At 37.9% G+C, this 119024-nt stretch overlaps 6 protein-coding genes across 9 annotated transcripts; 5 read left to right on the top strand and 1 right to left on the bottom strand.

Moving 5' to 3' along the window:
* Positions 1-5818: 5818 nt before the first annotated feature.
* On the bottom strand, positions 5819-8604 carry zgc:174935 (uncharacterized protein LOC796019 homolog). Its single transcript, XM_036584908.1, has 4 exons — positions 8074-8604; positions 7439-7493; positions 6511-6625; positions 5819-5990 (listed from the first exon to the last, which is right to left on the bottom strand). Exons 1-4 carry the CDS (start codon positions 8368-8370, stop codon positions 5915-5917), a joined length of 543 nt encoding a protein of 180 aa, XP_036440801.1. The 5' UTR covers positions 8371-8604; the 3' UTR covers positions 5819-5914.
* On the top strand, positions 8064-21329 carry si:dkey-87o1.2 (uncharacterized protein LOC796684 homolog). Of its 2 annotated transcripts, none has more exons than XM_036584929.1 (5): positions 8064-8738; positions 9535-10074; positions 18604-18658; positions 20640-20757; positions 21128-21329. In XM_036584929.1, the coding sequence occupies exons 2-5, from the start codon at positions 9778-9780 to the stop codon at positions 21159-21161; spliced, it is 504 nt and encodes a 167-aa protein (XP_036440822.1). In that variant the 5' UTR covers positions 8064-8738; positions 9535-9777; the 3' UTR covers positions 21162-21329. The 2 variants fall into 2 exon arrangements, with proteins under 2 accessions (XP_036440822.1, XP_036440813.1); XM_036584920.1 differs by lacking the exon at positions 8064-8738 and adding an exon at positions 8934-9167.
* A 9459-nt stretch (positions 21330-30788) lies between these two features.
* On the top strand, positions 30789-36175 carry them4 (thioesterase superfamily member 4). The gene is made up of 6 exons (XM_036584940.1): positions 30789-31291; positions 31561-31750; positions 32606-32768; positions 32987-33097; positions 33450-33574; positions 34666-36175. Exons 1-6 carry the CDS (start codon positions 31160-31162, stop codon positions 34707-34709), a joined length of 765 nt encoding a protein of 254 aa, XP_036440833.1. The 5' UTR covers positions 30789-31159; the 3' UTR covers positions 34710-36175.
* A 4738-nt stretch (positions 36176-40913) lies between these two features.
* On the top strand, positions 40914-79460 carry rorc (RAR-related orphan receptor C). 2 transcript variants are annotated; one of them, XM_036584952.1, is made up of 12 exons: positions 40914-41325; positions 48159-48188; positions 68432-68517; positions 68665-68806; positions 72003-72338; positions 72563-72682; positions 73559-73680; positions 74490-74622; positions 74858-74965; positions 75519-75629; positions 76237-76346; positions 76537-79460. In XM_036584952.1, exons 1-12 carry the CDS (start codon positions 41268-41270, stop codon positions 76699-76701), a joined length of 1521 nt encoding a protein of 506 aa, XP_036440845.1. In that variant the 5' UTR covers positions 40914-41267; the 3' UTR covers positions 76702-79460. The 2 variants fall into 2 exon arrangements, with proteins under 2 accessions (XP_036440845.1, XP_036440856.1); XM_036584963.1 differs by lacking the exons at positions 40914-41325; positions 48159-48188 and adding an exon at positions 51411-51538.
* Positions 79461-88263: 8803 nt separating this feature from the next.
* ecm1b (extracellular matrix protein 1b) lies at positions 88264-94640 on the top strand. The gene is made up of 9 exons (XM_036584976.1): positions 88264-88437; positions 88835-88891; positions 89375-89461; positions 89758-90020; positions 92087-92301; positions 92646-92907; positions 93117-93331; positions 93818-93911; positions 94133-94640. Exons 1-9 carry the CDS (start codon positions 88377-88379, stop codon positions 94295-94297), a joined length of 1419 nt encoding a protein of 472 aa, XP_036440869.1. The 5' UTR covers positions 88264-88376; the 3' UTR covers positions 94298-94640.
* Positions 94641-96650: 2010 nt separating this feature from the next.
* On the top strand, positions 96651-112997 carry pip5k1ab (phosphatidylinositol-4-phosphate 5-kinase, type I, alpha, b). Of its 2 annotated transcripts, XM_036584988.1 has the most exons (17): positions 96651-96928; positions 99750-99791; positions 101898-101932; positions 103295-103375; positions 104986-105116; positions 105523-105640; positions 105915-106067; positions 106293-106592; positions 108595-108818; positions 108982-109065; positions 110620-110668; positions 110851-110932; positions 111064-111234; positions 111342-111441; positions 111561-111623; positions 111706-111793; positions 111898-112997. In XM_036584988.1, exons 1-17 carry the CDS (start codon positions 96883-96885, stop codon positions 111898-111900), a joined length of 1770 nt encoding a protein of 589 aa, XP_036440881.1. In that variant the 5' UTR covers positions 96651-96882; the 3' UTR covers positions 111901-112997. The 2 variants fall into 2 exon arrangements, with proteins under 2 accessions (XP_036440881.1, XP_036440889.1); XM_036584996.1 differs by lacking the exon at positions 99750-99791 and having other exon boundaries at positions 96652-96928.
* The last annotated feature ends 6027 nt before the right edge of the window (positions 112998-119024 follow it).

Raw genomic sequence — 119024 nt, forward strand, 5'->3', positions numbered from 1 at the left:
TACCAGTGTGATTGTTTCTATTAAATACATAATAGAAATATATATTAAAAGATTATCTGTTAAGTTTCTTAAAACTCTCAAAATACAGGCTGCTCAGCTAGCGAACATTCGTGGTTTATGGCCCTATCCCCTTTTCTTTACTTAAAAGCTAAGGTTAGCTAGCTCACAAGCAACTGATAGCCAGCTATACTGACCACAATTTGCACAAATCCATATTGTAGGTAGATAACGTGACGTGCTGATTCAGACTGTTTTTTTTTTTTTAATGAATAAGGCCTAATCTTTATTTTAGTGAGCTTTTAGCTAGAATCCTGTTATTGCAAACTGACATTGCAGAATGAGCAACACCAGAGACCCTCCCCCAGGTCTGATATTATTGGCTCACAACTTACGAGGTCTGATATGATTGGTGTTACACTTTTGCCCAAGTCTAAACAACAGAAGATTGTCTTTCATTTTATGTTGGAAAATCTCTGGTAGCGCCACAGAGGGAGCAAATTAGCGAAGCAGTGCCTCACCCCAGTTTATGCCCGTCTGTCACAGTACATTGTAAATATGGAGACACAATGGCACAGTTGAATAATAAAGCGTTAATGAAAAATATTGTTGATGATTTTCTAAGCTGCTTATCCTTCTGGGTCATGGGTGAGTTTAATTTTAACTAAGGAAGTTCAAATCATCAAATCATATGGAAGAAATATCAGTTACAAATTCTTTTAGTTTCTTCTTTTTTATTGAAGTCATGATAACGCTATCTCTCTCATACTCACACAAGTTTAGATTTTTATCATTGTGGGGGTATTTAAACTGGTTGCATGACATGAAAATGACTATACATACTGTTGTGCTACACAACACAGCCTTAACCTCAGGAAACAAAAAGAAATCTTTTACAAATAGAAGCTGTATTTTTGTCAAAAAGATCATGTTTCATACTGTATCTTCTATTTCAGCTGCTATTCTGTTTAAACACTCTCAAAGTCACATAAATCAAATTATAAAGCAAACCAATTTATGGAGGACTGCATCTGGTCATCAATGACTTTCAGTGAAGGTGTTAGGTAGAAGTCTGCCTCTTCCCTCCCTCTATCCATGCTTCTGTCTAACTGCTTTGTCTGCTATGCAGAGCCCTGCCGGACACAGTGACCTTCTGAGTGAGCTGGGGCGGAAGAGAGAGAGCCACTAATTGTATGCCCTAATTGCAGGCCTGGGGGCAGCAGTGTCATTGGTAGAGTGGGACAGGGGACAGAGGAGGGAGAGGAAGGGCAATAGCAAACACATGGACACTCCATGCTGATTTCACATGCAAGCAACAGAAGGATTTAGTTAGTTTAATGTGAACTTGAAGCAAATAAATATTCAGTAGAGATAAAGGAATACATTTAGAAAACTTCTAATATGGTCTTCAAAGTTTAGATCTTATTAAGCAAAAAATTTACTTGGTTCTCCTCTTACTCCAGATCCACATCTTTGGTGTCTAAATCTTGCTTTTTTAGTTTAGTGCTGGAGCTATAAGATTAACATTGCCTACAAACACCAGAAGTCAGCATTTACCCATTTTTCCCATAAAGACAACCCCACAACATCTGTTCTCCTTTTCAAAACATATCCAGGTCTTTATTAAGGTTGCACACTCATCAAAATAGTCTAAGATTTTCACTTGTTGCAAGCTATAAAAATGAACAAAACGTCATCATATAGATAATGGAATTGACACAACACTTGTGGCTGCCCCTGCATTTAATTAAATGTAAATGTTTTTTTCATTTTTTTTTCATATAGTGAAAATTCAAAAAATTCATATAGTGCCCTAAGCCACATTGACAGGTCTGAATGACCTTAATGAAGACGCAGTTAGGATGGATTGAGAGATGTATTGGGAAATGGAAAACTTTGGCCCCAAAACATCTCTTGATAATCAATTATATTGTGGGGTAAGTGTAAAATTGTGTGCCAAACTTTTTCTTTAAGAACTTCACTCACAGTTGAGAAAACTTTTAGAAAACTGCTGGTTACAATCCATTGTTTGAGAACTTGACTGAAATGTTTTATCTGTGATTTCACATCTGGAATTTAACACACTTATTCCTTAAAATTCCTCAAAATATCCCAAAAGTAAAAATGAATTGGACATTTTATTCAGTGACAATTTAAAAGTGAACAAGAAAACAGCACCTTATTTTAACAGACTTTGATAAAACGTAATGTAAAGAACACCAGTCAGATATTTCACCCTAAGATTTCATTTTAGCCTCAGCAAATTTTCAACCACTGTTGACTCTCATTTTACCATATTATTATTGTGAACTACACTTTTCACATATACACAATACAGATAGAAAACATAGAGCGCCATGTACACAAAAACCTTCAAACATTTAATACACTGGCATCATTTCAAGTTGCAGATCATCAAAGACACATAGAAGAGTTTACACCGTTAACAACAAACTGTTGGTCTTAACTCACTCTGTTTTTCACTAAGGCCTCAGACTGTAGCAGTACGGTCACGACTGCACTGAGCTAATGGGCTGAGGATGATGAGGGGTGACAGAGAGAGGGTCAGAGTGTTTGGAATGGTCGATACAAACTAGCATATACGCATGAGCGTGTACCACAGAGCAACGGAGCCTGAGGGATGGTCATCACACACATATACACACACAGTTAAGGTAACTATGGGAGAACACGAGTAAGACACAAAGACAATCTCACACACAAACACACAACTGAACATGCACTCACGCATGTACATACTGTTACACAATACATAACCACTACAGGACAGGAGTGGTCATTTAACAGCCGTCCACATTAACACTCGCTGATCATAACCACTAAAACAGAAAGAGACTTCTTAATATATGACTAATTAGAGAGCAAGAGAGAGAGAGAGAGAGAGAGAGAGAACAAAAGAATGTGGAATGTTTGTTCCCTCTCTCTACTCTCATTTGTTCTTTTTGTCTCTCCTAAATGAAGCAAGAATGCATTAACAGGTCAAACAAACAAGAAAAAAGAAAAAGAGATGAGACAATTTGGCCATGCAAACTAAACATGCTTAAATATTTTTTTTTAGATTATTGCTTTATTATGACTTTTTAATTAAAATAAAATTGTATCTTGCTCCTTCCAGTTACCAAAACACATTAAAGTTTTGCAAAGACTTCAGTAAAAATACAAAGCTTTTTTTTTTTTGCACATCAAGTGCAACACATTTTGCATACATCACCCTGGATAAGCTAAAATAAGATAATCCTTTATTAGTCCCACACACCGGAAATTCACAGTGCTGGAGTGTTTGCATACACAAAATATACCCGTATTTCTTAAAATGATCGATTGTAGGACATAGCTGATGAGGCATGTTTTCCAGATGGTGCTAGTATGGAGAGCAAAAAGGTTCCATGAGCCTCAAACTGTCATGTCAGTGCAGCCTAGAGCACAACACTCACCATGAAGAGTTCGGCCCAAAGTTCTTTGTATTCTGCAATTCTTATTAAAGCCAAAGCAGACTCACCCAACAAACCGAACATTTTTTTGGTGTGCCATATCTGTGTGAGACTCTAGAATCTTCTCCCCAGTGTACACTATTCTAGAATGTTCTAACCCATTCTCACTGTTCTAGAATCTGCTCCATTCACACAAGCTCATTTGGTTTATAATGTTTCCCCAGATATTCTAAAACAACTGCCAACATTACAAGGTTGGTGGTTGGTGGGTAAATGCACTGAGGCCTTTAGAGTGAATCAGGATACTAGTAAAATAGTAAAACAGTTTATGCCATGGCGTTAGAAAAATGTAAGCGTTTTTCCAGTGAGCAGTGAGGTACAGCTCAGTACGGTTACTAATCCAAATATAGAACTGTTGTTATTCTAGTCAAGTACCTGTTTCTGCTTTCTATCACACAACAGAATTGTGAAGATAGACACGGTAATGCTAGTGTTAACAATAAACACAAATAATGTCAGCAACAACATCAACCTTCTGCGTTTAGTTTTGTGCATGGAGACACAGAGCGATTCCATACACACAATACTGTGCAACAGTTTTTGGCACCTGAAAATAATTTGATTTAAAAAGCTGTTTATCTGGGCAGTAGAAAAACACTAATATTACAATAAATACAAACAATATTAATACAACAAGTAGTGTGTTTATGCATGTTAATGTTTTTGTTTAACCATTACCAAACCTCTCCTCACGGCAGCCTAGTATTATTTGCAGCTGTCATCCAATACCTGGGTTGCCTAATCAATACTTCATTACCTTAAATTAAGTGTGCTGGTGACGGAATATCACAAACTCATGTGATGACTGGACATGACGAGGAGAAATCTGAAACCAAACTGTGTGCTTCAAACTAGCTCCCAAGATATCAAATCCTTTAAAAAAAAATTTTTTACTGTATTTGCATTTATTACATGGATATACAATGATTTTGCAAGCAAAAACAGACTTATTATCCAGATTAAATGGTTTAAAATATTGTGCTTAAGTGCCCAAAACTTTTGCACAGTACGTGGTTGATTCACTGATCCATTATTATTTGTCTGACTAGAGTGATGACACTGTGATGACTCCATTTGACCAAACAATGGTCTGCACACAGTGGCGCAGTGGGTAGCGTTGTTGCCTCACAGCGAGAATGGCCTGGGTTCGATTCCCGGCCGGGCGACCAGGGTCGTTTCTGTGTGGAATTTGCATGTTCTCCCTGTGTCTGTGTGGGTTTCCTCTGGGTACTCCGGTTTCCTCCCACAGTCCGAAAACATGCAGTTAAGCTAACTGGACATGCTAAATTGCCCCTAGGTGTGACTGAGTGTGTGAATGTGTATGTCTGTCCGTCTGCCCTGCAACGGACTGGCGACCTGTCCAGGGTGTATCCTGCCTTCTGCCCAATGACAGCTAGGATAGTCTCCAGCACCCCACTGCGACCCAGAAGGATAAGCAGATAGATGTATGTATGTATATGTACGGTCTGCACTACTTCTAGCTCCACCCATGTGTTCTCACTGTGCATAATTGTGCTTAATCCCTCAGCAAAGGCACTGAGCTATGGAACAGTTCACTTTGCAGTTGAAATGATGACAACAGGCATGATCACAGGATTGTAATCATTACCACATCATACCACACTGCTTCTTGGAAAAACACTTTAGTTTGTAGAGTGACCAATAGAACATTAAGTAATAAACCAACTTCCTAAATTCATACAGATTCAGTTAGACCAACCACACCGTATTCCTCAGATGTGTAAAATCAGCCAATCTATAGCATCTAGTAACACACATGAAAATACTGGCCAATTAGATTGTAGCAGGAATGATGAAAGGCATACAGAACCTCACAGATAATTGAAGAATCTGTAGTAAACAGATTACCTGTTGGCAGCTATGTTTCAGACAAACTATATTGTACTCTGTTCAACAGTTAACAACATGGTCAACAACTGCAACAATTAATCGAACAGTTAAGTTAGATGCTACCTTACTGCCGCCTTTACCTTAACAGGACAAACTGCCAATACAGCCTAAATGCCTCACCAAACCAAAAAATCTGCACTGAGGGGAAGTGGCAATTGGAAGGTGGGGGTGGGGGAGGGGGCAGAAAAACAACAGTTTTAGCTTGCATACCAGAAAATAGTATCCTCTGTTTTAGCATCAACGGAAAGAGAAGATAAAAGACCCCGAATTCATAAACTTGTCAAAACATTGCTTTGATGCATAAACCAAAAGACCAGGAACAAGGAAACACACCTACAGGAGAGCATATAAATGTGTATGTGTGTGTTGTGATGTAAAGTGTAAATCCTTGTTTTTTCCGTTGATTTGGTTAGTGTATTAACTCCTCTGCTTTCATAGCTTTAGCTTCATTAATGTGCCTTTGTAGCTCCAGCCTTTTCCGTTGTGTTTGAGGCTTATTTAGGCGGCTCTTCTTTTTTGGCCTCCTTAGTAACATTTTGTTTTGGAAGAGCCTCCATGCCGCACAGTTTCCTGTTAGTGAAGAAGAACATTCACAAGCTTAAAGACTGTTTCAAACCACTCATTTTCCTCCTTATTTCACATAAATATCACATCCTCATGCATATTCAAAAACGCACCAAGTGAGTTTCACTTGACCATGAGGTGCTTTACATCTAAAAAGTGCACATCACTGGTCTGAAACTAACTGCCCTCGGCAACTTTATCTTTTCTTTTTGGGCCAGGCAACAGTTTTTACATCCAGCATGCAGTAAAGTGTGTAAGATTCACCCTGGCATCTATAATAGCCCACTAACACCTCTTCTATCCTCGGGAATAACAGCTCAGTTGGAGATCTGAATCATGTCATTTAAATCTAAGATGTCAACCTTCAAAAAAGTATTTGAATTAAGTAGTTTTTATGAACAGCAGCACTGACGCATCTCCTTAACCAAACAATCTTCAAACACACTGAACCAATAAGTTCTTAAACATAAGCCATGCACTCACATAGAGGTCAATATTAAAACGCCTCCTCTAGCACTCAACTCACCTCCCCTCGGCGGAGTCCTTTTTGATGTAGTCACACACTTTGCTGTGTTGCTCCACTTCCTTTTTAAGGTTGTCCATCTGCTCCTGCAAGCTGGCCTTCTTCTTCTTAAACTCCTCTGTACATGGATACCAAAGAGGGGAAATGTTAAGAGAAATCCATCAGTCACAGAGATTTCTAAAATCCTTGTTTGTCAGTCAGATGTACATGAACAACATTTTGCAGTTTAGATGAATAAAAAATTAAATAAATGCACTGTAGCTCTTGTTTCTCTGGATACAAACATTTAATCGCTAAGATGTATCTCCATTTATCTCATTACATTAAAAGTAAATAAAGTTTTTGTCTTATCTTGCTAAGTTACTATTTTGGAAATGCTTGTTTTTTGGACAGTGAATATTTACTGGTAGTGCATTTCTCAAACAACAGCACAAAAATGTTATTATTTTAACAAAATAAATTAAGAAAAACATAACATTCCAATAGCCATTATAATTTTGTATTATCAGACATTGTGAAACATTAGGTTGTTTTAACCTAGCACAGCCACAAGGTGTCAGTATTAACTTATTTGTACTGTCTTTGCTAAGGACGAGCTAAAAACAGTGATCCACTCTCAATATTAACTGTCATTTGTTCACTTAATTTGCAAATTTGTACAAAACGTAAGTAAGTAAGTAGGTAAGTAAGATATAACAACACAAGTTCAGAGAAGTGATCTGCATCCTAAAGGCAAGAGCTTTACCATGTCTTGTGCAAGTGCAAGTGTAAGTGTATTCCTGTTTCCAAACCTGTTTTCTCAAGAGCATTTATGGCTCCAGAGATGTGAGCTTGCACTTTGATCTTGGAACAGTTTTTTCATGGTTCCTTGTCATTAAAAGGAACAGCACTCCTACAGTGATGCTGAATGTGGGCTTTGACTGTCACTCACCATCAGCATTGTTCTTCTCGGTGTCTATGGCAGCGATTTCATCGGTTACACGTTTCTGACAGGAAAATTACAGCACAGAGTTAGATGTAGTAGAACTTGCTGAAAAAAGGCCAGATGCTCAAGGTTAAACAAATGTGTCCATGCACAGTTGATACATACCACACCTCTCTGTCTACAACTTTAAGCCTACAACTGGTACACTGCTCCTTTACACAGATCTAATTAAACGTCTCTTAGTTTCTCTTCAAATGGTCAGACAGCTTAAATGTACATCACTGATTCTCACTCCTGGCTCTGGAGTACCACTGCCCAGCTCATTCATCATTTTCCCTATTTACACTACTATACATCTAGTTCTACTCAGGAAAGGGTTGTTAGCTAAAATGTTAAAGACAGAGGCACTCCAGGGGGAAAGAGTTTCACAAAAGATTTCTCAGTTAGCCAGAAAAACTCGGCATGCATGTTGATTCTGAGATCATCTAAAGCCAAAGACAAGTCTGTCTAACTGAAGAAGAGTAAGGCACGTTTCTATTGGACAATCCTCACTTTTAGCCTTAATGAGAAACTCTGCTTTTGTGAAACGCTTCTCAGGATCCAGTTTGAAAATCATCACACAAAATCAACTCCTCTCTTACCAGGTCACCGGTGCAAGTCTCCACTACACCTCGCTTCGCATCTGCGGCCTCTTGAGCTTCTTTCACTTCAGCAGTGAGGTCGGTAATCTGTTTCTTGGTCTTGTCCAGCAGGGAGTTCGACTCCACCACATGGGTCATGTACTCCCGCAGCACGTCGCTGGTTACCCGGTGCTTGACGTTCTGGAAAGAGGCGTGTTTGGCTAATTTGACCTCCTCCTTTTTCTTGTGGTGAATGTAGCCTGCGAGGCCTAGGCTGCACACCACCAACACAGTCAACAGTAAAGCCTGGCTCCTCATGTTAACTGCTAGATTCAGTCAGTCGGTCAGTCAGTCAGTCTGAGCAAGGCGCGAGACTCTATGCAAAGTACTTTCCGTCTGTTATAGTTACAGCCTCAGTCTCGCGCACTTCTGCATCCTGTCACTTAACGAGTTCTCACGAACTAACTAGATTCGTCTGTTCACCATTGTTATCAGTTCATCCTCGAACTCTCTCTCTTTCTCAAACTGTATTAATTATGAACGACCGTTAATAACAGCCTAACCACACCGTCTTCTTCCGCGTTAAGTTTCCTTCCTCCCCGGGTTGCTAATTTCAGCGCCTGAGAGCTGTCCGTGTCCGAAGTCCACACCAACGAAGAAATAGAAGGAGAGTAAGTAAGGCGGAGGTGAGTGTTACGGTTAAAACTATCCGTACCTGTTGCTGTCTCCGCCCTTCACGGGTTGTTTCTTTTCCCACTTTTATTCCGCAAAGCCCCACCCCCCTCGCACAACGATTGGATAATGCTGTTCGGCAAACATGCAAGGAATGGCTGCTGAGTGTGAACTAATAGCCAATCCCAACGCAGAAGGGCGGGGCTTGTCGGAATAGGGGTGGGAAAAGAAAAAACGTGTTTCACTCTTTCAGTTTTAACCCCAGGAAAGTGAACTATTACAGGAAATGGTATTATATGTCGTTTTCTCATACTTTAGACGTGTAATCACGATTAATTAGTATGTTTTTGTGCTTACGCTGAAAAAAACAAACTTTTGCGGAAAGCTGGACGGAAAAAACTGCTTCCTTTCTGCTCTTAAGCTCATAAAGTGCCACGCAGCAGGTGAGTGACTTGCATTTCAGGCCAAGAGCCAAACCTCCTGTGGATTTCAACACTATAGACGGTGTTAAATGCCTATAGCACCGCTGGATCAACAGTTGGCTTGATCCTGGTTTTTCCTGCCAAACCTCCCTTGCAGCTATTCACCGATTCACCTTTTTTCTTCTTATCTGAGCTCATAACCTGCTTTTCATGTTTACTCGTAGTGCTGTATGTGGCTAAAAACCGAATTGTGGGTAGACGTAGAGAATATGCGGTGAAAGGGCGTGTCAGGGAATAAGGCTGGTTTAAAAAAAGCAGTTAAAGGCGTTTGGCACTGTTTTCATTTTTACACTTACACGCTCTTCTCAATGTTTCCGTCACACCTTAGGGTCGAGTTTGACAGGTAAGGCAGGATTCTCTGTGGAGGGTGGGAGGAGGAGGAGGAAAGGGAGGGGAGTGTAGTTGCTGACACCGAGCTGCTGCAATGAGAGCTCAGTGACTGACGGAGAGAACCTGAGACACGTAGAGATCGGGGGAAAAGGACTCTATTCACTTACACTTTCTCCTCCCCTCCGGTCATCTCTTTTGTGGACCTCTCGTTTGTCTCCCCCACCTCTCTCTCTCGTGCAAGATGAAGGCGATGATGGTGGTGGGCTTCTTGTGCGTGTGTGTGCTGATTGCTGTGGCCTACCAGGCCTTTCAGCAAGAGTTCACCATCCGCCGTCTGAGGTCGCAAATAACGTCAACCACTGAACAAGTGAAGGCCAAGGAGGATGAAATAGTGAAAGCCAAGCTGAAGATTCAGCAGCTGAATGACGAGCTGACACCGCTGAACAAAAAGAGGGATGAGCTGGTGAAGAAGAAGGAGGAACTGCAGAAGGCCAGTGGTGAATCTGAGAAGAGCTTGAACACCTGCCAGAAAGAAAAGGTACTAAATGGCAACCTGTTGATAATACAGTTCTAGCTGATCCCAGTCACGGGCCTTCAGTGTAGGTGTAAAAAAACGTATTTGTGTAAATGTTCTGAATTATGGATGGGCAGTATTAAATTATGTCACATTGTGCTTTTCTGAGCATATTTGGATATCGCCAGCAACTACAAGTTTCATTACAACGTGATTATAATTACACTGTTTGAATTTAGTGCAGTGACATTTGTAAAACATTGAATAAAAGTTATTATAGTTATACCTGAAGGTTTATTATTATTATAATTATTATAGTATTTGTTATGTGTTGCAGGACAGATTCTGTTTTGTCTGTTCTTTTATTCAATCTCAGAAAAACTGAATATCATGATACATACCACATACCAAATGTCTTGAAGTATCGTGATACAATATTTTTTCCCTATGGCCCACCCCTTTGCTTAATTCTAAAGCTCAAGAGCCAAGGTGAGAAGTAAACATTAGTCAATTCTAGAGTTAAAAGTAACCTTAAAACAACTATTTGGTTTCGGTGTAAATGGTTTAGATGTAAACAAAGTTAACATTCAAAGTTTTTAATGTGAAATGGTTTGTTACAGAAAATGTTATTTGCTTAGAATTGTTCACAGTGTTTACAATATGATAATAGGAACCAGATCTCTGAAGCGTTTAATGCCTCTAGAAGCTCCTTCACGGTATAATTAAAAGGTATAACATGAAATGATTACGAAAACAGTTTAACAAAAGTTTTGAGATAAGATTTTGTCCTAAAACATTCTTTTAAAACACACACAACACATTCACAATGATGAGGTACATGCAGGGCATTGTAAGGCAGTAGTCCCCAGAGAAAATATTTTTTTTTCCAAATTTACTCTCTGTTTTACCATTAAAAACATGATATATACAAACCTCAGACACATGTAAGTTTACTGGTGGTTTTGGGCAGTAAATAAAATGACTATATTGTTTCTTATCACTTTGTTTACATCTTAGTTTTTGAATTATGCAGAAATTTTGAGAAATTTGATGAGAATTTCCCTTTTCAAAATTTTTAGGCAGAATTGCCCTGATTTTTCAATATTTCTGCACCATTCAACCATTGAGATGTAAACAATGTCAATGATGTTAAATGGTGTATCAAATAAAAATCTTTTCTCAACACTATCGTAAAAATGCCTCAGGCGGTGCATTGGACACCATCTCGTGTAATAATTTTCTGTGAGGTAGCTTTTAGAGATAAATACTTCAAACGTCTGGTTCCTTTCACCACCAATGTGAACAATTCTGTCTTTGTAAGTTTCTCTTGACTGATGCATTTCATGTCAAACTTCTTGTAATGACTTTTTGTGTACATATTAACTAAATTCATTTCTGCAGACATTCTGGAAAATCAGTGGAATTCCCCTTTCAGACAGAACTTAAAGTCCATGTAAATTCAGAGACTTGTTTCTAAATATGTTATACATGTTAGAAAATATCTGCTGAACACGTGAAAAGACCGTGAACAACGTAGTTCTAAATTGTGGAGTAAGGCCTTTAAACGTTTTTCATCAATTTTGTGTTCAGCATTTTTTGGCGTGCCTGAAATCATGGCACGATAATGTACTGGAGCTATGCATGGCATGACCCCTCCCCTAACACTATAACAATACAAAAACTAGAGCCACACTTAGCATGACCCCTCCCCTAACACTATAACAATACAAAAACTAGAGCCACACTTAGCATGACCCCTCCCCTAACACTATAACAATACAAAAACTAGAGCCACACTTAGCATGACCCCTCCTCTAACACTATAACAATACAAAAACTAGAGCCACACTTAGCATGACCCCTCCTCTAACACTATAACAATACAAAAACTAGAGCCACACTTAGCATGACCCCTGCTCTAACACTATAACAATACAAAAACTAGAGCCACACTTAGCATGACCCCTCCCCTAACACTATAACAATACAAAAACTAGAGCCACACTTAGCATGACCCCTCCTCTAACACTATAACAGTATAAACACTAGAGTGCATTAGGAGCAGTGGTTCTCCCACCCTGACTTTATTTGTCTAGGTTATGCTAGACAGTAATAAATGTTGCTAACTTGCATAAATGGGGAAAAAGTGACCTTTATGCTGCAGACTGAGAGGAACGAGGTTGATACTCGGGTAGGTCAGTGTCCTCTGGTTCTGGTGGCTCATGTAACCTAAGTCTGTAGAAGTCCAATAAAGCTGCTAGACGGAGTGAATTCTGTGTGTTTGTGTCAGCTGAAGCGCTTCTAGCAGCTTCATTTCGATCCAAGAGAGGCTTTGCTGCCCAACCTAGCGAGCTAACGGACATGCTAACATGGACTCTTTTCACAAAGAGGGTAAATTTTGGAAAGTAGAAATACGTTTTTCACTAAAGCTAAGAAAACTTACTTGTATGTGTCCTTTTTCCTACAGCAAACGTGTTTTGTTTAGCAGGACGCTAGCATTGCTGCTACTGAGTGCTGATTGGTTGGTGAGCGGAGCAGCTCATTGGCTGTTCACACTCACTGACATCATGAACGTAACTACATGGGGCGCCGTTTTAAACTCCTATAACTCGAGTTCAAAAGTGTTTATAAATATAACAAGTGTTAAAATGTTTTATGCAGTTCTGTGTTCAGGAAATGAATATATTCTTTTATTTTAAAAATGTTTGACCATTTATAAACTCTAATTTTGCTCAAATGCTCTGTCTTAACCCCTTCATTTTGGAATCGCTTAAGAGTGCCCTCTAACTGAGAAACCCAGAAGACATTAGAATGTAGTAATTCTTCCCTCTACACGTTCTCAGATTGTACCATAATGCTCAAACACTGGGCTACAACGGCCATGCTTTAGTTTTCCTGGACTGTCGTGGCAAACAGCGGGAATAAGAAGTGGATGGAAGCACTGATTAAACTTTAAACAGAGCTAAAATGCTGTATGTGTGTGATAGCCCTGTTTTTACCGCAGTCTGCTGCAGCTGCGCCACATCAAGCAGTCTTTGTCTTTGTACAACATGCCAGCGATTTTCGTAATATGTGTTTTAAAAAGAAAGAAGAACTTAAGTTAATTGTAGTATGAATTCGATAGATTATGTTTATATTAAGTTAGCTACCCTAGCTAGAAGCCATTGCTAACAGTAGCTGTTATCCCAGACTGGATTACCTGGCTAACATAAAGCAGCCTTTTGCGTCACCAGCGAAATTTTTACTGATCTTTAAGAAGCTAATGCTACAGACAATAAACCGTCAACGAAATAATTCTTTCATGATCAGCTTGGTATGAACAGCTAACGTTAGCTGGCACTGTATGTCAGAGGCACTACATGGCTTTTCCCAGATCACAAACAACTAGCCAGCTAGCTATGTCAAAAAATGGCAATCAAAATGTCACAGCATACCCGCGATGCTAAGATACAAGTTAGCTAGCTAGGAGTTGCGTTTTTGATTGAGCAGTGAAAGGTGGATGTTATCCGAAGTAAGTTACTGCTTCAGAAATTGTCATGAAACTAAAAGAACAATGCAGTTTGGCAGGTCGCTAACATAGCTGGCTAACCAGCTAGCTTCGAAGTTTGCTACTCAAGCTGGTGTTCCTTAAACTGCTAATGATAGGCTAGCTAATTAGCACCTATGGCCTGCTAGCCTACTATAAGCTAAAAAGAGCTTAAATGAAGTCTGTCTAATAGACTTTACATATAAAAGGTTTGCTTTTACAGTGTTAGAGAAATCGCTGGCATACTGTAAATGTTAGCCAACTGGTGCCAGCAGCTAATGAAAGCTAGCTCCTTTTATTTGGGGATACAGCTACAGTTAGCAATGGCTTCTAGCTAGCTACATCTGAACAAATTTTACCATATTCATAATACATATAAAAGTTCTTCTAATTTTTAAAACACAAATATAACAGAAATCGCTGACATGTTGTACAATGACACAGAGACTGCTTGATGTGAGGAATCTACAGCACTAGTGAACAGGGCTACCACACACACAGCATGTTAGCCCTGTTTAAAGTTCAGTGTTTCCATCCACTTCTTATTCTCACTATTTGTCATGACAGTGCACGAAATCTAAAATATGGCAGTCGTAGCCTAGTGTTTGAGTGGTACAATACTATAACATTTTGACAATGCTTCTGCAGTAATTATACGGAGTGGAAGTTCGTTTTACCCTGCTGCCGCTTAAGCCAGAGGTACTCGCCACTGTTTGTGAAAAAGAAGAAAATCGTACACAAGACAAAACGTATCGGGTTCTAAACATTTTTATTTAACACAGGGTGCAATAGATGCGATTTTTCGTAAAGCCCATTCTTTCTTGCCATCAGACACATCCCCAGCGTTTTAGAGCAAAGAATACTGCTTATTTGTTTTTAACGATTTTGAAACCTAATTATGTACTTGCCAATTTTGTAATCACTGAAATTTGGCTGTGTGGTTAATAATACATTTTTCTGTGGTGTGACAAACCCAGAGCACACATTTATTACTGCTTTACATGGACTTTAAAATACATGATTACTGGCCGGTAGTGAAGTTTCTGTTATTTTCTTTAGGGTTTTTTTTATTATTATTTTCCAATTGGCATTATAATACACAACCTAAAATTAATTTCAAAATGATTCTGTGTCACACAACATCTATCAAGGGTGTGATGTCAGTACTAAATAATCAGCTGATGCACACATCAGAGGCTGAACACAAAGTATAAATGTGGCTAATTTGAGCAAAATTTGACAAACATTTTTTTGCACATATAGATGTTTTTGCTGCTGTAAATATCTAAAGAATAATAAAGAACATATGAAGCACATTACACTGTAATATGCAAGGCAGTGCAGCACACTTGTATGCTGGTGGGTGTATGCTGCAGTGCTGTGATATGAGCACCATCATTATGGTGTTGATTAGCTGTGCTATTTAAGCTTTTTGAACTAGATATTGTAATGTGTGGATTCCCGGAAGAAGCTTAGAAAACTTTGAATTCAAACCCGTAATGCAGCGTTAGTAGGAACTTGAATCGGCAGAATTCCAGAGGCAAAGCAGCACACTCCCTCAGCTCACGCCTCTTTCTCTGAAGCTCCCTCTCGGTTCCCCCTTCACACATCGAGCCAACCTTTCAGAATAAACCCAGAACCTACATCTAACATGTACAAACCTTTTCTAAACATCCTACCTGCCTTTTTTTACTAAGCGGAATCCAGGAGTTCTCTGACATCACAATATAATATAATAAATAATAAATAAATAAAATAATAATGGGCTGCCCATGATGTGATCAAAATGGCAGCCCTAGCATGGTGCTGTTGGTGAGACCATTAAATAAGCATTGTTTTAATTATGCTTGTTTTAATTTTTGTTTTATTTTAGGGTTCCCCAAAAACACCCAGAATTATGAGATACTCATTTTAGTGATACCATGGACAGTTTGGGAATGTATGATAGTGCTCTTTAGGATTCTCTTGCAGTGTGCTTTAATCCAGAATAACAGTATTGAAGAACAGTCATTAAAATAATATGTAAACTAAACTTACCATTCACTACCTAGTCAATGCAGTCCATGTATGGAAAAGATGCTGCAAGACAAGCCTGTTTTTAATAATATTGTTTCTGTGATGTCACAAGAACTAACTCATTTACATCTGTCCACCTATCAGCCTACAGCAGTTTAGCCCCACTCATTCACACTGAAGTTATAAGGAGTGTTTCAGCTCAGAGTGCTTTTTGAATGAAGCACAATACAGGGCTAGTCAGCACAGAGCTCACTTACATATATCAGTCTTAAAGGCAGAGTAACAAAAACAGGGATAAAGAGAGGTTGGAAAATAAAATATGTAAATTATGGTACATAAAACCACAGAAAAGTTGAAAAACAGGAAAAATGTAGGATATGGGCATTTTAAGGCATGCAAACTTTCATTTTAATATTAAAGCCCTTCACTTTCTTCTGTGTTGACTACATTGTTATATTAATTGTGCAGTAAACACTTAATCTAAAGGTTGTAATTTGGCACACGCTTTATTTCCAGGGGACTGGAAGTCAGTGTTTATGCTTCGAATTGTCAGGATTAACTGCATTAGCATATTTTCTGGATTCAGATTAGGTTTTGGTAACATTGAGCATGTTGAGATTATTTGCTTTCATCGTGACCTGTAAGGTGCAGTAAGCAGTAGACTCCAGTCAGTTATTAACAGCTCAACGCCTGCTATAAAACTGCTATAAAGAGTGACCTGACGACATTAACAAACAAGCACAAGGACACACATTTACTCTTTTCTCTTGGTGTTGCATACAATTTGCATGTAGGTAGCACTTCATTTGCGTGCATGCTGAAATGACACTGACTGCAATATGAGAGCATAATGTTCCTCTTCAGAGTTTGCTTTAGCATTTACAATAGCACTTTCAGAGTTTGCGACACAGTGTATGTACAGAAGATCTTAGTCATTCAAACCCGCCCTGAGTCATTATTCAGAGTTAGGATGAATCGTAGCCTCAAGCCCTGTGAAAGGCAACATTGTATCAATGTGAAATAAATACTGTGGCAGAAACAAGACTCCATAACAGTCGTCCCCTGCTGCACAGAGTGCCTGTGTTGTTTTTATCTGTACTTTAGGATGTAGGGAGGGTTCAGGTATGTGGAGTTAGGAATAGAGGTGGGAAATATAATAATTTATCACAATAGTAATAAACCATGTTATGGTCAGTACTTATAACATTGAACAACTGCATGTATCATAAAAAAGGCCAATACAGAGGACCTGTAAAAACATCCAGTATAGTCCCAGGACTAGACACTTTAAAAGCAAACAGTGTTTTGTTATGAAACATGTTTTCTACTGCATGCTAAATAACATAATACATTAATTATTTTTTTGTTTAGTAGGAAAGGTATAATAATGTCCACTATACTGGGCGCATGTAATGAGTTTTTGAGCAATTAACATATTAATTATAACAAACACAACAAGACACAAAGCAAGCATTTACCTTGGTCTGGGTATTCTGCATGTACAGTTGTGTGAAAAATTTTGAAACTTTTGGAACTACCTAGATGCATGAACGGTTTTTAAAATATTAAATAATTGTCCTAATAATTTTTGTAACCTAGTAATAAACAAAGAGCTTTTTAACATACAACATACACACTGATTTACATTACAAAATCTAAAATGAACAAATAGTTGACACAATCAAGGTCACTGATAAAAAAAAGATACATAGATATATATGAAATATTATACATATTACAAACATTTTATATGCTAGGCCAGTGTCATAGACAGAAATCATGTTTCTGAAACACAGGAAATGTTTAGTTTTTTGTTTGGGTCTGTTATCCTGATGATAAATAATGTGTTACTTTTTCCAAATCTTGCAGATTTCTTGTGCCTGATTCCATTGTCCAGCACACTGGTCAGTGAAATCCACTGAAATAACAAAAAAACAGTATTATCCCCAAATTCATAGAACATCATCTGCTGTGACTCCTAAATAAATACAAGATACTGTTCTTAAAAAATAAACAAAAATTTGATCTGATTGCATTTTGTAATGCAAGAGTCTATTATATTTATCATAGGCATAAGCATAATGATCACTAGACATTAAACTTCCAATTTTGTGCATCCCCTCTTTTGCAAGAGGGACCTTCTAGGAGGACATACATACAGAAACCTTTAGGAAATAAAAACAGTATCATTCAGAAACAGTGTTTGATTTGGTCTTGAAGGCGGTGAGTGTCTCACCAGCTGCTGTATTTGTTTATGACAAGATAAACAAAGAAAACATTCTATTAAATAATTACCCAGTACAAAGACTGTGTTCTGTAGAAACCCAGGTGAGTGTGGGGACATACCCGCTTCTATGGAGCTACAGTACCTGGGAATAAAATGTCTAGTATACTGGACATTTGGAATGAGAAGGTATGGGTAATAGCAACTATAGCTGATATCTGGCCATTATGGCCATTATGTTTATGTGGTCTTTTTCAAATGTGAGAAATGACAACATAATGTGTGATAACAGAATTGTTGTTTTTCTTTTTTTTTTCTTTTTTAAGCATAATTTAAAAATACCACCTACCCCTAACAGTGTACCGTACCACACTGCCCCGTGGAGAAATGCCATTTGACTACACTTGTATAAATAAAGGGTTATTTGAGTGATGCCATGGAAGAACCACTTCTGGTCCCCTTAAGTACCATTTTCATTGAATTATAATTTTTTTTATAAGGTTCTCCACTCAAACACTTCAACCTTTTACCACTATCACCCTTTGGTCTGGTTTCTTAGAGGCCAGGGCCAGGTCTGGTTTATTGAAGCTGTGAAGCCACTTCACACATATTTTGTGAAAAGCATTAGACTAATAGAACTGAACCAACTACTGTGGATGTTTATTTCATCACAGTGTTGGAGGTGCTACATCATTTTCTGAGAAATGTACAAATGCTCTGGTATAGACTGCATCATAGCTAGGTGGTGCATTCATTTAATCTCCTCATCTCTCTTTGTTCTCTGTAGACTGACTCTGAGAAGAAAAAAACAGAAGCTACTGAAGCACTCGAGAAGCTAAAAAGTAAGATATCAGTTTATTCCTCATTGATCCAGATCACCATTAGAGGAATACTGCGGCGTTTTTTAAACTTAATCTCTGTATCCTGTTCTCTGCACTTGGGGAAGTAAAACAGAAGACCTGTTGACTCAAAACACACTTATAATAGAAGCCAATGAAGGGAGTGATTGACCCCCCCCCACGTATCCTTTATCTTTTATGCAAACTCGAATGTTTTACTCGTCTTAATAATCTTAATAATTTTAATAATCAACCTCATCATGTTTTTTCAGTAAGACAGACTACAAGACAACAAGCTGTCTGAGAGATGTACTGGAGACCTCTCCTCAGTATGGCCTACACATGCCTGTTCTATGTGTCATGTAGTCAAATACAGGCTAGAAGATTAAAATCATCCATATTTTCAATTACTTCTTTTCTGAGACCCTACAAGATTTAAGGACTAGTGCTAATGTTCTTTGTGATGTTTGGAGGGTGATTGTTCCTTTTGAAGGACACTGTGACATGAGATAAGGACTTGTTTATGCCTGTCTCCAATCTGTCCTACTATGCATCGCTGCAGTCTATGGTACCGGGTGTTTCCATCATTGTATAACCAGCGGAAACACCAAAAGCTGTTGGGTAGGTTACCACAGCATAAAGATAAAAATTTAAAAAAGACCCAGTCAGTTGTACTGTGGCTAGTGTTTCCATCTAGTTATACAATAATGGAAATACTCAGTACCAAAGACCGCCGCTTTGTCTAGTGGGATAGATTGGAGACGGACATAAACAGTCCTTATCTCATGTCACAGCGTCCTTCTCAAGGAACAATCACTCTACAAGCGTCACAAAAAACATCAGTACAAGTCTTAAATCTTTTAAAATCTAAAGTAAAAGTCACCAGTACGTCACTCAGATAACTTTCTGTCTTGTTGTCATTCATATTAATACATGATTAGGTGAGCCTGAATTGCTTATTATTAGGATGACTAAAATATGTGAATTTGCATAAAAGATAAAGGATATGTGAATGAGGGGGGTCACCAGTGACTCCCTTCACCAACGTACATTGCCAGTCTTCACAGAGGCCAATGATTTGCAAATAATTGAAATGTTGCAAAAAAATAATAATATGAACAGGGCTGTGTTTCCACCAGCTTTGTACAATAAACATTCTATGTTATGTACAAACCCTAATGTTTAGTGTTAAGCAGCTTCTTGTTGCTGTTTTTTGTGTGTATTTTACACTGTAAGAGCACTGAGCATAATGGCTCTGGAAATTTGCAGCAGGCACCTTTTATCTGTTTACTGTCTAATATCTCGTTTTTTTTTCTTTTATAAGATAAAGGTGCATTTTAATTTTTAGTACCTGCTTCTTTCTGCCATGTTTCATAGTTTTCATAGTTCAAAATAGTTGACCAGTCATATGACTTTTACCTGTTCTAATTTGTATTATTTATGCAGCAAATGTGATTCCATTGTAATTTTTTTACATTTCATTTTATTGGCTGAGATTATATCATTAATTTTATCAAAGGTGAGCATACCAACTTTTATATGAATTTTATATATTATATATAATATACTATATATTTTATTCAATATTTATGTTTCTTATTTTATTCAATATGTCAAAAAATTTATAAAAATAAGTGCATGGAAGTCTAGTTTGTGTTCTGAGTCAGCAGATTTTCTGTTCTTTTGTTAAGTACAGAGGATCGTAATCGACTACATGCTAAGGATGTGGCAGATTAGGTTGAAAAGTTAGATGAGTTTTGAATATTCCTTTAAGTGATGGTTTCCCAGACATGGCTTAAGCCAAGTTTTTTGACTAAATCAGAGTGCCAATGGTGATTCATCACTGGAACTTCTCTTTAGTGTGCATTTATGCTTAACTTGAGTCTGGAAAATGGTCTTAAACTGCCAAAATGTTTTAAACTTGGTTTGTCTGCCCCTCCCCCCATCCCCAACCATCCATGTTTTAATATATATCTGTCTCTAGTCGACCAGAAGGCTGAGGAGGAGAAAACTCAGGTGGAGGTTCAGAACCTACAAAAGCAAATTCTGGACAGAGATGCCAAGATCTGTGAGTTTGTGGATGCAGACAAAGAGGAAGGAAGGTGAGGACTGTACTCTCATTGGTGAAGTTGTGTTCGGTGCTGCAGTAGTTGAGGAGACACATTTTAATAGATTTATGTGTTGCAGTAAAATCGATGGGCAGACAGTTAACTGTATTTCTGTAAACGACTTGAACTATTTGAGGAACAATGTTCAGATTTTAGTGAGTTTAATGGTTCTGGAGAAAACATTTAATCATTTTCTTGCAGTCTGTGCTGTTAATGAATATGTTACTGTCTTTAATCAAAAGTAGACCTTGTTTATGTACAGTAGCAAGCTTCTGTCATGCATATTATAAGTATGAATTACAATATTTATGATTTATAGCTTGTGGTTAAAGTATACCATTAATCTTGTGTTGTGTTTGTGCAGGAAATTGTGTGAGGGCAAAAAGGCTGCTCGGTAAAGTATAATGAAGACAAAACGGAAACTCAGGAAAAACTCTTCCTCTCAATAGTGTATTAATGTACAGCTTTTCCTCTCCATGTGTTGTTCTAATGCTGTTCATAAGAAAACCAAAGTAATGGAATTAATTTTGTAATGCAGAAAATAAACTGTAGTTTAATTAAGAAAACTTGCTTTCTGGTCTTTTAATGTTGTTATTTTATGACTGTGATCTCCAGTAACACTCGTGAATATAGAAATGTTTTTGATATCCATCTCTGGCGCAGAGGGCATTTGAAAAAAGAAAGAAGAGATTGCAAAAAAGTAATACTATCCTACACTCTCAAACACTGTTAATTTACAGAACACTTTTGTGCCAGGCTACAGGAATATGGCATATTGTCGCTGTCAGAACAAAACCTTGTATCTCCATTTTGTTCGCTTTTTTCTTTCTTTTTTTTTAAGCATAATTTAAAAATACCACCTGCCCCTAACATTGAAGACAAATGGAAATGGTCAGAAATGACACAGAAAAAAATCTTGTAACATTTAACTTACATTGAAAGTTAAGAATGTTTTTTCTTCTTCTGTCAAGTTAATTTTTTTGAGGTTTTGCTCTGACAATGATGAGAATGGGTAATTAGACTACATAGTTATGTTGCAAATCTGAACACGTTGCCTGTGTTAAAAACATATTGGCTGTGTTAAAAGAACACAAAATGTCTTCTTAACTGGGCATACAAATTGGGTTAAAAACTTTACATTTCCCTTTAAAAGACAAAATTAAAAACCTCCATCAAAATGTAATGACTATTGTCACCTCTGAAATGTCTTCTGTTTTTTCATTACATCACTGTGTACCAACAAAAAAAACAGTGCACCCAACATTTAGTCAAAAAACATACACTCAGGATCCTCCCTAATGCTGTGTTTCACTTGGAAATATATCACAATATGGAAGAAACATACATTATATTTTCAGAATCACTTTGACATTAAAACAACAGCATGTGTGGCTGATGGGTGTTGGAATTGAATCAACATGGCAGGAATACAATTTCCTATGTTATGTTCATGTGAAACCCTGACTTTATACTGTATTTATTGAAACAACAATTGTTCATAGTACTGCTTATAGGAACCAGATGTCTGAAGAGTTTAATGCCTCTAAAAGCTGTAACAGAAAATTATTAAACAAACTGGTTATGAATATGCTGCCTGACAATTAAGCCATTGTGTAATGATAGTTTTGAGAAGGTTTTGGCCTGAAACATATATTTTAAAATCCATTCAGTGTGAAAAATTAAGAAAATGCTTGTTTAAAACTAAATTTTTTTTCCTTTGTGTAACATACGCAAGCATCAGGTCTTCCCTTTAACTAGAGAGCTGCACACAGCAGCAATGCTTTAGCAAATGCTGTATCCTGCTGTTGATATGATCTGCAAACAAATCTCTCTCCACATCTCAAATGCTGTTAAGAGTTACAGGAGACTACAGACAAAGAGAAAAGGTGTGGGTTTATGACACTGGCAAGCGTTTGTGACTGAAGCAGTTTTTACACTCATGTTTTATACCACTTGCCACTTCATTTTTGGAAAGATTTTAAAGTTGAATGCAATATGCTTTTACATTTTGGCAGGTTTCTATGACAGTCGCCACCTGATTTGCTTATGTGGCTCATCAGGCTCTCGTTCTTCCAGCTTTGCGCTTGAATGCCACAAAAGCTTTTACAGAAAAAGGGTTGACACTTCTCTTCAGGCCATATTGTGTTCTATTGTACCACATACTTATGTCAGATTGTGTGCTTGTGCATGTTGTCAGATGTCAGTTTCCGGACCTAGTGACCATCTGCACTTATACAAACACATTTTGCCACACTTCAAGTGTAGCTGTGTAGTTAGTCACAGCACTGCTTGATATTTGTAAACATTCAATATTACTGCTGGTGAACTTTACCTAAAGTACTGCTGCTGCTGGGTATGTTTTCTCTGTAGTCAAAATTAAATAAAAAAGAAAAAGGTAAAATGCTGACAGACTGTCATGAGGTCTGCAGTGTGCTGCTTTTAAAAGCGTAAAAGATATGCTCTGTTATATCTGAAATTAAATAATTGAGCCTTTTTTATTTATTACTAGTGTTCTGGGTCTACCTTGTCAAACATAATTAAAACATTTACAGTGCAGTACTTAAAGTACTTACAGTGTAGTGTTTATATATGGAATAATCTATTGTAATTTGCTTTTTCTGTTGCTTAATGTATTAGAATTGGTTCATGAGGAAATAAGTGAAATTATACTTTTAATAATGAGTAATCATATAGTTCAAATACAAGAAATCAATCAAAATCAAAAATGCAACCTATTTAGTTGGAAAAACTGTAGTCAGTTTTAGACGTTTTAAACTACTTTTAAATGCTTTCAAAAGAAAAACAGCATTAGATGGCAGGAATGTCTGAAGATGAAGACAATAAACCATAAAACACTGATGGTAAATATAACCTTTGATATTGTGACGTTATAAGGAAACTAGTGCTTCATATTATACCATGGTATACCTCAATAAAACATGTTTGAAATATGTTACTGATATCATATAGTGCTTTAGATAACGTCACTGATCGTTGTTTTGAGCATGCTGTCGGTAATTCATAATGAGCTCTTATAAAATTTTTATGATACCATTTTTGGTATGCACTGCAGTCAGTCTGGGGATTTCCAAAGTCTAATTTGATAGTTTCTGCTTTTCTGCGACTGCTGCAGATTATAGTTCGTGTTCTACATTTAAATATGTAATGCTGATAATGTGTGCCTTCACACCTCTAATCTACACATACAGTGGGTTTGTAGAATATGTGCCCTTATCTGTTGTCTATTGTTTCACTTCCTTTAAAAGAAAGTGCAACAAGGAGATTAATACTGATATTTGCTGTCATTATAATTTTTGTATATTACCTGTGCTATTATGGCAGTGATGATATTGTCCAGGGGAAACTGAAGCTTGGATATTGAGGCTGTGGACAAGGACGATGAAGAGAAAGTAGTAGGTATAATTGCTAGCCTCTGCAGGCCCTCTAAGCACTGCACCCCCTTCTCTAGTTTACACCTACTTCATAATAGAAAATTGCACACCAACCTTTAAATATCATCACTGTCCAAAAGGAAACAAACATACCTACATTTTTAATTAATAAACACATCAGCCGTCCTTTAAATTGTGTGGAAATTTCATACAGAATGGACCAATACAAATGTTTCAAAATTATTTATTTTTTTATTAATTTACTTTATATTAAAGTCCACCAATTTCTAAACATTTCTACTTACCTATTTGGTTAACATATAAAGAAAGTCATTCAGAGAAATTCTACAGAGTCAGAATTGTTCAGAGTGGTGTGATAAAAACCAGACGTATGAAGTGTTTATTGCCTCTAAAAGCTCCTCACAGAAAGTTCTTACATGAAATGGTTAAGAATATGCGATCTGAAACCCGAGACATTGTTTAACAAAAGTTTTGAGAAGGTTTTGGCCTAAAACCAATGTTTTAAAAGCCATTCATGTTGGAGAGGTTTTTGCTTTCTCCTGTAAAGTTACCATTTTTTGGAAGACAATATGTATTTTGTCACAGCAAATATTGTAAAAAGGGAGGAGCTGCAAATTTTACGTTTGAAGGATTATAAACATTTGCATTTGGACTTGCTGAAGACAGCACAATGTCAACATTCCTGTGGCTCAGTGTTTTCCATTTAAAATTTCATATTCTTTTTGCAGTGCTGATTAGGGGCGTTGTCTCGATTCAATTCAATATCTGTTACAACAGAGCTAAAACTAAAGCATTTACTCATAACAAATAAACCTACGGAAATGTTTTCCTTTTTTTTCCTTTGCCCACTGTGATCAAACTTCATTCATTCATTGTTTAACAAAAGTTTTCAGTTCTATTTGAACATTTTTTCCATTGTTTGATGTAGACTAGCTCCTGGTCTTCTCTTTAAACAGAGAAACACACTCAGCAGGATGTTGTAAGCCTCTATCCTGCAGATGAAAAAGCCTTCAGTGGACACTGCTGTAAATGGAGTACTCTAAACAAAAGAGTGTGGGTTTCTGTGACAGAGTAAGAAAAGGAGGGGTGGAAGAAGAGTCACGAAAGTCTGAAAAAAAGGAGGATGAAAGAACAAATAATTACAGCATGTCCGTATTTTCACAGCATACTCATGTAGCATGCATCCGTATATTCATATTTGTTCGTCAAACTTGGGAACAACAGAACTTCAGCACGGTGATAAAGGTCTACTACTCACTCTCAGATGACTTTTCTAGGGCAACAGTGTAGTTCTGGCTTTGCTAATGAACGATTCAGGTGCTGCCTTACACTCTGGATCTTCCAGTTCTTCCAGGTCAAATTATTTTTCACTCCTTTCATCTTCCTTTTCATCTACTATTATAGTAAAAAAATCTGAAAAAATAAGTTTTTTTTGGGACTATTTTATTGTACCCTGTTAGTACCTCTCCAGATTTTAAAAAGTATGCTTTAGGGCAAAATCTTATCCCACAATAATTATAACACATCATGCAGCATATTCATAATCATTTTGTGTAATAACTGTCTGTGAGGGAGCTTTTAAAAGCATTAAATTCTTTAGACGTCTGGTTCCTATCACCACCACTGTGAACAGTTCTGACTTTGTAAGTTCCTCTAGAGCACTTCACACCAAACCACCAAAAAAGAGATGAAAGTCTCTTTTAACAGCTGCTGTCTGTTACATAAGATAATGAACACCAGTTTTCTCAGATGTTGGCATAATTGCTACTGATCGGCCTTTAAACGTTTGTCATTAGTTATTAAGATCTGCACATTAATATAAATGGAGATCTTGTCGATCCCTTTAAATCATAATCTTGGTGTTCTTCCTGACTTGTCACCTTTGAAACCCCATTTCCCAAATTCTTGTTTTCCTGTAATATTCCACCAAGATGTAATGACTTTTGACATTATTTACTGATTATTACTTTTTACATTATTTATTGTGATTATTATTTTGTTCTGTTTTATTTACGTACTTTTTGACTGACTTAGAATGGATTTCTATTTCACACTCACATAGTAGTTTTACCACATAAACTGAGTAGTGTTTACAAAGTCTGCTTGTACATTTACACAGTTACAAACAAATACATTTAAATAAATCTTACCTAAACACAAACAAATGCAAATCTTAAAACATACTGAACACTCTATAAATCCACATTTAAAATTCTTGTTAGAAATGGGCAGACTCACTTTTGATATCTACCAGTTCTCATTTTTGGGAGCTGCTATTCTGGTTTTACCAGCTGGATGTGTAGGCCCTAAAGGTGGCTGACATTCTCTGAAAGGAGAGTTTAGAAACTATTCAAGGGGAGGCAAAGAGTCAAGGCTGTTGATAAGTAGAACACCCCATGCCAATGAGGATTTGGATGGATTATGGATTATTAGTGGACACTCCCACTCTGGTTCAACAGGGCTTGTGTCAGATGTAACAGGTGTGCATTGAAGTCCTGTCTGAAGTTGCCACTGTTGATGTTGCAACAGAATGGTTCCTGTTAAGACATAAAGAGGCATAGAAGGAGGTGGAGTTCTCATACAAGTCACAGTCATAGAATTGTATTTGTTTGGATTTAAAGCCATTTGACTGTTCAGACACCATCTGTCTAGGTTATCTAGAACCAACTGAGGAGATGTTACTTTGGGTCCTTGGCACCCATGGATCCACATCGTTCATGAGGACAGGGAAGATGAGAGGCCCATGAGCTTTTGCAAATCAGAGCAGCAAACCTGATGTCAAACTCTCTGCCTACAACCCAAAACAAAGCTACATAACTGTAGCATTAGGACAGGTCTGACACCCAGCTGCAGGAGAGACTTCATGGCGACAGAGCATCATGGTGACATGGCAAAAAAACTATTTATCAAATGCTTTTGAGACGTCAGTGGTGATACAAGTACTGATGGTAGATGGAGTATCAGAATCTTTATTTAAGGTATAAAGAATACTCATTAGGACATGAGTAGCTGATCATCCGGGTCTGCTACCAAACTGTGCAGGGCAAAGAGTTATGTCATTTTGTCATTTTTTACCCAATTTTCTTCAAACTCCTCTTTTTTGTCATTAAATGAACATATTCTTTTATTTTTATGTACATGTACTTTATGAATACTGTCGATATTACTATCGTACCACAATTTCTGAAACTAAAATGAGTAATTGCCTAAGAAGGCTAAAACCTAACTGATCATTACGTCTCCATTTTGTCTGGCAAGAGAAAACACCATGGAATAGGTTTGTAAATGTAACGTTCACTGTACATAACAATAAAGAAAGAAAGGACAATTTGTCCAAAAAATTATCAGTATGACATGACAGAACGTGAACTGGATTTCTGAAAACCCCATATGGACACAGACCCTACTTCATGTGCGTGTGCAGGACAATGACAGTGGTGTAGTAAGGGCAGAGGAACAAAAAAGGTAGATGTTATAGAGACTGCAATAGGTGTTATTTATATCCTCTGCTGATATATGGTCAAGCCCCTCTGGCTCAACTCACTGCTATACAGCTGTCTCTCCAGCTCCAGTACTCTGCGCAGTGCCTCTCTACGCACCTGATGAAACATGAGAAACACACCGAGGTCAGGTTAACTCATTACCTATTCTCTGATGAGAGATGGAGAGGATCTGATCTGTTTCAGCTTCAGTAACATTTGCATTAATGCATATTTTTTTACACATCACAGTACATACAACCTACATTTGCATTCTCTCCACTCACTCTGTACATATGTATATTATATTGATACTTGCATATCTGTATTTTTTACCACTTTACCGTCCTTCTGCACTTTATATGTAAATAATACTGTATTTTGCACTTCTGGTTAGATGCTAACTGCATTTCATTGACTCTGTACCTGTACTCCACACAATGACAAAGTTGAATCTAATCTAATCAATCAAACATTAAATAGAACAAAACTCAGAGGTTTCCAATGATAAAACTCCTCTATAAGAGTTATGTTACCCACCAGAATGAGTGCAGTGTGAGCCAGACGAGTCTCTCTCTGTTGGACGTGCTCCTGGTGCATCAGGGTCCTGGCTTGAACAGACCCAGCTTGGATGGCTCCTTCAAATTCTGCCTTCTGCACAGCATTATTGGTGCTGAACACAGATCAGCTGCAGGTTAGTTAAAAGGGTTAGCTGACTTAGTCACTAAAGGTTTTTAAGGCATTCAGCACTTCAGGCTTTGTTTAATCATACAGAAGAATTGCAAGGATAGATAAAAGACCTTTGAGCTTGAAACTGAAGCTGGTAGCCTTTTTAACAGACAAAACATTACATTACATTCAAAAACTGTGTAAGATTGACATATTGTTTGAAATGTTGCTAAAAGTGTATGAGGTTTGGAGGGTGTTTACTTTTGTTTTATGAATATGAAACTCCTCTAATCTTTCCTAATTCCTAACTTTCTATTACATTGAGTTGTATAGTGTACAGTTTTCCTGCCTCCAGCTCATCAGGTCTAAAATAAAACAATACATCAAATAAAGCAATTCTTACAAGCCACTTGCAAGCTTTTTTTTCCCAATAGAGTCTTGCACATCTAACCAAGGTGTAAATACAGTGGTAAAACAAATGAATTTATGCTCATCTATATCTAAATTTTAAACTTTCCCAAATATGTTTCACCAGACAAATTCTATGTAATATCTTGACTGACATGTCTTTTACAATATTATCATGATTATTATTATCATTATTGTTATTATTATTATTATTATTATTATTATTATTATTATTGCTGAACTATTTGTTTAGGCCTTTTCCCTTTTTTCCATTGTAAAGTATCAGCCCTTGCAGCAGGGAATGCCACATCACTAGAAAAACATTCCTGAAAACCACGTTATAGCGCTAATTTCCTGCAATCTCAACAACCCCAGTAAAGATGTTACCATATATTACAAACAACAAATCCTTAAATGACACTGAGGAATCTCACATATAATGTAACCAGTTTTGCTCTGTGGCCATGAAGCCAAAGCCACAGCAGAGCACGGTCTCTCCAAAAATGTTGACACAAAACAAGCAGAACACACCTTTCCAGCTCAGCAAGTCTGTCAGCTATTTCTTCCTCTTTCTGCGACACAGAAAGGTAACAGGGCGGCATATTTAGAAAGATTTCTAAGAGCCAAAGATACACGAGTAAGCGGCATGAGCAAATAAAGGCGAAGCTTGTTTATCTCTGTTTTATTACCTTTGTTCTGTCCCTCTCTCTCTGCACAAGAGTGCTCCTAAAACGCCGATCAGTCTGACCAAACATTTCCTGTAAGTATTAAACGAGCTTTTTTAGAAGACAGGCGATATATTCGATCCTTTGAACTACATATAAAAATGAATAAACAAACAAATTAACAAAAACAAGTAGACTTTCTGGTATAACACCATGTAAGTTAACCGTTGGCTGTAAGTAGTAACGTTAGCTAGGGAAGCCATCCGGTTGTTAAGGCAACAGGCTGATCAGGTCATGTGACCCGTGATTTCGGTAACGTGTGCAGACAGCGCCGTTCTGCGTAACTGCTGTTTAAATAGCATCAGTTCACATCTCCGCTCATTTTAACACGGGCATTCTCGGTGTACTTTTATTCAGGGAATCACAAAATATAAAAAAACATGGCTTCGACACGTCCAACGGGTTGGCTAATCACTTCCCTGCTCGATTCAAAGTGCATTTGCAGACGTGGGTTGATACTAGTTTTCGACAACCTCAGCTGTAAAATCATAAAGACTCATTCGCCTGTTATAATCAGTTTAATATTAAAAACGAGAGACTCGCATGGTTCCCTAGTGGAGTTAACCTAGCAAGGTGAAGTATGGAGGGTTTAGTATGTTGAAAGAGAGCAGAGCTTTCATGCTGCTGGAAGTAGTAGCAGAGGAGCATGACCACTTCCTATTCCTACCTTTAAATAAAAAAATGACTGCAAAACGCCAGAGGGCGCCCTCGAGCGAGTCCTCAATGAATGGGGGTGAACGGAGCTAAACGACTAAAAATGAAAGTTAAAATAGTTTCTACTCACTTGTCCAGGACCTTCATTTAACTGTGTAAAGTAGAAGGATGTATTTTACTAAAAAAGCAAAGAAAACCTACCTGTATGTTTCCCTTTTCTACAGCAAACGTGTTTTAAGCAGTAGGACTCTAGCATTACTGCTACGGAGTGCTGATTGGTTAGCATTACTGCCACTAAGTGCTGGTTGGCTGGTATTACTGCTCCTGAGTGCTGATTGGTTGGCGCGTGGAGCAGCGCTCTGGTTGAGTTAAGCAGTTCGCACTCACTGACGTCATGAACGTTCATGAGGCGCTATTATAAAGCTTCATACATTTTGAACTGGAGTTCAAAAGCATTAAAATATAACAGCGGTGTTAAAATATTTTATACTGTGTTCATGAAATGCATTCTTCTATATGAAAAAAAAAGTTTCATTATTTATAAACTATGATTTTGCTCAAATGCTCCGTAGTAACCCATTTATTTTGGCCTCGCTCGGGAGCGCCCTCCCGTGTCTGACAAACCCAACAGACATTACTGAGTGGCAGTTCTCCTCTCCACACAGTCTCTGGTAACAGTTACCAGAGACACCTCGATGTCATTTAGTCCGGCGCTGAAAGTCATATGATATTAGCTATGTTTATGTAGCTTAGCCAGTGTCTAAAAAAGGAAAACTTGTAAAAAAGGAACATTTCTTACACTACAGTGCCACATCTAGGTTAAATAAAACTACAGTGAGAACTTAATAGTCACTCACAGAAGAAAGCTATCACGTGTGTTAGCAGCCGAGTCTTTAGTATTAGCCTGCTAACGTTAGTTAGCTAACGTGGGCGCTGAGAACGCTGTCCGTTTCATCATCATGTTGAGATGATTTTAGCAGTAGTTTCTTGGACTCAGACTGCGGGACTGTGTTTTATTAGTAGGTGTTAGTGCGGACATTCCTTCATCATGATGCAGCCGGTAGCCAAAGGGCTCACCAGCATCATCCGTGCGTTCTCGTATCCGAACGTGCCCGGCGTTCTTGGGCTTCAGACACAGTGGAATTCGCCCTCAGCGTTCCAGAACATTCGCCCGCTTTCGGTAAGGTTCAACTTAGTTGGCTATTATAGCGTTAACTGCTTCTGTGCGAGTGTCCTGCCTTCTGACTCAAATACTCTGAATCCCCTAAGCTGACTATATGTCTGCACACATTTTCTGATTTTTGTGGATGGATGTATAATAACATCATAGTGTTAAAGACTGTGAATTTATAATGAATACTAATGTGTAATTGCCTCCTGTAAACCGGCTGATGAAATGTAGTGATTCGTCATTCTCCAGCGTCTGACTTGCCTCTCTCTATCCACAAGATGTCGCTGTGGCCCTTCGGTGCCCAGCCGCGGGACTTCAGCCAGCCCAATGCGTCATGGAGCCCAGAGATGCGGAGAGTTTATGATCATTATGTTGCGCTGTGTGAGGTGGAGACTGTAGGGGGCGAGAAGAAGAGGGGACCTTGGCGGAAGCTGCCCAGCTACAACCGTACTCTAAAATACGCCAGAGGTGATTTACATGGTCCGTTCTCTCCTTGTGGCTGATTTTCCTGACCCAGGTCCAGTGCACTAAAGTTTGAAGCCAGACTCGTTCATTTGCTCTCTTTGTTGAGAGGCACTTTCCCGCTGCCTCAGTTTACTCGAGGAATGCATTAAGAAAAGTCTTTAAGAAATTAAGATACATCTAAGCTTAATTAGTAGACATAGTAATAATCCATTGCACAGTCCATCTTGACCTAGGAACGATGTTTGGGCTCTGGTCAAGGCACTAGGCCGAAACCTCATAAGTGGACGATGTCCCAACTCTAAAAACACCCTTCCATTAAAGCTGGCCTGAATCGTAAATCCTTCCTTCCGTACCGTGACGTAACTCTGAGTGAAACATGATATTACTGAAGGTAGGATTGGTGGAGGAGCAGGTGACAGATGATGTTATTGGTTAATATGATTGTCCGATGCCAGCTAGTATATTGTGACAGCCAAAAACCAGAAGATGTTTTAGAGTTGCGCAAAAGTCATTACATGGTGGAAAAAAAAGGGGCAATTTTGATTTCAGGTTGACTTTAATGTGCTGCAAATTTAACAGCACAGCCACTTCAGATGAGCTCTGAATTTACCCTCAAAGAGCAGATTATAGATAAGCATAGATGTATAATTTAGTGACAGTACTGTTGACTTGTTCAGTGCTACATATTATGTCTAGATAGACAGATGCCTCCATCATGTCGCCAGTACCATCCAACCTGAGAGAAACAAGATAACTCGTGCTCTGGCATTGCCATTAGATGCATAGACAAATATGAGGATATGAAAATACATAGTTTATGGTAAAAGTACTGAAAATTACCCTTTTTCCATCCATCAGGAGGAGCATATCTTAGTAAAATGATCCAGTCCAAAGCTCGACTGTTCACGAGGAGCATAAAGGAGCACGGAGCAGCGTTTGAGTATGCCATTTTTGTGAACAAGCAGGAGAAGAGATGTGTATGTGTGTTTCAATCTGGACATCTACTGGAGGGACCACCTGGGTGAGCAAACACCATCTCACAGAAACACATACTCAAATATCTGAATGTCACAGTACATTGTGGTTTGGCAGAGACAGTTACCGGTCTTGAGTATAAGCATTATAAGCAATGTATACTACTGATTGACAAATATATCTGTGGTCCTTTTTGTGAGAAAAGGGGGAATCCCCTTGCATGTAACATGGGAAGTGATGTAAGCCTGCTTTCCTGTGCCACAGGCATGTGCACGGAGGAGCAATAGCTACCATGATTGATACTGTGACGGGTGGTCTTGCTGGTTGCCTGTCTGGGCCCATAATGACTGCCAACCTCAACATCAATTATCGCAGGTACAACGTTCTTAACTCAGAAATTCAGAGGTGGCCACCAGCACAGTGTTCCAGCATTGTTTGTCATGTAGTTTTCCCAGTATTCGTTTCAGAATAAAATGTTGTCATATTTTACCACTTGTGTTAGAAAATAAAAACTAAGAGCTTATTTAAAACATGTAACCTTTACAGAACTGCACAGAAATGTAGTTTACCATATAATGTGTATTACCTTGTAACACAAAAGTCCATTGAAAATGTTCAGTTTTACACTTTGACCTCAAAGCCACACTGTCTACCTAACCTGTAAGCAGTTTAATACCAACAGTCTTTCTTACAGATGTTCTCTCTCTTGTACTTTGTTCTCATATAGCCCGATACCGCTGGGTAGTGTAGTCCTTATTCACAGTGCTCTGGATCGTGTGGAGGGCAGAAAAACCTTCTTAACCTGTAGGGTGACCAGCACTGATGAGACTAGACTACACACAGATGCAACAGGTAGAGCAATAAAGACGCACACAAACACAAAAGCACAGTGGGGGCCACAAAGGACATATTCATAGTTTATAGCAGTTCATATGTGCATTACTATGTTAATCACATGGACTATATTCCATTAAAAATGACAGTTTCCAAGTTAATGAGCATATATTAGTATTGTGTATTAGAAGTGACTGTTCCTGTTGTTTAAATCAGTACGAATAGTTTACCCATGTTAGAGGGGAAAAACTAAATGCCATAAAAGTCTACATGTCTCAGTGAGGGCATGCCTGCAGTACAGGAGCGAAAAAACCTAGACGTACTGCAGTGTGAAAAAGAAAGAATCTCGCTTTTGAACTTTTCCACATTACTGTACCTCTCGGCTCTTTGTTTTTCTCTTGCAATTTTGATCAACGACAAGGAGGAGTTAGGATGTTTTGCCCTTGTGTGCAGGCATGTGTTTTAATGCCCAGATATTGGGGATGAAGTGATGAACTACTCAAGTAGTAAAGATGAAAAGACCAAAGATGAAATAGGCAAAAGGACATAATTATATCTTTTATTTTTGGTTATTTCTGTGCACTTCCATGCACATGTTTGGTTGTTTTGTGGTAATAGCTTTTCAGTTTTCCCATTTAAGTAAATTTAACTACTGGGAAATTAATTTAAATGAATTAATATAGTATAAATTCATCTGTTGCATGCATACCTTGTACACTGCCTTTGTTTTTTTTTGAACAAGTATAAATAAAATGGCAAAAAATAGCTGGTCATAGCAAACCCAACAACATGGAATATAAAAAAGTGTAGAAAAGATTAATGTTAAATGTTTTTAAATCACCTCTGTCACCTAAAGGGCAGGAATAATTAACTGTGCATAGAAGCCTTTAACTGTAGAATTATGAAGTTTGTAAATTACAAAAATTCATTTATAAACGCATTTAAACACCCGCCACTTACAGAAAACTGTATATTGCACAATGCTTAAAATACATAAATACATATAGTAAACATTTTCTTTCTCTCTCTCTCTCTCTCTCTCTCACCCACCCTCTCTCTCACCCTCCCTCCCTCCCTCCCTCCCTCCCTCCCTCCCTCCCTCCCCACAGCGTTATTTGTGTCAATTAATATGGGCCATTTATTTGGGACATAAGGTTTAAAGCAGGCCAGAAGCCACCATATTTGTGTGTGCGTGGATTGGGTAGGTGTGTGTGCGTGTATGAAATGACCAGCTAGTGGTACAAATGTTTGACCTCTGCCAGCTGTCAGAGCCACATGAGACTTCCTCTGATGTGTCTGATATTTAGTTACCTTAACATGCCAGAGAGCAAATATTTATTTTATATATTTCTTTAACTGTGTATTTATTGACATTTTACCACCGTTACTACTTACTCATGAACTGTGTGTTAGACTTTTACTTGGGATAAGCTTTGAGATGGTGCTTGACATATCATACATTAACTACCATTAAAGTTATTAAAATAATACTTTACAAGTAATATCCTTTTGATGATTCTGTGCAGTTATTCATGTATAATGGAATTATTTTTATATAAATATGCAGTCTTATATCTGTGTAAATTTGTTTTGTGAATGCCTCAAAGTTTTTTCTGTAAAGCCATTATTTTTGAAAAGTGTACTTCACTTAGTCTACACAACTATCCTTACAGCAAAACATGCTGTAAGGCATATGTGTCAAGTTCCAGTCCTCGTGGGCCAAAGCACTGCAGACTTCAGCACACTGCCTCATTAAACAGACCTGATTCAGCTCATCAGCTAATTAGCAAGGCCTTTATGAACTGAATTCAGAGGGTTAGATAAGAGTAAACGCTAATCTCCGCAGCACTTTGGCCCAGACGGTCCCCAGTTTGACGTGCCTGCTGTAAGGAGTAGGTACAAATAAAATACAGTATAGGACTGGAATCATGAAGCCTTGCTGAGACTTCTTTTAAGAAATGTTATCCGTGTTTTTTATACTGCCAGTATAGAAGTCCAGCAAAGCTTTGTTTCGTATGGAACAGTAGTGCTGACTCAGTGTTCTGAGTTTCCAAATATGGTCTGGACCTAGTAAGTGGAAGTAAGCCTGGGTGATGGAATAACATGGCATGTTGCACTTTTCTGAGCGCTCCACTTGACGTTACTGGTTCTACAACACCAGGTAACGGCCAGTTACAGAGAGGTTGTTAATAACAATCAGTATTGTTGCACTGTAATATCACTGAATAGTAACACTTGTAGTTGACTGAATGTTATACCATTTTTCCACCATCTTATTTAAGTTTCCTTTCCTTTGTTAAATAGTTCATTTTTGTACATGGTGAATAGAAAATGACTGGTTTCCATTGTCAGACCCCTTGCTGTTACACCTGAGTCCGGAACACTGGTCACCTGTCCATCGCAATTTACCAGCAAAACACAGCTGAACAAACCTGACCATTCTGTCTGCTTTGCGAAGTGTTGACTCTGCAGTTCTGGGTGTCTTTTGTCCATAGTTGCTGGTTCCTGGTGTATCTCTTGTTGGGTCTTTTGTGTTCTTGTTCTGTGTTCTCATGTTTTTTGGACTGTTTGTGTGTCACTTTTTTCAATAAACTCCTCATGAGCTCACATCTAACCTCACCTAGTTTCTGAACTTGTTATTCATTGATCTTTTTTTTTTTTAAATTGTGATAGGCTATTGCTTTACAGGTGCGCTGTTTCTGTTGCTTAACCAGTTCATTCAGGCCAGCTAAATATGGTGAAATGTACTGTGTTTTGTGAAAATGTGACATATTAATAAAATATAGTGACATTTATATCATGCTGCTTACCCCTTTGAGGAAATCACTAGTGAGAGTGAAGATTACAGTCGCTTGTCTGCAAGACTGAGGCTCATAACTGTGACTTGAATAGAGGTAACCTTTCATTTCTGGATTGGAGATGGTTCAATTTTCGTTCACAAAGCAAACCCGAGATTACACGCACATACACAATTGTAATGTTATCTTCCGTATTCCACCACAGAGAGCTTCCAACCTTGCATCTCATCTATACCTTGCTATAGCCTCCTCCCCTTTTCACTATTATTCCAGTAAAAAGGCCTAAATAACACCACAGAGTTACGGTAATGAATGACACACTGTCCACATCTGAAGAGGACGCATTCATATTGGGAGTCTTTGAAGTTAGCACCTCAGTGATGATACAGTGATTCAATATGACACCTATAGTGCATGCTACAGCGTGGTATGGCCTTTGTCCGTTCTCACTGGGCTCTTTCCGTTCCTTACGTCTCAGCAGCTTTGAGAAGGATTAGAACACATTACCAAGACTGCACACAGACAGAAAACATGGAAAAGACATTAAATAACAATGTGGTTTTATGAAGCCAGTATTTTTTTAGTTTTTTTTTCAGTGTTTTGTAGATCTGATCTGTAGGACTACATACATGGTTTTGAACGGATGAACGGATAATACAAAAAGGTGAACAGATTTTTCTTGAAAGACTATACAAGTGGCCTTCCCAACTTTAGATAAGTTCCTAGTGTGTGGTGCAGACTAACAGGAGGATAGAGTTACCCCTTCATCAACCAATTCTCAGGTCAGGTCCTTAAAGACAGAGTTGAAGCTAGAGGTTAAGGCAAAACATGGTAAGGCAAATGGTACCAAAAAGAAAACCTTTACTTTACCACTATTTTACCATTATTAACGTTACTCGGACAACGTAGGTTCAGTGGTCATTTTTCTATCCAGACACCATGAACCCTGGTTACAATGACAACCACTGTAAAGAAAGTCCAGATCTGGAAGTTTCTCTGTAATGCACTTTCACATCAAACCACTCTGAATGACTTTGGTTATTTGGTCTCAAAGACTGCATTGTGCAGAAGAGTTGACAAATCAAGGATCCCCTTTACGCCTCATTCTACACAACACTGCCCGTGGGTGTAATGGAGACTGACCTACTGTAGATAAACCTAAAATAGCGAGAAATGTTTGTATCTGGTATTTTGTGCGTGATTGTGACCATCAGTCCCGAGAGAAAGACTTGACGAGCCCAATAACCAGCGCTCCATGCGTCTCCAGCGCGCTCCAGTCACAGCGCTTGATATTCAGCGGCCATACATTACGCAATTAAAGGCGTAAACTGACTACAGTAACACTAACTGACACATTACAGTCCAACAAATTAGCCTTTAGATCCATTATGTGGTTATATCCTCTTATCCCCTGCAGAAAAATTACCATTAGAATTAAGAATTAGAAAATACTTTCTAGTGGAAATTGGCCGAATGGTTTTCATTAGCTTCCTGTAGAACATCTTTAGATCCCATTAGGAAACCATCAGATACATTTAGAAACAGCCATTGGTCACCTGTTAAATCTTTAGGAACTTCTGTGATATATTGTGATATCAACCCATCAAAAAAGCCAAAACACATAACAAAACAATCAGGAACCAACAGAACAGGGTTCTATGAGTTTTTCAGCAGCGTCCTTTAATTCATTCCAGGAATATTAACCTCTCACGCTCCTACATGAACGAACCAACTCGACTAAAGGTCATTTTCAGTTGTTTTGGCTGTAACATATTTAATTTTACAGTAATCTTTTTTTCCATAGGACTGTTAGACCTGCTGTATATTCACTGACCCTTCACCTTCACACAGAGCTGATCAGTGTTTTTCACCTGTCAATCAGAAACGCTGCTCATTAAGCTCTTACGAAGCAGCGCTTTAGCGCAGACGCCGTTTCAGGATTTTATGTCACCTTTTTAATGAAACCTTTTCTGTAGAGTTTTAAAGTATTTGCGGATTTCATCAGAAATTATTTTTAGATCCCTATCTCTCTGTCCCAGCGGGCCCCACATCTCTATCTCCATCTCTCTCTTTCTCTCTCTCTCTCTCTCTCTCTCTCTCTCTCTCTCTCTCTCTATGTAGGGCAGCAGGTTGTGTGTTGGTGTCTGAGGAGTAGCCGAGCTCAGCTCTGGTCCAGGCGGCTTTAGCTGATGGCTTGTGTGGGACTAAAGCGAATATCCGCGGTGGGGCTTTTTTTTCCACCCGCGGTACGAACGTTAAAACCTCTCTCTCTCTCTCTCTCCTCTCTCTCTCTCTCTCTCTCTCTCTCTCTCTCTCTCTCTCTCTCTCTCTCTCTCTCTCTCTCTCCCCCTTTCTTCCACAGTAAAACATGCCGACTCGAGCGTTTTATCTTAGACGCGATAGATCGTATAAATATTAACCCATTAATATCTATACCTTAAAATGTATGTCTTTATAAATGATGCCTGAACTTTATAAATGATGCCTGAATTAACAAATAATATATAAATCCACTCAACCACGCGGCTATAAAGTTAATTACTTAATTATTCAAATGAAATATAGTCTTTTGTAGTCACATACTGATTTTTAACGAAACAAACAAAAATAATCCCAAACTGACTGTGATTAAAATTAAGAAAATTAAATGTAATCAAACATTTAAATGGATTCTGTTCAGTGCTCATCTGCTTTATAATGTCTGAAAACTACACTCATCAATTGTCACTTTAGATGAATCAGAACAAACAATGAAGCATCTTCCCTCATCATACTACATTTAGCTAAAGGACTCTGATGTGTTAATGCTCGTTCTGTTCTTTGGTAGAGTCTCTCACATGTAGGACAGAACAGGAGAAAACACTGCACTTATACAAAATATGTTATTTATGTTGTTTTATAGTAGAGCAAACTGCTCCCAAATGAAGCTTCAAGTTAATTCTTTCTTCTATCCTTTCATCTTTCTATTGAAGCTCGTCTATTACTTGAATTTTCATACTGTTCGTTCTTGCTATTCTTTCTTTTTCACTCCATCCTTCTATAGATACAGATTGATTTTAGTAGTCAACTTTGAGACACCAAATCTTACACAAAGTTTCCGGTGTTGAAAGCAAAGCTGAAAGTACTGATCTAACTGGCTTCCCTTCTTCACTCCTCCAATCCAGCTGATTTTACTGATCCTACAATTTTATATATTTGGTACTAAGATTCCTCTTTTCACTCAAAGCACATGGCTGCATTTCATACTGACAGCATAATAACCCTGCTTTGCTACCTCTGTTTGTATCCATCCTCTATTGTATCAAACCCTAAACATTTTAAAAAGGAATCTCCAGTCTAGATGACCTCCATATTCATAGACTCTGGGCTTGGAATAGACTCTGACAAACCAACTTAAGCTTTATTCACAAACTTTACATGCTGCTTTCTGTTAGAATTTGTGCCCATTAGCCTATATTTCACTATTTTTTTTTTTACACTTGATAGTGACTTTATATAAGCAGTGTGTTTATAATAACAAAAAGGATTAACAAACATAACTGTATTACATAATCACTTCAAAAACTTTGAGAAACTTATTTTTCCCCTAAAAGCAAGTGGATTCTATGACATTTTTAAAGGAGATTAAATAAATATTCCCCTTTACACCCATCTTTTATACCAATCTTTTACTTGAATAAAATCATGTACTTTTTTTACTACACTACATCTACAGGTTCACTAAAATGAGGCACACCTGCTCATCGTTTACATAATATCATACACAATTTTAAAAATGGTTCTTCAAGCATTCTTAGTAAAGGCAATGGTTCCTTTTAGAACCATAAGTTCTATATAGAACCATTTCATATTTAAATGGTTCCTTGCATGGTGAAATGGTTCTTCAGATTGATGAAGACTGTGTTGTATATGGTTCTACACAGAACCTTTTTGAAAAGGGTTCTATATAGCACCCAAAAGGATGGTTCTATTGTTACGATGTGGAGCTTGTATGTAGAACCATTTTCAAAAAGTATTGTCCTTCTCACCTACTGATCCATATTTATACCCCCGCATTTGTTTATTTATATTAATTAACATACACACTAACCTACCATGTTACACCTCCCCTGGGTAACCATGTTTTCCCACAACAAACAAACAAACAAGCATCTGATAAGCTTTGTAAAGCAGAGATCCTATCAAAGTATTGATTAGTCAGGAGTACCTCTGTTGTGATAACAGACAGACTGTAACAGCTTCCTTTTTTATTCAAACCAACAAACACAGGTGCATAGACCCATTCATGTTCCATGTTCTCAGTTAGCCGGATAACTTAAGCCCAAAGATGAGGACTGTCCAATACGAATGTCCCTCAGCTCTTGGACAGGCTTGACTTTGGGCTCAAGTTATCTGGCTGGACGGATGAATCCTGCTTTGTGAAAGCGGAGAATCATAATAAAATGCTGATTATTTATGAGCAGCTCTGAGTGTTAGAGTGTTTATTCCCTCAGTGCGCCGTAAAGCTCCTCCAGCTCCGTTACTGTAAAGCACTCCGGGCTGATTACATAACGGCGGTGACATAACGGAGCTCCGCTAACCCTCCAGCGCGGGACTCTCTCCACAGCGGGTGATCGCCGCGCTCTAACGGCCTGCACACTCCGCTGCTTTCTACAGGAACCGAGGAGCCCAGCCTTTGTTATTATTCACTATTTATTTATCAACATACGGGAATCTCATCAGAATGGCGATGTGCTTGTTAAAACGATTACGGCGACCTGGGCGCTAGTTAAGCCCTCATTCCTCTTCGTCGTACTTTATTTATTACTGTAGGTCTCTTAGTAATCGAGTTTGAAGTTAAATAGCCACCAGGAGTGGACGGCTGGACGTGCTGTGAGGTGCGGGTGTTGCTACAGGGTGTTGACTAAAAAGTTATGGAAAATGAAGACCCCGAGTCTCCGGAGCAGATCAGCCACACGGAGAGTGCACGAGGTAGGAATCAATGTGACTGTGGACAAGTTACATGCTCTTATTATAGCCTGCATATTTGTATAATGTGTCATTTTCCTCAGCAAGCCTTACATTCACCTCTCTCTCTCTCTCTCTCTCTCTCTCTCTCTCTCTCTAACACACACTTAGTTGCAGCTATGAGGGCTGGCACAGTGACACACTATAAATATCCTCTGGAGCACGAGATCCCTCTCTTTCTCTCTCTCTCTCTCTCTCTCTCTCTCTCACACACACACAGTTAAATCCTCATCACTGCATCTACTGAAGCACCAAGCTTTGGAAGCTCACATGTCGTTGAGTTCACACGATGACAGCCCACTTTTCCACTTTTCTGGTGCAGTTCTGCAGCACAGTCAACTCCAGAGTTAGATAGGGTAGCTTAAACCCATTTTCAAGCACAAGCATTGTTACCTCAGTGAAACACTGACTCAAGCTGAAGTAAAAATAGCTTAGCAAAAAAAAACAGAAAAAGAATGAATTGACAGATGAAATATACTCTATTGTAGTACTGAAGAGTCAGCTCCTTTAGTGGATAAGTACATCCAGCATCTATCAGCATAGGAAATAAAGTTCGTTAGGCATATTCTTCTCTTTCTGGGATACTTTTGGTCTAAAAGAATTGCTAAAACTCACAAATAAGAGGTGTGAGCAACAGCAAAACAATACATGAGCTGAACCAACAGAACAAAATGAAATCTAACACAAAAACAAAATGAATTACTTGATGTGAATAGATGAGTGAAACATACACTTCTTTCCTTTCCTCACAAGTGGGTACAAGTAAAAGTGTTATCATTTGAAAAGACTCGGAGGTACAAATATTTCCAAACTTTAATTAATGGCCTATATAATTGAAACGTAAATTGTCCTCACCCTTTTGAAATAAAACACTTTGATAATCATGTAAACAATCATCTCATCAGTGCACACAATCCATACATGGAAACTAAGCTGCAAATTAATCATTTTTGTGATCTTATAAAAACCAAAGAATTTTCACATATCTACAACAGTTTAGCTACATCCATTCATGTCTAAGTTATTAGGAGGAACAGAGGTCACTTATATATCAGTTTTAAAGGCATAGCAACAAAAAAGTCTGATTAATTTTAAAGAATAGGTTGGACAATTACTTTGAAGTTTGAATCAGAGTTATGACTGTCCTCGATACATTAACCCAGACAAACAAAAAAGAAAAAGACAAGAGAAATGTGGGATATGCATACTTTAAGTACATGTAACTAGTTGCAATACAACTAGTTACTACCCACCTCTGGTCAACACAAGTGCTATATTTCTCTGGACTCCATACTGGAGGACGTAGATGCCACAAGAACACCTGCAGTTTGTGCCAAATCGTGCTCCATGTACTGGTTTAAGGTGCCCATGTTGTGTGTGAGAACAGAAAACTCATTAAACCCTTGGCTTACTTTTCAGTTATTTAGTATAAGATTATTTGGTCACTACTGTAAATTATTTGGTGACTACTATAATGCTAATTTGTAACTTCAGTAGTCATAGCTGTGGGGAACTGAAATGTGGGCCTACATATGAGTCCTTATGGTGTAAAGGGTTAAAACTTTATAGGCTTAATGAAAATCTCATACACACAATTAGCAGTATTGACCCATCAGTCCCTCTTTAAGTTTTAAGATCACTAAGGCATTCTCAGGAGCACTGTAGGTATACAGAGGGTTGCCTGTCTCACATAGCTGAAGAAAGAAAAGAACAGGAAAGTGATACTACTGGATGAGGAGGGAGAGAGTGGTAAGAGTAGTACACTGATAACTGCAGGAAAAGTCAACCAGAGCACCTTTAGAGAGACCTTATTCTAAGAGAAGCCCTTTTCTTTCTGGGATATTTATTAAATTAACAATTGAGCTTTAATTTAATAAATTACTCTGGCATACATGCAGTTTATTAGTAATTCTTTGCTGGAGAGGGTGGCCAATGCAAGGACCTCATTCCAGGAAAATTGGAAGTTTGCTCATTAATAGCAGACCTCAGTGCTCATGCCACGTGCATATAGGAACTGTGACTTCCTTTGATATGTTTATGATTTGAGTAACTGTATCTGAAATGATTAAGAACTTACCAAGTTGCTTGACCCCGAAACTATAAGAGACTTTCTAAAATCATTCTGCAGTATGGCATGTGTCATGTGAGGGCAAGTTGAAATATCAATAATCATAGTAAGCAAATGAGTAAAATGAATGGTGCTTGAAAGTTTTTAAAAAGACCCACAGGCCTTAACAGCCTTTAGGCTAACCAGATTACATAAATATGGTCATGTGAGCCAGTGATCCTGTGACCTAAATTAGAATTAGTTCCCTCATTAGGTTGAAAACTCTGCTGTAACTGTAAGAATATATTTCATGATCATATAGAGTGGTCTAAACTCATATTTAAGTAGTATTGTTATGTCTACTTATGACTCAAGTAAAAGTATGCTTCTGAAAAACACCTTGTGAACTACAAAAGTAGCAGATCAAAAACCTCTTAAACACTGGTAGAGCTGCAGCGGAACTTCTTAGTACATCTAGCATCAGCATAGAAAGTGAAGTTTGTTGGGAGCTGTTCTTAATCTTTTGAGATCCTTTTGGTCTGCAATGCTAACACTCCAAAGTGAGATGCTGTCACAAATGGAGCATGATGAAATAAACACAAAAAGGAATGAATAACTACATTTCAATAACTAAAATGTTATCAAGTGAAAAGTAGACTCTTTTCCTCACAAATATTATTGAGTAGAAATAAAATGACTGAAAATACTTAAGAACAAATACATCAAAACTGTGCTTCAGTAAATGCAACTAGCAGCCCACATCTGTACAGATTTGGTACACGTTATTCACGTTCACCTTTCTGAATGGGACACAGGTGAAATGTTGACAGCACATCTTGTATGTAAGGGTATTTCCTGGGTGAGATTTTGAATATTTTCAAATCTGTACTATTTTCAAGCAGTGTCTTGTCACTTTCCCTTCCTCCCTATCTGTCTCGCTCTTTCCCCATGAGTCTTCTACTAATCATGCACTCTTACCTTTCTTCTTTTATCTTTTGCACTGTTGCTTTCTTATGCAATCCTGTCTCTTTTGTTCTCTCAGTGACCCTCAGTGCCAATACACACTCTCTTCATGCAGAAGTATACATTGTAAACATTATGACGCACAGATCAACACCCATTCCACAGCATGACCCCCATTCACCTGACCTTATTAAAAATAAGAAAAATAACTGCACAATACCGTAAAAAAGTCTTTTAGAATTGCTTAACTATCTTACAGTGCAAACATTTACATCACAAAATCAAATATTTGATTTCCTGCCTGCAAAATGTAGGACTTGTTCATTTTTCAAACATTTTTAGTTAGACCATATGTTAACCCATGCCGTCATTTTATGACTCTAAATACATTTCAAACCAAACCTGCACGCAAACCCACACTTGCCCGACTGCTTATGTATCGCTAGTTACCACTAACCTTTATGGTCATGCCATAACCTTCTAAAATACTAAATACCATAAGGTGTCAAATGCAATTAAACTCAGGAAATAGAAGCAGGTTTTCTGTAGCATTAGGTTTCAGAATGACTTGTTGGCCATACATAAGTTACTCCATGTTCCCTACAAAGTGATGTGAGGAGTAATGAAAAATACTATAGCATCATATTTATATCGTATGGGAGAGAGAGGGATAAGGTTAATATTTTCAAGTTGTGAATGTGCCTAAAGTAAAAGGCCAGGCTTTCTGAATTAAATGACAGCCACTGTCAAGGCACTTGGTGCAGTTAATGGCAGAGGACAGGGGCTGAGGGTCTCTAGCTGTGCTAGCTCTGCTCAGCCCCCCTATAAATGACCAGGTCTGAAGACTGTTAGCTAATGTGCAGAGGTAGAAAGAGGAGCCATCCATAGGTAGAAGTGCTGTGACTTCAAAGAAACACTCCAGTCAAAATAAAAGCAGCTACCAGCTTGAGCATGAGTAAAAGTATCAGGTCCAAAAAGTCATCAAGTTCCCTAATGGAAGTGCAGTGGAATGTCTTAGTTTCAGGCTTCAAGCAAAATAGAAGAGTGCAAGCACCTGTTTCCCCTGTAGAGGTAACTTCCCAGAAAACACTGCAGGGTGAAGAGGGCACTTTTCAGTGATTCATAGGGATAATGACTTCTTTGCTGTCTTCCAGAGTGAAACTTATGTTGTTTTCCTCAATGATGTGCTATACCCTCATATTATCTTCCCTTCACAGGCTTTTACATTTCTTTGATGCCTGTTGATTAAATTTTCTTTACGTTTTTTTCTTTTTGTTTCCATGTGGTTTTGCTTCTGTATTCTTTTTGTTCTTGTTCTCTCGATTTCATAACTCCTACACAGGCTGACTACTGACTCTCTCTCTTTGTAAAAATACTGCTGTGTGTTGTAAGAGTGGAGATAATCTGGATTAGGATTAGCGGTCAGTGAGTCTGTTTGGACTCCTCATCTATTTCCAGGAGCCGATTGGCTAATTTCAGATTTGCAAACTTACCTCCATTACCCTACTGCACGTATTACCTCGTTACACACACATACACATTTACACACAATGCAGTGGGCAGAATGGCAGTTTATTCTAAACTAATTGCCGTGAATGAAATGATGTGCATGGAATGTTTTTTTGTTTTTTATTTATTTATTTATTCTTTGCATCCTTTAAAAACACCAGCTGTCCTTTACATTGTATTTCATGATGAATAGGGCCAACAGAAAAGGTCCAAAATGATTTGGATTTAAACCTCATTACACTGACATACATTAAAAATTAAGAACATTTTTACATCTTGTGAAAAAGTACTTTGGATGAAAGTATTCTTTACAACATCCACATTGACATTATAAGCTTTTTATAATATATTTAAGCAGAAATGTACTTTTAACACATGCTTCCTTATGATCATCATAGTTAGTCAGAATAAGTGCCTTAACTTGATGTTTGTCAGACAAGCTACTGTACATCAAAACATTAAAACCGTAAGGGAATTTTCAAATGTGAGCCAGAAAGGTTAGTTTTACAGTAGACAGGCATTCTGTGTGGACACCTCCTATGGCTACATGGGTCCTCGCAGGCTGGGTTATGTAACAGCAGAGGACAACCACCCCTCTCAGACTTTGTGTATGTGATGTGTGTGTACATCTGGGAGTATATGGGCATTTTTTACCCCAAGAAAAATGATCCCTTACTGATTATGCTGTTAAAAAATGTATTTATGGAGTAATATTCATAATGGATCAATACCATGCTGTGTATACCAACATTCAAAGTCCTATCAAAATATCAAAATTCTGTAGTACAAAATTCACTAGTACATGTAATGCATTTACCATATGGTAGATACAACTGATATCAGTTCATTTTTTAAAACCAGAAATTCCGTTGCATTTAAGTTAATATATACATAAAAACATATGTGTATGTGTTTAAGTATATAAGTATTACTATTTAAGTATTTGGCTTTAGGAAACATATAAGATGTAAAGATTCCTTCAACATTAAAGGATACAAACACTATATGTTAAAAGTGTGGAGCACTTCTTACACTCTCTGACTGTGCAGTGACAATCTGCTTACTGTTCATTGTTTACCTTGGTCTCAGAAAGCCCTGTACTGCACTGTGCAGTGTTTTCTCTCTCTCTCTCTCTCACTCTCTCTCTCTCTCTCTCACTCTCTCTCTCTCTCTCACTCTCTTTCTCTCTCTCTCCCCCAAGTAAATACTAAGGGTTATGTAATCCAAGCAGCATTTAGATCTGTTTCCGCTGGACCTTGTCACCTTGGCAATCCAGGTATAGGGAAGCCCTTAATCAATGGCCAAAAGATGAACCCGCTTGCTCCCACACAGACAGACACGCGCACACACACCACACACACACACACACACACAAGCAAACACTATGTCCATTGTTTAAAACTGACAGCCTTTCCTCTTGCAAAGGCAAATGCATGCCTGCCAGATACAAGCACTTGAGATTTAATCTTTAACAAAGAGAATGTAAAGAATAAATGATTGTGAAACAGTCTGTTTTCTGGGTCTGTTTCCGAATACATCTGCAAGCTGTCACAAACCTATTTGTGCGTATTCCGCTACATAGGCAAAATGATTTCTTTCTTTCTTTTTTCAAAAAGCCACACAGCCCTTCAAAGACACTGTGTGAGACGGTGTGAACGAGAGAGAAAAAGAGAGAGAGACAGAGTGAGTTATGCAGCCCACTGCCCAGTGATTGTTATCTTACCTGCGCTGTATGTTCAGACACGCAAACACACATCTAAAAATACACTTCGGAAACGGCCAACCCAGCACCAAATCTCAACTTACTCAAAGTGTGGTCAAACGTCAGACAGTGGAGATCAGAGCTGCTGTGTGTGAGTGTTTGTGTGTGTGTGGGAGGGGGGTAGTCAGTGGCTTTTTACCATCACTGCTGAGCTGAGAATATGTGTGTATGTGTGTGAAAAAGACAAAGTATTGGTCTTTGTTTCCAACTTGAGTCTATTTTCCCAGGGACAGAAAGCATTTTTTAAACTTAATATATACATTGCAAACTTTTACTGGATTGCAACAAAATAGTATGCTGGAGAATTTGTAACATCACACTTAATTATGTATTTACTTAAAAGTAAAATATTTCAAACATACTGGGACAAACATGCAGCTCACATCCTCTTCCACTGATGTGACCACCAATTACATTTTTGTCTGTTTACTTGTCTTGAGCACTGTTCACTGTGTGTGTGTCTTCAGATATTTAAGATGTATCTAATTCTTATTTCACTTATTTCTCCCTGTTTAGGAAACCCACTACCCAAAAAGACACATTTGAGTGAGTATAGTCTCTGATATTTTATTTCTATCTACTAATGTACCTACAAATACCATTACTAATGTGTATTTAAAAGTGTGCCTCTTTGTCACACTGAACCTGAAATAGAAGCACATGAATGTGCTCAAATTTGCTTTCCGTCTTTTCTGAATCTAAGTGCCACTCCAGTCAAATCCATGGTATCATACTGTCCTGGTTTCACAGCGGCCTTGCTATTGGTGCCGATAGACTGCGGCTTTTGTGCTTCACCCAGTCGTGGAAACTGTGATGCTGGTACACACCTGTTTCTTATGGTCGATTACCAGACAGAATAGTTTTAGAATAGAACATATTTCCCTGTACTCAGCAAAAGAACAGTTAACTGCTTCACTGAAAACGTACTTATAGTTTGTGACTTCAACATATGCCCAGTGACATCTAGTATAACTTTGTTTCTAGCTAGCAGGTTTTCTGTTTTTTTGTTTGTTTGTTTTGTTTTGTTTGTTTTGTTTTTTTACCAAGTACAGGAAAACATTCTGAAATTACTGTCCATGGTAATTGAATGTATACTACAGATAAAGCAGATGGATTTTAGGTCAAAAAACGCTGGAGTATTCCTTATTATTATTTAGTAACTACTACAAATTATTTGGTAACTTCTATGAAACTAATATGTAAGTTTTGTAGTTATGACAATGTAATATTACAGTCCAGGCCCACATAATAGACTAATGGAACAGACTAATGGAACAAGCATTTCTAAGGGACTGACTAAGACACTGTGATGTTTATTCCAGGGTGTAGTCTTTGAAAGGGAATGACAAAGTGTGTTCCGATATGGAAATTGTGAGCCGATAATGATATCCAATACTTTTCATATACATCATCTACTGATGCCGATATATAAACTTTTATAAATTGTAGAAACTGGGACTAAATTCGCCTGGATTAGCATTAAAGAGAAATGTAGCATTTGCTGCTGCAGAGCTGTTTCTGTAGGGTTTAGCTAGTTTAAAGGACTCAATGGGCTCCTTTAAATACCACTAGCTGTGGTATTGAGCAGTGGGGTAGGGATACAGTCAGTACATGATTAGATATGATTAATGTTGCTGAGATTACGATTAGATATTGTTATGACATTTTGACCAAAATTTGAATGAAGAAAATTGATGACTGTATCCATGTTACACAACTGCTAATGAGACTTGAACCGCAAGGTAGAACGAGTGTGGCACGTCACGTGAACATGCTGAAGTGGATCATGGACTGATGTTTTTTTCGAGAAATTTAGTGTTTAAACATTGCAATTGCATTAGATGGCATAATTTATAGTTTGTTTACTCTCCACATTGGTCATTGTCACATTTTTGCTTTGCAATATCATGATGTCACGATACATTGTTACACCCTTTCTATAGTGTGTGTGTGTGTGTGTGTGTGTGTGTATGAAACATAGATGTGCAAATATGCCCATGGATTGTGCAGGAGTGATATGTGCATGTCGGGCAGCTGTGCTACCGTGGTTACAGAGGTGGTCTTGTAGCAAAGTAGCAGCGCACAACTACATCTGCCAAACATCCACTGCAATCTGCACCTGCTTCCATATATATTTTTACTTCTGGCACTGGAGCTATGTGTTTTAAGTGCGTGTAGAGATGGTATTGTTTACCACACACACTCTATTTCTCTCTTTCTAGGGGTGTGTGTGTGCACCACCTGAGTCTAGATAACATCTGAGTGTATTTTTGTGAGGCTGCCGTTCAGAACTTGCACAGGTCTTTATTACACCTGTGCACTGTGAAAGCCACACACACACACACACACACACACACAGTTGTGTCTCTCATTTCACTTTCTCTGTCTCTATTTTACAAACATGGCATATGTTAAACGCACCTATTCAGCCATTACTTGTTGACACCATGAAAGAGGGAACCAGCTTACATCTACTGCTTGACCTTGTCACAAAAAAGAATCTACAGCAGTAACCATTAACGTGTAGAAACATTTTAAGAAGCCGCTAATATCTTCCATCTCAGTCTGTTTTCAGTGGCTTGTGGTTCTTTCCACTATAATGTGATAAAACAAGCTTAGTGTAATGTATTGTAATTATTTGATAATCATCAGTGCTTGCGCTAAAGGTTGTGAGGGGGGAAGCAAGAAAGAGAAAGCCAGTACAGAGGTTGTAAAGGACAGAGGGGTAAGTGAAGAGCAGAAGTGGATAGAATAGCCTAAACTCACACTCAAGTAAAAGTATGATCACTTCAAAGAATTAATGACTCAAGCCAAAGTACAGTAAAAGTAACCCAGAAAAGAAAAAAAAATATTATTAATTGTTTAATTATTAATTATGGAGTTACTAACAGAACAGATACTGCAACGTGTTAGTATCTATCAGCACAGCGTGGGAACTGATGTTTTTTTTGGCACTCCTTCTCTTTTTAGGATCTTTTTGGTCTAAAATGGAATACTAAAACTAAAAAAACATGAGAGGTGTGAACAACAGCAAAGTAGTACAGATGCTTTTACCACCTAACAGGATAAAAAATCAAACACAATTAACAACGTACTCTGAATGACTAAAGTGGAAAAAGTTAAACGATTTCTTTTCTCACAAATATGTTTGAGTAAAAGTATTAATATTTCCGTACTCAGAGAAGTACGAATCCATCCGAATTTACTTAGCAAATTGAGGAGATGTAACTAGGTACTACCCACCTCTGGTGAAGAGCTGAACGAGCATATCACATGCAGTCTGTTACATGATGTGAAAGCGAGGGATGATGAAGAAAGTGATAGGCCATGGTAGAAGAGATATAAGGTCTGATGAATGCAATCTGCCAGCCACATTTCTAAACACGTTTGATTGACTCTCACTGTGATGTTTGAGTAGTGCTTGTAGTGTCTTTGTTATATTGATAGAGGAAATATGAGAGTAAGACAGAAAAGGAAAAATGACTACTGAAGTAGTGCAGAAAAGCAAAGTGAGTAAAAATGAGAGAGAGAGAGAGAGAGAGAGAGAGAGAGAGAGAGAGAGAGAGAGAGAGAGAGAGAGCAAGAGACAGAAAGAGAGAGAGAGAGAGAGAGAGCAAGAGACAGAAAGAGAGAGAGAGAGAGAGAGAGACAGACAGACTCAGTACAGTTGGTTTGTGTGAAAGGGACAGGCCCTCTCCCGCTGTGTCACTCTCAAATGCACACCCGCACTCATACGCACACACATCGACAGTAAACCACCTAATCTCTGTCTGATCTCCCACACTTAAACAGTATCATCAAGGAGACAGATAGTGAAACAGACAGTGAGAGATATTCTGAATTTTAGTAAAAAGCTTCGCCAGGGAGAGACTTCACTACTGTGAAGATGATGCGAGGTAGGAACTGCTGTGTTTTGTATATATGAAAAGTGATGTACATGTATGTACGAATGATGCAGTATGTTTGTGGAAGTGTGTGAGTGATGCTTGTTTACATCACAACGCATTTTCTATATGCTTCATTGTTGGCACTGCCTGACTATCGCTATTGGTTTTATAGCCAGAACAAGAAATCTGATGTAGCATAGACAGTTCTGAACGGGGCAACTTTTTGTGTACCATACTTTAGGAGCAATCATGGTCAAGATAAATGTCATCTCTAGCTGTTTCCACTCATTAGCAACCTCTGACCCTCCAGCTAACGAAAATCTTTTGCTTTTGGATGTGTGCCACGAACGCCGCCATATTATCTGTGATCGAGCAAAACCTGAAAATTAAAGTCAGACCGCTGTAGTCAAAATCTTTGTCAGTGTGCTGCACTGCATGGGCTGTGTGGCAGCGAAGAATGCAACACTTTCTTAAAAACCTACCATTGCTTTGATTTTAAGCTTGAGATTTTGAATAACATGCACTTCCGGTCATTGTGTATTTGAACTAAATCGGCACATTTGGGCATGCCCGGGGCTCGTGGGAAGCCAGCATGACAAAGAAAATCAAATATCTAGTGTTTTTTTTGAAGAGACATTTGGGGGCCTTAATGTACGTAAGCAGAAAGTGAGCGTGTGTGGGATGAAAGGATTGAAAATCTCGTGTGAACAGTACAAGAAGCCGTCACACAGAACACTTTTATGTTTGGAATTCACCAGAATTTATCATCGTGAAACATTCGTTTTTTTCCCTTAGCGTGTTCATTGTGTACACCTTTTTACATTGGGGTTCATACAACGCTAAGCCTTTAGTGTTTTGAGTGTTTCTGTGGGTGTGGGATAGGAGCCTCTGTTAGCAAAGTGAATGAGAGGGGGTTTTCATATCTGTTCTGACACATACCTGAACCTTAAATATGCCACAACATAGTTTGTGTTTGCCTTCATCCTCACTTTAGAAACTAAGGAGTCAGTCTGCACACTCTCTTTGAAATAAATGCAAAAATCTCAGTGGTGACAGTGGTGGAAAGTACCCTTGCCATGGTAAATACAAGCTACTTGCAGTATAATATGCAGGGGATGCAGCAATTATGAACACAAAATATCAAATTTGCCAGTGAACAGTGAAAAAATGGGTAGGATTCAGAGTCATACAGTGTAAAAGAAGTTCAACATTTTTCAGACTGGAACTACAAACACCAACAAATACAAACAAATAGAAACTTTGGTGGTTGATGTGCCATATATGTGTTTGATTGTTGGGAGACTCTAGAATATTTGCTTTCTATTCACTCTTTTTCATTTGCCTCAACGGCTTTTTCTGGACATCCTACAGACAACTGCAAACATCAGAATTTTTGTATAATGTGATAAAACAAGCTTAGTGTAATGTATTGTAATTATTTGATAATCATCAGTGCTTGCGCTAAAGGTTGTGAGGGGGGAAGCAAGAAAGAGAAAGCCAGTACAGAGGTTGTAAAGGACAGAGGGGTAAGTGAAGAGCAGAAGTGGATAGAATAGCCTAAACTCACACTCAAGTAAAAGTATGATCACTTCAAAGAATTAATGACTCAAGCCAAAGTACAGTAAAAGTAACCCAGAAAAGAAAAAAAAATATTATTAATTGTTTAATTATTAATTATGGAGTTACTAACAGAACAGATACTGCAACGTGTTAGTATCTATCAGCACAGCGTGGGAACTGATGTTTTTTTTGGCACTCCTTCTCTTTTTAGGATCTTTTTGGTCTAAAATGGAATACTAAAACTAAAAAAACATGAGAGGTGTGAACAACAGCAAAGTAGTACAGATGCTTTTACCACCTAACAGGATAAAAAATCAAACACAATTAACAACGTACTCTGAATGACTAAAGTGGAAAAAGTTAAACGATTTCTTTTCTCACAAATATGTTTGAGTAAAAGTATTATATTTCCGTACTCAGAGAAGTACGAATCCATCCGAATTTACTTAGCAAATTGAGGAGATGTAACTAGGTACTACCCACCTCTGGTGAAGAGCTGAACGAGCATATCACATGCAGTCTGTTACATGATGTGAAAGCGAGGGATGATGAAGAAAGTGATAGGCCATGGTAGAAGAGATATAAGGTCTGATGAATGCAATCTGCCAGCCACATTTCTAAACACGTTTGATTGACTCTCACTGTGATGTTTGAGTAGTGCTTGTATTCACTCTTTTTCATTTGCCTCAACGGCTTTTTCTGGACATCCTACAGACAACTGCAAACATCAGAATTTTTGTTGGGTGTTCACTGCAGAACGCTTTGTCAGAGTGCTCTGGCCTTTATTTGACAGGCTTACTGAGCACAGGCCTCTATCTGAATGCACACTCTTCAATGACTAGACAAGACCTGGTTTCTCAAACCATGTTGTAACGCTCAGGACATAAAATGGTAGGACATTACAGGGGAATTTCACCATTTTTAAAAAATTACAGAATTAAATATTTGAAATGCAAACAAAGTTATGCAGAGTTAATGTGAAATGTGTCATTCTAGAGAAACTGAGCGAGTCAGAATTATTCACAGTGGTGGTGATAGGCACTAGACGTCTGATGCGTTTAACGCCTCTAAAACCTACCTTACAGAAAGCTACTTTTTCAGATTTACTACTGTTTTACCCATATCAACATTATACATTAAAGCTTAGAAGATGTGTAGGTTCACTCGTCATTTTGGATATATTTGCATAGATATTCCAACTCTAGTTCCTATTACCACCTCTGAAGTCAGTTTTTCTACGATGAACCATTTCACATCAAACACTCAGAATGACACTGAATCATCTCAAGAATTGAATTATGCAGAAATTTAGAAAAATTAGTGGAAGTTCCCTTTAAGGTAGTATCACCACTTTGAATCCTTGCTTAAACAGTTCACATTAACTCTGTAATGCTTTTATAATGCATTTCCCAGATGTTGTTTTGTGTATATATTGTTGTTGTTTCTAAAAATCCTATTCCTTTTTTTTTAATTCTTATTTTCCAAAACACCAGCTAAACATACTATCATTATCCCACGATTAGTCTCTAATAATATTAATATGCAGAGAAATAATTTTTTTAGATAGTTATGGGACTATCAGAGGAACTACACTGTATCATCAGTGTCTTATTTAAATAAACAAAATCTTAGCTTAAGCTTGAAATTATTTTTAACTTTAAAATTCTCTGTTCAGGATGTTATTTTAGGCTTAACTGGCCTCTGGAAAAGCAGCTTGCACCCCACAGCAAGAAACCAAGGCCCCCTTTTTGGGTTGAAATGACCTTTGTCATGACTGTGGACATGATTCAGAGATGACTCCTGTCATTTGGTTCCTTTTGCCCACAAAACACCTATATTTCCATTCCTGCCCACACCCTTCCCACAGTCAATATCCTTTTGGCAAAATAATGATAAATTGAAAGGTCTGAATTACCGAAGAGCTGTGGCGATTTAGCATGTTTATGAGCAGTTTCAGGTTTACAGTTTACCTAACAGGAGTTAGTCTGCCGTGCAGACCTCCATACGCCATACTTTTAGTATCTGCTTTGATTAGTTTATTATCACTGAAAGAGATTAAGCCCAGTCAGGAAATATTTACAAATATGATTTGATCAAAATTAAACTCACAGTTCTATTTATACAGCTCAGCTGAAGCTGGTCCTGCGTCCATACTTTACTTCCACAGATCTACGCTGAAACTTAAAGGCTATCATTGCTAACAAAAAAACTGAAAACTACCTAAATATTGAATCAAATCATCAAAGCCCATCTTGTTTTACCAGCGGCATTCTAGACAGGTGAAAAACCATTTAAATTAGCTTTGTGTTTTGCCAATCTACTCTTTCAGAATTGATAAAACTGACATTGTATGTGAGCATAACTAAAATGCATAATCAAAATTTTATGAGTGCTATCTATAATCAAAGATCAATCTGTAATCAAAGATTCTAAGGCTTGTTATTATTTAAAATATATGGACGACAGTGTGAAGTTGTTGAGTTATTCTTAAGCTATTTCTTGGCCATTTGAAATGTAATAAGCAGTTAAATAATTTTCCAATCAGTTGTCTTCTGAATTCTATAATCATTTTTGATTGTGTATCTCTCAAATGAGTATGCAACTTTTGCAATTTGTATGTGTGAGAGAGAAAGCGAGACGCCGAACGAGGAACTATTCAGTAGGATGAAATCTGGAGAAAAAAAGTAGCGCTATGACTGTGCCTGTGACAGGTAGAAAGGGCCACTTCTGGACAGGTCTTTTCCAGCAGTGAGAAGGGAATAAGAAAAGGGGATAGATAAAACAGTACTAGTCATGTATTCAGATGTCTCCAGTATTTGCAGGATAATACATTCGCACTGCTGCACTAGATTCTCACTTCATACTTACACACACTTCACATCACACTGCCACAGAGAACTTTACCAGCTGCACAACTTCTTTGTTGCCGGAGCCACTGTTTCAATGCCAAATAAGTGTTTGTGTGAGTGTGTGTGTGTGAGTGTGTGTGTGTGTTTAAGCATAGTTATGTGCACAGGTGTGCATAGTTTTATTTGAAGCTATTTTTCATCACCAACACAAGTACACATGTTTATTTATGTTTAATGTTTAGATTAAGAATAAATTTTAATGAGTGATATTTTCAGAGCACAATGCTGCACATATTCAGTTTTGTCTTTCTGTATATGTGGGAAGGGCAGCATTTATTTGTGTTCACTTATTAATTTATTTTCTGTTCAACTGGTCTTCATATCTTCAAACCAGCTAAACTGACATCAGGCACTACATCCTCTGATTCCTTGAAAAAAAAAAAAACACAGTCTCTTCAGAAAACTCAAATGTACCTTCAATGTTTTGTTTTTTTGTTTTTTTTTGTGTTTTCTGTGAGTCCTTTACACTTTACTAGTATGTGCTCTCTGATATGTTCATACATTGTTTATGAAACCTTCACCTTTATGAAACCTTTACGACCTGCCACCCCTCTGTCATTGTCTATGTTTCATTTGTAACAACAGAGATTCTCGCTGTGAAATACCCAGAATATTGTGTGTGCTTGTGTGAATTGCAGCAGCCTATGTAGCAAGAAAGTGTTGGTATTACCTTATTTACAGTGAACCCTTTACTTCAAACATCTATATAATTATTTTGACACCTTTAATAGTTTAACAGCCATATATATATATATATATATACACATATAATATATATATATATATATACACATATATATTATATATATATATATATATATATATATATATATATATATATATATATGCTGTCCATATCTCCTTTTTGTCGTTTTTCAGTTTTTGACATAATTTGAAAACATCTGTTGCCCTTTACATTGTATGTAAATTTCATGATGAATGGACCAAACGAAACAGCTCAGAATTACTTGGAAAAAAGTCTGATTTCACTGACTTATATTAAAAGTAAAGTATGTTTTTCCTTCTCCTTTAAAGTTACCATATGAGGTTTTGTTCCAACAACATATATATACAAATACAAATTCAGGCAAATTAAATCTTCTGTATTTTTTTTTTATCATTACAGCTGAATATTAGAGCACAGTTGTGGCTTTTACAGTATCACTGATTTGGAATAGATAGTTTGTTGCTTTATTGTGAGTTAGAAAAGATTAGTCAATTACAAGAGAAGTTTCCAACATATTTTGAGCGCGATGCCTACATTGTATACAATCCTTTTAGTTCCAGTTGGTGACCTTGGTTGGTAGTTTGCAGTAGTCTGTGTTGAACGCATTTTAACCCCATAAAATCCCAGACTTAGTACATACTAAGGCCTATTATTTAGTAACTACAGGGACTTTAACGCAAAGCGGCTGAGCTATTCTTAGGTTATAGAAGTGTTATAAAACTTGGGTCGTTGGGCCCTGGCTATTAAAGGGGTTAATTCACTTTCTCCCACCAGTTGTCTGGTTTTTCTCTCTTTGTGTTTTGTCTTGATGAGGCGGTCTTCTGTTCATCTTGAGGATTTCCGTTAGTGGAACTTTGAGGTTTTTAAGTGTTTACCATGCAAAATGCTGACGGTGGTTTCAGGGAAAAAAAGGATGAAGGTTACAGTGAGAAGCGTTTACCCATTATTTTCACTCCCCTATCTAGAAGCAATTGGTGGGTGATTTTCCACTTCTGCTTCCAACCACATCAATAAAGATTATAGAATAACACACTGTACAGTCGAAGTGTAATAATGTATCTGACTCTCAATCATTTCTTCAAACTTGTGACTTCTAAAATTATATATCTGTTCAGTAATTTGATAGGAAACAATAACTTCTTGTCTCTTAACCCTTTTAAGTATACCCATCCCCCTGTCTCCAGGGTCAAGGTAAAACATGTCGTCTTGCCAAAAACAACAGAAAAACCTCAAAATATGCAAAAACAAGAGTAAAATCATGAAAATATGTCTAACTAGCCAAAGGTATTTGCTTATGCTTATGTCACAGGAGGGTGAGGATTATTGAGAATTATTATTATGAGTTATCAGAGTGTATTGTGCATTGACACAGTGACATCTCAGAGCTCCTGAAAACCCAAATCAGGAACTGGAGTTGGCGCTGCAGTATTTACTACTGTGACAATGAAGAACTTTCAACAACACTGTGGCAAAAAGCACACACAGTGAATAAGAATAACTCCATCTCCTGTGCTCTCGGTCAGTAAACAGTAGGTGCTGTTTCAGCACATTGTGACGGACGCTTTAGGGGCTGAAGTCCTGCGAGATTTCTGAGGCACAGAATGGTGTTTCATCAAAAATGTTGTTATTGTGCATGAAGATGCGCAGGGCTTATGAATTTATGTGTAGTCTAGTATCACTGACTATTTCATACATGGTGTCCAGATACGTGAAGAGTTTTAATGCTATTATTTTTGTAAATCTCCAAACTTCTTGCAAGCTGAACCGTGAGATCCATTACCATAATGTAACATTAACAATTATCATGAATTCAGTTTTTTCCTTGAGTGCTGACACTCTCAATCCAAGATGGCTGACGATAACAGGAATGCAACAACTGTTTCTGATATACAGGTGCAAACTTCACACTCAAAAATGGGCATATATGAAGAAAATGATTTATACATATAAAGTTCAGCGCAAAAGTCAGAGACTACTTTTATTTAATTTCCAGTCAAAAAGACTCTTCCACTGTGAGAAGACAACTTAACACTCTGTGTCTGAAAGAATGTGTAGCTGTCAAGAAGCTGTTGCACAAAAAAGAAGAAAACTTGCAGGAAATCGATGGAATTCTCAGTACAAAGGAATGACAACCCTAGAGTTTAGACCTCAACATCATTGAATGTGTTTGGGATAACTCGGATCGTGAGAAGCAGAAAATGCAGACAGAATCTAAGACCAAACTTTGGAGGTGTGGAACAATATCTCTGCAAATTTCTTTAAAATAGTGAAAGTCATAATAAAGACAAAGAGTGGACACACTAAATGCAAAAATATATATTATATATCATATTATTTGTTGTTGTTGAGACTTTTTTATAATGTCCTGTTAAATATGTGTTTTCCGCTTTTTTCTGACACTGAAAAAATAATAACTTGTACTTAATGGTCACTTTGACTATAAATTATATAAATGAAGGGTGGTCTCAGACAATACTGTATGTCTTATGAAACAAATCACTTATGGTATCTGAACTGAACCCAAAGTTGTATTTAGAAAAAAAACAAACATATGCGATTGTTATGCTTTTCTGAGTAAAAAAGTATCTTAAAATCTGATATATATATACATATCGCTGTTGTCGGGACAAAACCTTGTATCTCAATTTTTGTCATTTCTCATGTTTTCCTTTTTATTTTGATTTTTCAGCACACAAAGCAACTATAGCTCTTTGTAGAAATAATTGATATACATGAGGTTTGTACCTGTGTTTTTTCCTTTGAATGGAAGTTCAGTGTGGGGTATTTTGTTGTATCAGCAATAGATAACATCTCCGCTTCCATCTGACTTACGGTTACAGGGCAAAGGTGATCATATCTTTGTTTCTGTAAGTGAGCATAACTTCACAGATATAATCGAATCAAATTGAGGTAAGAGATTTGCATGGTAGAGATAACATTTAACTTTATTTAGGTCTGTTAGCATCCTTTTTTGGCAGTTGGGTTAGATTCAGCAGCTTTATGAAAGATAAACGAGTAATAGTACTGATTAAGCTTGTACACAGAGTCTTTACTTTTTAAAGCATCACTCAATATATATGAGTGAATGAACCACAGAAAATTGCCAAACCTGTGAATATTCTACGGGAAATGTTTTAGTGCTAGGGCTGTCACGATTATGAAATTTTAACTAACGATTGTCATTTTTTCTTGTTTATTGTTCGCAACTATTGAAGTACATTGCCCGATTAGCCCTCTTATTTCTGTCTACATTTACTCAGTAGCTAATTTAGAAGCTAAAGCAATTTTTTGTTTTTTAATGAGCCGCATGATGTCTCAATGAATGGCTTTACTTTTATTTGCCTCAACCAAATGCACCCAATCCACATTTGCTTGTTGCAGCATAATATGACTGTGAAATCTAAGGACTGTGGAAAATGACTGCAATCAGCTTAAATAACTGTGATCATCTCAAATAACTGTGACAGGCCTAATTAGGGCATTAGAAAAAATAATATAATTTTTATTTAATAACCTTAAAGTGCTAATATTCATCATAAATGATGTGTTTGATTTTCTACAGTGCTCCAGTATGTTGCATTTCTATCTGCTGCTTTTCTTATTTTGTTCACCACTCTTGTATGCTGCGGCATTATTTAATCATATCTGATGAAGCTTGGCCAGCATTAGTTTCATTTGTGTGTTCTTCAACTGCAACGTCTACGTACCTTCACCTTTGTGAGTGGTTAGCATGGACAGATAGCATGATAGACATAGAAGGGGCAAGATAAGGAATGAGGGCAGAAAAAGAGAAACGTGACAGCTTTTTCTGCGTATCAGCATGTGGTTGAGGTGGATAGAGAGATGGAGGAGAGATGGAAAGTCAAGAGAGAATATTTACTCTTTATCAGCATGTGGTTTCAGTGGGGTGTTGAGGCAGAATTAGAATGCTAGGTAAACGCTTTGTTTGAAAGTGTGGAAGTTGCTGTGTCTGCATTTGTGTGTGTGCATTGGCGTGTGTGTGCATTTGTTTGTTTGCTTGTTTACCATTAATTTAGTTATGTCACACATTTTCATTCAATCAAATTAAGTCAAATATGAGTCATCATACATGGACTTTGTTACTTCAACATAAAATGCATTTGCAATTTATGTCAAATTTTTCAGTGTGCAAGTTGTGCTGACATTATCTGCAGCTGACCTATCTATGCTTCAGCAATAAATGCGTTCTTTTCTAGCGACCGCTGCAAGGTTGAACAAGCATTACCAAATGTTGCCAAAAACCTATTCAACCCAGTGAATTTAGATTGGAGTGTATGGGTCATTATTTACTGAACGTATGCAGTGGTGCTAATGTATTTTGCGAGCGCAGAATACTCACAGCTGATTTATCAATGTGTGTGCAAAACTCTTTTGCACATGCACACGAGGTCGCCGCTGAGCTGCATGTTTTTGTGCACCTGACTTCATGAATATTCATGCATTCATTGAGGTGAAAAACAGCAGAGTACACTATGCATATTAACAACTTAATAACGACGTGAACTGACCAAAGAACTGAATATTATTTAATGGCAAAGAGAAGGATGCACAATTACTTTGAAAATGGCCTTTTTTTGGACTCAAAAGACAAATGTATTAAATGCAAGCTTCTCTTTTTGTTCTCTTCACTTTATAAGTTTACTTATTTCTTAGGTTTTCTTTTTTACTTGTCCCTCACTTTGCATTCAGTCACATAAGAAATTATGCAATATGCAATGAAAATATATATGAAAATGGCCAAAGATGTTTAGTGCACTTTTGGAATATTTAAAAAAAACACAAACTCATGTATTTTCTTCTTTTTTTTTTTACCCTGACCAATGATGTTTCCTCAATGGGGAATTCCTCAATAAGAGTGAGAATGATCATTGGAACAAGGCTACACATTTTAAACAGTACACAGTTTCAATGTTTTAATCTAAAAAGTGTAAAAAAAAAAAAAAATTAAAAAAACATAATTCCATGATCTTTGAAACACTAGATACTGTTTCTGTTTATGTGGCATGTGAGACAAACAGTTTTAGGGATTGTGCCATGAAATGCAGGATGCACAGTCTCCTTGATGTTTTTTTTAGTTTGTCCATGGATATTTTAGTAGTTTTCCTTGCAGTGATTTCCAGAACTGCTCGTCTTTTAGCAGCTGAGAATTGCTGAAACGTGAAGTCATTTAAATGATAGGTCATAGTAAAATCAGTCTCAAGATAGAATCAGCTGCATGTGCTAAATTTCAGAATTTTAACACACCCTTCTCAGTAAATCTAGCTCTATATTCACTACATAACGCTGACTATCCCATTTTGAAATGCTACACTACTGAGCTGCTTTATGTTGTTGTAGCTAAATTGATTTAGAATTTGCCATTGTTAACATGAGCTCGATTACATAACAGAAAACTACACCTGATATGTCCTACCAGTGTGAACTTAAACACACATACAAAATAAATATCACTTGAACTTAATGCACTCTAAATTTATGTATTGAGTTATCTGCTCATTAAGTTGAATGGATTTTTGTAAACATTTTGTAAGGCTTGTCTAACATTGCAACTATGAAATAACATTAATGGGCAGAGCATGGATAGGTCAGTTGTAACCCCTTTGGTTCATAATTTTGAGCTAGATGATAGTGTATTCTTCAATGCATGAACAGAAAACACAGAGTGAGCCTGCGGGTTTCGAGGATCAAATGCCGATTCATATTACTCATGAGCCAAAAGAAACAGAGGAAGGCATTTCAATAATGTAAAACCCGTCGTAAGGTGTTTACATCCCGTCAAAGAAAAAACACCACAGTCTAACAAATGTGAAGGTGTGAAGGAGGAGTGTGGGAGTGTTTAGTGCAAGCATGAGGTATTTCCTTTTAACTAGCCAGTCAGGAGACAGCATGGACAGTCCCAACCAGAAGAGCGAGAGAAAAAAAAAAACAAAATGAGAAAGAGCAGATCAGTTCTCTGTGGTTCACTTAGTTGTTATTGTCTGCATCAAACAACAGGAAATTCACCTGGCCCGCAACTGTGCTCTCTGTGCCCCCAGCACACACACATACACACATGTACAAACTGCCTTACGGTCTGCAACACTCTACAACCAAAGCCATTTAAGTTGTTCACATGCTTGACAATGTACCTATAACATTACACAACAAACAAGGATCTATCTGACATCCACGTTTTTATACATTCTTTAATAAACACACACCCCCGCTCTTTCTATGCATACTGTATATTCTGCGGATATGAAGAGCTTTCTGGAGTTCCTTTCTGTGCCCAAAATCAGGGCACACACAAAAGCTGACACACTGACATAAACACACTGACACAGAAACTTACACACTATCTGACACAATAACAGTGCTCCCATGAAAAGGAACAAATTTAGTTGGCTGAACTTGTTTATACCCAAAAGGAACAGTTTTGATCCTCCACCTGTAGAAACGCCTTACTGAATGTGTACGATTCTGAGTATCTTCATTGGAGAGGAGAATGGGAGTGAGAAAAAAAGCAAGGGGAGAGAAAGAAAGGGGGTAAGAAGTCGTGATGGAGGAGAGATAGCTGTGGGGGAGAAAAGGAGAGGGGGATGGACATTCCTGGCAGCGAAAAACAGAGATAAAAGAGTTTCTTACTGGCAGGCACATCCTTTGTGAGAGAGACAGAGAAAGGGAAGGAAAAAGCAAGAGAACGCATGAAAGAGGGATAGTCAGAGTGAAAGAAAAGCCAGTAAACCACTTAAAAAGCCTCTGAGGTTGACACCTTCAAGTCCACCTCCTCTCTCTGTCAAATATTCCCCCACTCTCTATCTTTCTCTCTCTTCGTCTTTTTTTTGTATCTCTCTATTTTTCGTGAGATGTTTTGTAGTTTTTGATGTTTTCATCTTTGAATGAGATGTGCCCCTGTCATACTGAATCCCCTCAGCATGGTAGAGCCTTTGATGGCCCTGGTGGGAAAGTGGGCAAAAGGAAACTTTAAGTCTCTGTTGTAAAAGGTTACGCTAATATGATGTTGTTCTGATTCCACTGACTATTTCACTCTTTTCACACAGTGAAAAATCTCACAGTGAAAAGATAAGGCTCAGGGACAGAACCTTCAATTTACTCACATTAGTGTTTGTAGATTTTCAGAGACAGTAAGCAAGGAGTCTTGTTGTTACATAACAAAGAGATAACTAAATATTAGAAAAGTAAAAAGAAAAAGTGAATACACAGTTTTGGGGGGCTCCTGTCGGTTTAGGCACAGTGTTCTCCCCCCCCTAGTGGACAAAAGCTATAAAGCTTTGTATTCTGTTTACTGTTTGGATTTTAATCAACTGCATTTCCACATCACTGTGTCCTGTCCTTGTATCAAAAGCATTAAATTTGTTTTCATTTTAATTGAATTGAGGAACAGCTTGCAGGTTGTTTTGTTCTTGGCTCAGCCACAGTTCAAAATTTAATATCTTTAGATATTATTATTATTTCTAGATTTTAGTTTCTTTGGATTTTTCCTTTATTTTTCACACCTCAAGTAATTAAATTATGTAAAAAAAACATTTTAGGAAAATCTACAGATATTTTGAAACAATGCTGATTTTAACCCTCTAAACCTCTAATGAATGAGTTTTCACAAATATTTCAGACACTGACAAACGTGTGGAGTGAACCTTAACAACAAATGAAAGCTGTGAATGGAGCAAATTTTACTGGGTTTCCTTAAATTTTAGTTTCACCCAAATATGTTAAAAATCTCCTCAATAAAATTCACTGGACACATTTATAAAGACCTGCTCTCAAACAAAGACAGGATGGTGTCTAAATCCACGTCACTGATATGTTTGTTTTAATCAAACCTTTGTCAGTGTAGAAATTTTGATGGATGCTCACTGATTGCAAACCTCTGCCAAGGTATCTCTGCTATTACACTTACACTAAAAATCTCTTCCACAATTACTGAGAGCTTTGATAAAGATAAGCTGCATAAAAAGCAAAAAATAGCCTTCATCATTTACCACTTTTCTTTAGACTCAAACTTGATGTTTTCTTTCATATTTTCATAATGACACAATATGAGACAAATGACAAAAGCCTGATCATGTACAGAAATGTGCAAAAGTATTAGGTAGTCTATATTAGAAAATTATATGTAACCCTCCTATTATCTTTGAGGTCAATTTGACCACATTCAATGTTTAAAGTCACTAAATGAATGACTGACATTATTTTTTTGTAAAGAAACAAAGTACAATTTTAATAATCATCATTTTCTGGATGTTTAAATTGCTCGGGTCCAATTGACCCCAAGGATAAATATGTCAGGTACCAAACCTGTGTTCTTCTAACTGTATTCTTCTAACTAAAATATTAATAACTTTTCAAAATCTGAAAACACTTTTACTGTATTCAAGTTTATTGATTTTTATTTTTTTTCTTGTTTTTATTCTAATGTTCTAAAACGTGTTGCAGGAAAACACACACTTACTGCCAAGATAAATAGTACTAGTACTACTAGTAACAGTACAGTAGAATAATACTGTATTTATTAATCATTTTAATTTCACTCAGGCATTTGTAGTTTAAAACCCAACCAGTATCTCGTTGAGAATTTGCTTTTAGATGATAATTTGTAGGAATACTACATTTCCATATTGTTTTTTTTTTGGTATAAGAGAGAAAAAAACTCAGAATTATTTGAAAAATAAAGGATGGTGTATATAAAGTTATTAACAACAATATTTTATCAATCAATTGACTACACTCATCAAACATACACATTTTGTCTCTATATAGACACATCAGTGTGTTTAGTTGAAAATGACACATTTTGTGTTATTTTTTAACACAAAATATGTTGAAATATTTTCATACCCAGTTATGGATAATACATTACAGTATGATACAAATAGTGTTAAAATGGGTAACACAAGATAGTGTGTTGTTATTTAACACATCACTTTTTAGACTGTGTTGCATACTCCCTATCATCTGTGGACTGTAGTTTCAAAAGCAGTTTGGGAGTCAGTTTCCAGGAGTCAGTTTCAGACTAAACATTTTACAACTAGTCAAACAATAAATCTTTTTTCTGTGTCCTAGAAACAAGTAGTTTCATTACTCTCGAAGAATGAACTGTTAGAAGAGCACATCACTTCATGATAATCTACCCAGTTTAGCTGATTACAGGAAAGTAGGGAGGTACCTATGCATCACATCCGTGACAGTGTACATTGTGAAGATGCCTATTTTGAATTTGATGCCAGCAACACGTTTAAAAAAAGCTGGAATGGGGCAACAAAAGACCGGTAAAATGAAATGCTAAAAAACACCTGGTGGTTAATTGGCAAGTGGTCAACATGATTGGGTATAAAAAGAGCATCCCAGACAGGCTGAGTCTTTCAGAAGTAAAGTTTAAGAGGATCTCACCACTCTGCGAAAGACTGCACAGGCAAATTGTGTAACAAATAAAGAATAATATTTCTCAACGTAAAATAACAAATAACTTGGGGATTTCATCATCTACAGTACACAATATCTTTTCCTGAGAAATCTCTGTATGCAAGGGACAAGGCTAAAAATCAATTTTGGCTGGCCATGATTTTCGGCCCCTCAGGCAGCACTGCATTAAGAACAGACATGGTTCTGTAGTGCAAATCACTGCATGGGCTCAGAAACACTTCTAAAAACCACTGTGAACACCATTCGTCGCTACATCCACAAAGTTAAAACTCTACCATGCAAAGAGAAAACCATATAAACAGGATACAGAAATGCTGCTGCCTTCTCTGGGCCTGAGCTTAGTTAAGATGGACTGAGGTAAATTCTTTTTGGAAATTTCGGAAATTATGGACACTGCGTCCTCTGCACTAAAGACCATCCGGCCTGTTATCAGCACACAGGTTCTGGCTCTTTTCATCTGTGATGGTGTGGGGGTGCATTAGTGCATATGGCATGGGTGGCCTGCACATCTGTGAAGGCACCATTAATACTTTATGATATATACATGTTTTGGAGCAACATATGCTGCCATCCAGACAATGTCTTTTTCAGGGAAGGCCTTTTGGTGCATTTGGTGCGTTATGAAATGAAAAATACGACAAAGTGTTGAACAGCTGAAATCCTATGTCAAGCAAGAATGGGAAAACATTTCACTTTCAAAACTACAGCAGCTGGTCTCTTCAGTTCCCTCAGTTCCCAAATGCTTACAGAGTGTTGTTAAAAGAAGAGGTGAAGCAAACACAGTGGTAAATATGCCCCTGTCCCAACTTTTCTGAAACATATTGCTGGCATCAAACTCAAAATAGCCAAGTATTTTTCAAAAAACAATAAAATTTCTCAGTTTCAACATTTGCTATTTTGTCTTTGTACTATTTTCAGGTAAATATAGGGTTTAAATGATTTGCATATTATTGCATTCTGTTTTTATTTACATTTTGCACAGCGTCACAACTTTTTTTTTGGAAATGGGGTTGTACAACAACAGTTGTTTTTCTCTTTACTTAAAATTTGTCCCAAGTATTACTATATTCAACACAATACTATACTAAATTGTGAACCCAGTACTGAAACACGGACTGATTGTATTGTTACATCTCTACAGGAAAGCTACTCGCTGACCTTAGGACAAACAGTTACTACTGACATACTGCATTTGGCTGTAGTCATGATTCTGAACTTAGGTGCTTAGCTAAGTTTATTCACTTCTTTATTCACTTCTGAATAAAACGCCTTTTCAATGCACTTTAACATTATAGGCTTAGTTCTTTCATTCAAGTTACATTTTGACCAGCCATAGCGGTCACTATCTTCTTTTTCGTTTTTTAGCTGCTCCTCGCATAGTGAGCGGTGTGTGTGTGTGTGGGGAGTGAGTGAGGGTATAAGTGAGAAAGGTGGGTTTTGGTTCTTTGGTTACAAGATAGTGTGTGCACACCAGACAGCCACATAAACACATTTGAGTTCCAAGAAGTCAGCAGGTTACATTTACTGAAATATCGACCACAAACACACACATGCGCACCCGCACCCCTAACACCACAACACACGCACACACACCCTTAATTTATTGCCCTGTTTTGGGTTTTGGGCTGATATCTGATAGTTCTATAATTTTATGTACAGCAGCAGTGCTGCTTTATTCATACATTAAATTGGGATTAGCTCAGCTTTCAGTGATCACACATCACTGGTTATAAAATAAGCGAGTGCCTGGACATGAGAGCTCACAACAGTTCATAATGTTATCTCGGGACTTTCAGGGACGTTGGTTAGATGTGATATTAGATATGATACAATGACAGATATGCATTAGGAAAAGTTTGCATTTTTATACTGATTTGGGACCAGTTTTGCAGTTTTCTCTTATTGCTGGTTAATATCAGGTTTTGTCAATTCAAACTGAAGTTCAAAGATCAAACTGGAGTTAAATTAATAAAGCTCCTGTAAATACTTAATGCTCTAAAACAGTAATATTTTCTACTTTGTATGAACAAATGTCACATTTCATGAGAATAATTTCTCCTTTTAAGTTTTTACCTCATTTGAGAGGCAGGCAGTGAAGTTTAGGAGTTGCTGTCAATCTCATTTAATGTTGAATGTCGCTGCCAAGTCTACATATTGATATGCCCACCCATGGGTGTAATATTGGTAAGGCCACTGGAGTAGCTGTCATATACAATAGTTGTCACTGAATTTGTGTGCGTGTGTGTTTATGTGTGTGTACAGCTCAGATTGAGGTGATCCCCTGTAAGATCTGTGGAGACAAATCATCAGGCGTTCACTATGGGGTCATCACCTGTGAGGGCTGCAAGGTGAGAACAGGACCTATACTAATCACGCTCAGGCATGTAATTTAGCACATAGTGCTTAAGTTAAAATTAACATACTTGATTTGTGGTGTTTTGCTCTCTTTTTCTCACTCACTCTCTGACTCATGCTTGCCTTCTCTTTCTCTTTAGGGGTTTTTCCGGAGGAGTCAGTCTTCGAGTGTGCAGTATTCTTGCTCTAGACAGAGTAACTGCCCCATTGACCGCGCCAGCAGGAACCGCTGCCAGAGCTGCCGCCTCAAGAAATGTGTCGCCCAGGGAATGAGTCGGGATGGTGAGTATGAGAGAGAGAGACAGAGAGAGAATGAGAAAGGGGAGAGACATGTATTAATAATTTAGATAAATTCTCACAACTTATAAACTAGATAAATGTGTTCAAATTTCTCTTGCTTTTTTTAAATGAAACAGATTGACATAGTAATCAGAACAGAGACATAAAATATTAATGGTTTTCGTAAATAAACCAACAAAATCTGAGGGGGATCTCAGGGAAAAAAATAAAATACAAGAAAAATGGAGGATATGATGGGACATTTAAAGTCTTTATACAGTCATTGCGGTAAAACCAAAAGTATGAAGAATAAAGGTGAAGCATAATACATTATCCTGCAACATCCATTAGTCTATCTGATGTAATCAGAATGCTACTACCAGAACACTTATATTTAAGCAGAACACGTATATACATATATGCTCAGTTCCACATCCTTGGGCAGTGTTGTCATGACTCCCAGAATAGTCTGGGTATAAGCATGTCCTTATCTCAATCACAACATCCTTTTCAAGGAACAATCATCCCCCAAGCTCTATGGTGTTCAGAAACAAAACAAAACACAGCGTACAGAGTGCTAATCTTCTAATGTTCTCCAGCACCCAAGGTCCAATTCACTGTCACTCACAGCACTACAAAAATTTGGATCTGATCCCCATGATGAGTAAGCCTAAGGCAATAAATAAGTTGGGATAGAGGGCAAAACCTCCCAGTAATGGCAAAAGGGAAGAAACCTTGAGAAGAAGCAAGCCTAAAAATGGGACATCTTGCTCCCTGAGGCAACACCTAAGAAAATGATATGTTGTAAATTTAGGTCAAAGAAATGTGTGTGTGGGAATCAGGCAAATGATTAAAATAATTACGCAACTAAGGATGTGAACTTCCGTAAAAAAAGGCCACCCCTTATTATTTCAATGAACAATTATTGATTATACTGTAAGTAAAAAGCTGCTATGACCTAAAAGTCTTAAGACTGATTATGCCTGTTAGATATGGCTGTAATGATGTGTTTATCAATTTTAAAAAATGCATCTGTCAGTATATAATCCATACTTATGTTGAGAAGATGGGCAGCAGGCAATGAGCCCTAACCGCAGTACATTTGATCACTGCATTTTAATTCACTTTAGAGACAGATACGTTTTATGTGGGATTGAATAGGTCTCAGCCTAAAGCCTAACTAACTAGCTTAACTTTGACACCACTAACATATCCGACACCCATATTTCGCCAGATATTTAATGTCCTCTGTGGCCTTTCTCCAGACGAGCACTGTATTGTACAATACAAAATAAAAGAGTACAGATCGATTTATCACCTTAAATAAACAGTCTACACTGATAAAGCTCTCCTCTGATATACATCCATTGTCTGATATACATTTCTGCTCCGCGGTCACCATGCCAACCGCTGCATGGCTTCCTGCCGCCGTTGGCCGTGTCCGCAATGAGGTCGGAATGATGTTTTTCCGACGTAAACATGTGAACGCAGCATAATTCCGCCTTACTTTACGTTTATTATACAGACTTAGCTTAATAACAGCTTTGTAAAGCTGTTTAAATTAGCTTTGACAAAATATTTTAGGCTATTAAAACACTTTACATAGCTAGCTAGCTAACTAACTATAGTTTTAATGCTGGCAACATTTTTCTGAGAAGATGAATTAGGCTATCAAAATGTCCTACCTGTAGTTTTATATAGGGATTTAAATAGCTAAGTTAGCTAGCTACTATAAATGTACGCTAAGGTAGCTAACCTAGCTAGCAAACTAAGTTAAGATATTTCGACAACACCGTTGTTCTAACAATTTGTCCTAGCCATCGAGTGGTTTACCGAGCATGCGCATAGTATTACAACAGCGCAGTAACTTGTGTTTTTCATGTTAATTCAGGCTTACTTCAAGTCTATCGTACAGACTAATCTTAATATTGCCAGTTACTCCCTGATAAGCTGATTTATGCTATCAAAATATCCTAATTATTCTTTTAATGCTGGTGACACTTTCTGCTAAGAAGGTTTAGGCTATTAAACTATCCTAACGCTACCTGTTGTTGTAATGTTGGTAGCTTTTTCAGATTCAGTTATTTAAGCTATCAAAACATCCGTCCGTGTTTTAAGTAAAAAGTTAGCTAGTTAGCTAACTATAAATTTGCGCTATGGTAGGACGTTTCGACAAGGTAGCACAATTCGTCAGAACAGGTTCATGAATCTTTAACATAAGCACAGCACAGTGCAGCAATAAAGGCTTGAAATCGTTGTGCCGGTGGTATGGAAACAGGATCAATAATCAGACCTCCAAACAGGCTTTGCTACATGCTAGTTTACCAACCGTCATAGCACTGGACAAATGCTAAGTTAGCTAAATTAGCCGTTACCAAACAAAAACTCATTACCAACTAATTCGTTATCTGAGATTTGCTCTTTATGACACCACTCTACCTCAAACACCTAAAGAAAAACCACAGCTATTACCATTACATAGCCTGCCTTGTCATGGAGCAATCCTAGAACAGCGGGCTAGCTAGTAATCCTACTGACTAAATTCTTTAACAGACTAACGTTAGGATAAAATGAGCTGAAGTTTATCAAAATTATTTAGCTTGGATTTATTATTATAAGTCCATTGATGATAAGATGTCATAGATTTTAATTCTAAGAACAACAAGCTCTTTTTCTCACCTGCAGCACTTTAAATGGCCTTAAATTTCCGTTAAATTTTGAATTTGAAACGAGCAGCCTGCGCCCTGACTCAACCACATGAGTTCACCGTGTCCAGCATTAGGATAAAACCTTGCAAACTCTACTGAGGAAATAAAGACTTAATGTTAATATGATGGAAAACATTTTACACAATTTTAGCAGGAGATTTCTGCCATTTTTCAGATTTTTACTAACCGTTATGCATTTTTGAAATCCCCATCACTTTTTGAAATAGCCCCTATTGTAAAAGTAAAGCATGTTGCTTTGTGACTTCCCAAGTATGATTGCAAGTGTTAGAAATGTATAAGATCAATCATACTAGCTATAAGCATATTTGTATTAATTCTAATATTTCAAAATGGTTTTACAAGGAAAAACAAACTTACTCCCCATGTAATTAGTTTTAAACAATTTTCTTTGCTGGCCTGGTACAGTACTGTAGATAGCCTAGTACTTAGGAAGCATTCCTGTTTGATTAACTGCGTTCTCTCTTGCTCAGCGGTGAAGTTTGGCCGCATGTCCAAGCGTCAGAGAGACACTCTGTTTGCAGAGGTGGAGAGGCACCGGCAGCAGCAGCGTCTCCAGGCCAGCCAAGCGGAGCCCCAGCCTCTGCCAGCGTACCGGCCCAGCAAAGAGCCCAGGGGCCGCTCGCCCCATGTAATTCAACCACTGGCCCCAACCTACTCCTACACCCTGGACCAGGAGCTCCCCAGCTGCCCACCAGAAGTGCACCCCTACTTGGGCTGTGCCGCAGGTGAGGCCCAGGCTGCAGCTCTGGCCTACAGGAATTCTCAGAGAGGCGGGGACAGCAGCAGCTTTTCACCGTCAGGAAGAGGTGAAGTTAAAGAGGCTCATTGTTCTCTATCTTATCAGGGACATAATTGTGTGTTTCCTTCATGTCAGTGGGTTGTATTTTACAATTGCCAAAGAAACAAAACAAAACATATATTTAAGGTAATCAAAGTAGAGGACAGTAACAGCTTATCAACTCCATTATTAATCTGTTTTCCCCCTTTCTTCATTTTCTTCTTTCTCACTGTCTCTCTTCCTCTTTTCTAGGCTTTGAGTCCAGAAGATCCACTCCCGAGACCATCCTGAGCTTGCCTGGGAGTGAAATAGGATTACGACCTTTTGACCTCGAAGGCTCGTTCTGCCCCTACCCTACCTCAATGCACATAGGTGAGTCAGAGAGAGAAAGACAGAGAGTGTCTGTTGAATTTTTAATTCAAGTGACTTTATCAGAAGCATCTGGTGTGGCTGGATGTTGCTCACAGTAGAGCAAAGTGATGCTAAGTAGTCATGAGCAGTTCAAAGTGAAAAGAAGAGCCCTTGATGTGAGCAAAGCTGAAAAGGTTAAATTTAAAGAGGAATTTCTCCAATTTTTCAAATATTCTGCTTAATTCAGTTGTTGAGATTGTATTAAACCATAGGAAACAGTACTCTAGAAGGGAATATTTCACTTTAATGTGAAATACTCCCTTCAGGAAAAATTTACTGAGTCTGTTTTCTTTACTGTGATGGTGAGAGGAACCAGGGGTCGCAACGTCTACAACACCAATATAGCCATTTTATTTACTATCCAAAACCACAAGTGAATCTACACGTGTCTTTTAAATTTTTATGTGTACTGTTGATAATGACAAAATAGTGTTAAATAAATAACTCCAAGATCACTTTTGGGGACTATGTTGCCTTGCAGCACACTGCATGTACCTCTGAATGGAGTTTAAAAATCTTAACCTTATCTCAGACCTTTTGTACAACAATGTTTCAAGCATTAGGCAGTGTATTCATAACCATTTCATATGATAGCTTTCTTTGAAGTAGCTTTAAGAGGCATTAAACTCTTCAGACATGTAGTTCCCATCACCTCCACTGTGAACAATCCTGACTCTGTAAGTTTCTCTAGAACAGAGCATTTCACATCAAACCACTCTGAATGACTGCATTCACATCTCAGTGAATGAATTGTGCAAATATTTTGAATCTGTAGAATTCCCTTTTATGGATTCTCACCAAAGCTCTATGTGTGTGTGTGTGTGTGTGTGTGTGTAGAGGAGCTGTGTGCAAGTATAGTACGCTCTCACAGGGAGACAAGTCAGTATCGAGTGGAGGAGATACACGCTCTCAGATGGAAGATTTTCAGTAGGGAGGAGATCCATGCTTACCAGAGCAAGGTACTACACCTTTACTGTGACAATACCATCACTACTGTTCAAATTAGAGGTACCCAAGGGTTTTTTCTTGGTGGCCACATGCCAATGTTTGTGTTAGGCTAAATGTGAAATTTGGGTTTTGAACATATGTTTTATACCATTACTATATAATCATATATCCTGAAATATAAATATTTTGTATTATTATTATATAGTGTGGTTTCCATCACCTCCGTACTAGGCAACACTTTAACCATGTTACCTTCAGAAGTTGGTAGTAACTAGTTACATTTACCTGGTGACATGTACTTAACCAGTTTTGATGGATTTGTAGTTCTTTTACTTCTACTTAAGTATTTAAGAGGAAAGAATTATACTTTTAATTTATGTACACTTCAGTCATTCACAGTGAATTATTAATTCTCTTTTTGTGTTTAATTTGCATCCATTCTCTTGGTCACAGCACCTGGTCTGATTTGCTGTTCCTCAAACCTTTAATTTTTGTTTAGCATTTTGTTTCATCCCAAATCACAAAAAAAAGAGAAGAATAGTTCCTAACAAACTTAAGTTTCCTTGCTGACAGCTGCTGGATGTACTGAGACGTTCCACTGCTGTTCTATAAGTTACTTCATACTTGATTAGTTTTCTTACACTTTTGTACTCTTACTCGAGATGTTTTGATAGGTTACTTTTAATTCTTCTACAGTCATTGTTTCATGACTTTAGGCTGCTCTACGTATCTCTAGTTATCTTAAACCTATTAGTACCAAGATCTTTGCAAACTACAGCAACCATGTGAATATTTGCCTATGCTCTCTCTTTCTCTGCAGTCTGTGGATGAGATGTGGCAGCATTGTGCAGTGAGACTGACAGATGCAGTGCAGTACGTGGTGGAGTTTGCAAAGCGCATCCCAGGGTTCCGTCAGCTTGGTCAAAACGATCAAATCGCTCTGCTGAAGAGTGGTGAGACACATCTGTCAATCCAACATTTTGCAGTTGTGCTTTGTAGGGAGTTCCAGGGTTGGTACTCATTCCTCCATATGTCTTTGTGTTGTCTTCACTCTTTCTCTTATTTTCTGGTTTTCCTTTTTGTCTTCATTTGCTCTTTGCCACGTCTGCCTTTATTTTCATTCTGCTTTAATTCTGTATGTTTTTGACTCTTTTCTTGTGTGCTTGTCTGTGTGTCTCTCCTGCTCAGGTTCAATGGAGGTGGTTCTGGTCCGCATGAGTCGAATGTTCAACACTGAAAACAGCACAGTCTTCTTTGATGGAAAGTTTGCTGGAACTGAGCTTTTCAAGTCTCTTGGTAAGCTGAACATCTAAAAACTTCAATTCAGTTCAATTCAGTTCTATTTACTTAAATTTGCCGCTGGTCTTTTTGGCTTTACATTGCAATGTCATACAAAATGCATAGTTTAACCCTCAATAATTACTTTTGCTAATGTATTTTCATTTTTTTCCCTTTTAAACTGTTTGTAGGAAGACCGTAACACCATATATTTTACAGATTTTGGCTCCAAAACACAGAGCAATAATGCCAAAAGTTGTCAGACATGTTGTTTGAATTTGGCATGAATTTGGTGTGAAATTCAGAATATTAAATATTTTTTTCACCACAAATTATGTTATGCTACAGTTTAGAGTGCGCACTGTGAGAATATGTAGTTTTAGTGAAATCTAGTCTGAAGTAAGCATTAAAGTGCTTCAAAGAACTGCAGTTTTGCAGCAGAGGGTTTCTGAGGGTTAAAACCAGAAATAAAAGATTCTACCTTTTTATCTAGGATTGGCAATGTAACTCATAGTTTACGTTAGAGTTTGTGTTTTCTAAATGATTCTTTTTGTGTGCAACTGTGTTGCAGCATGTGGTGATTTTATCGCAGCCGTATTTGACTTTACTCACAGTCTTTGTGCTCTGAGGCTGACTGAGCAGCAGGTGGCGCTGTTCAGTGCTCTGGTGCTCATAAACGCAGGTTTGTGCCGTTTCCAGCACATTTCTAACACACATGTCCTCATACAAATAACTCAGACACTGTTAGTCTGTGTGTGTCTGCTGGTGCACACTACTGTTCAAAAGTTTGGAATCATATTAATATCCATATTAATAATTCAATATTATTCACCAACTTACATAGTGTAGACAGAAATGTTATAAACTACAAACTCAAGCATATAGTGATGGTTTATTCACAATTTGAAGAATTTTTGGAACAACAAAAAATTATGACATGGTAAAACTATAGTGATATTTGAATGAATTAAATAGTAAAGTGTAGTTATGTATTTAAATTAATTTCTTGTTACAAAATTGATATGAATGGCTATTTGTTTAGCAAGATTTGGTCACCTTTTCTCCAGGATGAAGGTTCTAGTTACCATACAGCTTTCTAAATTATTTTAGAATCATGTAGAGCTCCCTTCTTCATTACACAATTATCTATTGTTCGAAACCTGTATTATCGTATTTTAATCAATCAGTATCTGCAACAAAATAGTTTTATATTACTGAACACTATATATTACTGTTATTCCAAAGCTTTGACCATATGTGGGTATAAATTTGTGTTTGTATGTGTGCAGATCGTCCATGTCTGGAGGAAAGAGACAGAGTGCTGAGAGTGAGAAAAGACGTGGAACTGGCCCTCAGTCACATCCTTCACAGAGACAACCAGGACAGTCTACTGCACAAGGTGAGGAAAATGAGATTTTCCATAACATGGGCTCTTTAAGATATTTTGAAAGCAAGCAAAGAAAAGAGGAAGCAGTAGTGATAAAAATAAAGAGGAAGGAAAAGGCAAGAAGAATGAGAAGACTGAAAACGTTTTGCAAGTTTGGCATGTTTATTTCAGTAGTTTGATTTTGTTTGTTTGTTTTTTGCAGTTATATCAGAAGGTGTCTATGCTGAAGAGCCTGTGTGCACTGCATATTGAAAAGCTGCGCTGGTTCCGGCAGCTCTACCCTCTCACAGTGCATTCCCTATTCCCTCCTCTCTACAAGGAGCTGTTCGGCTCAGACACCGATATACAAGCAATGGCTACTCTCTAACACATATGAACACGCACACACTCAGACACAGTACATTTACTAATAGATTATGTAATCAGTATGTCTTAAATTTACTATTTACCTTATGAATAAGATGAATATATTTTTGTAATTCTGACAGGAACAGAAGGTAATGTCAATAGCAATATAAGTGTTTCTGAGTCTGTATTTTTGTGCAGATGCTATTTTGTAGTGTGAAGCAGAAATATTGCTACAAATATTAAGCTACTGAGCTGTGATAGTAGTTTTGATAGTCTGCACCTTTGAGCTGAATTTGTGTTTTATAGGTTGTTCACAACTGATAATATTTGTAAATGTGATCAAAAGTTTTTTATCGTGCTGACATCCTGAAAAAAAGGTTCTGATTAGCGGTAAGCCGCTTGCAGTAACAGTGAATCTTTCCAGAGAGTGGACAGTTGCATTGAAAATGAAGTACTTGAATTCAACACCACAGCAGGTTACAGACAGGGGTGGAAAATACTTTGTTACTATACCTAAGTATTACTTTGGAAGAGTGGTATTGATTTGTAATTGAGTAATATCAACATTGAATACTTGGACTTTTACTCAATTACATTTTAAACAGAAAAAACATACTTTTTACTCCTTACATTTTCATTTTGACTTTCAACATACAAAGCTGTGAGATCAGTTGAGTTTCTGTATGTTTGAATTTACTGCTTTCATTAAAACATCCAGGTAAAGTCCTATCAGTGTACAATAAAACAGCCCACAGCTATGTTAATCTGTATTTTTTACGAGGACTAATCCCACCAAAAAAATTTTTCTTTTTACTTTTATATACTTGAGTATGTTTAAATGATGATACTTTTTAAATTTTAATCTAGTATCTGTGGCTCCATACTTTTGATTGAGTAAGTGCTTCTACCTTCACTTAAGTATAATTACTCTGTACTTTTTCCACCCCTGGTTGCTGAGTTTTTGCACAATTATAATAGTATCAGGTCTCCTCTGACACATTGCTTCTCCTAATCCTACATAGGTAGAATGTGAAGTGAGGGCACTCTATCCTTATTAAATAACCATAGCACTGAAGATTATCCACTGATTACATTGGCATCAAATATTCTTTCTGTGCGAGTGGAACCAATGTTCTATATTAGTGCATTATACTTGTTTATTTCAGTTCGATCTTCTTTTCTCATGCTATGTAAAGAAGTGGAGCAACTACTGGAGGCCATTATGTTTTGAGTAATTTAATGGGAATTTCAATTATGGATACTTGCACAAACTGCATTAATTAAAATGTGTTTGACAACAAACAGTTTGACATATTACACAACTTTCATTTCTAAGGCTGGGTCCGGTATCTGTAATCCTTCCCCTAATTTGAATACAACCTGTGCTCTAAGGGACAACTGTCTTTTCTCCACTAATGCCTTTTGACACAAAGCTCATAGAGTCAAAACTGTATCCAAAAGATTCCAGACACCCCTTCTAATTAGTCAGTTCTGCTAGGGGTGGGCAGTATGACAATACTTTGTCTTATCGTGATTCATAACTCGTGATAAGCTTTTCTGAGCATATTGTCAGTACTTAAAGAATTATTATTATTATTATTATTGTTATTATTATAGTATTTATATAATATAGTATTATATAAATGTGGCACTACAGGTTCTGCTTTGTCTGTTTCAACTTGTTAAATTTTAGAAAAACTAAAAATAGTGATGTGATTTAACATTTTTTGCCATATTGCCCACCCGTAAATTCAGCTTCTTTAAGGTGCACCCAGTTGCTGATTCAGGTGTTAAATTGTGTACACAGAGCTTGTATAACCTCCATAGAAAAGCATTGCCAATAGAATGGGACGCTCTGGAGCAGCTGTGTTTAAGGTCATCATGCCCAATTCCAAGTGTTGGCTAGGGCAGGCATAAAGACCCACGGCATTGGGCTGTGGAGCACTGGAACAATGTTATCTGAAGTGATGGAGCACCATCCAGTACTTTTGGGATGAGTTGGATTGACGTTTGTGATTCAGAACTAATCATCCAGCATCAGTACCTGGACCTCACTCATGCTCTTGTGGCTGAATACAATCAAATCTGCAAAGCAATATTCCATCTAGACTTTCCAGAAAAGTAGAGACCGTGACTGCAGCAAACGTGGGACGAACGCCCTTTTAAAACCCTTGATTTCAGGAGAAACATTGGATGAGCAGGAGTCTACAAACTTTTGGATGTAAACGTCAACAGTTTCCCTACGTTCATTATTCTTGGCTTCAGTTTTGTTGCAGCCCAGTTTAATCATTAGGCTACTGAGTAATTTCATGCTACCTTTGGCTTTGTTAACAATCAGTTTCACGGTTTTGAATAAAGTCATTGGGCGTATGTTGTGAGCTTACTGGTCACACGTCCTGTGTTTAAACGCAGGTTTAAAAAGACAGTGTGTAGTCAAATGCTAGCACTGATGAGTATGATGTAAGATGACATACAACCTGTGGTAGCTTTGCCAACATTAGCATTTATGAATGTTTATGTATTGTTTATAAGAGTGTGATATATGTCTTATGAGTCTATCATCAAGTCCTGTGCTTTTGCCATTTAACTTAAGTATTGCTGTGGATTCTTTTGCTGTGATTTCCTAGCTGTTGTTTGATGAAATTTTTGTTTGTAACTTTGGTTGATTCTGGAACATTTATGCATTTTGTTTGTTTTGTTTTGAACTTTTAATCCCCCCTCAATAACTATAGCGACGTGCTATGATGAGGAAAAGGCATCAAATAAATATGTGAAAAAGTGAAAATATTTCTTTTTTTTCTCTTGACCTCAAGACAGAAAAAAGTATCTTTTTTAATTGCATTCTTGTGCTTTTCATTTTAATGTTTAGTATGCACTGGTTCCACACTGTATAAGCTGTCTGTAAGGTTTTCAAAGATAACTAGTTATTTAAGTACTAAATAACCAGCTAACATGCTAACACTAATACATATAACATGCACAGTGATCTGATTGTACTTACCTTGCAAGTGTTTGAATAATTTGTTCATACTTGGTACATATATTTGTTTTGGAGAACAGTCATATACAACAGTTACCCAGCAACTTGCCAGCGATTTGTCATCACCTCAGTCAACCAATTTTCAGCAAGAGCACATAAGTTTCTTTGACGTGGATTTGAATATGAAGGAAGCCAAAGTGACTAAATGTCTGAGCTTTACCTTTTTTATGCAACTTCACCAATGAGAGGAAAACACTGACATCAGCCCTTAAACTCATCCACAGTTTTCATTTGGCCTCAAGGACTTTTACTCCATGACTGTGTATAGAATTGCATCTGATTTCAGGGAATGTTTATTTGCTCACTTAGCTCACATCTGGATAAAAACCTTAAATGGTTTGATTGAACCATCATGACTAACTGTGACCTTTTGATTCATAATTATGTAAAATAATATGACGCTGCAGGAAATGTGGTGTAAAGCATTGCAGCAGCTGCCAAAAAGCTTTTACTGGATATAATAGTTTCATTTTTCCGTGGAGGTTTGGGACTTTGGAGTTTAATATATATATAGTGTAATGTTTTAGCTCACTGATTAAGAAAATACTAAAGGAAATGCCTTAAAATATTCACCCCACAGAAGCACCCTAAGCAATGTGTTTGACCAAAACTGACCCAAACCTTTGGGTGAAAAGCGCAATGCCCTGTGAATCACAAGCAACGTAATATACAACAAGTAATTTTCTCCAATGATTTATGAGTTCTGAGCTTAAGTGGGTAGCACAGTCAAACTATGCCTACTTTATCTAAATAGTGACTCAAGTAAGAAGAAAATGAGCCCAAGAAACAATATCTTTTACTCATGAGAAGCAGCCTTATGTCTGGTGATCTCACTTTTGATGTCTGAAGTTAGTACCAAAAAAATAGCTTATTTGCGCTCATTACTGAATAGGAAAAGCACATATAAAGCATTTTCTAATATACAGGAATATTTTGTATTCTATACCGAAATGTAATCAATTTAGAATGTTTCAGACTCCAGTCCTCACAGGCCGACGCTCAACAGACTTCAGCAGTCTGCCCCATTAAACATTCATGATTCAACTCTCAGCAGCTCACTGAACGACAACAGCAATGTCCTTGACAAGTGAAAAATCTCTCTGCATTCTTCTGCAACAATCGTTTTATTTTTAAAGTTGACCTACCAGCTAGAGGTCCAACTGGTTCTTGTCCAAAACCAGCGACGTTGGTGGCAGAATCTATGTCGTGGGACTGCTGGATATAGCAGTGACCTCCGGAGTGCATTCTGTCTCCTCTTTTCTTTAATATAGTGTGAGAGTAACTGTACATTTATATGTAAATATAAAGCAAGTCCTGTTAGCAATGTTAAAACCAGCACTATTTGGCTGTGTTTGCCCTTACACAGAATCGGCTCATGTAAACAAAGGAGATAATGGGGCACATTCTTGACGTTATAAGCCAAAAACTTTGCTTTCTCCATCTACACGACAACACTGAAAACAGAGTTTCTGAATATCTTCACTCTGTTAGGAGTTTCTCAAAAGGTCAATTTTTTAGTGACCTAAAAACAGTTTTCATGTGGGCCCAAGACCAAACACATAGAAAAAGCTATGTTTAAAAAAAAAGATACTTGTGTACGTGTAGACATGCAAGGCTTTAGTTAAAAGGATATTCTTTTCAGCACATATACATTCACCGAGCGTGTTATTAGAAACACCCGTACACATACTTATTCATGCATTCATTCATCTAATCAGCCAATCATGCGGCAGAAGTGCAGCACATAAAATTAGGCAGATACAGGCCAGCAGCTTCAGGTAATGCTCACTTCAACCATCAGAATGTGGAAAAATTTGATCCCAGTGATTTTGAACGTGGTATGATTGTTGGCGGGCTGGTTTAAGTATTAAATCTTCATGCACAACAGTCTCTAGAGTTTACCCAGAATGGAGCAATAAAGAAAAACATTGATCAGCAGTTCTGTGGATGGAAATGCCTTGTTGTTGAGAGAGGTCAATGCAGAATGACCAGAATGGTTTGAGCTGACAAAAAGGCTACAGTATCTCAGATAAGAGCTCTGTACAATTGTAGTGAGCAGAAAAGTATTTCAGAATACAGAACACGTCAAACCTTGAGGTGGCTGGGCTACAACAGCAGAAGACCACACTGGGTTCCTCTTCTGTCAGCCAAGAACAGAAAGCTGAGGCTGCAGCGGACACAGGCTCACCAAAATTGGACAATTGAAGACTGGAAAGACGTAGCCTGGTCTGATGTATCTGGATATCTGCTGAGGCACACAGATGGTAGGTTCAGAATTTGGCACCAACAGCAAGAATCTATGGAACCAACTTGCCTTGTGCCAACAGTCCAGGCTGGTGGAGGTGGTGTAATGGTGTGGGGACAGTTTTCTTGGAACATCTTGTGCCTATTAATACCTATCAATCATCTCTTGAATGCCACTGCTTATTTCAGTATTGTTGCCGACCATGTGCATCCCTTAATGGACACAGTTTACACATGTTCTAATGACTATTTCCAGCATGATAATGCACCACATCTCAAACTGGTCTCATGAACATGACAATGAGTTAATTGTTTCTCAGCGGCTTTCCTAGTCCCCAGATCTGAATCCACCTTTAGGATGTTGTAGAACGGGACATGAAAGTGCTAAAAAAATCTGCAGGAATTGCATGATGCAATCATGTCAACATGGACCAGAATCTCAAAGGAATGTTTCCAAAGTTTTGTGAAATCCATGCCACGAAGAATTGAGGCTGTTTTGAAAGCAAAGGGAGGCACTGCACAGTATTAGTAGTGGTCTTAATAAAGTGCTTGGTGAGTGTATATTCAAATGTACATAGTAGTATTATTGAGCAAAAATACTCACAGCTTTTAAAATGATTTTTTAATTTAGGTATATGCAGCATAGTAAGTGCAGTTACTTAGTGTCCAGTTCTGGTTGTGATGGAATGAATAATCATGATTACGTAGCACACTCTCATCCTCTTGGGCTAGGCTTAAACAGTGTTTGTCATGTCTGTTTGTGAGGGCAGCTTTTGGGTATGTAAGTATGGGTCCAAGACAAACACTGACTGGTTCACCTGTACCTGAGAAAAACAACAGTTTGACCACTACTTTAATGAAAAGGTTTCAAACAGCCAGATTATGTCCATGTGCGTATATGTGTGTATTAGTTTACATATATTTTCAGGAGAAAAATGCCTTTATCCAAAAAACAGAAGGAGTATCCAACATATAGCATCAAGATGAACAAAGTTTGAGTTTATAAAGTGCTTTTTTTACACTTCATTTTTTAAAAGGGACAAGGCAAACCCATTTCTTTTTGGTTACTGAGGTTAAAGGTAGGGACACATTTTGGGCTAGACTTCTTATTACAGATAGGCAGTTACACATATGTAATGCATATGGGACATGCAGTTCTGTGAAAAAGCCATAGACCACCCTTCATTTATTTCATTTCTAGTCAACGGCCAAGTTATTCATTTTTCAGCATCTGGATGAAAAGCAGAAAACAAATATTCAACAGACAATTACAAAGAAGAATCAACAAGTAAATATACATTTTTTTAGTATTTACTATTCAGGCTGAATTCTACTCAGAGGCTTGCTTTCAGGTTTTTTGAATAAATCTGCAGTAATGTTTTTCCACACCTACAAAGTTGGTGTGTAACCAGTTCACTGTTCTGAGAACACCAGCATCTTTGTTTGATTTGCAAATGTTCTTTTTTCATCTATTTTCTTTGGAACTAGACAAAAACAGCTGTGGAATTTTTCAGATTCAAAGCAAGAGTGGATCTTGATTTTTCCTCTCTCTCAAAGATGAAAGCTTTAACTTTTTATCTGTTGGTGACAGTTTGGTTGTTAAGAGACCGATTTTCTAATCTCCTCAGACAAATCTTGAAAAATAAACTCAATGGTCATTCTGACATGCTGAAATATAATAAATGAAGGGTGGTCTGTTTGTATGACCCTATGTCCTGACATACAAATGTTTGTGTGTGTGTGAGTGTGTGTGTTTGTGTGTGTTGTGGGAGTCTGACAGAAGTCATACACAGCTAAGCCCTGCAATTGACCCTCATATTTCATTCGGCCTCATAACATGTTGGAATCACTGAAACACACTACTAGAGTTTAAGTTATATAAGTTTTTTATCATTTGGCTGGTGCCTGAAATACATTCTGTCCAGACATAACTTTTCACGGACTGTTTTCTAGACAGCTAGTTCTAAGCAACAGTAACTAATTGTGTATAGCTTCTGATGTTGTTGTGTTGATGAACAAACGCCCCGTACTAAGAGTTCGCCCAGTCGAGGTTTCATGAACACTGATAACACAATGTGGTAATGACACACTTACTGCAGGGTGAATATGCTTTAGATACAGAAAATCTGCTAATAATATGCCACACTGTTAGTGCTGAGAGGCAGTAGTGTTTATTCCTCTCCACTGAGTGATTCATCTAGTAAAACTGACCTTCCTCACTCTCTTAATCTCTCCCACACAAAAAGCTTGTCTAAGGAAGATAGCACAACTTCACTGCTTTCGTAAACCTGACCTGAGTTGGCATGGACACATTCTTTTCCCACCGGTATTCCTTCCAATCCCGCCTCCTGCTTTTGGACTGGCTAGAAATTTTCTGCCGCTGTGATAGGGTTGGTAAGATGCTCCAAGGTCAATTTAATATTAAAGGACCCCCCATTCAGCGTTGTGCAGAAAGCATTGATACCTGAATTCTGAATGCATAAAAAGGTATAGTGTATGTATTTAGAATAAATTTAGAACACAAGAGTGTGTAATTAAAATGTTTAATTTAAAAATAATTTGAATGAACAAAATTCTCAACATTATTTTGGCTCTCATCTCCTGCTTCAGTCCACTGCTGCTCCCATAATCCCACTGCTGTCTCATGACCTAAAGAAACAATTGGCCAAATCCCAGTAGCAAAGCCAAGCTACTTTGACTGTAAAGTGGGTTGCTATGTGATTTTCGGTTAATTGCATGTAAATGACATGCATGAGTCCAGTACAACAACACTTCTAAGCCTATCACTCATGAAAACGTGAACATGTCCTCTATTAAGGAGACTGTTTAGTTTTATCATCTCTCAAAAGAGTTTAGTAACCCTGAGATTAATAACTGGCTCATCACAGTGATTTATCAGTCTACTCAGTTTAGCAGTGCTTAGTGATGCTGAGATTAACAACTGGCTCATCACAGTGGTTTATCAGTCTACTCAGTCTTTAGCAGAGCTCAGTAACACTGAGATTAATAAATAGCTTATCACAGTGATTTATCAGTCTCCTCAGGCTTTAACAGAGCTTCATGCTGTGATTAATAAGTGGCTCATCACAGTGTTTTATCAGTCTATGTAGGCTTTAGCAGCAACTTCAGTGTTTGTAAAGGAGGTATTTATTGAGGTCTTCTTTAGAGTATGTCTTTCTCTTTCTGCCATATGTGATTTTAAAATAATTAGTTCACAAGCATTGATGGTGTTTCTTTTAAAAATGGTACACATTTTTCAATTTTGTATATAAGTATTCAACAAGCATTCTCCTAAAAAAATTTAAGGTGACTGTATTCTGAATACTACCTTTACACAATGTAACTTGGACTGAATACAGATAACTCATTTCTGTATTCTGAATACATATTCCAAATACTTGTATTACCCAACCCTGCCCATGTCCTACATTTTTCTTGCATTTGCTTTGCTCCTTTATGGGAAGCACTTATGTCATTTGTGTGATCTATATACATAAAAAAAGTTATAATTAATTTTTCATGATTATATACTTTTGACTGTTCTACTGTGCTTTTAAGATTGTTTAAATGATATGTAAATGATATCTGCTCTGTTAGCTGCCCTCTATTCAAAAAGTGGTCCAGGCTGAAATCCTCCATATAACTTTCCTCATAACTCCTCATAACTCCTCTTAACCTTGAAATTAGCCGTTTTTGAAGGACTCTAGCATTATGTGAATTAAAACCAACTTTAAAATCAACCAGAAATAGATTGTCATGTTGATTCTCTGATATTTATTGTTGATTTTGAGTTTATTTGCTCTTCAGTATTGACAGTTTGCATATACTGTATACAAGCATAAAATTCTTATTACCAGAACACGAATTAACCAATAAAACTCACTAATCCAAAATGTCATGTTCCTGTTATTATCATAAGTGTGCACACAAACTAAACTCATTAAAGGCCAGCAAATAGGAGACATTTTCATTTACTATATGACACACTCCTCCATATTGCAATAAAACACACTATCGGTCTTTTCTATTTCAATTTCACAGTATACAAACATGCCAGAAATTAGCCTTAATAATCATAACTGGCTGTAACATGCATAACATAACTCCAGCAACAAATCTCATAGGAAAAGTTTGCTCTATCCTCAAAAATGCTCACAGCATTATAACAGTACCTGTTGATCCACACATTCATAATGGTGCACTTTTCAACTTTCATGGTGAAGTTCATCAGAAGTATTACATCATTGTTACAAAGTAATGTATTGGCCACTTTGTTTTGAAAGTACCTTGAATATATAGCCCTAGAATAAAACTGCAGTTTAAGCTTTTTAAATGCTAGCTTCCCTTTTTTTCTAGATGAAGAGCCATGGCAGACTCATAACAGGAAATATATAATCATTGGTCAGTGATTGGTGAATCATGGCCAAGCCCAGAGCACTATTACACAAGCGATTATCTGAAAATGCAGCACAAGGTCAGAAATAATGCTTAATACTGTTAATTTTGCACAAGATCAGAATTGTTTTCATAAATGTTTATAGCAAAAATAATATTTTGATTAGCTTATATTTATTTAGCATATTTGTTTTTGATTTCATATAAGCCTTCTTTTAACAACACTCTGTAAGCATTTGGGACCAGAGGAGACCAGTTGCTGTAGTTTTGAAAGTGAAATGTTTTGCCATTCCTGCTCGATACAGGATTTCAGCTACTCAACAGTTCAGGGTCTCCTTTATCATATTTTTTGTTTCATAATGTTTCATATTTTTTGTTTCATAATGAGTGTTTTCAGTGGTGACAGGTCTGGATTGCAAGCAGGTCAGTTTAGGACTCAGGCTCTTTTAGTACGAAGCCATGATGTTTTTATTATGTATGTACAGCATCCCAAGTTTTTGGAAATGGGGTTGTAGATTTAATTTCCGATAATTACTCCCCTACACAACATTAGTGGTGAAATGTAAATATTACATCAATGTTGGTTTACTATGCCTTTTTTAAGTGACACTTCAACTTGAGTTTGATCCAACATTACAATGCTAACTGACTTTCAGCATTCAATATGAATTTAATGTTATTTTTCCATCCTTAACAAAGCTTAACAAAGGTCACCATGAACTAATCTTTTAATATATGTCTGCTAACTCATATTTTGATCTAGGATTAATGGACTGCTTGTAAATATGAACAATATGAACCCAAAATAGGAAGTTAGTAACTTCAAGATATTTTTTTCATGATATACATTGTTTGGAGTGGGTTTCACATATACAAGAATATCAGTGCTATATTATAATTAATACCTCATTTATTAGAGGAATACATTTTCCATTATACATCAGCATATACAGCACTTTGGAATGAAACTCCTTAAATTTCAATTTGCTCAGTGAAATGCACAAATTTACAACCATGTATTACATAATAATAATTGTATGAAAAATTGCATATTTGAAGCATATTTGTGAGGAATTAAATAGTTTTTTACTGAGCTCCATTTAAGTCATTCACATTTAGTTTCTTTGCTGTTGCTGATCCCTCACACGTGCGAGCTAGGATTTTAGTTTTGATTGAAGAAATCCCAAAAAGAAAAGAATAGCACCTAACAAACTTCATTCCCTATACTGATAGATGAATAATGTAAGCCTAGTAAGAAGCCCCACTGCCGTTCTGCTAGAAAGTTTGTGAACATTTTAGAATTTTCTGGTTTTCTATATAAATCTCACCTACAATGTAATCAGATCTTCATCTAAGTCATAACAACAGAAAAATAGAATCCCATAAAGCACATAACACAAGCAATTGTACAGGTTTTCATGAGTTTATTGAGCAGACTGATGCAAAATTAAATGTCTTTGGTGGCAAAAGTATGTGAATCTCTAGAACAGTGGTCACCAACCTTCATCCTCGCTGTATCAGATCACTAGTTGGTTGAATGAAATGTGCTAGATGTGAATTGGGAACGCTGCCTTTAAAAAGGACCTGATCACATTTTAGTTTAGATTTATGAAGGGCTTCACAAACTTTCTAGCACCACCGTGTATAGGCCTCAGCATGTAAATCCAAATGTTTCGGTTTTATACACTTGTAACCATTTTAACCACATCACACTGTTTAGCCGAGCTAAACCCCTACTTAAGAAGAAAAGGGAAGCAGTTCAACTACAAAACGCGTATATGTTACAGAAAAATTGAGAAACAACTGGACATCCGGGAATATCTAACCTACTTCTGCGTCAGTTATTATCATGGAGACAAAAAACCTAAACAAACCGAAACGTGGGTTTGGTTAGAAGAGCCGCGCATGCGCAGAACCGAACGTGACTGTCCGAGCAATCCACAAAAAGGCAGATGAGCTGTTGAGCCTCCGATCACTCGACCTTACAGGAGTGGACGACGGGATCAGAAGCTGCGATGGGCTCTCTACAGCGATACGTGCTCCTGCTGGTGGTGTTTGTGGTGAGGGCAGAGGACGGTAAGGGATGCGCCCGTGTTTCGTATGTCCGAGTTTTCATGTTGTCTTTTGACAGAACTGGAAGGATTTAGGGGATTAAATTCAGGATCCCTGAACTCCTGTTCCGTTCTGTGTTTGGGTGGGTTACACGTGTGCTTGCGTAATCTCGTTTGTTGAAATCTGCACTGTTAACGTTCTGTTTTCCTCCAGTTGTTCATTTAAACAACTTTTTCAAAGATGTGACTAAAAGCATTGGAATGCCTCAGCTGTGCTTACTGAGAGCACTGTGGCCTGCAGGGCTTCTACTGGGAAACTCTTTGCCTTAGTGTTCCTCAGAAGTATGAACTTGGCAGCTGTTGTGCAGTCAAGTCTGTTTGTGCATTACTGATAACACATGTGTCCTGTCCCGCTTTTCCAGAGCTGTTTGTGGGCCAAAGAGAAGTTATTTTGGAATTAGACGACCTGGTGGATGGAGGTCTGTTTGACTGTACTAGAATATAAAAGTCATTTTTATGATTGCTCTTACTTTATTCACCCTCCTTTAACACAGCATGGGGTGGATTCACATATTCTGGGACATCAGGTGAAAAAGACACACTTTTTGTTTATTCCAGTTTGAGCTGGTGGTCAGTAGCGTTTTCCTTCTAAATGCTGTAAATAGGCCATTTTAGAAACATCATTTTAGTATGAAATTGAATAAAAAAATGCCAAATAACATTCTCCAGTTTAACCTGGTGTCCCAAAACACTTATAATGAGCTGGAGCTGTAAGAAACTGAAGTTTTATCATAACTTAAGCTCATTAACCTAATTTGGAGGACATAAATGATCACAAACCGAGCCACATTCTGTGTAGTGATTATGACTTAAGGCTAAACAAAATCTCTCAGATATGTTATTTCATTCATTTGAAAGTTCAACAGTTCACATAATTAACTTGCTGTACTGTCTTATTTCAGATTTCGCTGAACTCGGTGAAGACGAGCTGAAGCAGAAAGAAGTGCTCCCTGACATCTCTCTGACTCAGAGATATGTGCTGCGACCAGGTGACACAATGAGAGAAACTTTGGCACCTGACTCCTTCCTTGGAACGCCAAAATCTTTTGTTTTCACTTCATTTTTACTGTTTGTGTGTTTGTAGTAACTGAGATTTTAGTACATGATATAACGGTCAGTCAATGAACAGGTGCATACTCAGCAAGTTTCAGAGTGCAGAGTAAACTGTCTGTTGTGTTTTTTTCCCCCACATCCCATTCCTTTCCATATGTTCCTCTGTCATCACCCATTTTTTAATAGTTCATTTCTCCTTCTCTGTCTCTCTTTGTGTGCCTCCTGTTCACAGGTCCTCCTGTGTTTGGCCCCCGCTCCATGGGCCACCCACAGATTCCGTTCCCTCTTGCCCGACCTGGGCCCAACAACTTCCAAGCCATCTGTCGCTATGGTAACCAGCGTCCTCGGTATCCTAAGGAGACCCTGCCTCAGAATGGCTTTGGTTACCTAGTTCGTCAGGCTAACGCTGTCAACCAGCTGGAGTCCTGGTTCTCTGTGTGTTGCAGTCATGGGATTGAGAATGAGGAGCTGCTTCTGTGCTGCACAGAGAAAGCGGTGAGAACGTGTACTGTCTACCTGCACTGGCTGCATTATCATGAATCACAGTGTTTAGTATTAGCCCGTGAGCTATCACACCCTCAGATTAAAAGGGCTGAGTCAGGCGTGATTTGTTACCCATGGTTTGAGTCACCTGAGATTTGAACACTCATAGAGAATTCAGAAAGAATGTTCGGTTTTCTAGTGCACGCCGTTCATGAATATGGTTATGTAGCGGGTGAAAGCAATAGGCACTTGCTGCCTTTGCACTTAGCTAATTGTAGAGGGAAAATTGCATTTGTAAATAATATGGATGTTACAGCTGCTGGGGTATGGACTGGTCAGTGCTTCAGTCTGCATGGTTGCCACTGCATTTTTGTTGAAGGTGCACAGGTGATGCTTTGAGATAACAAGTAAAAAAACCTTTTTCCAGATGCACCGTAGACCCAGCCCTGGCCTTTTCTGTCTCATATGCCCTATAAACAATATCGGAGACCTTGATCTGGCTGTCTCTGGGCAAAGCGGCCTGTATAGTGTGGTCATGCACTGACCTTCTCTGTCCTGATGCTACATACAGACAGGGAAGATAAAATCAATTGCAATTACATAAATATCTCTACTTGAGTTAATAGTAGGTGATCCTGACTTACAGTGCTCAAAATCAGTCTTGGGACACTATCTAAATACAATTTATGTCTTTCTATTTATTATTTTCCAAGCTAAAGTCATCATTTATTCATTTGTATCCATCCAAAAAAGATAACAGCCTGCAATAACGACCAGGTTTACAAACTGAAAGTCAAAATTATATTGGTAATTAATTGAAAACCTAAGTAATGTAGTTAAAAACTCAAACGTTAACAGGACAATTGTTAGTGTCTATTTCATTTATGTAGACCAGTATTTAATATATATTTTCTGCATATTTTCTTTTGAATGACAACTTGAAGTCTTCTAGCAAGGAGTGCATGAGTTTGCGTGACTGATTCCCAGCCAGGCTTGTTGTATTTTTGTCTTTCGGATGGCATGAGCAGGGCAGGTGTTGAACACTGCTGGTCTCTTTAGACAATTTCAGTATTGATTTTAGAATTTTTCAATTTTTCAACAGGACAGTTTACAAAAATAACAAGAATAAAGAAAGAGTCAGTTTCTCTACCATCTTGATTAGGAACTTGATTTTCACAAACATTTAAACCACAAGATAATATTTTTTGACAGATTAAATTAACTATGTATTACTACCTATTATATACATTTTCTAAAGAAGTGTCTTTCAAAAGGTTACTGGCATTTTAAGTCAGGTGTGTTGGATGGTTGCTTTAAAGGAGTAGTATTGGAGATCTGTTTTGAACATGAAGTGTGTATGCATTTGGATAATTGTCCTAAAACTGTTTAGTAAATGGGGGTTAGGTGAAAGTTTGTAGTTTGCTGTTGTGCAGTTCAACTAAAAGTATTGATTTATAAGTTATAAATTAGCTGAAATTCTGTTTTTCTGAATATCTTAAAGCCAAATATTCATAGTACATTAACAAATAAAATGATTTTAAAAACACAAATGATGATAGGAGTGTCTCAGCACTTCTTTTGAACACCGTAACATTCACTGGCTACCTAGTATCAACTATATAGTGCATTGATAGGCCGCTCAAGCCGCATTACTTGTTTGTAGATGTGTTCTGTATTGATTCTTTCGGTTCATTTCCACCACATTATCTGAGTAGATGTGCTATTGCTGTACAAACAAAACAAACTCTACCTTATGTAAATCACAATAAACAAGCATTAAGGCTCTGTGGGGCAAAACCCTCCATAATTTTGTTTGCCTCTTATTGTTTTGGTGTGGCGCACAGATAGACATAACAGTGGGCAGCCTTGAGTGATATCATCTGTACACAGAATCCACAGGATATCAGTCTGTTGAAACACAAATGTGTGTTCTCTCTCTCTCTCTCTCTCTCTCTCTTTTCCTCTGTAGGCTATTCTTTCTCCCCATATCTCTTTTCTAGCCACCTGCCACCTTTGGTTTGCCTCCAAAATCATATATATTTTTTTATGTTGCAACATTTGTTTTTGTTGTTTTGCAGTGGAAAAACTCACTTTCTGCCTTCTGTGACGAGGAGTTCTCTGTTAAGACCAGTCACTATCACTGTTGCAAGAAGAAAGGGTCAGAAAAATGGACTTGCTTTGAGAACGCTGCTCCAAACAAATCATATGAGCCTTCCGGACAGGAGTCGTACGCTGACATCCCATCCATGACTGTGGATTTCAAATTTAACCCTGATAACTGCCAGAAAAAAAGGTAAATTTGACTACTGTAAACTCAAAGTGCACACTTAGAACTATGTTGTCAAGGAGCAATGAAGTCCACCAGAAGGTAGTGAATAGTAAAAAGCAGTAAACCAGCTCCCCCTTCGCAGGAAGCTAACTAATACTTGCATGACTAATGAATAAGTCTGCTTTGTCAGAGAATCAGAGAGAATCAGATTTAAATATTTGGTAGACTCTCTTTTCCAGAGTGACTTACAAGTATTTAGGTGTTTTTATTATTAACTCTACGCATCCACAGTGGTCCAGATTTGTTCCCTCTAAATGCTTGCGAAGATATTGGAGGAAAACTGTTTTTTCTGTACTTGCTCATAACAGATCACAGATGGTTCCCAGAGCTGTGAGAGGAAGAATGACTAGTGTCCTGAACAGCTACTTTCCCCCTGGCCGCCCTAATTCTGGCAATATTGGATCAATTTGTGCTAATCGCAAGCAACGGCGCCAGTACCTCTCCACTTGTGTTCCTCGTAATGGCTACCTCTCGCTGCCCGATGAAATAAAAGCCATCAATGAGCTGGAAAAAGGCTTTAATCAGTGCTGTAAACAGAAGAAAGGAAAACAGGCCTGTGCTGAGAGGAAGGTGTGTGTTTATCAGTGCGTGTTGCAGTAGTGACGCAAATAGAGCATGTCTAAACAGAACCATACAGACATGAGAATGCTGTGTATTTAATGGTAGGGATAGGCTGTGATTTTCCTGAATAGATGACCTTACAAAGGCTCTGGTCTAATTAACATTTGCACTGTATCTTTCTCTGTCTCTCACGGCCTCTTTCTCTCTGTCTGCTGCAGTGGAGGACGATGGTCGATGACTTCTGTATGAATAAGAAGAAGGTTGATGTGAACCAGCTTGATTGTTGTGAAAAGGATGAAAGGAAAGAGAAATATGATTGTTTTGCCACTGCTGCCCCAAATCCAGACTACATCCTCAACAATGACAGTGTGTCACGTCCCACTCTGGACATGTTCTGTGATATGTACTTTACTTATCACATGACATCGAGAAGGTATGATTGTCCTGTTAGACAGTACTACTCTTTCTTACTTTAAGCATGTTTTTATGTTCTTCTTTTAAAAGTATTTTTTCTTATTGGTAGGTTTTTGGGAGGGTGCAATTGCTTTAAGAGCATAGTGAGATATGGAGCAGAAATGACACAGGGCAAAGAGCAAAACTGCAAACTTGCCTTAATAAACACCAATATACTGTAAATGAGGTGACACATGTAGTCTGCCTGCTCCGCCTGTTTTTGAAGAGAAAGGCTGCAATTTTTCTTTAACTATCAGGATAGACTAGGTTTATACTGAAATACTTGGACATACTTATGCAGACTGTAATATGTAGTATGCGAATCTCAGTGTAATATGTAATATAATATAAATACAATATATGAATCTCAATGTAATCCGTAATGTAAGTGTAATATGTAACTGTCAATGTAATGTGGAATATAAAACCAGTGTGGCCTATGTGAATCTTAATATTTTCCCTCTAGCCATGATCTTGGTTTGGAGATGTTTGCAAGCAAATTGTCTAAGCAGTGCTGCCACCCGGTGGAAGAGAAGAATACTGCTTGTTTACACACACAGGTACGTATTGGTGCACATTTCTGCTCATCATAATCTCTGCTCCTTCATCTGTGATGTTGATAAGATAAACGATGTATTTGTGGACAGCCATGCTCTAAACTTGTTTTCTTTATCAGTAACACTAAAATAATAAGGTGAATACTAAATCCAAGTTAGGTTATTGATCCTTCAAGCATCTTGCCTGTCTGTTATTGATCAGAAACGGCCATGTTTTGTTTCAGCTCGACAATATTGTGGATGAGGTATGCGATGATCAACTCAGCAGCTCTATGATCTGTTGTAAGGAGAATCCCAAGAACCGCTCCAAGTGTGTCACCAAGCACATCTTGCGCAAGCTTGCTAATGACTTAAACTACAACATTCGGAAGAAATGCCCGCTCTCCTAAAATCCTGTGTCTGGTCATTGATTAATTGTGTTGAGCCAATGATATTCACAGGCTGGTATTCCAGGTGTGAATGTAGTGGAATTGAGTAAACACATTCAGATGGGTTACATTTCGAGTTGAGCCAAAACTGCATTTTATATCAACACCACTTGATATTTTCTGTCTTATTTACCTTTTTCCTGAAAGATTATATTAATGAATTATTTCAAATGATTATTTTTAATACATTTTCAGAGCCACATGCATGGTTCTTGTTAACTGTGTAGACACTTTTTCCACAAACTAAATGCAAATCACTATTTTCAAGTAAATGTGGTAAATAAACAAATAATTTCCTTGTTTATTATCTTCCTCGTGTGTGTATTTTTTGTTTGTTTTTGTTTTGTTTCAGATTAGGAAAGGCATTTTATCATATCCAGTTCTTCTTATGTTTGTTGCAACGATATGACATGGTAATTAAATATTGTGAAATAATCCAGTACATTTTCTGTGGGATTCTGAAGAGATATTTAATGTCAGTTTATAACAGGACAGAAAAAAGGTCCACTGCTCGTTGAAAGTCTAATGAAAAACAGAAAAAGAAAACAGCCATCAAAATCATACCCTGAAATGAACAAATCATACATGCTTTCAATACTAAAAGCATAAAAGCATTGTATAGAAAACAAACAAACAAAAAACATTTGTTCACAGACAAAAAAATACACTAGCAAGTCAAGATTTGACAGAGTACTAAATATTGAAACAATGTGTTTTTCCCTTTTTTCAGTTGAAAGCTAAAGTTATTTTAAGTTACTTCCTGCATTAACAGTGTGATACATTCCTTAGGGCTACACAAAATTTTGGCCTAGCATCCTTTTGTTGATTTTCATGAGGGAAGGGTTTCCTTATGCTGAATATACACATGTTGTTTGCCTGATGTATCAACTGATCTCAGGGTAAAGTTATCTGTTGCCTAAGAGCGTGTTGTTATTTTTATCTCCTCTATACAAAAAGGCTTGGCGTCAGAGTAGGCTCTATCTTAAACTTGTCTGAGACATTGGAAAGGCATGCAGACGGTTAGGCCTTACGTGACCACAGTTTCCCTAGTAACAGCTGGTATTAACATCCTTTTTCTATGATAACATTGCCTATACAAACAGAACCACATCCATGGGATGAACCATCCCACGTGGTGAAGACTAATACAATGCATCATTTTCTTCAATCAAGTCAAATAACCACAGAAATACTGGCAGAATTTTCCTGCCTTTCTATGTGTACAGAGAACAGAATCAACCAAACCTGTTGCAGTTTCATCTTATGTCATTGCTGAACAGCTATGACTTGGTGGCATAGGATAGGACTGTCAGTATGGATTTGTTGAACCACAACTTTAAAGTATCAATCAAAGATTTCAGAACTACAAACAGTGCTGCTATTAAATCACTAAACACATTGGCTTCCAAGAGACGTGCAAGAGAATTTTTAAATGAATTCATTTTTAAGTAATCATATATTTGATGTCAATATTAAACATACCTAGAAATCCATTGTGGCTATAAAGGTCTCGTATTACAGAAAGCATTTCCTCACTTTGAGAAAAGCAAACATTGTTAACGTTTCAAAACGTGCCATTCATTCCCCAACCCACCCTGCTGGAAAAAGACTATTAGAACCATTAGTTTTAAAGCCTGGTGGTTTTGCTTTCTAATGGGAATTGGCTGAATGGTTACCATTACAGACCCCTAGTTTCCTCTCTGGCACCTTTAGATCCCATTAGGAAACCATGAAATGCATCTGAAATAAGTACCAGAATACCTGTTAAACCATTAAAATAATTTACACTGTGATATCAGCCCATTAGATAAAACACTAAATATCACTACTGGACACCAACAGAAACTTTTAATTGAATTAATTTGTTTTGTGATGAAAAAAAAAACGCATTTAAATGTATCGAATTATACAGCCTACAACAAATTAGCCCCGCCCATTCACATTCAAGTTACGGAGTGTTTTAATTTGGGGCTGCTTTTTGAATTAACCGCAATACAGGGCAGCCAATCAGAACATCCATGTACATAGGTCATTTCTAAAGGATAGAGACAGTCTGGAAAATATTAATGTAAAAGTGAATTTTTGGTACATAAAACGACACAAGCGTCGTGGTAAAAAAACACAAGAAAGATGTGGGATATGGACCCTTTAAACATACCTATAGTTTGTCATATTAAGACAGGTTATGTTGATTCAAACTATTATTGTGCAGTGAAGTAGATTCTGACTCCTGGCGATCATACTGGCAGTAGTTTCTCAGAATGTGCAGGCTGTATCCAAAACCTCATACTTCACTCCTGAATGCACTATTAGTGGTGTATTTCTTTGCCGTCCTGTTTTGTACCGTGTTAGCTATGTGGTCTTGGACAATTACCCTGTTTGGGTCTGTAGACTTCTTAATGAATGTAAAGGGTTAATTTTAAGCAACAAGGCCTTTTCCATAGAAATGTGGGCCTGAGTGAGTGGAGGACGCCCAGAAAGAGACAGGAGCGTCAGCAGCAGAAACTCCAGCACAGCCTCGGGCTGCTGGATGAAGTCTGGGCAAAATGGCGACCGCCGGTCCCGCTGACTCGGGCTCGACTGCCCCGCCAGGTAACCAACAATAACATATTTAGCCAGTCTTTCATTATAGTTACGCAGAAAACGAGTTCTTCAGTATCGAATGCCCTCGAGTGGGTTCTTTTTGCCTATGTCTTGCCAGGTTGTCTCGCTATCTAACGTTAGTTAGCCTAGTAGGACGACTGCTAATTATAAAAGCAGTATGTGCTGATGTTTGGAAACACTGAGCTGGATCTTCACACCGGGCATTCCCGACCCGCTCAGCTAGCTAACTTAGCCTGCTAATTCCACCACTTTAACACCCGGGGGATGTAGGAATTGTTTTCGTGTTTAAGTACCGGTTATATCATCAGTGCTTTGGTAACATTGGGTCTGTGTGATCAGTTATATCGCGAGTTAAAACAAAAGCTTCCAACATCTAACTAACTATTAGCTGTTAGCCAGTACATTAAGTTAGCTGGCTAAGCCACCGTTAGCGGAGGTAGCCGAGATGCTTTATTGTAAGTTAGCTAACTAGATCATTGCTGGAGTCAGGCTGGCTGTAAGCATTTGGATACCGTGTTTATTAATCCGATGATCACCTCAAACGCGTCTCTAAACGCTTTGGGAGAGAGTGGTGCTGGTTGTACAGTACAGCTAGCAACGGGATTAAATATAACACAGTTAATTACTGTTGTATACGCTAATTTAGCTAAATAAGTAACCTTAGTTAACTAGGCTGGCCAGATAGCCAGCTACGGAGCTAGCTCAGCCATCGTGTGTTTTATGTGTTTCTTTTGTGATCTCCAGTTTAGGCTCATGTTTTCTTGTGCGTTTTACGGATCGGATTAGTTTTTCTCAAGCTTTAGTATGCACTCCTAAATAAAAACGTAGCTATGCATGTGTATGTTATTATAGGACTGGCAATGCTGTGTGGGGCTGTCTAATTTCAGCCACAACTGAAGGGACAGACATAGCACAACACACTGACCAGTGCTGGGAAACTGAACCGAGTCAGGTTCCCGTTTAGTCGTATACACGTTTAGTATATTTAATTCTTTCAGTCAGCTACGTGTTTTTGTGACGTGTCTGCAAAGCAGTTAATATGTAGTAGGTAGCTATTTCGTAATTGTCACAGGCTTCTCTTTTTCACGCACATGTTTGCTTGTATCCTATGAATCATATGGCTGGTCATTCCTTGGAAATGTAGACTTCATTTGAACTGGAATAGCTGTCCTCCTTCTGTTCCAGTGTCATGTTTCCACTCATTATTTGTGATTACTTGTTTCTCTCAGATTCTGCTGTGTGAAGTCCTTTAATTTTTAGAGAACCAGGATATAAATCTTTGGTTCCACAGTTCCACTTTAAGAGAGCAATGAGTTGGGGCTGGGGAACAAAGCTTAATCTGTATGATCAGTGTCAAATTATCTGATCATGAACTATATGACCCCTCTTTACAGTGCCACAAGGACACAAACCAAAGGAACTTGGTACAGCAAGCTGTTCTTAACCTGTTTTACTTTCAATATGTAGTTAGGGTAGTAGTTCTTACTGCTCTTTACCTATTAGCCGTTACTAAGATATCATTCCAAAAGAAGTCATTCCATTTAAACCAGCCAGTGCTACATAAACATAATTACTTTTTAGAAATGATATATACACACACATACACACACACACACACCTTCTTAGCATTTCCAAGTTAGAAAATTAGACTTACAAAAAAAATCAACAGCAGTTAAAAAGTTGTCTAACATTTAACTGTCTAGTAAATAGCTGTTTTCCTTACGAGTTATTGTTATTAAAGTCTGTCAACAGCATATATTTAAAAAAAACTGAGGTAATAGTGTTAGTTCAAAGCATCCGCTGCCCCACTCCCTTCACAGTAGGGGTGTACGATAAGTATTTTTAACGCTGTCACATGAATTTCTGTGATAAACACATTGTTAAGAGCTGCGATGACAACAGATTAGATTACCTCATACGCATCAAACGTTAAGATTGTTCTCACACCCTGTATTGTGTTCTAAGTGTGGGAGGCAGTAATGGCCACTGTCACAACAAAAGTATTTAGTAACTGAACAAATAAACAGAAATATGATGTGTTCTTGTGTGCCTGTATAAAATTATGTATTTAATTTTTATAGTCTTTATAGAAGTAGCTGTGGAATTAAGGCTGACTGTTTCTTAGCCTTTCAATGCACAAAAATGCTTGGAGTTCTGATGTAAGTAGCTGTTAGTATTTCTTTTTATTTTGCACAATAGTAAGTGGTGCTTTTGTAATTTTCTATTGTTCTGTTTGCGTAAAGGAGAGATTAGTTAGATTCGTTTACACATCCAAAAAAATCTGTATGCTTTATCAAACGTTGTATTTTATGTCAATATCATATAGCCCGACTTCACACAGTTACGAGCGAGGTTCCTAAGATCTTTAACATCTTTAAAACAGCTAGTTTTCTTCTTATCAGCCATGTCAGTCATATTAGCTTAAGTTGTTTCTGCACTAATTAAGTGAAAGTGTTCATGTGGGCTTTGCTGCTACATTTCTCTCGTGGACATAGTGGAATTTTTCACACTCTAAAACAAATGAGCAACTAAATAAACAAATAAACATACATATTCAAGAAAAAAGTAAAAATAATAAACTACATTTAATGAACACTTTAATAACTTTGAAACCACAAAAATACTGTTCCAAACTGTGTCCAATCAACATTTCACACAATCTGCTACACTAAATCCAGCTAAATGGCTTAATTATGCTAAAATATGCAGTTGGTTACTTATTTAAGTACAGATGAGATCCACAGTCAGAAAAGAATGGTACTGGTCTATGATTTGTTACGCGGTAAGAGAACCGTTTTACCCCCCACAGACCTGAGGACTCCCTTCTGGAGGATGCTGGCCATTCAGAGAAGTACATGCATGGTTTTGCTGTGGTGACAGTTGTTCTAGTGTTGTGATGAAATTGATGAAGATACAAATGTCCTCCTTTATCATCATGAAGCTAAAAAAGTAAACAAAACATATCTAACTTTATAACCTAATGTGTTGGAGGTTGGTGATTGATAATGAGGGGTATGTGCTTGGTTTTCTTTCAGACTTGGACATGAAGAAAGTATTTCAATTTTAGTAGCATGCTGCTGTTCACCACCTGCTAATTTTAATACAGGGGTTGAGTTTAGAAGTTCACCACGCAAGATTAAGGTTACAGCCAAAGTGAATGGGGAATGTTTTAGCATGCAAACAGCTTAAGATTTAAATGTGCTTTAAAGTTTTACGAAGCTTTTTATGTTAATAAAAATGTTAGGTTCCATCTTGAGACTTAAGCAAAAGGTGCATGTTCCCTTTTTTTTGGCTTTATCTGTGATTTCAGCCCTCAAAGTGTGTGAATGGATGATGATGATAACTGAAGGGGGGGAAAGACGTCTAGTTGTTTACCAGCTGTGTCTGGAATGAAAAATAGCATCTGCATGATACGGAGTTTATTGTTGGTTACATTAGCAAGTTTGTGGTCCAGCTTACCTGTTACCTACACCACTAGCCTGCTCTAGAATTGATTATTACTAGTTATAACATTTCAACATTGCATACATATATGACTAAGGTAGGTGATTGAAGTGAATTCAATTCATTTCAAATGTTTTAATAGTCAGCCAGCAAGTTACAGTAATTAGGCGTCAGTTGGGACAGATATTTATATGCCACTGTTTGAATGTGTAGTGTGAAAGTGTAATTGGTCCCCTGGCAGCCCATAATGAGAGGGTTTTTCCTGCTTACACTTAGGTGCTGGTATCAATATCGTTACAGAGGATAAAACTAAATAGGTCCAACATAACCTGTAATGACCTTTTGCTTGCTAATATGTCCATGTCCATTTTGCAGTAGGCCTGAGTGGTATCTGAAATTTATTATATATAATTATATATTATATATAATATATTATATATTAATATATTATAATTACCATAATATGTTCTTGTTTAAAAAAATCAGGATTATTGACTATTTCATGCCCCAGGACCTACTTTCTGACCTAACTTTAGCTCAGATGCTTTTCTTAGCAGTAACTGAGTAAATGAAAATCTGAGGTAGCTACCACATGTGAAGAAACACATGCAAGTAAATGACCTGATTCCTAAAGCCACATACACGTGCCTTACATAATAAAAAAGAAGGTGTTTTCTGTCTGTGTTCACCTGTGGATGATGGGGAAAACCATGAAGTATTAGATTTTCAAATTTTACAACTCCTCTGAACCATCAGGACAATTAGACTGAATGGAAATGCTTAGAATGGAAAAAAAAAAAAAACAGAAAAACATACAGAATGAAACAGTTTGAATCACTTTGATGATGAAATTAATTAATTAATTTGGGCTACAATTTCTGTGACATAAAAGAGACAGTGCTTCCAAGTATTCTACAGAGAAATAAATATCAATAACAGACAAATGTTTGAGTATACAGATTGTTTGGGCAAACAAGATTGTTGATATCTCAATCAGTTTGAAAGTTAAATTTAAGCACAGCATATTTTGAGTGTCCCAATACTTACGAATGTTCATAAACAAATTTTCCAGCACCATCCCCCCCCACCAAAAGCCAGCCAAACAAAACAGGGACAACTTGCACATATAAGACTTCAAAGGACAGTAATGAAAACAGCCTGTTTAATTATAGGGGTTAAGAGAGGTCGGGAAATGCTCTTGTAAAAATAAATTATGACTGCCTTTGGTACATGAACTACACAAACCCTAAGAAAAAACTAATGTAGGATGTGGCTTCTTTTATGTCTGAAGTATGGAGTCATGTCAGGGAACATTGTTTAACATATTTGCTTGAATTAAGCTTATTCTGTGTAGCATTATACATACTAACAAGTTGGAAAATTCCAGTTATAGTCTTGGCATTGCTTTCATTATATTAAGAATATAATGTAAGAGTTGAGTTTTAGTCCTGCAGAATTTAAAATATCCCCTCTTTCTTTTTTCTATCTTAACACATTTCTTTCCTTACTGAAGGATCTAGTGGAAGTCGAAAAATGGCCTCACCAGAGGTGAGTGTTGAACCCTGATGTTTTTGTTGCATATTTGTTGTAATGAAATGCCATAGTATCCAGTAGCCAAGTGTATAGCATCTACCAGACATTCTAATGTGGACCTTTTTTTAACTCTCTTCTTCCAGTTAATACAAGAATATTGTTTTTTCGTACTACTAAGCTGGTGTGTTCTGATCTGCACATCATTGATTAGTTAAACTAATTAGTATAGTCTTTTTTTCTAATAAACAAATCCATAAAAACGTTTTTCTCTTTTAAAATACTTTTGTAATCCTGTATACTGTATATTTTCCTCAAGTGTTTGTGGGAATGTGAGGATTTTTATACTCTCAGCTAGGGGTGGGCAATATGATGATATTTTATTATCATTAGTATTTTTTTTATATGTGGCACTACATGTTCTATTATCTTTGTTCCTTATTAAATCTCAGAAAAACTAATGATTCATATTGTGTATAGTGAAAATGTCTTAAAGCATCTTGATATAATATTTTTGCCAAATCACCCGTTCCTACTGTCAGCCCAATACTGTATTAGAGGTTTTCACTGTTTTGGGTTCTCCTCTTATCCAGGATTTTTGCTTTGTTAGTTTTGAAGCTGGCTTCAGCACATTTTGTGCAATTTTAAACCCATATTTAAAAAAAAACTATAATGGAAGAAAAACAAAGTATGAATAAAAAAAAAAGAATAGAAAAGGTATCTGAGACCAGCTTTATAAGCTGACTTGGAACAGTGAAATTTACTCTGAAAACCCTACCAATCCTCCATAACCATTCTGATGTGTGAGCTTCAAAACGAGAGCTGTGATTGCTGGCAGAGAAGATTAACAAAAGATCAGACACTTGGAAGAAATTCAGAATGAAGATGCTCTGTGGAGTCCTGTTCAGTTTCTCTTTAACAAAATTTCTTTGTGCAGCTTTGGTTTGCATTTATGCTTACCATAGAGCAATCTCTCTGAGCCATTTGGGAATGATATTTCTTAGCTTTAACCCAGTCCAGACCCTTAAAAGTCAGAAGACTGACCTTTATGGATTTAAGGCTGTACTTTTCTACTTTACTACTAATGCTTTGGCTGAACATTAATGTGAGAAGTGTTCAGTGTCTTTATTGTCCTACTGTCACTGTATTGAGTAAAATTCAAGTTTTCATGCTCATCAGCAGATATAAAATGCTTTGGGTTGGGTGGGAGTGCAGAAGGTTTTACTTTATGGGAATTAATTAAAGGCTCAGCACGGGAAACTGGTGGGTGATGAAATCTTTTGTTCCAGTAGATGAAGAAATGGGACACCACATGCCTGTTTCTGTTCCCCATTCATATTTTTCCTGGCTCTCTCTGTCACAATCACTCTCTCTATCTAGGGTCCAGGGTCATCTCAGAGTATGAAGAAGACCATTGGACACCGGGGTGTTGACCCTACAGGAGAGACCACCTACAAAAAGGTCAGCATGCAGTTACAGGTCTATGGTCAGACTAAGGCCCAATCCTTTGTTCCCCCCCAACCCTACCCCTTGTTTTTGAGTGTCACCTTGCTCCTTGGAAATGAGGCACCAAAATGTAACTGCTGGACCATTTAAGGTGGAACAGAAAATTTAGCTAGCTAGCTACTAGATTGAAACAACATTAAACTAAAATAATACAATGATTATGATAAATTTGAATGGAGAAAATACTTACATTTGTGTGTTTCTTTGGTCGCTTGTGCAGCCATCTTGCCGATTTTTCTTTTTTCTCATAACACTCCGTTTGGAGTGCGTCTCTGTTTGGAGGGCCATTTAGCCTTAATACTTCGCCCTACTCCTCTGTGTCAACAAAAATCGGGACACCCTACTCCTGGGCATGAACGCGCAAAGGAGAGGGGTAAGGGCTAATTCAGGGGTGTTCAGTCTTATCTGCAAAGGGCTGGTGTGGCCGCAGGTTTTCATTCCAAACAAGCAGAAGCACGCCTGATTCTACTTGTTTTGTCAATTGCTCAGTCTTCAAACAACTGATTATGTGAGCTCCTGCTTGGTTGGCCCTTTGCTGTTAAGATTGGGCACCCATGGGCTAAGAAGTAGGGGCAAGGGGTGAAATTGGTTTGGGCCTAATCCTACTGGAAGGGGGGTTGTGTAGAGGAAGGAAGGCACCAGAATGGAAAGAGATTTTCTTTAAATATGGTATTACTCTGAAAGCATTGCATCTCATAGCCATCTAAATTAAGGGATAACTGAGTAGCATTTCGCTCCTGTATGTCATAAGGTGAGTTATTCAAAGCATTTAAAGAACTCCTCTGATCCCTCTTCTTTGCTGAAAATGTCACAGCCTTCACCCTCTCTAGAAAAATGTCATGAACTCCTGCTTCCTCCGGAAGCTATGTCTGCCAGTTTGTTGTGAAGTCAACTGTTGGATGTTTTGCCTTGGTGTTGTTTTGAGGAAAGCTAAAAATAAGATGTTGGCACAGCAAACTGTCTGTTTTGGCTATATAGCTCCATAGCTACCAGCCTGGGAAGCTGCAGGCTAGTACTTCGTCTGTGACTGGCACTGCAGTGATTCAAATTTGGTTCTCTGTGATGGAAAATAGCAGCTGTTCAAGCTACTTGTAAACCTTTGCTTATGTCTGTTGAAAGCATCTCATGCCAGTTTATCCTTACTGAAGCAAAAGAGAAGATTTTCTTCTTCTTGTCTAAGAATTCACTTTGCGTAGTCAATTTTGTCAGTATTCCACAAGTGTGGACCAAGTATTCCATTTTTCCAATTCCAATTTCCAAGTATTCCAATTTTGTCAGTATTCCAAGTGTGGACTGCTCACAAAAGCAAAGCATTCCTTCGGGGATTTTAGGGTAGGGAACCTGGTTTACTTTACAATAGGAAGTGGCCAAATTGTGTCACGTAAAAGAACTTTTTGAGAGAGAGGTGTTTTGATCCTAATATAAATTAAAGAGTTCTACATTATGAAGCTCCTTTAAAGCTAATTAAGTTGTATTTACTATTCCAGAAGTCTCATCTTTTGTTAGGCTTTCAGATAGTACACTGTGCACTTAACTTCCTGATTTATGCCCTTTTCTCCCCACAGACAACCTCGTCTGCACTGAAAGGTGCGATCCAGCTGGGTATCACCCATACAGTGGGGAGCCTGAGCCAGAAGGCTGAGAGAGATGTCCTAATGCAGGACTTCTATGTGGTGGAGAGTATCTTCTTCCCGAGGTGTGAGCGTGTTCTTTGCTTCTTTCTGTGATTTATGGTGGGAGCTGAAATGTTGTACCTCCTCTGGTTGTGCATCATGGCCAAGTGTGCTCAGTTTGTGATGTCCACACTTTGCCACACACTAGAAATTACTCTGTACTTTTTTATTAAATTCATAAATTCAGCTTTTATCACTCATTAGCTGTATGAGCTAGTTGTCGCTCACTACCATCTGTTGTCTCACATTTCTTGCTTATTCTAGAATATTCTGGGCCCAGCTTGAAGAGACTTGCTGTAATATGTAGCTATAGATGCTGGTCTGCACTTTGACTCTCTGTGATTTAAGATACTGTCTTACAGTTCTTTTGTCACCAGTGAATGTATCTTTTTGTCTCTCTCTGTCTCTTTCTCTGTTTGTCGCTTTCAGTGAAGGCAGTAATTTGACTCCTGCACATCACCATGGTGACTTCAGGTTTAAGACTTACGCCCCCATCGCCTTCCGTTACTTCAGAGAACTCTTTGGCATTCGACCTGATGACTATCTGGTCAGCTAAAACCCCTACACACATTTGCTCACAAAAGCATTCATAGATTCTTGTCATTACCTGCATGTTTTCATACCTGGTCAATCCTGTATGGGACGTTAGAAGGCATGAGCTTTATTTTTAAGCAGTTGGTTCCAAACTGTCTAGACAAGAAGTATTTTTCTAATACCAGTCATTGTTGAAGGTTCTTTCAGGAAAAAAAGTTTTATCTCCTCCAAAAAGATTTTTTTGTAAACCCTTGTCTTTGCGTGTGTATGTGTTCATGTCTCTGCAGTACTCCCTGTGTAATGATCCCCTGATAGAACTGTCTAACCCCGGAGCGAGTGGTTCTATCTTCTACGTTTCCAGTGATGACGAATTCATCATCAAAACAGTCCAGCACAAAGAGGCTGAGTTCTTACAGAAACTACTGCCAGGATACTTCATGGTACATTTTCATTGTGATTGTGTGAGCATGTGTATACACATTCAGATTTCTGTAGAAATTGTATTTGTTGTCGATAGCGTGTGCGTATGCATGACAAAAGAGCAGGAGCAAAAGGTGGGAGAGATTGCTTCAGTTATAATGCTGTGCAGTACACAGAAGCCAAACTGAGGTGCACCTTATTAGCTCTTGCTGTCTGACTTTCCTGCATCGTCTCTTTCATGCTAGAACCTGAACCAGAACAAACGAACTCTGCTGCCCAAGTTCTATGGGCTGTACTGCGTTCAGGCCGGGGGGAAGAACATCCGCATTGTGGTGATGAACAACCTGCTGCCGCGCTCTGTCCCTATGCATCTCAAATATGACCTGAAGGGCTCCACATACAAGCGCCGGGCCTCGCCTAAAGAGAGAGAGAAAGATGTACCCACACATAAAGATCTGGACTTTATGCAGGACATGCCTGAGGGCATTCAGCTAGAGCCAGACAACTACAATGCCCTCAGCAAGACAATTCAGCGAGACTGCCTGGTGAGTGCAGTCTGCCTTACGCTAATTATTAGTGAGCAGAGAGTTTAAAATCATAACTTTTGTGATGTGTTGGCAGGACTTGGCAGTATAGTACGAAGTATATCCTAATGAGACTAGAAGACATTTTTGTGATATGAATCATGATTAGAGGTGGCATGATACCACTTTTTCTTTTCTGATACTGATATTGAAACCTTCAGATAATTACTAATCTGATATTTTGCCCTAAGCTTTAAAAAAAGTTATGTAATAGAAGCTCTTCTCTTTAGATGAGCATCTAAAAGTAGGCTATCAACTCAGATTCATTCCATTTTCAGCTATTCAACATTCAGCTTTTTTCCCTCCGATGTCCAGTACAGTATTTTCTGCTGATATTGGTCTGAGGCTTGATTGTGTTAGAATAGACACAATGTACCAGTAGTGCCACATTTTAAAAACTATCCAAAAGTGAAATTCTTATAACATTAAATCTAATTAAACAGGGTGAATGAAGCTCTGTGTACTGGACCATGCATGCAGTCAGTCAGTGTTCTTTAAATTCTGACGATATTCACAATGTTCCCAGAGATGTGGATTGTGAGTTTATCACAATAAAATAGCATGTTGTCCACTCTTATGATTAAGTTGTAATTGAATATGGGGGTTAATGCCATGCAGATTATGAACTCTTCCGTCTCTCTATAGTTTCTATCAGTGTACTGTCAATGGTATTACAATAGTTTTAATAATATACTGACATGCCAAAAGTCATGGGATAGCAGTATGTAAATTGATTTATGAAGTGGCAATAACTCGGGGGATGGCTTGGGAACGCCTACATCTGTATACGTTGTGAAGTGTTATCTTGTGAGTGAGGTTGAACGCTGGCCAGCGTGCTCATGGCAAGGCGACGTGAATTATCAGAGTTCGTACAAGACATGATGGTGGGTGCCAGATGGATGGGACATTCCATTTCCGAAGTTGTGCGGGCATTTAATGTTCCTTGATCCACAGTGTCACGTGTACTGGGAATATGTCATAAAAGGCATTAGCACCCAAAGTGGACAGCTGCTTAAAGATCGAGACCGGCAGCTAGAATTGTCTGTGCAAACGGACAAGTCACATCCACATTCAATGCAGGAGGCCCCACATGCATATCTCGCAGGTCAGTTCAGCATTCTTTAGCTTCCATGGGATATGGGCACAGAAGACCCACCAGAGTGCCTCTGTTAACACCAAACACAGCGCTTCACCTGGGCTTGTGAGGTTGCTGACTGGACCCTAGAGAACTGGCAACATTTGGCGTGGTCCGATGAGTCATGGTACCAGTTGTTTTGGGCTGATGGTAGGGTTCCTGTATGGCACAGACCCCATGAAGCCATGCACCCCATTTGTCAACAAGACACTGTGCAGGCTGGTGGTGGTTCCATACTGATGTGGGCCGTGTTCTCATGGCATGGGTTGGGTCCACTGGTCTGCTTAAACATGTCATTGACCAGTGATGGATATGTTTCACTGCTTGGTGACCATTTGCAGCCCTTTGTGGACTTCATGTAACCCCATAGTGATGAGATATTCCAGCAGAATAATGCACTCTTGCATCAGGGCCAAGCAGTCCAGAATTGTTTCAAGTGCAGGATCTCGGTTGTGAATGGACCTCTCCACCACACCCCATAAATGCTCGATTGGGCTCATGTTGGGCAAACGTGCAGTCCACACCATTTGTCAGAACTTTGCAAAATGCTCCTTACAAATAACAAGATGCCACGTTGAGTTGCACTTCGCTGGGCTAGAGGGGGTCCTACATGACTTTTGGCATATCTGTGTGTGTGTGTGTGCGTGCGTGCGTGTGTGCGTGCGTGCGTGCGTGTGTGCGTGCGTGTGTGTGTGTGTGCGTGTGTGTGTGCGTGCGTGTGTGTGCGCATGTGTGTGTGTGTGTGTGTGTGTATGTGCTTGTGGACTTTTAGAGTCATGAAATATATTCTGTGGTATTTGTATAGTGTTGATGGTTTGTGTGTATCAGCTGTTGCAGAGCTTTAAGATTATGGACTACAGTTTGCTGGTTGGAATCCATAATGTGGATCAGGCATGTCGTGAGCGTGTGGGGGCAGGGGACAGCAGAGGGGCAGAGGGCACAGTAACACCTGACCAGCGGAGGCCACAGGCCCAAAAAGCACTCTACAGCACTGCCATGGAGTCCATCCAGGGAGAAGCACGTGGGAGGGGTGCATTGGACAGCGAGGACCAGTCAGTCACCTAGTGCTTCACTATAACTGTCCTGCCCTTTCCTGTCCTTTTCTGTCCTTCTTCAAATATTGTCTCTTTACACTGAGTTTATGACCTGTATCACAGATGCAGGAGATTGGGTTCAGTCATGGTAAAACTGAGTTTCTTCCATGTCCATCTTTAGATGGGGAGGCATCCCAGCCCGGAACAGTAAAGGCGAGAGGCTGCTGCTTTACATTGGCATTATCGATATTCTGCAGTCATACAGGTAATCCAGCATCTCTTCAGTCATTCAGTCAGTTGACCTCTTTTACATTACAGAGCAGAAATTTGAGACTAGTAGGTTTAAACTGTTAGATGATAGCATCGTGATAGTTTCTGTCTATTGGGAGTGTCAATCAAGCTGGATGATTCAAATGTCAGAAAACAAGCCATATCATACATTTTCATTTTCATAGTATTTGTCATGATCTGTTTTCTTTTAAGTGTTTAGTCTGTCATAAATCAGTCCTGGTTGTCAGCTTCAAAGCGTTCTGTGGTGGTACTTTTTTTACATTTTTAAATTTTTTTTATTTTTTTATTTTTATTTTAAACCTGGCCATTATTGTTAAATTAGAAGTTGTGTGAAGCCTTCCATGATTTCCTCACAAAACAGTAAACAGAGCTTAAATGGTTTTGAAGACATGGTTACAAGAAGGTAAAAAAACAATAAGTCTACAGTTATTTTTAGAAAGAAAATATTTATAGACTACAGTTGCAGTAGCCTACTACTAGGCTACTTCACACAGATGATCTTGATTCAGAGAATCCTCCGTCTGTCGGCTTTAGTAGTAGTCTCTCAGTCGGTATTTATGGATCTGTGTTTCTGTGTGTGGGGAATGGTAAAATTTTATTTTGGTAGGGAAGTAAGAACCACTTGTCACCACTGTGACCCCCCACCCTCCAACAATAGTATCGTCAGTCGGCCACGACTCAGGGCCGTGATCGTGAGATAGTATACTGCACGTGATTTCACAAGCCTGTTTGCCATTCAGGTAACTGTAGACCAGTTAAGGTGATTCCCTTGACAAACATTGCCTACATGATTTGTTCTTTCTGTGACCGATTTCCCCAAAGTGTGTTCAAAGTCTGAGTGGGCCTGTTATGAAATTTTAGCTTGTGATTAAGTGCCATGTAAATAATTGCTATAAGCAGTTTGACTTTTTTTCCTTCATTGTATGCGGTTGTTTAAGTACAGACTGAGTAAGGCTGATTGCGTTACATCGCAAAAAATGGAGATAAATGTTTTTCATTGGGCAGCGATGATTAACTTTCCAGTGCAAACAAGCATTACTCACTGCTGCCCAAATGTTATAGCACAAAGTTAGACGTTTTGTTCTTTTTGTACAACCTATTAACGTGTCTCAATGGTTTCTGCTTTCTGTTACTTGTATTTGCCTCAACCCAACTGATGAAAACACGTTCTCTTTGTTGTGATGTAAACATATGATTGTGAAAACCAGCAACTGTGAAAATAATTGAGGTCAGCTTGATTTTTTTATTTTTGATTTTTTTATTTTTTTTTAAATCTGAGCTGGGCTGTAGCAAGTCTCATATACATTTGCTTCAGATATGATTTTTGTAAATTGATAATGATGTGGTAAGTTGTCATTACCATATTGACTGCCATGTTGCTGCTATCTTTGCCAGGGGAATGCAAGTCATTCTTTTAAGTAAATGATCTTAGAGCAAAAGGTCTTAGAGATGATGATACTTTAACATCCTATTGTGGTCCACATGTATCTTTATCACTCACTGTTTTTCTGAAAATGTGCCTTTGTAGATTCATCAAGAAGTTGGAGCATTCCTGGAAGGCACTTGTTCATGATGGGGTAAGATATTAATCAGTCTGTTCCTGTATCAGTTTAATTCACCATATTTTAGTAGCATATCCGTTGTTTTCAGGAATTAATTTAATCATTGAATTAATGGTTACTTGATAGAACTTCTCTTTGGTGAATGTTATTTGCTGGTTATTTGATGTTATTTGTCTGGGGCTGTTTCTGTTTTGCAGGATACAGTGTCTGTCCACAGACCAGGTTTCTACGCTGAGCGATTCCAACGCTTCATGTGCAACACAGTGTTTAGGAAAGCATGTAGGGCTTTTTATTCCTGCGATCATCTATTTTTCTTAAGTTACTTTCCTGACACTGTTATGACCTGTCAGCCATGTACCTCTTCAATTAGTTATTTTTTGATATTAGTTTGTGCTGCTTTCTGTCTCTAGTGAAGTCATCCCCATCGAAGAAGAGTCGGGGAGGCTGTGGTCAGAGTGTCGTCAGGAGGCTTGCCATGGGCAACGCTCCTCCAGCAGCCCAATCGAGCAGCCACATGCTCCCGGACTCTCGCCTTGTCTATCGACCGCACCTTATCCAGCCTGATGTAGACACGGAGAGCGGTAAGGGATAAAAAGGAAAATGGGACAGGAGAAATCAAGAGGTGTTAAATCATAGTAGAATAAAAAAATTGAGACAATGGTTTTTTTTTTTTTGGTTTTTTTTTCAGGCATGCAGTCAGGCAGACCTGATTTGCTTCCTAGGACCCCTCCCTTGGCTGAAACCTCCAGTGAATTTGCAACAACTAATTCTTCACTGCCCCCACTCAGGTACCCTCACACCAGGCTCACTCAGTTCCGTACCAGGGCATTTGTTATTTAGCTCTTTCAAAGTATATTTATTTGTTAGTGACTGATAGTCACATTGTATTTTTTTTTCTTTTTTACAGGTCAGTAGGGGTGGAAGTGCACAAATCTGCAAGCACAGAACCTGACAATGGCGCCCCCCACTGGTAAAATGTAACACACGCATTTATAAATTTGAATTTCTTTAGTGTTTTGCTGAATGCCTTAAGTCTGCTCTCACTCTTACAGTTTGGGAGCTGAAGCTTTGGATGAACAGTTGGGTAATGAAGATGCCATTTCTCTCAAAGACATCATTCCAGAGACCAACATTTGTTTTGTAAGTCCCATCTCAATGTCTACTGTAATGGCCATTTCCGGTGACTACATCAAAACAGAAAAAGGAAGAAAAATCTTATCCTTATTTATTATTTTTTTTTACAGTAAAAGAAAAGTAAGCCCGAAGACATGATGCATGGAAAGGAGGGAAAAGAAAATGGGGAAGAAGAGCCTCAGATCAGTTGAACGATATGCCCTATCGTCCTGTGGGAGAATACTGGAAGGAAGCCCAAACCTTTGAAGTGACTCCACAGTGGTTAAGAAGAGAAGTAGAGAAGAAGATACAGTGTGCGAGAGAGACTCTCTTCTCTCCAGCACAGGGTATGCTGCTATAACTCCAGCTGTTAACTACAAACTTCCTTCTTGGAGCTTCAGTCACCTTTCTCAGTCAGATGCTTCACCTAGCTCTTAAACACACTCATACTTCATGCCAATCCAGTATACAAACACACTTACATACAGCCCTTACATGCACAGAGAAAGCAGTCTGGTGAAAGCGTATTTGACATTTCTATAATACTAAAATATGAGTTATGTTCTGTTTTCTGATATTTTGATTTAAGGTTTTGTTGTACATTTTTATTAATATTTGACACAGTGGTGATGCTGGGTGTTAGAGATTCTTTCAAATCAGAGACTTCGTTAAATTCAGTCCTCTGATGGATTTGTTACTTAAAACCTATAACCTAGCAGATGATATGAAAAGCCAGTATCTATAGGTTGGAGAAGTGTGTTCAGGTGTGCTAGATGAAGAGTACACAATAAGTAGTTTGGTCCCTCTCTAAACTACACTGTTTTGGCTGAGACTGTTGACACTTTATACTGCAGTGTTACATAATTATAGGTAGAACAGCCCAAGAGTGCAGAATTACTTTATACTTCTGCATGTGCAGATGCTACATGTCACTAACAGAATTTCAGTTTTAGACACCCTATCATGTTTAAGACACGTTAAGCTTGGTGATGGTCTTTACTCATTTTTATATTTAAGAGTGAGTTCAATTTTGGATTTGCTTTTCTGGCCTCCCCTCTGTTGAGATCTGTGCCCTGTGAAAATGTTGGTGTGTGATGAGATGAGAATAGAAAAATGAACACAAACCCAATCTTCCAGTTACCAAAATGGTAATTTGACATACTCTATATTTGAATGTTCACAATTTCATAAGCCTTTTGTAAGAAGTACTTTTTTTCTCCTTTTAGAAAGCAAATCTGTTTTGTGTATTCTATATTCTGCTTGTGTCTTAATATGCATGTTTCTGTGCCAGTTGCTTGTTTTATTTCTTTTTGTGTGAAATTTTAAGTGTTATTCTGCTCACTGGCTTCCTTAACCTGTGTGCATTTGAATGTTGTGTGCGTGGGGTCCCCCAGTCCCTCCCTCCCTCCCTCGTTATTGGCAAATGTTTCAAAAGGACCAACCAGTAGTCTAGCTTCATACGTGAGTGGTCATGCTCTTCTTTAAATACATCCACTTATCCACTTAATGCCAATGTAATGCCAGGGCCTTCAATTAATTGATGTACTGTATCTTTGTAAATAGTTTTGTACATAATTATTCATGTTTTTTACATTTGTGTATTTGTAGGCTAAACGACTGATGTGCTCTTATGAGGCAGTAGGTATTGTCTAAGTTAGGAAACTAACAAATTAATGAATTGCTTGTTTGCTGTTACGTCTACTCAGCATGCCTTGAATACAGCTATATTTACGGTATACCTTTCTGATTTCTGTTGGATACAGAAAATATTTAGACTCTGTACATGGACCAACAGGCATTAATTATGCAATTAGTTACTTCAGTTTCATGCTGAAGTGTCATTGGTGTATTTACAGACATTTACCTCATCTAAAAGTGTTGGACTCTACATACAGTGCTTTATTGTATTTTGCTTTAGTAAAGAAAGCCTTTTTCTAGAAACACATTTTATTTCCCCTGTCGTTGTTGTCCAGTTTCACGTATTAGTTTAGTATTCTTTTGCACAAAAAGTGTGAAAGGGGTGTGTGTGTGTGTTTTCTTTTTTTTCTTTTTTTTGGATCATGGACAAAAACCCGTCGTGTGTATTAACTGTATTTTGATGTACAGTGTCTGTTTTCAAGAGAGGCAGTGTGTAGCTGTTTTTTAATCTGCACTATGGAAGTATTTTAATTTGCCCTAATTTTGTGTGTGTTTGGTCCTTTGAATAATCAGTGCACTGTGGGACCAAACGTTCATGTACTTTCTAGTAGGCTGAGCTTAACCTGCGAATAACTTGTTTTTGCAGTGCAGAACTGAGCTCTTTCACTAGCATCCAGGTGTTTGAAGGTGCATGAGAGTACAGTTGAGTGCGTGGCAGTAAAATGGGAACGGCATGGTTTACTCTCTTCACTGGACAGAAAGCCAATATGCTGGGCAATTAGTGTTGTTTTTTTTTTTTAAGCCAGCAGTGCAGAAAGATGCAAGACTTTGTCCATGGCCTTTTGTTAGTTTGAGTTTGTACTCTGGTAGAAAACTGATTATTTATTCCATCTATTTATACTTTTTGTAAACAAACAGTAAAAATATTCTGGATTACTGAAACACTTTAGAGGCCTAGACCATAGTCTAACTAACACTATAGTAAAATTATTGCTACATTGAGAAAGCCTAACTGTTTACCTTGATAAATGAAGGAGATATGGGCACCGAAGTCAACAGAGGAGTAGCTGGAAGAGTGGGGTCTACAACTACTTGAAGATTTGTAGTGGTAACCTTTTGTCCTTCAATCTGTTCAGCACTTCTGAGATATGTAGTTAAAATGCAGAGAGAATGTTGTGTTACAGGTTTGATTTATTTATTTTTTTTATTAAGAGATTTTTCATTTTCCTCCCCTGAACATAAGTGGCATTTAAAACAGTAACTATGAAGTTATTTTAAAGGTCTTAAACAAGCACTGATTGTATGAAGTGATCATTATTTTTGCACTCTCAACTGAAGAGTATTCCTGGATTTTGTCTATCCAACCATGCTATGAAATGTGGCTTAGATCTGGCCACCATATATTTGGGCATCTAAAATGACATTAATACAGGAATGGCGTTCATAAAAAAATGGCTGAGTAACACGACTGCACCAACTATAGACCTTAAAATGATTCTTAAAAGAAAAAAACTGCAGTGGATGGAAAGACTTGGACTAAACTGCAACCAAAATCAGAATTTGAGAAGATTTTAAATGCTCTAGGGAGAAACTACTGCAGAAGTTGCAAGATTTTGCAGGGATTGATGAAGTGGACCTTGAGGCTTGGGTGATATGGCCCAGAGACGAACACTGTTTGTTTTTCTTGCTATGGTTTGAGATTTTCTTTTTTTTGTGGGGAGAGGGGAAAAGAGGGTAGTTCTGGGCAGATGGCTAGCACAATTTCTTTCCGTCACATCCTGGTTCATGTTTGGGCCACAAGTAGCCATAATTTGGCACATTGCAACATGACAAAGCTTCTAGGGGCTAAAGACTTGTGCAAAGACTGTTGCGGCCTAGTCAGACTTGGAGCACAAAGTAAAATGTAAATTTTTTTTAGCTCACTAAACATAAACATTTGTGATTTGTCCGTGGACTGGTCTCAAATGTAATCAGATTCAAATTGAGAGATGACATATTTTACAAGTACATTTTAGCCATAAAATCAGGTTTATAGATTCAGTTGTTTCACATCTCAATGTTCCCTCTTCATGTTTACAGCCTACTTAAATCGCAGTATTAATTTATCTTTTCTTAGCTTTGAAATAACATATAAAACATCACTGAATATTTAACATTTTTTCATGACATTAACATTACATGTATTGCCATAATGTCCAGAATATTAACAAATGACACATTTACAAGAGACCATAACCCTTTCTGTTAACAGGCTAGGGGCAAAATGTACTGCAGCACTAAATGGTTATTTATTCTACTCTGTGATTTTTGTGCAGCAGATGACCTTTTTTAACCATATGGTGCATTCCTGGTGTCTTTAGTCTTGTTGTTTATTTTCACTGAAAGCATCTGGAGTGACTGGAAAAAATCAGGCCTTTTGAATCATGTTTGACCTCCTCACTAATTCAAACTGCAAACATGACATCTTTGTCTAAAACCTAGCCTGTGCGCAGTATAAAGCCTTACTTGTGAGTCTGCATTCAAAATCTCAGCATAAACTATCTAGCCTGTTTTTTGTAGTGGAATTTATTTGATGACTTCTTGTTTGGTTTGCATTTCTCAACAACATACAACATACTGCAGTGCTCTGATCAAATGAGCACACAGCCTCAAGAGAATTGGCTGTAGCCTTTGTGTCAGTATGGGTCATTCATTTGAATTTACTGGATTGAAATTTAACTTGGATAAATGGTGAATGCACAGTTCTTTGATACAGTACTTTACAGTACTTTGTGTGGGTCTTTTCAGTGGATTTGTTTTGTTGAACAAATTCCAGTAAGTAATGGACGAAAACTGACTAATGCACAACAGACACATCAGTCTTGCACAATTCACAGAGAATTGTATGCTGGCAACAAAGACACTACATTAAGCATATAAACTATTGCAATATGAACATTTCTGCCAACTTGAGTTTTGGTAATCATATTTATTAAGGACTTTTTTGTACCTTTTAGGATTACATGCATTTTCAATATTCTGTGTACTCTAGATGATTGTACTTATCGTAAACAGACAAAATCATTTCTGAAACTGCATTTCTGACAAAGGGTGGAGTTTGACACTGTACACTATGTTTCAGATGTTTTTAATTGTGTTTAACGTATTATACATTACAGTTCTGTAAAAGCTCTTCCTATTGTTTTTTAAACATACGAATGTCTGGCAGTTTCAGGATGACTGACTGCTGTAAATGCTTTGATGGCTATATTTTTACTTGGCCTGTGTAAAATGTGTATATGTATATAAGCAGTCACAGAAATGCCTTGTTCCCTCTTTGTGTCTGCTGCCTGTCTTTCCATACATCTTTTGTGATGTGGTGGTGGTGTTTTTTCACATTGTCTCTCTGATTGTAAATTGGCTAAAATGCATTGAAGTAATAAAAAAATATTTTCTAAATCCTGGCTGTTTTGTTATTCTTTGGACTGACTGGAAACAAAAATCTATATACAGTAGACCTGTATGAGCATGAGATTACTCTGGACTGACAAGCCATTCAGATGAGAATGTGATTTAAATTTAGATTAGAGTGATTCAAACTATGCAGTTCATGAAACTAATGTACATCCCAGTCCTTTTCCTCATTCCTTCACGATCGCTCTCTCTCTGGCAATAGTATTGTAAGTACTTCTCCTGAAGACTGTATGAATCCAAAATGACTCTCCGTTTTGAATGTAGTTATAACTGAAGTTTGGGGGGAACAGCATGGCTGAAACCCCTCCTTTCAATCTAACGCCCTATAAATTCACATCCTCACCTTCCGTTCTTGTGACGAAGTGTTCACAATCCCCATCGCTACCCCATCTCTCCCCTTTTCCTCAGTCCTGCATCAGTCCTACTACAGCTATGAGGGGGATCTGACCTTCTAGCTGCAGGCAGAAGCTGCCCAGAACTCCAACCCAAGTTCTCAGAGTTCTCACCCCTCCCTCAATCAATCTTACCTACTACCACTCCATGCTGAAGGCATGGTCTGAACTCACAAACACTGCATTAAAAGCTTACACCACGTGCGCAACACGAACAGTTGACACTATCAGCCTTTGATATTGCACATCAATGTGTAGAAGGGGTCATTTTAGATTTCAGCAAAGTTGAACAAACAATAGAGTGTTTAAATTTCACAGGCTTGTTCAGTGTGTAAGCCAGGGGTCCACAAGTCTGGTCCAGTGGTATCGGTGTCCAGCACAGTTTTGTAGCTTTCCTAATCACACACTCCCTAAACCAGGCAATTAACAGATGTCTTGAATCGGGTGCATTTAAGCACGTAAATCACCAAACTACTGGACACTGGCCCTCCAGGACCTTACAGAAGTCAGACTTCTGCTAGGGATGGGCAGATTGTTACTTCTGATCTTGATGTTTCTTTTTGAGAATCAATCCTCACATGGCAATACTGATTCTAGGTGTTTTCTTTAGGTGTTTTTCTTTTTTATGTGGCAGTGTTTGTAATATCAATACAACGTCTTTCATATATAATTTTTAATGTCCACTATTTTGCTGGTTTTCACTGTAGAAATCACAAATAATTCCCTCTTTTAAAAGTATCAGAATCAGTATTGTGCACTAGAGATTCAAGATCAGTCATTACAATTGATACAATTTAATGAACTGACAAGGCAAGAAATGTTATATGTCAAAGCCCAAGTGAGCTAAACATGGACCCACTGCTGATTCCCAGCAAGGCAGGAAAAAAACAGAAGCCCCAGCCAGCTGTCACTGTTCTGCGAATTACTGTTTTTGAGTTGTTGCAGCGATGGAGATCCAGAGCATGAAGAGGCCCAGGGTGATAGCCTCTGCAGCAGACACACTTGGAATGTAAAGGTAAAAAAAAACAAAAAACAGAAAACTAAGAATGAGTTTTCAGGAAGACCCACAACAGTTTGTAAAAAGAGCACCACTAACCAGGTAAAATTTGGTTGTGAATCATTCTTAGCACAGCTATGTTACTGTGTGTTTCATTGGTGCGAGTGTATCAGACATAACAGTGTTGCTGGAGTTTTAAGCACTGTGTACACCCACTGGACACGCCTACCTTGTCCAATCAAAATTAGCCAGATCAGGTCTGTAAGACATCTGTAATTCTTTTAGCACAGAGTACCAGTACTCAAAAACATAAGCTCCTTAACTTTATTAAAGCCAGTTTAGATATCATCAAATACTGTGATATTATGCTATTTGGAAAATACTGAAATACTGAATTTTTGCCCAGCACTAACTCACTAACTAAAGGAACAACTCTGACACAAGTCTGAGTAGGAGTCAACATTTATTCCTACCTGATGAGTTAGACTGGCTGGGCTATGATAACGAGCAAGAGCTGTCCTGTGTTATTGCTCGTACAGTATTGCCACGGTTCTTTTTTTCTAACTGTAATGTTACAGGGACAAGAAGCAAGAATTTAATGTAATGTCAGCACTTTAGCTGATCACTTGACTTGATTGATTGTTAGCTGTCTAAAAGAACTGTGCTCGCCTACTTACAGTGAGCAGCATTGAGAAAGTTACACTGAGTAAATCTTTTGAACTGAACTATTTTAACATCTTTTCTAATAAAATAGTGCAGGCACAGATGTGTTGTTCAG

The sequence above is a fragment of the Colossoma macropomum genome, unplaced genomic scaffold, assembly GCF_904425465.1.
Source record: "Colossoma macropomum unplaced genomic scaffold, Colossoma_macropomum, whole genome shotgun sequence".
Taxonomy (NCBI): Eukaryota; Metazoa; Chordata; class Actinopteri; order Characiformes; family Serrasalmidae; genus Colossoma; species Colossoma macropomum.

What these genes read in the sequence shown, in the direction of transcription:
- pip5k1ab (XM_036584988.1), top strand. Translation starts at nt 96,883, where the DNA reads ATGGCGACCGCCGGTCCCGCTGACTCGGGCTCGACTGCCCCGCCAG. An exon ending in GATGCTGGCCATTCAGAGAA is followed by an intron (nt 99,792 to 101,897) that starts GTACATGCATGG and finishes TCCTTACTGAAG; the next exon opens with GATCTAGTGGAAGTCGAAAA. An exon ending in AGGCACTTGTTCATGATGGG is followed by an intron (nt 110,669 to 110,850) that starts GTAAGATATTAA and finishes TCTGTTTTGCAG; the next exon opens with GATACAGTGTCTGTCCACAG.
- rorc (XM_036584952.1), top strand. Translation starts at nt 41,268, where the DNA reads ATGGAAAATGAAGACCCCGAGTCTCCGGAGCAGATCAGCCACACGGAG. An exon ending in CTTTTCACCGTCAGGAAGAG is followed by an intron (nt 72,339 to 72,562) that starts GTGAAGTTAAAG and finishes CCTCTTTTCTAG; the next exon opens with GCTTTGAGTCCAGAAGATCC. An exon ending in TCCATGCTTACCAGAGCAAG is followed by an intron (nt 73,681 to 74,489) that starts GTACTACACCTT and finishes CTTTCTCTGCAG; the next exon opens with TCTGTGGATGAGATGTGGCA.
- ecm1b (XM_036584976.1), top strand. Translation starts at nt 88,377, where the DNA reads ATGGGCTCTCTACAGCGATACGTGCTCCTGCTGGTGGTGTTTGTGGTG. An exon ending in AGACGACCTGGTGGATGGAG is followed by an intron (nt 88,892 to 89,374) that starts GTCTGTTTGACT and finishes GTCTTATTTCAG; the next exon opens with ATTTCGCTGAACTCGGTGAA. An exon ending in AGGCCTGTGCTGAGAGGAAG is followed by an intron (nt 92,908 to 93,116) that starts GTGTGTGTTTAT and finishes TGTCTGCTGCAG; the next exon opens with TGGAGGACGATGGTCGATGA.
- them4 (XM_036584940.1), top strand. Translation starts at nt 31,160, where the DNA reads ATGATGCAGCCGGTAGCCAAAGGGCTCACCAGCATCATCCGTGCGTTC. An exon ending in AGAACATTCGCCCGCTTTCG is followed by an intron (nt 31,292 to 31,560) that starts GTAAGGTTCAAC and finishes TCTATCCACAAG; the next exon opens with ATGTCGCTGTGGCCCTTCGG. An exon ending in ACTACACACAGATGCAACAG is followed by an intron (nt 33,575 to 34,665) that starts GTAGAGCAATAA and finishes CCCTCCCCACAG; the next exon opens with CGTTATTTGTGTCAATTAAT.
- si:dkey-87o1.2 (XM_036584929.1), top strand. Translation starts at nt 9,778, where the DNA reads ATGAAGGCGATGATGGTGGTGGGCTTCTTGTGCGTGTGTGTGCTGATT. An exon ending in ACACCTGCCAGAAAGAAAAG is followed by an intron (nt 10,075 to 18,603) that starts GTACTAAATGGC and finishes TGTTCTCTGTAG; the next exon opens with ACTGACTCTGAGAAGAAAAA. An exon ending in GCAGACAAAGAGGAAGGAAG is followed by an intron (nt 20,758 to 21,127) that starts GTGAGGACTGTA and finishes GTGTTTGTGCAG; the next exon opens with GAAATTGTGTGAGGGCAAAA.
- zgc:174935 (XM_036584908.1), bottom strand. Translation starts at nt 8,370, where the DNA reads ATGAGGAGCCAGGCTTTACTGTTGACTGTGTTGGTGGTGTGCAGCCTA. An exon ending in AGACTTGCACCGGTGACCTG is followed by an intron (nt 7,494 to 8,073) that starts GTAAGAGAGGAG and finishes TTTTCCTGTCAG; the next exon opens with AAACGTGTAACCGATGAAAT. An exon ending in AAGGACTCCGCCGAGGGGAG is followed by an intron (nt 5,991 to 6,510) that starts GTGAGTTGAGTG and finishes CTTCACTAACAG; the next exon opens with GAAACTGTGCGGCATGGAGG.